Below are 144,179 nucleotides of genomic sequence, written 5' to 3'. Positions count from 1 at the left end.
TATCCTCAGTGAGGTAACCCAGACCCACCAAGGTAAATATCGTAAGTATTCATTTACATGTGGAGATTAGCCATTAAGTAAGTGATTAATAACTTACAAATGTAAGCAACTTACAAATCAGTAAACCAGAGAGATTAAGTATAAAGGAAGGGACTAGGGGGTAAACATGGATTTCCCTGGGAAGGGGAACAGAATAGACTTTACAGGTGGACTAGGTGTGAGTAGCAAAGGAAATGGGAGGATCATGTGGGTAGGGAAAGCAGAGATAAGGTTGAGGGAATTTGGGGAGAGACAGCTTGAACTGAAGGGCATTTGATGGATGATATGAAAGCTTAGTGCAATGGAAACTTCCTAAAATGTATGAAGGCAATCCCAATGAGGTTTCTTAATAATGGGGGATATGGAGTCCCAACTGGCCATCTCTTGTCACCAAATGAGACTTCTAATAGCTGAACTGGGTTGCATTCAATTGTTGGCCAAAGGGGTCCCATGGAAATTCCCAAACAATCCAGACTATTGCTAAGATAATGGCAAACTGGCAATGGGGTCCCACTACCAAGGACACTCACAACTCATTTAACATGTAGAATTCCAGCTGGTGCCTACATCAAGCCTTCATCCCTACATTCTAGTGCCTTTGATGTGGGAAGATACTCTGCAAGCTACCAAAGAGGAAACATAAACACCAACTTAGTCACAAAACCTTTGACCTACAATTTGTCCTCTCAGCAAGATGTTGTGGAAGTGGCCAACCAATGTCTGATTTGAGTTAAAGTCTACTCGATGAGGCAGAACCCATGACCAACACTGCTTTGGTGACCAAGAAGCAAAGACCAGAGAGCCCCTAAAGCTAGGGTAAAAACACTACTGGTCTAAAATTTCATACATACATGCATACATATATACATACACATGTACATATGTGTGTGTAATAACTCCTAATGATATTTTACTATACTCATAGATTAGTGCCTTATTCAGTGGTCATCAGAAAAATTTTTCCTGCAGCAGACAGGAACAGATACAGAGATATATAGCCTGATATTATGTGGTGTGAGAGAGAGAGAGAGAGAGAGAGAGAGAGAGGGAGAGAGAGAGAGAGAGACGGAGAGACGGAGAGACGGAGAGACGGAGAGACGGAGAGACGGAGAGACGGAGAGACGGAGAGACGGAGAGACAGAGAGTTCTTGCAACACATAACTCTAAGTAGGAGGTCTCCATCAATTTTCTCAGAGCTCAGGTAACTCCTTGGAAGAGAAAACAGAAAGAGTGTAAGAGTCAAAGGTGTTGGAGCACACCAGAACAAGGCCCTCTGAGTCAACTATGAAAGGTTCATATGAACTCACAGAGACTGAAACAGCAAGCACAGGGCTTACACAAGTCTGTATCAGGTCCACTGTGTATATATTATAGTTTTCAGCTTAGTATTTTTATGGGACTTCTCAGTGTGTACACAAGTGGATCTCTGATTCCTGTGCCTGCTCATGGGGCTCTTTTCCTTCTGTTGTGTTGCCTTGTCAAGTCTTGATTTTTGCTTTATCTTATTATATTTTATTTTGTCATGTTTGGTTCTTATCTCTTAGAAGCCTATTCTTTTCTCTTGAGAAACAGAATGGAGTAGATCTGGAGGGGGGAGGTGGGGAAGAACTGGGAGGAGTAGAAGGAGGGGAAACTGTAATCAGGAGATATTGTATGAGAAAATAATCTATTTTCAATAAACTTAAAAAATGAAAAAATTCCAGTTAATATTGTTTGTAGATGTTATGTATTTGTGTATAACAATACATTCATTTTAATTGTTGACTTTTTATTTTATTTATTTGTTTGGAATGTGAGGCTGTGTAAACTAGGAAAACATGGATCCAGGCATGCTGGTGCCATCTGTAGTCAAGCCCTAGGTAATCTCATGTAGAAGCAGATACTATCTGAAAAAGTAAGGAAGGAAAAAGAAAAAAAAAAAGTTTTGTGGAATTGGACTTTGATAAATACATCAAGTGCAGATTCCTGAGCAGGAGATTCTGGAAAAGTAGTAAATGGTCACTCCGTTTCCATCACCAGCTCTGATGGGCCTGTCTCTCCTCAGTCAGTGGGTTTCAGTGTGCCAGTGAGGCACTGGACTCAATGGTTTTATGGAATGGGCAACTGGTGCAGAATTGTGGTCTGTTAGACCATGGAGTCTCTGGAGACAAGCCTGAGGTAGAGACAAAAAGAAACTGAAGCATGGGACAGACGTCTGTCTTCTAGGCACAGGTAGATATGAGTATTGGGGTGGGCCATTTAGAGGTTTCATTCAGATAGCTCAGAATAGAATGGTTGACTTGCTTGCTTTTGTTCCACCTACATTCTCAGAGGAGAAGCGGAAGTATCACAGTGACCTATGTAACCCAGCAGCTCACATCTCCTCTCTCATTTTGTGTGCTTAGGCTCTTCCTCCAGCCATCCTGACGTCTTCCTGGTCCTTGAGCATTTAGGTCACACTCCATCTTCAGGATTTCTGCAGTGTTGCATCCTCTGTCTTCCTCAAACCACTTTAATTTCTCACATATAATTATATATATAATATTGTATATAAATATTCTAAGAAATATTATTTCTAGCAGTTCTAGTAAAAGGAAATAAAATCATATACACATGCAGTAGAGTAAATTTTAGAGCTTCATAGAGAATTTAACAAGAAATGGACTAGGACTTCACTAAAAGGACATAAATGTTAAATAGTATTTTAGAATATAGGAAATATAAGCAATACTTTTAGATAGGAGGAATCAATATTAAAAATGAATGACATTAATTTAATATGTAAAATTCACAGTAACTGAGTCACTGAAAATTATTTTACAATGACTCAATTAAAAGCTACTTGTCAGCTATGTCTACAAATGTAGAGCAATTATAAAGTATTTTATCTACTTCCCATTCTTGTTCAATTTGGATAATATAGTTTTTTCTATCATGGTTATATTGTTATAAAGTTTTAATTTTTCTTTCTTTTTGAGACACTGAATTCCCATGTATGCCTAACTGCCTTGGATTCACTACATAGTGTAGTCTGACTTTGAACTTGAAGCAATCTTCCTACCTCAGTCTTCCCAATGCTGGGATAATAGATGTGAGTCTTCATGTTCAATTTGTGATCAGTTTTAAAGTAAGAAATAGAAATGGGCTTGTCCTTAGGAACTAAAAATAAATAATATAAAATTAATAGAGTATTTTTAAATATCATATTTTTAAAAACTGCTGTTTATGATCATGCATACTATATTTGATTTCAATGTTTATATGTATTTTACTGTTTGGGTATATGTTGCTTTCTGGGCTGTGTAAATGCTTCAAGAATTGTTGTGATGAACTATTCATTCCCACTCAATGCATTTAGTCCGAGGTTTTTTTGCAACTTACCTTGCCCACTGATCTTGTTATGGTCATAAGGAAAGCAATGTTTTTTGAGATTGTGAAAATGATCCATGAAAATCCATATTCTTAAGATTCAAACATTACTGAAAGGTCAGTACTTGTTTACCAGGGGAAGACAAAAGACTCAAGTACATTCCAGAATGCAGAACATAATATAGGTTAATTCATTCTTCATGTCAAGATCATACTTTTTAATTATAAAACAAACTAATTACCCTGTGTGGTGGTAGTTCTAACTTTACCACTTTGTAGGCTGAGGCAGGAGGATTACAAGTTAGAAGCCAGCCTGAGCTACATAGGGAACAATATGATCTGGTTTACTCCTTCTCAGTTAAACAAACTTCACCAAAATATTGTACCAATCACCTTTGTGAACTGAGTATCACCTGCCTCCTTTTCCCACCTTCATGAGTGCCTGACATTTCTGTTCTTTCCATGCCCTCCTCTATGAAAGTTCATTTCTTGTATCTTCAACTCCTTTATTTTTCTGTTTTCTTACCCTTTAGCCAAAATTCAGGGTTACCTTTTGACCCAATTTGATTTCTTTTGCTCTGATAAACACCCTGATCAAAAGTAACTCAAGGACGAAAGGGTTTACTTAGCTTACACTTCCAACTCACAACCCATCATTGAGAGCAGTCAGAAAAGGAATTCCAGGCAGGAGCTAGGAGGCAGGAACTGTGGAGGAGTGATGCTATTGTCTCCCTTACTGGCTTATGCTGAGCTGTCATTTTTATTCAGCCCATGTCATCCTGATAAGGATAGTGCCATTCAGAATGGGGTGGGCTCTTCCACGTCAATTATTAATCAAGATAATCTTTCACAGACATGGCCACAGATAATCTGAGGGAGGCAACTACTTGATTGAGGTTTCCCTTTCCTATTGACTGTAGGTTATATCAAGTTAACAATAAAAGTTAACCAGGACACATTCCCCATCTAAAATAATCTGTTGTGTCTACTTTTCCATATATTTAGTCTCTTTACTCCTATTCTCAACTAAAGATCACTCATTCTATATCCCATTCATTTTTCAACAATTTACAATCTGTCTTCTCTAATTTTCTATGGATACAGTTTATCAATTACCTTTTTTTTACTTCTAAATTTGATGGGATTCATTTTTAATTGTTTTTACTTTATGGTGTTGTGTGTCTCTTAAAAAGATATCAAAGTATATGTACCCCAGAAAGGGCATCAGTGACAAAGAGAAGAAACCATTTCCCCAAGGTTAGTTTAGAAAACTAATGTATTTACTTGATTTACTGAGTGGTGCACAGAGAACTTACAAATGGCTAACCCTCAGAAGAAAAAGTCTTCCCAAGTGACCCAGCCATCATTAACCACTTACATATCTTAAAGAAGAGAATAGCATTATGTACCTGATGAGGCCTCTGTCCCCTCAAGATGGGCTTATTAGTGAGCTCCTTGTGGGAAAATCACAGCTGCTCTGATTTCAAAACAGCAATGGCTATTCAGGAGTGTTCAGAAACTAGGCTTTTCATTCATTCACATCACATCCTTCTGGTTCTCTGTCTTCAGTTTTTGTTTCTTTTATGAACTATCATTTCCACACACTCCATAGTGTCCATTTCTTTCTGCATCATTTGGCTCATTTTTGTTGAGCAACATCTTTTTGAATGTTATCAATGATTATTGACATGTTTAAATCCCCAAGTTAGGTTCCACACAGATCCCTGTCCTCAGTTACAGACATCAGTTCTAGCAGCCAATGGGACATTGCCATCTGAGTGCTACATGGAACCTCAAATTCAAGAGATTCAAAATAAATTGATTTTTACCTCAGACATATTCATGTAAATTCGGTCTTGATTGGCAGTCCCACAATCTACTTAAGTAGATATCATGATGTTCAAAACTTTTCTATATTTCAAAAATCTGCTTGTCAGCAATTGTTTTGTGTAAATATGTTTTATGTCCCAAATATTTCCAAAATAGTTTCCTCCTTTAACTCCTCACTATCAGAAAAAGTAGTCACACTGTCTTAATCCTATATACAGTCATAACAATATAATCATGTAATTGTGGCTGTAATTAGGCTCCTGCTTAAATCCTTCAGTGTCTCACTGACACATGCAGGATGGAGTACATGCCCTTCTGTGACATTTTCTCCCATCTCTTCCTAACACTCTGTTGGTCAGAATCTAACCAAAAGCAAACTCTCATGCTCTGTGATGTTGCACATGTCTCTCTTCACTCATGCTTCCTCCTCCTTCTGGAAACCATACCACTTCCAGAACCCATTTCTTCTTTTCCCCAAAGGACTCCTACTTAAAACTGCTCACATTATTCACAAAGCCTTTTCAGCTGTTTTCCCCTGTTGCCTTCCTTCTCCACAGAGAGTTAAAATTATGCTGTATTTTGACAAGTTCCCTGTCAACATTCTCACTCATCTCATCGTCATTAACTTTACAGGTTTATGCATTAGTTTTTTCAGTTGACTTTGAGTTCAACGAGAGCAAAAATGATCTTTATTGGCACCTGTGTGACCCTAGTAGTTAGCATGGTGGTTGACAACCGTTGTTTTCAACACAGAGATCATGAATAGATATGAGCATCTTATCTTTTAACTAGAATTCTTAGTCACTGTGTTCTAAGTAGAAAGGACCAGATGCACCATGGCTCAGAACATACTGTTTATTCCATATTTCTGATTTTCACCTCGTTTTAATTATATTGAAGTCAAAGAACATTTAAAAAACACATCCTGAAAACTAACAGTGCACTGAACACATATTTGTTAAATTAAGGGTTTTGATGTCAATTTCTGTTCCAACTCTTTTCTCCATTACTACAGTTCAATGTTAAAACTAACTTTTTTAAAGTATTTAATTGTGTTTATACATTCCTATTCATTTATCCTGAAGAGTTTAATAATATTACAACATTATTGCACATAGGAAAAATATAACAAATATGATCACATCTGTTGGGAAATTAGCCATGAGCTAGACATGGTTTAATGATAATAAATACATTCTTGTTTTTCATTTAGTATTTGTTTATGTTCTCCTAAATCTGCAAAAAAAGCTTTAAAAAATTAGCTTAAATAATTGACTTCAATAAGTAAAGAGGCACTAAGGTGTGTACTAGTAAGAAATAAGAGGGGGGAAGGTAATTGTGATTACCTTCATTACAACACATACATGTCTAAAATATTTATAAAACAAGACTTTCTTTAAACATGCATTTTAATAAAGTTTGATTTATCTGAACCTTCTCATTAAATTCATGTAGTGAGATTCAGGGAACATGTTTTTATATTCCTGATAGTGCTCAACACCTTGAATAAGAAGTGAACTTCCTTTCTCTTGTTAAACCAAGCAGTGCTTACATCATGCTGTACTGTTCCAGAAGGTGGTCTGACCTCTACCCTACTTTTCTAGGTCCAGATATCTACATCATGAGATGATTTTTTTCTTTTACTTTTGAGATTATAATACAATTACATCATTTTCCCTTCCCTTTCCTCTCTCCAAACCCTCCATATACACTTCCTTGCTCTCTCTCGAGGTCATGACCTCTTTTTCATCAACTGTTATCACATGTATATATATGTATGTATATTCCTAAATACAAACTGCTCAGTGCTGTGGCATGTCATTCTCTATGCTGTGAATATGTGTTGCTCTGATTGATTGATAAATAAAATGCTGATTGGCCAGTAGCCAGGCAGGAAGTATAGGTGGGATAAGCAGATGAGAAGAATTCTGGCAAGAGGAAGGCTGACCCAGGAGATGCCAGCCCGCCGTCCACGGAACAGCATGTAATGGCACACAGGTAAAGCCACGGAACATGTGGCGACATATAGATTAACAAAAATGGGCTGAGTTTAAGTTTAAGAGCTAGTCTGTAGGAAGCCTGAGCTGATGGCTGAGCAGTTTTAATTACTATAAACCTCTGTGTGTTTACTTGGGGGACACCAGTTGGAGAGATTTGTTCAGACTGCCGGCCAGCTGGGACACAAGAAATCTTCCAGCTACATTCTATGTAATGCTACTTGTATGCATGTTTTTAGGGCTTACCATTTGGTATTAGATAACCACTTGGTATGTCCTTCCCTGGAGAAGACTATTTCTCCTGCTTCAGTATCATGAGAATTCAACTATGTTAGTAGGTGTGGCTGGTAGAGGGGTTTTTGTTTGTTTTTGTTTTTTGTTTGCTTTTTTTTTCAAGACAGGGTTTCTCTGTATCGCTTTGGTGACAGTCCTGGATCTCTCTCTCTCTCTGTAGTCCAGGCTGGCCTCAAACTCACAGAGATCTGCCTGGCTCTGCCTCCCGAGTCCTGGAATTAAAGGCATGTGCCACCACTGCCAGACTGGTAGAGGCTTTTTTTTACTTTCAACTCTATATATCCACAAAGATTTTATGTGAACACCTGAGAACTTTGGAAGTCTTTGGGATACAGTTTCTTGCCATATTTACTCTTCTGGATCCTTTAACATCTATCCCAACTGTATATTTAAAAAATAACTTTATTAATGTAAAGTTGTTTTATTTATTTGTATACTACAAAATCACATTTTCAGAGTAGTGGGGTTTTATGTATTCAGACATTGTATAATTGTTACAACTGAGCACAAAACGAGCCCTGGACACACAATACCCTGGCTGTCTTCCCAGGCAGTCTCTCCTCTTGGGTTCCTGGACGGCCTCCTCCTAGATTCCATTTCCATCTGTTTCCTGACTCTTTGTGCCTTTTCTCATCAAGCTCTTGCCTTTGCCCTGGAAACTTGGCTCCGATTTCTTACATCTGCCTTGTGATGGTCTCCTCAACATGTTGTCCTAGAGTTGTTCACCAGCTTTCTTCTTTTGGAAGGCTCTCTTGCAATGTTTAGCCTTTAACAATCTATCCATGAGCCTAGTGCACCTCAGCCACCTCAGTCAGAGGAGTGTTTCAGACATTTTCTTACATTTTTTTTCTTCTTACTGAATTTTAACAAAGCTGTAGCAAACTAGATGAGTTCAGAATCTTTCTTGAGAACGAGAGAAAATTTAAGAGTTTACCCTCAAGAAAATGGTAATTTCTATAATTTCTTTCTGCTTTTTTCTCTCTCCCTCCATCCCTCCCTCCATCCCTCCTTCCTTCCTTCTTTCCCTCTTTCTTCCTTCCTTTCTTCCTTCCTTTCTTTTCTTCCTTCCTTCCTTCCTTGCTTTTTTTCTTTCTTCCTTTCTTTCTTTCTCTTTCTCCACATCCCTTTCTTTCTGTGAAGCCTGGCATATGAAGATGTGAGATCATCCCAGTGGGGCCGTATATCCCAGAAAGTTACACCATTGCCTTTGACTTCTGACTAGCTCTCCCTCCCGTGACCCACAAGACCCTGACTAGGTCTCCGCCATATCCAGACAGCAAGCCCTAACACAACAACACAACAGTCATTCCCCCCAGAGATTCAGATAGTGAGTCTCAGCATGGGTACCCAAACACTCAAATTGAAGAGATGATGGCAGAGTTTTGTGGTTGTCGGTCTGGTGGCTATAGCCTAATTAGCACCATAAAGGCAGCTACAGAAGTTCTGATTCTTCTGAAGTGACAACAGAAGACGTGTCCAGGATGTCCAGGTGTTCTTCATGACCCATGTCATTCCTGAGACTTTAAATGCCTAAAGGTTACCATGAAGAAAATATGTCATTAGTGATGGACTGAGGGTTATTTATCCCATCACCTATCTGGCTTGCTGCTACTTTTGGCCTTGTGCTCTAACCAGTGCTTTGGACCATCACCCCTGCACTGGCCTTTGCACACAATAGAGTCCTCAGGGAAGCCTTAAGCTCTCCTACCTGGGGGTAAGCTATGTGGATGGTTTGAGAATGCTCATGTTTCAGTTGTTTCTCCAATGTTGTTAAGGCCTTCTTGAGCCAGTACTTGAGTTTTAAAACAGCTTGACAAATGAAGAAAAAACCACTAAATCCAGCCCCTAGGTTTCTAGAAGAGATCTAGAAAACTCTTTAAAAGTTGACAACTTGTATATATATAAAAAACTAAAGTAATTATTGGAAAATCTTGGTACCATTCCATTTCTTTAAATAAGTCCACCTCTCCATTTTATTTTTCTTTTGCCCAAAAAGAATGGTTTTAGTAGTGTGCTCCCTCAACTGCAGCACTCTCTACCCACGGTTCTACCTCCTGGAGCTTCCTGGAGGACCTGGCTCCTGCTTTAGCTGTAGAGAAGGCTGTGAATTTGGCCTGAGAAAATTTCAGGAAGCAAGTGACTTCCTCCAATTTACTGCAGGCAAACTTCCACCCTTCTTGGAATTCATCTCTAAGATGGGAGACATGGGAGAATAGAGGGAAGGTAGGAGAGAGAAGAAAAGAGCAAGAGGAACTGAGAAAGGGGGGGGAGGATGAGGAGGGGAAGGGAGAGGAAGGCAGACTCGGCACTCTTTACAGGTGTTGTCTCCTGCCCAGAAGGAAGACATTTCCCCTCCATCTTGTTCTTTAAGGACCTCATATAAACCCCTTCCACTGACCACCTGGTAGAGACTTGAATCTGCCTATTCTTTGCTGGGTTAAGTAGTAGACTATTGACTCAATGATGTTTATACTTGGTTCACATTTTGGAAAAATTTGATGAAGTATTTGGTGGAATTAAATGTAGCAAAATGACAAAGTTTGCCAAAATTCCTGGTTTTAACATTTATAGTCATTCCCAGGTGAATATGTGAGAACTTTCTCCAACTAAAACTAAAGGAAACTCTGAAATGGGTGTGTAAATACTGCATTACTTAAAAACAATGCTTTCAATTACCTTCCTCCTTTGAGTTTTATTTTTCTAGTGTAATTTAGCTAGTGTTTCAGCAATTATGAGCTGCAGCCTGTTATCTGAGGTGTATTGGAGCCAGCTTGCTCATGCCAGTCAGTCATCAACCTCATATTACTCATACTCAACTCTGCATACCCACTGTATAGCAGAAAAAGGTAATTATAATTTTTGACAAGTGCTGTGTACATATCCTGGTGAAACAACATTAAAATTAGGAAAATGTTTGGAAAAATAAAAAAAGAATGGAAAAAGGGAAAGCATATGAAAAATGAAATCTAATAATATGTAGTCTTTTTGGCCAATTTACTTTGAAGATAGTTCCACTTGGTTAATGTGAAGCAGATGTTAAAGATAACTAATGAGACAAATAGAATCTTGCCAAATGTTTTATTATAATGACTCCCAAATGTAGAAATGTTGGATTATGTTTCAGTGGATACTCACGTACTCTCACCTAGAGCTAAGTACAACATTAAAAACAAAATCTCCCATGGGATTCCAGTCAGTTGCTAAGTCCAGGGTCACTACGTTATTCTATCACCTTTTACATTTGGGTTTTAATATTACCTTGACAGTTTGTTAAACAGTTTCTCATTCAGTAGGTTTAGGGCAAGGCAAGGTCCTTGAATTTGCTTATTAGAGACCATGTATATTAATGGCTGATGACTCAAGAGAGAGAGAAAGAACATGAAAGTAGGGCTGGGGCGCTGTCTTGTAAGGAGCTTGGAAGGCTGGACTTTCCAGTGTGTACCCTTCTTGTTTGGTTGGCATTCTGCTGGGGGAACAGGCCTGTACTTCTTGAGACAAGGAAAGTAGAGCATAGTTCAAGCTAGATGGGGTTATTGGTTGGTGAACAGGAAGTTCAGGGAAGTCTCTGGTGATGGTTTCAAAGATTTTTGGCTAGTTATGCATTCTAGGATGAGTACATGGATTTGCTATGTGCATAATCCTGAGGCAAAATTGAGTTGCAGACCACCTTGCTATGACATGGATGTGTATGAACTGGACATATTAGATCAAGGAGTGTGTATAGTTGTGATCACACTAATTTCAGCATTAATTTTCTCACACAAGAACAAGAAAGCAATGTGCATTACTTGTGTTCCTAATATGCACATAAGAGGAAAGCTAGGCTGCTTAAAAAAGGGGTTTATCTTGGCAGTTATGGGATCCAAACTAAACTATCCTAATTTAATTGAAAGCGAAAAACTCTTCTAGTCATCTAGATATCTGAATACAACCAGTTTCCCCAAGTTTTTCTGCAGGCTTTGCATGGGGCATAAATGCTAAGCAGCCTAACTTGCTGCTCATTGCATTGTGGCTGTTGCTTGAGAATACTGACCTTAAAAGCAAGTTTTCTTTGAATTGTTGTGACTTACTCAACTATGTGGATACATGACAGTTACTCTATCCATTTTCCTATTGATGGAAAAACTATTTCTAGGCTTCAGATATTATGAGTAAAGTGCTAAAATCATTCTTTTGTGAGTATTTCTCTAGCCCAGTGTTTCTCAACCTTCCTAATGCTGCGACCCTTTAAAACAGTTCCTCGTGTTGTGGTGGCCTGCAACCATAAAATCATTTCATTTATACTTCATAACTGTAATTTCACTAGTGTTACGAATGGTAATGTGAATATCTGATATGCATGATATCTGATATTCAACCCCCAAAGGGGTCGTGACCCACAGGTTGATCACAGCTGCTATAGATAGATATTAATTTTCCTTGAGTAAACGTTTAAGAGCTGAATTGCTGTGTCAAAAAGTAAGCAAAGTTGTGAGCTTACAGTTTATAAGAAATTAGCAGAGTGTCTTTCCAATGTGCTCCTATTGTTTTATACACCCTTAGGCAACATATGGAAGTTAAAACTGTTTGTACATTCTCCTCAGGATTGGCTGAGGTCATTTTTTAGTCATGTTAGCCTTTCTGAGACACTCAAGGATACTTCCTTGTGACTTGATGAGGTGTTTTTCTGATGCAAAGTGTCATTGAGACATTTTTCATGTGCTAATTGTTTATTTTTATCTCTTCCTTGCTAAACGCCCTTTGGAACATTTTATTCACTTCTATTATTATTTTTATCTTTCAGTTGTTTCATTGTAAAAGGTTGTGATGCTTATTTGCAAATATTCCCCTCTAGTCTGTCATGGAGTCTTTATGTAGTCCTTTAATGACATATATGTTTAGTTATAATGAAGTTTGATTGATCTGGTCACCACCATGTCTATATATCTCATTGTTTATAACCTTTGAACTCACTGTATGTCTTACTTCATTTTCTTAGACTTAGATTCATGTTTTAGCCCAGAGTTTAAAGTACAATTTATTATGTAGAGAAACCAAGACAGAAGGATCGTGGTGCAGCTGGTCTCACCACACCCACAACCAGGAAAGAAGATGGATGGATCCATGCATGCCTGTGTACATCCAGCTTTATCTTCTGCAGTTTTACAGTCCAGGATCCCATGTCGAAGGAATGGCTATTCCTAGGGTTAAGCTGAGTAACTGAGTATCCCCATGTCAGTTAAGACAACAAAGAGTCTTATCCGTAGACATGCTTAGAGTCACATCCCCTGGATGATTCTGTATCCTCTCAAGCTGGTAATTCACACTCACCATCACATCCTTAGCTCTCTGTGATCCCTCCTTCCCATCTACAAGCTATACATGATGTGCTCCTACAAATGCTTATATATCCCAATGTTGAGGTTACTTCCTAAACCCAATTATACTTTTCCTACCCTCTGCTTTCCCAAAGTCAGAAAATACATCTCCTTTTACTGTTCTAAGATATTAAACAACTTTTTAGCTCTCATTCTGACATATCCCTTGACCCCAAGTAAATTTATTGTGTGCTAAATATCATTCTAACTCTAGAATCTTTTGATTGCATCTTGATAACAAAACTAGCACTATATGGGCAAGACAGAAAAAAAAAGTCTTATGACCTAAGACTGCCCTCATTTACAGACTTGTTTAATTCAGATCTGTGGTGAGGCAGGGTGGGAGAGGCCATAGACAGCAATTATTTACAAAAGAAGTAATATTTTGTCATCATAATTGATCATCTGTCTGCTCTGTATCAACAGTATTGCCTCATTTGTTTATTTTCTAATAATCTAGTTTGATTAGATCTGGAACTTCACAAAAGCAGAAGAAATGGAGATCATTGGCTTCAATTAAGACAGCTATAAAAAACACTTTTGAAACTTTCAAGAAAATAATGATTTTTATAGCTATCCCAAGATAAATTCTCTGTGCTTTGATATAAAATAGTGACTATTGTATACATGGTTTATTGCCTAATAAAACAGTCAGGAAAGCAACATTTTCAAAAAAACTACAATTCCATGACACAAGACAGAAGCATTATGCATGTCATCTCAGAAAACAAAGAGGGGCCTTTTAAATTATTGCAAGCAATAATAATTCCAGGGTGGAAAATTATTTTAAATTTTCTGATGATGTGATAACATTCTTGCCTATGTTCTTCACACAAAGATCTGTATATTGTTAGAAAAATCAATCATGCCAAGTCAGCTTTTGGCAATGTTACAAGAAAGATGAAACAGAAGAAAACTAGAAGAGCTGAGTTAAGTGTAATTAAAATTTTCACATACAAAGAAGGGCTCTAGAGACAGCTCTGGGGGTAAAAATATAAGTAGTAAGTAGTGATTTTTAAAATCTGAGTTATACAAGAAATGGTGGTTTTTTTTTTTTTTTTTTTTTTGAGTTTCTTCAGAGGCAAGAGTCACTAATGTTCCTAAGTAAGGAGATTTAATTTCCTCAGTCCTAGACTGGTACAATGGAACAAAAGGCCTTGGGAATATTGTAACAGAGATTTCTGTAAAAGAAGAACCCTTAAGCAGACACAGCCTAATATAAAAGATGAACTTGAAAACACTAAATACAAAAGAGAAGCAAAAAAATAACAGTTGACTGTTTGGGAAAGGAAAAAGTTGCTGAAAAGTCACTATCTAAGGTTCTGGGGGGCGTATTTAAAACACCCACGTGACATGAGAGATCAGATTGAAAGCTGGAAGAAGAGCACCCAAAGGGTGCTTAAGTTGGTAACATGCTGGGGCACCAGCAGAAACTAGAGTAAAGCTTTTGTAAACTATGTCTTGTCCTGAACTTCAAAACTTAAGAGGCAACATGCACAACTCAGTCCTGTTTTCATCCCTCAGTTTCTATGTTAACACATAGAGTGATGAAACATCACACAGAGATAAAAGACTCATAGCGCACTGTGGTATATGATGTTGCCTATGGAGCTGGTGACATTGTGGGTTCACAGCAAGCTGACTGGCTTGGGCAAAATACCTAACTTCAGGGTTTTTTCATCTCTAAAATAAAAATTATATATCTACCTTGTAGGTTTGAAGAGTTAAATGTGTTACTGTATGAAAAATGCTAACAACCACAACACAATCATGCTTGGAAAACAGGAGACACTAACAAAAAGCAGATGAAAGATTGACCTCTTCATCATCATTAATATTATTGGTATCATTCATGGTATCTTGCCTATTTTACAGTGATGTCTCTAGTACTACAAATGTGCTTGAATACTTTTATCTGGTTTGTAATGAAATCCTCAGGCAAACCTGGAGATGATGTATCTCACACTATGTGACTTCACATGACCGGATTATTTGTTGAGAAGCAGCAGAACTAAAAGGTCTGAGGAAATTAAGCTAATTAAAATATGTCTCTTTGATTTTTATTTCAAGCTGTTAATAATTTCAGTATAAGTCATTTGCTTTACCACTGTAGGTTGATATTACTGTGTACATATGTTGATATTTCAGAATCCAGAAAATATTGTATAGAGATAAAGACAAAGATGTAGATATGCATGTATGTGTATTCTAGAGTCTTTGTATGTACTCTAAGATACATGTATGCTTGAGTGAAGTGACAATAAATTTTATATTAGACAGGATTATGAGGGCCATGGGAGGTAAACTGACTAGTTTTATGTCAACTTAACACAAGCTAGAGTCATTTGAGTAGAGGGACTCTTAATTGAGAAAATACCTCCATAAGGTTGGCCTGTAGACAAATCTGTAGTGCATTCCTGATTAATGATTGATGTGGGATGGCCCAGCTTGCTGTGGGTGGTGCTATGCTTAGTCAGGTGGTCCTAGGTACTGTAAGAAATCAGGGCAACAAGCCATGAGGAACAATCCAGTAAACAGCACCCCTCTATGGCCTCTGCATCAGTTACTGTCTCCAGGCTCCAGTCTTGAGTTCCTGCCCTGACTTCAATGGATGATGTACCACATGCTGTAAGCTGAAATAAACCATTTCTTCCCCTCACTGCTTTTGGTTATGATGTTTTATCACAGGAATAGCAACCTAACTAAGACACGAACCCCATCACTTCCTACTTCTGCCTTTGCATTCCACACAAGTGAATACCAACCACAAATCCATGCCTGGCAATTAGGAAAGCCGTGTTAGGATATCAAGCTGTCTCACAAGGTTCCTTTCAGAATCTCTGAACTCCGCAGCTCTAAACCATCACACTCTCTACTTGCACCTGTTCTGCATCATTTCTTCCAGGAGTTTTCATGTTTCTTGTTTTCTTAGCAAATCCCTTCACAAGGATGGCAGTCAGGAAGGAAAGAATGAAGGAATGGTGGAAGTAACGAAAGTGGGACTCACTTCATCTCCTGATGAACCCCCAATTAATTGCATCTTTGTCCTTGAACAATGGAGTTGGTATCTCTCCCCTCATGTGTTTGTAAAAACTATCTAGCATTCATAGGCAAACTATTAGTCTGCATTGGCTTTACAGCAGTAATTCTTGCTTCATGCTATAACTATATTTACTTGCTTTTCAGATTATTAAGGACTGAGTGCTAGCCAAGTACAATGTCTTGCAAATATTAGGGATTTTGTTCATTCAATTTTTTATTCATTCAGCCAACATTTGTTGAGCATCCTGCATACACACTGTCCTTGGTTTAGGTATATGTTAATAAATGATCAAGACTTTTACTTGACCTTTTCAGCTGAACCTTGTCACAGGCATGTAGGATCTGGGCAGAGCTCCTGATACTTGGTTTATTTCTTCTCCAATATGCTAGATGGTTCTTGGGAAGAAAATCACATTCTCAGGGAAACTCAAAACGACAGGCTCATAATGAAGAAGTGAACACCAAAGGTCATGGCTTTCACCTTCCCTTCAGGTCTAGTGAGAAGTGAATGTCAAGGCAGTCAGCACCTGCCACTGCTAATAACAGACCCCCCCTACCTCCTTATGACTCTGACAGTATAGGACACACTACCAAGGAATCTGACCTAGAAAGGCAAGAATGTGGTTTTGTAATGATCAAAAAGTGTTAAGATACATGTTTTGTTTTTCTAACCTGAAGCAGCTCATAGCAAGATAGCATAAATATGTCTCAGTAAAAGAATAATTACATGAGTGAGGAAATTACAGCCAAGAAGAGTTAAGTGCCTTGGAATTCATATATCTCCAAGCTGGAATGCATGGTTCCCAGGGTCATATTCTTTCCTAAATTTTAAGTCAGGCATTACAAGCAGTTTGTTGCAAAAACTAGCTCCTAATTCTTGTCTGGTTTGAGAGTCACAGGGGAAAGCAGAGAGGGAACGAACTTCACATAACACAAGCACTCAGGCTGGTGAGGACTAAATTGACTGTGTTCTCTCAAGGACACCAGAGGACTTCTGTTTCTAAAATAGAGGCTGCAATGCTTACCATAGGAGAAACATTCTCATGTTACTTGGTCATGGGACTAATACACCCCCTCCATGAGCCAGCCCACATAAATTCTGTATATCCTACCTACAGTAGACTCTGTTTGCACAATCAACATGTGTACACTAGTGTAGGGTGGTAAGAAATAAGTTTAATGGGTCTGAATGACGTGGGTTGCTGTTTTGCAAGGCCTTCAGACACAAATTTTAAGAAACCTAAGAAATATTTGAGAATTTCGTTTATCATATTTGTGAAAAATACTTTTCTGAAGTAGCTGAGATAATCATAAAATGATTTTTCATTGAAAAAATTGTAATATGATCATTGTAAGTTTTTCTGCCCTTTTTTGTTTGTGTGTGTGTGTGTGTGTGTGTGTGTGTGTGTGTGTATTTCCTGTAGACATAAACACATGAACATATGACATGAACATGTGACATAGACATGTGAATGTCCTCAGAAGTGATGTATATCTGGGATAGTATCTGTGTTTTGATTACTCGAGTATATTCTTTTCTACATTTTATGACCTCACAAACACTGAAATTTTTTTATGTGAGCTTTTATCCCCCTGAACATAAGACAGAGTGGAAGGCTTTGTGGATGGGGAAGTACAGAGATAATGAAGCCACAGAGGAATTGATTTCTTACTAGGGTCACACATGTAGCTAGAGAGACTCAAGGCAAAGAGGATGTCTAGGCAATTTGAGGTGAGTTTCAAGAAGGTGGGATGAAGAAGCTGGGTTTAAGCTAAGGAAGCCAGGGCTTTCTTTCATCTGATGCCTGGAGGAGCTTCCCTGAGTGGTGTAGACAAGTCTTAAAAGAAAAAAAACTTCCTTTATTACCTGGTACCTAAGGCTACATGGACTGGTCACTTGGACTGAGTTTCTAAACTGTCCATTTCTTATAGGTTATCTAATCTATCTACTCATAATTGTTCATAGTAGTTTATTGAAAGAATAATTTTTGGAAAAATGTTTTGTTAGTGTTTAGAGAAAAACTGACAATTCTATACCACCAGAGCACCGCAGTGGGACCATTGGAATGAATTATTATTAAATCCCTATCTGTATGCCTGTCTATCCATTGTCTATTCATCTGTAGGGTATACTAGGCATTCCTTAACCACTGAGAAATTTAGATTTAAGAAATCTTTGAAATTTTTGAAAAGTTGCAATTATTTTCACAGTTATAAGATAAATGTGTAAAATTCTAGATCAAACATTTAAATCAGTAGAAATTTTATTTTTAAACAAAAGACTCAATCAATTCTTATAATCAGAATGTTCTAGAAAGCTATTCTATAAAAATAGCAGTTCTCATTAACTCATAGTTCTCAACTGTATCAGAATTAAAAAATTTTTAAATAAAATGTCAATCTGAAAAATTCACAACTTTGAAAAATAAACTAGTTTATAAAAGTAATTTTAAGAAACAACCAATATCAGGGAACATAACCAGTGACTTAACAAGTTACAGTCATTCAGAGTTTATTCCCATCATCCTTGCCACACTTCTTGTTTTCCTCTCTGTGATGGCTAACCTTGACTGTCACCTTGACTAATTTGGAATCAATTAAAATCCAAGCTGCTGAGCACATCTGGGAGACATTCTTTGTGACAGGATCACTTGAGTGGGAAGATCAATCCTAAATCTGGATTATTCTAGATCAGAAGACCCACCGAACTCTGGGCCACAGCTTTTGCTTTTTGCCTGCCTATCTTCAGTCATCTGGCAAGTTTATCTATCCTGCTGATGAGGCATCCCTCTGCTGGTATTATAACCTGCATCTTTGGTATTCCAGAGTAGAATGAGGACCAGCTGAGGTAGCCAGCCTTGCTGAATGAACAGCTACCAGATTCTTGGCCTTTCTGCTGGGAGACAGCCATTGTTAGACTAGGCAGACCACTGCCTGTAACCTATTCTAATAAATCTTCATGTATAGGTAGGTGTTCAGAGTGGCATTTTTGTTTGTTTGTTTGTTTTTTTGTGGAGCCTGTTTGGTATTCATGGCCAAAGGACGCCTCATGAAGGAGAGGACAGATGTGAGTCAAGGGATATGGAAGGGTTGTGGTAAAGATGCTAGAGAACTTTAGTGTTTTAGGGTCTCCATGAAACAAGTGAAAAACAACTGTGCACACTGTTGTCAGAAAAAATGTCAGCTGCTAGACCACTGATGGACAAATACCAGAAGAGGAAACATTATATAGCAATGGGGCCAGCAGGGCATAGTCTAAGGCCGATGAAGTTTGAGTTTGCTGCCTTGCAAAACAGCCCTGATGCCTTAAATGTTATCCTATTGCAAACTGTATTATTTGCTGCATCTGGATTGCAGCTGTTATGCTGCAACTGAAATGCTCACTCTTGAACATGGCTACAGAAACTAATCAGACCACAAGCTAGAATGTCCACACAAGGGATATTTGATACTGCAATCACAAACCCAGAGCATATACACTTGAACACTAACTGGAATCTTCCTGGATCATGTACAAGGAAGTCTCTTGGCAGATAAGACTTTCTCAGAACAATCTTAGAAACTTGCATAAATATTATAGAGCCATGGATTGTGCCAGTGTTCATTGATTTTTATCCCTGAGAGGAGAAAATGGCAAAATATTATATGTGAGTGGACTATTGCTTCTGCCTCTCAGCAAGGATGAGAGATATAAGTAGTTTCCCAAAAGCTCTGTGTTTTAGAATATTTGTTTACACTGTAAAGATGTATCTTTGCCAAGGCACCTTGTGATTCATTCCCTAAAGAGCTGAATGGTCAATAGATAGACAGGAAGAGGTTAGGTGGGACTTCCTGGGACAGAGAGGACTCTGGGAAGAAGAAAGGCAGAGTTGCCAGCCAGACATGGAGGAAGAAGGATGGGCAGTGTGGAGATGAGGTAATAAGCCATTCAGCAGAATGTAGATTTAAAAATATGGGTTAATTAAGTTATAAGAACTAGTTAGGAACAAGCCCAAGCTAAGGACAAATTCATAATTAATAGTAAGACTCCAGGTCATTATTTGTGGGCTGGCAGTCCAAAGAAAGTTCAACAAGAAAGCTTGCTACAGTTCTGTAACAAATGTCACAGTCTCTCTTCTTTCTCTGTGTGTTTAGTATGCAGTTGTTAATGCATACTATCTTTTGTATTGAAGGCAAGTGTGCTGGGTAGTTTTTTTTAATTTAATTAAATTAAATTAAACACAAAATACAGTCTGTTGTGGGATATTTTAATTGATCACACTCTGACAACCCCCCTGAGACTGCCAATAAAGTTTACCTTGAATCAAAGGGTGGACCTAGCTAGTAACTGACTAAATTAACAGTAGAGGATTTGGAGGACCCAGGACATATAGAAAGACACAGGAAGTAATGGGGAGAGGCTTAGAGAGATGCTCATCCCTTTTGGATTGAGGATGGAGAGAGAGAGATCACTGTTTGCTTCTCCGACACTTCTCTGATCTATCGGGTTCTTACCTCGATAGTTGACTCCCGAGTTTTTATTGATAAAGAATAATTAGAAAATGCCTCAACAGTCATTTGGAAAGACAGAACTTTAAATGAGAAAACACCTTCATCAGATTTGCCCTGAAAACCATTTTCTTGATTAATTGTTGATGTGGGAGGGTCGAGCACATTTGTGGGTGATGCCACCCCTGCCTGAGCAAAGGAGGCTGGGTATAAGAAAGGTAGATGAACATGAGCACCGGAAGCAAGCCAATAAACAGCATTGCTCCATGGTCTCTGCTTCAGGTTTTGCCTCCAGGATTTGACTTGAGTTCTTGCTTTGGTTTCCCTCAATTATGGACTATAAGCTGAAAGATGAAATAAACTCTTTCTTTCCCAAGTTGCTTTCAGTCATTGTCTTTATCACAGCAATAGGAAGCAAATGAAAACAAAAGTTGTTGCCTGGAATGTGGAGCATTGCTGTGGCAGAACTAACCATGTTATTTTTAGGAAGGTTGTGAAAATGTTTGAAACTTTGAGCTGGCAAAGCCATTGAGTGTTCAAAGCTCAGGGAGCTGTCCTAGGGGATCTTGGAAGATCAGAGTGTTGAGAGAAATGAAGATGGTGGAGGTCTGGCTTGAGAAGTTTCAGAGGGAAGCAGAGACTCTATTAAGATAGTTTATGTGGCATTTTGAATTAAGAATATGTGACTTTTGGTCCTATTGGGTTGAAGAATCACCTGAGGTTAACAAGAGATGATGACCAGTGAAATAAAACCTTTGCTTTGCTGAGACAATAGAGGCTGGTAAGCTGGGGCTGAAAAATAGTTCTAATTAATGAGAGATCAGCATCATGAAGGTAAAACATTCTGGGAAGTGTTCCCTCAAGATTTCCACATAGAAGCTGTGGTCTGGAGGGAACTAAGTTTTCACATCAAACTGGCCGCAGAACTTGGCAAATAACGTGTTAAAGTCTTTCATATGGAACTAGTTTTGAAGGCATGAAGGAGTCACGGGGACTAGCTGAGATTTGGCTTTGTATGGCTGGGTTGAGTCTCCATGAAGCGAGGCCAGGAGAGGCTATTGGTGAAGGTGCAGCCTCAACCACAGTGGAGAACCCAGGACTGAAGTTTGGTACCACCTAGCAGGGTTATGGAGGCCCTGAAGAAGCCACCAGTGAAGGTGCAGCCTCAGCTACAGTGGAGATGCCTAACTATTGGAGAGTCTAGGACTGTGGGAATGACTACCCAGGACAGTGGCATATGTGAAGTGGAGCTGGGTTGACTTTCTAAAGCAACCCATGTGTGCTGTGAAGGACAGGGTTGGGGAGATGGAGCTCAACTCTGTGCAGACTAGAGGATAATGAGCGAGTTCCAGACACTGGACCCTGATCTATTTATAGATTTTGGTGTTGCTTTGATTTTGTTGTACGTATGCCCTGGTTCCTCTCTCTTAAAATAAGAAGTATGTACTTTATTTTTTATTTTACACAGTTCAGAGACTTTTGACTTTTAGAGAGATACAGGTTGTTTTTTTGTTGTTGTTGTTGTTGTTGTTGTTGTTTAAAGAACTCAGGCTTTTGAAATGTTGAAAATTTTAGATTGTGAGACTTTTTAAAGTTATATTATGTTTTATATGGTGATATTTACATGAGATCTCAGGTACAAATCAAACAGGGAATGTTATGGTTGGACAGCCACACATTTATGTGTCAAGTTGATAAAGGGTCAATTGTGCTGGTTAGTTGATTGTCAGTTTGTTATAAACTAGGATCATTGAGAAAGAGAGAACCTAATTAAGAAACCTCCATCTGATTTGTCTGTAGACAAATCTATGAGGACAATTTCTTGATGATATTTAATGTGGGGGCCCTCAGCGTGTTGGATTCCACAACCCCTGAAAAGCTAGCCCTGAAAGGTACAAGAAAGGTGGTTGAATATGAGGAATGCTAGCAATAAATAGCGTTCCTCCATGGTATTCCTTTCCTGCATCCAGATTCCTGCTTAGCTTGGTTTCCTTCAGTGATAGACTATAAGCTATCATCTATAAAATACAATCATAGTTTATAAAATTATGGAATAAACCCCTTCCTCCCCAAGTTGCTTTTGGTCATGGTGTTTATTATAGATCTGGAAAGCAACTAGGGCAGTGAGATGCCTGGAGGAGCAGAGAAGACTTGGTGACTTGTAAACCATGGGCACCAGTGCATTTCAGACCATAACTACAGTTGTCCACATGATGGGTGCAAATCTCAGAGCTGTGCTTAAATCGGGAGAGACTGTGATCACTCCTCTATTTTTCAACTGGTCAACTATATGAACTGCTCACAAAAACAGTAAATACCGTTATTTAAAAGTAGTGTTTTTAAAAGTTGTCAGCCATTCATGATTAAGCATTCATTACTTAACTTCTATATGTAAAACTATATCCCTTGGTACTCCACAGTCTATGGTACTGAAAGATAAGATTGCCTGTGTGCTGTTTATACCAAACTTAAAAACTAGAAGAAGGAAAATGGAGACATGGTTGGCAGCTTGTTCTTTCTAGCTAAATGAAAGACAAATGAGCTGTAGTCTCACATCTGCTTTCACTCAAGATGGTGTCATCATGTCATATCATTCAGACAAATGCGTTTCCCTGGCAACAGACTTTCTTTTAAGGAAAACAACCTAATGAAGGTTGTGTTAAAACCATCTTTGGGGAACTAGGAAAATAATATTTATTAAGTCTTTAATGTATAAAATATTGAGCATGTTTTTGCTTGTTTTATTTTGTGAAACTTGTACAGAACTTACTGGAAAAAAAAGACTCCAGTTTGTTGTTGTCATTTTGAGAAGTGAGTTGACTGTGTGCACTTGAGTAGACATCCTTCTGATTCTCAGAAGTAGGTCATCACAAGACAATCTGCTGTTGCCTAGAAATTTTCCCAGTGTGCAATCTTTTACCAGCAACCCCCCACTCATCAACCCCAAATCAGAGCAAGTAACTCAAGATCTGACCGTTTCTCCCTCAAATGCCCCACCCTGTCTTCTGTGTAAATATATCTTGGGCTGGATTTCAGTTGCATGATGGATTCATAATCCCCATTGAGGAACAAATGCTTCCTTTGCATATATGATAGCCTGACTGTTTTGTGGTTGATACTTGAAATATAGACAGTTGATTATTGTTATTTTATAATGTTGTAGTATTTAGTACTATAAAAGTAATATGTTTATTTATGATACATTTTGATAAAGTATTAGTAAATACAAATATTCACACTCTGGAAGTGTTCATATTTCATAACCATCCTATTTTCACAGCAAGAATCCATGTTGTATGCCATCCAGGAAGAAAACAGAAACATTAAGATTGGTTTAGTGCATTTAAAAGGGAGGTTTCTAGCCACCCACCCGAGAGCCCACCTGTGAACTGGCAGCCAACATACTGGCCTTCAGCTAACCTTTAATGACCTTTCCTTGCTGTGAATGAGATAGCCATGGATCCTTTCTAGAAGACAGCTTCTGCTTCTGCTACATTTTTGACAACGTCAATCACAATTCCTGAGTAACAAACACAATGACTTCCAGCCTCGAATTGAGTTTAAGTCCTCAATACAGTTTCCATTTTCTCTGAGCATGGAAATGTAATTTAAGGCTCCTTGAATGTGTGTCTCCAGGGTTGCAGACCTAATTAGCTTCAAAGAAATGTGATTTTCCTTGTCCTCAGCCAGGCTTATTTTATTCTTCCTTGACAATGCTAATAGTCCTAATTAAGAAAATATGCTGGGCTTGAAAACAAAATTTCTGCCTTTGTAATAAAGGTTAATATGTTATTCTCCTCATATCTACAAGCAATAAAGTCTATTCTGTGATGGTTGCCAATAAACAAACATGTTGACAAAGTTAGATTTTTACATTAGCATACATTGTTTACCAAACAATATATTCTATCTATAAAAAATGAGAAACTCAGAGAAGTGTAAATAAGAAATGAACTACATTCATTATCCTGTTGTTTTTTTTCAAAAATCACTAGTCTTAATATAGTATACATAACCTTTTTCATATACAAATGTGTATAACAAAACCCTAAAGTCATATAGTCATCTCTGTTGTGGTCAAAAAGAATTATAGCAGTAAAAGTATCTGTGTGTGTGTGTGTGTGTGTGTGTGTGTGTGTGTGTGTGTGTGGCATGTTTGTGTGAATGTGTGACATGTGCACACTGCAACACTTGTAGAGGTCATAGGACAACCCTGTATAGTAGAAATCCTTGACTTCTTTGGTTGGTTGATTTTGGGTTTGGGGTGTTTTTTGTTTGTTTGTTTGTTTGTTTGTTTCTGATGTATATCAAAGCTGTCTTGCTCATGGACTTCTGGGAATCACCTCGTCTGTCTCTCATCTACCCAGAAGAGCTATCATGTCACACTTTTCCATGGGTTCTATGAATCTGAACTCAGGTCTGTGGAGCCCTTTACCCACTGTGCCATCTCCCCAGCCTCATTTAAAAGTTTCAATAAGGAACAAACACAGTGGACAAAAAAAAAAAAAAAAAAAAAAAAAAAAAAAAAAAAAAAAAAAAAAAAAAAAAAAAAAAAAGCACAACTCTTAGAGAGAGTGGCACTCCTACAAGAAATGGGATGTGTTATGTCAGTTAGAAGAAGGTGTTGCCTGGCCTTGATTCCAGGGCCATTTGTGTGAGATTTTATTTTAATAGAAAGGTGAGCAGCTCACTCTTCTGTTATATGATAAGCTTTACAACATCATTTGCTCTTCACGAGACAGGCTAATTGGAGAGACTCACCCTTTAAGGCTCTGGAACTCTTCCATCCACCAGATCTGCAGCTTTTCATCTCCATCTCTCCACAGACCTTGTCAGCTGTGGCCTCATCACTTCTGTCCCACTGCTCTCGAAAGCTTGTATGCTGCCCTTTCATCACTGTGGCTCCTCTTGCTGTTACTGCCACCATCCTGACTGTCAAAATCATGATTGTCACATCATGACTGTTGGAGTTCTCTCTTTATGTTCCCATGTCAGCACACTCTACTAACGGTGCAGCTCAAAAGTCATCAAGAAATACCCACTCAAGAGATACTTTTTGTTACAACACCAGGGGACAACATGGGGGTGGTGGAGGTGGCTTCAGTGTCATTCAAATGAGAGGACAGGCCTGCTTACAAAGCCAGAAAGACGGTGTGGGGAACATGTTTACTTCCATCACAGCAGACTTTCACTTTAATGTCAAACTGTTCACAGTCACAGCCCAGGTCTTCATGCAAATGAGAATCTCTTCTTGCATTCATTCAGAAGTTCCTCCTCCAAATGAAAAACCATATTAGATTAACCATAAGCCTTCTCCTGGGTAACCAAGGGATATGCCCCACTTTGGGGAGGGGTAGAAATGGCTTCAGAATCATGCACAGTTTACATTTAAAGAGATCTAATTCTTCTTTTTCTAAAACACACTTTATTGTTAATTTGGAAATATATGACATTTTGTTTACTCATTTCTTCAAATGAGGCAAAGTTCATTAACACTTGTGATGGAAAACATCTGGCATAAGGTGTGTTTTACAGTAGTGGCTGAGACAATGTCTTCAGAAGTCAGCATTGTGCTATGGTAGCAAGCAGCTGTGACTTTCATATAGCTTCCCCTAGGCACCCATGGGATGTTCAACACCACCAATGCACAATGATGATATTACAGCAAGCTGCTTGCGTCATGATACTCTGCTCAAGGTAGATGGTTTGACAGGTTTCTAGGGAAGGTTTGACAGCTGTACATTATTGAGTCAGACAGTACCAACCTCCACCAACTATCTTTGCTTATTTAAAGAAAAGGGGTTGCTTAATAAAGACTTACTCTTAATATGAACTATTATTTAACAGTGTTTAACAGTGCTTTACCAGTGCTTTACTGGTTAGCTTTAAACCATCCCCATTGACATGGACTAGATAGCTGAGAATGGAGTCTTACTTGAAGGATTTCCCTGATCACCTTGGCATGTGGGCATATCTGCAGGAGATTGTCTTATTAATTGTGCTGGCTAGTTTTATGCCCATTTGACGCAATCTAGTGCCATTTTGTAAGAAGGAACCTCAATTTAGAAAATTCCTCCACTAGATTGGCCTGTGGGCAAAACTGGTGCATTTGCTTGGTTATTGATGTGGGTGGTCCCAGCTCACTGTGGGTGGTGACACCCATGGGCTTGAGGACCTGGTTCCTATAATAAAGCAGGATGAGCAAGCCACTGGGAGCAATGCCATAAGCAGCACTCTTCCATGTCTTCCACATCAGCTTCTGCTTCTCTGTTCTTACCTTAAATTCCTGCCCTGACTGCCCTGCATGATAGACTGCAAACTGTAAAATAAAATAAACCCTTTCCTCCCCAAGTTCTTGTCATGGTGTTTTGTTTTCACAGCAATAGAAACCCTGACTAATATATTAATTGGTGTGGAAGGGCCCCACCCACTGTAGGCAGTACCATTCTCTCAGTAGGAGACCCTGGTCAGTATAACAAAGCTAGCTATGTGTAAGCCCATGAGTGATCTATCAAACAGAATTCCTTTAGGTCTTGCTTGGATTCTGAGATTTGGTCTGGTTTGACTTTACATACTGCTTTTAGATGCTCTCACAGTTCATATGTGTAGATGCCCTATTATGTCTGGAGGAATTGTTCCCTTGTATTCATCTACAACACTAGCCCTTACATTCTTTCTGCACCCTCTTCTGAAATGATCTCTGAGTTTTTGGAGGAGGGGGTGTGATATACATGTTCCATTTAGGGTTTAACATTCTTTAATCCATTGTTCTATGTGCTTTGGCCAATTGTGGGTCACTGTAGTAATCACAATAATCTGCAATTAAAGGCTTCAGTTGTGAGAGCTGAGAGATATATTAATCTATAATATAATAATAAGTCATTATATCAATATAATTAGGAGTCAGTTTAATAAAATTTAGCAGCATAATAGTGGTTCTCCCCTAAAGCCTAAGACCTGTCAAGACACAGATTTTTTTCTTTTCTTTTATATTACAATACAATTCAGTTCTACATATCAGCCACAGATTCCCTTGTTCTTCCCCCTCCTGTCCCTTTCCCCTCCCCCCAGCCCAAACTCCATTCCCACCTCCTCCAAGGCAAAGCCTCCCCCGAGGACTGCGATCAACCTGGTAGACTCAGTCCAGGCAGGTTCAGTCCCCTCCTCCCAGGCCGAGCCAAGCACCCTGCATAAGCCCCAGGTTTCAAACAGCGAACTCATGCAATGAGCACAGGACCGGGTCCCACTGCCTGGATGCCTCCCAAACAGATCAAGCCAATCAACTGTCTCACCCATTCAGACGACCTGATCCAGTTGGGGGCCCCTCAGCCTTTGGTTCATAGTTCATGTGTTTCCATTCGTTTGGCTATTTGTACCTGTGCTTTATCCAACCTTGGTCTCAACAATTCTCACTCATATAAACCCTCCTTTCTCGCTAATTAGACTCCCGGAGCTCCACCCAGGGCCTAGCCATGGATCTCTGCATCCAGATGCCTCAGTTGTTGGATAAGGATTCTAGCACGACTATTAGGGTGTTTGGCCATCCCATCACCAGAGTAGGTCAGTTCGGGCTGTCTCTCTCAACCATTGCCAGCAGACTATTGTGGAGGTATCTTTGTGGATTTCTGTGGACCTCTCTAGTGCTTTGTTACTTCCTTTTCTCATGTGGTCTTCATTTACCATGGTCTCCTATTCCTTGTTCTCCCTCTCTATTCTTGATCCAAATGGGATCTCCCGCTCCCCCAAGCTCTCTTTCCCTCAACCCTCGCCCTTCATTACCCCCACTCATGTCAGAAAATGGAAAGATCTCCCATGTTCATGGATAGGCAGGACTTACATAGTAAAAATGGCAATTTTACCAAAAGCAATCTACAGATTCAATGCAATCCCCATCAAAATACCAACACAATTCTTCACAGACCTGGAAAGAATAATACTCAACTTCATATGGAAAAACAAACAAACAAACAAAAACCAGGATATCCAAAAGAATCCTGTACAATAAAACAACCTCTGGAGGCATCACGATCCCTGACTTCAAGCTCTACTATAGAGCTTACAGTAATAAAAACAGCTTGGTATTGGCATAAAAACCGACATGTGGACCAATGGAATCGAATTGAAGACCCTGACATTAATCTGCACACCTATGAACATATAATTTTTGACAAAGAAGCCAAAAGTGTACAATGGAAAAAAGAAAGCATCTTCAACAAATGGTGCTGGCATAACTGGATATCAACATGTAGAAGGCTGCAAATAGATCCATATCTGCCACCGTGCACAAAACTTAAGTCCAAGTGGATCAAGGACCTCAACATAATCCAGCTACTCTGAACCTGCTAGAAGAGAAAGTAGGAAGTAGTCTTGAATGCATTGGCATAGGAGATCACTTCCTAAATATAACACCAGTAGCACAGACACTGAGAGAAACAATCAATGGGACCTCTTGAAACTGAGAAGCTTTTGTAGAGCAAAGGATATGGTCAACAAGGCAAAGCAACAGCCTACAGAATGGGAAAAGATCTTCACCAACCCCACATCTGACAGAGGACTGATATCCAGAATATATAAGGAACTCAAGAAATTAGACATCAAAATGCCCAACAGTCCAATTAAATGGGCTTTAGAACTAAACAGAGAATTCTCAACAGAGGAAACTCAAATGGCTGAAAGACATTTAAGGAATTGCTCAACATCCCTAATCATCAGGGAAATACAAATCAAAACAAATCTGAGATACCAACTTACGCCTGTCAGAATGGCTAAGATCAAAACCACTGAAGACACCTTATGCTGGAGAGGATGTGGAGCTAGGGGAACTCTCCTCCACTGCTGGTGGGAATGCAAACTTGTACAACCACTTTGGAAATCAATATGGTGCTTTCTTAGAAAATTGGGAACCAATCTCCCCCAAGATTCAGCTATACCACTCTTGGGCATATACCCAAGGAATACTCAATCATACCACAAGACCACATGCTCAGCTATGTTCATATTAGCATTGTTTGTAATAGCCAAAACCTGGAAACAACCTAGATGCCTTTCAACTGAAGAATGGATAAATAAAATGTGGTACATATACACAATGGAATACTATTCAGCAGAGAAAAACAATGACATCACGAGGTTTGCAGGCAAATGGATGGATCTAGAAAAAATCATCCTGAGTGAGGTAACCCAGACTCAGAAAGAGAAACATGGTATGTACTCACTCAGAGGAGGAAACTAGATGTGGAACAAGGATGACTGGACTGCTACTCACATCACCAAGGAGGCTACCTGGAAAACAGGACCCCAAGAAAGACACGGGGGTCACCCAATGATGGAGAAATGGATGAGATCTACAAGACACAGATTTATAGGCAACAATGGTGTCAGGTATGTGTTTCAACTTGCAGATTGGACCTTATATCCAAGCAGGAAGTACTTGGTTACTCAATGATGCTTGTGTGACTATTGTAGAGTGGGCCTGTCTTGAATTAATAGGGTTCACAGCTGGGTAAGACTGATGAGTACTTTGGTCCTCTGATAGTGTACACAACACATTCTAGCACTAAGAAAGCTAGAAAGTAGGCATGAGACTTCCAGGTCAGTACAAACCTAATAGCTCCACAATTTATGACTCAGCGGTAGAGTCTGTCAAGTTCTAGAAGGTAACCAAAAGCATTGACAATGGCTTGTTACATTTGGGGGCCTCAGGGACCCCACTGGCCAACAGCTGCAAAAGCAGTAACCTCCCTCACATTGGACTTTTTATTTCTTAGCCTGTGGTATCTACTATGGACACTAGCATAGTCATGTCATTATAGGGCAACTGCAGTCAACTCATATAACTCATATATCTAAGTAAAATACATGTACTTATGAGTTGTAGCATATATATTTATCCATACCCACATTCCCTCCTCTATGTCACACTCCCATCACCCACTCTAATTTAATAGTTCCTTTTTCATTAATCCCCTTTTAGACTCGATACCACTGCTTTCTATAGCCTCCCTCTTGAACTGCCCCCACCCATTGCTACCTGCAACTTTCCTGACCTATATGTATTCAAATGAAATATCTGAAGCATCAACACTAACACCCACATGTTAACATTTGGATGAGAGAAACATGTAACATTTGTCTTTCTAGGTCTGGGTTATCTCACTCAGTTCATTTTTACTTTTCCTTTTATTTTATTATCTCATACATTATATCCTGACTGCAGTTTCCCCTCCCTCTACTCCTCCTAGTTCCCTACCACCTCCCTGCTTCCCCCTCCTCCATTTCTCTTCAAAAGAAAAATGAGAACAGACCTCCCAGGGATGTCAACTGAACGCGGCATAACAAATTACAGTAAGACTAGACGCAAACTCTCATATCAAGCCTGAATGAACAACCCAGTAAGAGGAAATGGGTCCCAAGTGCAGACAAAAGAGTCATAGACACCCTGTACTCCCAATGTTAGGAGTCCCACAAGAACACCAAGCTACACAACCATAAGGTGTATGCAAAGGACCTAGTTCAGACCCATACAGTCTCCATGATTGCAGCTTGTCTCTGTGAGGCCCTAGAAGCCCTGCTTAGCTGGTTCTGTGGACTATGTTCTCATGGTGTCCTTGATCCACTCTGGCTCCTACAATCCTTCTTCCCCCTCTTTTGCTAGGTTCTACTGGATCCACTTAGTGTTTGGCTGTGGATCTCTGCATCTGTTCCCATCAATTGCTAGATGATGTCTCTCTGATGACAATTGGGCTAAGCACTGATCTATAAGTATAGGAGAAAACAGAATATCATTAGGATTCATTTCATTGACCTTTATTTTTTCTTTTTTGTGCGAGGGATATTTGGTTCTATCCTGGGTCTCTAAGATGTACAGCCTCTGGTTTCTGGCCATCCCGGCAGGTCAGGCTTGGGCTCCCTCTAGTGGTAAGGACCTCAAGTGGTTGGGTCTCAGTCATTGGTTGGCCACTCCCACAAGTTCTGTGTTACCCTTACCCAAACACATATTATAGGCAGGGAATATTACAGGTTGAAGTTTTTGTGGCTGGGTTGATGTCCCAGTCCTACTGCTGGGAGCCTTGACAGTGGAACAACTTCCTGAACAGAGCACTAATAGTGCCGGCACTAAGAACAACAATCAATAAATAGGAACTAATGAAACTGAAAAGCTTCTGTAAGGAAAGACACCATCAATAGGACAGAATGGCAGCCTACAGAATGGGAAAAGATCTTCACCAACCCCACATCTGATAGAGGGCTAATATCCAGAACATATAAAGAACTCAAGAAACTAGACATCAACAAACCAAATAATCCAATTTAAAAATGAGGTACAGATCTAAACAGAGACTGAAAAACACTTAAAAGTTCAACATCCTTAGCCTTCAGGAAAATGTAAATCAAAACCATTTTGAGATTCCATCTTTACCTGTCAAAATGGCAAATATTAAAAAAAAAAAAAAAAAAACAGTGACAGCCCATGCTGGCAAGAATGTGGGGCAAGGGGTACAATCCTCCATTACTGGTGGAAATGCAAATTTGTACAGACACTATGGAAATCAATATGTCAGTTCCCCAGAAAATTGGGAATCGATCTACCTCAAGACCCAGATGTACCATTCTTGGTTATACACCCAAAAGACACTCCATCCTACCACAAAGACACTTGCTCAACTATGTTCATAGCAGCTTTATTCATAATAGCCAGAAACTGGAAACAAACTTGATTTCTCTCAACCAAAGAATGTATAAAGAAAATGTGGTATGTTTACACAATGGAGTATTACTCAGCTGTTTAAAACAATGACATCATTAAAATTTTAGGCAAATGGATGAAACTAGAAAAAAAAATCATCCTGAGTGAGGTAACCCAGACCGAGAAAGACCAACATGGTATGTACTTACAGGTGCATTTTAATTTTTCTTAATAGAAGAATAATTTTCACTATGTAAATATACCACATTCATCATTCATTCATCAACTGATGGGCACATCTATGCTGCTTGCATTTCCTGGCTATTGTGATGGGAACAGCGATGAACATTGATCAGCAGGTATGTCTATAGTAAGATAGAGGATTCTTTGAGGATGGCATAGCTGGATCATGTGGTAGATTTATTTTTAGATTTTTTTAGAAACTGATTTCCATAGTAACTGCACTAATTTGGACTCTCACCAGCAGTGAATAAATAAATGTTCCCATCTCCCCAAACCATAACCACACCAGCATTATCTGGTCCTAGCCATTCTTACTGGGGTAAGATAGACTCTCAAAGCTTTTCTGATTATGTGGGGTGTGTGTGTGTGTGTGTGTGTGTGTGTGTGTGTGTGTGTGTGTGTGTGTGTACAAGGCAAAACTTTACTATTGATCAAGGAAGAGTGAACACAGTGAGAGAAGTTCACTTTTCCCCTCTAACATAGGTGGTGACTGTACCTTCTCCTCATTGGCTGGTGTCTGACCTCATATTCTTTTGAGGTTGGCTAGTTTTAAAAGATTCAGTACAAAGGATGTGAATGGGGAAGAGAAAAGCAGCCACTGCTGTCTGTGGGGAGATGAGAAGTGAACAGCATCCCAAGTGGATGTATATTATTGACATGAGCATGGCCATGTCAAGGACTCAATGCCTCAGGCTCATGGGAAACTGTCAAAGCCTTCACTATGGGCCAGGCTCAGAATTGGCCAAGTCTTTCTGGTGTGGGATGGTCTGTAAGTCAAATTGCTCTGATTGGTCAATAAATAAAACACTGATTGGCCAGTGGCCAGGCAGGAAGTATAGGTGGGACTAACATAGAGGAGAATTGAGAGAACAGGAAGGTGGAGGGAGACGTTGCCAGTGCCGCCATGACAAGCAGCATGTGAAGATGCTGGTAAGCCACGAGCCACGTGGCAAGGTATAGATTTATGGAAAATCTAATTAATGGATTAATTTAAGATATAAGAACAATTATCAAGAAGCCTGGCATGGCCATACAGTTTGTAAGCAATATAAGTCTCTGTGTTTACTTGGTTGGGCCTGAGCAGCTGTGGGACTGGTGGGTGAGAGAGATTTGTCCTGACTGTGGGCCAGGCAGGAAAATTCTAGCTACACCTTCCTCTGGTCCAGGGACAAGTATCTATGGCTAAAAGGCCAATGTGTGCAAATACTACAGCTGCAGCTACATGTTTATAGCCTGAGACTGCTCACCTACATGGACCTCGTATGGAGACTAGCTAATTTCTCCCTGTGCTGTACATAATATATAAGCTTAGGTTCTGAGATGCTGTGGTAGTTGATACCACTCCATCAGAATGCTCACATCTCTCCCGACTTCAGTTTTCTGTATATGTGTCTATCTAGACACAGAGCCCTTTCTTCATTTCCTTAATACCCTGGCCAGGTTTCCAGAGCCAAGCTCTGCAGGTCACAGCACAATACTTCAAGGCAAAAAGGACCATCACTCCAGGCCATCAGAGAAGAGGCCTTTGTGTAAACAAAGGTTTTGCTATGTATACTTTTAGATTGTTTCCTTGACTCTCAAGAATAAAGAAAACAATTAGAAGTCCAGGGGGATTTAGTGTAAAGGCAAGTTAATGAGAGCAGTGGGTGATAAGGCTGAATTGCTGGACTGTGCAGATCCATAGAGATAGTGACATCTATCTGGAGATGACTGATGAGATAAAAAGAAGCAAGACACCTACCTCAGATGCAGCTTGAGGAAGATTTCCATAATCCAAATCAGCTAAGGCTCTTCCAGGCAGAGGAGAATGAAAGCCAAGTTCTCATTATCTATGCATGAGATGCCTAGCCAGTGGGATTCTTCAGTCCAACGAGCGTGGCTCTCAGTGCATTAGTAACAGGACCATAGGGAGGCACAGTGTGTCTCCTGTGGACCTAGCGCTCCATGAAGAAGTTGTCAGGTACTCATGGATGAGACAAAGATATGTAAGGAGGGTTTCATATGGAGCTGTTGTACAGTCACCACGTTTACAGAGTCCCTGTCAGTTCTAGTCATTTCCTTTATTGAAGTATTGAGGTTCGCTATGGTTTGTCTCTGAAACTCGCTTTAAAATTTGTTTTGAAAGCATGGACTCCAATGTAGCCACATATGGAGCTGGGGCCCTGAATAGTGAATGGGTTATAGGGCTCTAACCTCATCAATGCGTTGCTTGATTGATCAGATTATAGCTTAGGAACTATTAGGAGGTGGGGACAGGTTGGAGAAAGTAGGTCTTAAGTAGATTTTTCTTGCTTATTTTTTCACAGCAGTAGAAACCTGGCTTCCATAGGGTTGGAAACAATATCTTCCTTACTCCTGTAATACCAATTGTTTTGATATCCCACAAACCACAAATGTTTCAAATGGCTTCAAGAACAGTGGATTATGGTGATATTTTATTTGTGCTGAAATGTGATTTTATTTGTATGTTAATAAATAAAGTTGCCTGGGGGTCAGAGCTAATAACAAGCCATAGCAGAAGCTGGGTGGTGGTGACACAAATCTTTAATCCAGATCACATGACAGACAGATCTCTGTGTGTTCAAGGATACAGCCAGCACGGAGACACACACCTTTAATCTCAATACCAACCATAGAAAACCTAGAGGTCTGTATAGACAGGCAGTGACGAGGAGGTCATGTGGTTGGGATTACAACCAATGAGAAGGCAGAACAGAAAGTCAATAAAAAGACAGATACATAGGAAGTAGGCCTCTTGCTGAGGGGAAGGGCAACAGTGGCAGGAAGGGTAAGAAAGCTGTTTTAAGTCTCAGCTCTTACTACTGCTCTGACCTCTTGGGCTTTTAACTCTGCATTTGCTTCTGTGTTTCTTATTTAATAATAAGACTGTTACATCTACAGTGGATCATTTCCAGAAGGTTTTAATCTGCTACCCAAATCTCTAAGAAGAATCACTATCTAGGCCAGCTGAAGTCTAACAAAAGGTGTCCTTTAAACCATTAGATGTGAAAGTCAAATATTACTCCTTGGTGCATAGACTGCAGAATGTAAGTTGTATAAGGAAGCAAGAAAAACATTAACATTATGATATCTCTCCATCTGCGCTCTTCAGTAACAAAGAGAATTGTCAATTGGTGGTAACATTTTCAAAGAAGTCTTTCTTCTGAGCAATAGATTACAATAGTCAATATATGCAAATCTTTGCTTTAAATAGATGTGCTTTCATCCAGGCTTTATTGTTCCTTTAGGCTGTAGCTAGAGTTTTCCTGCCTTGCCCACAGTCAGGACAAATCTTTGTCACCCGCCAGTCCCACAGCCACTCAGACCCAACCAAGTAAACACAGAGACTTACATTGCTTACAAACTGTATGGCCATGGCAGGCTTCTTGCTAACTGTTCTTATAGCTTAAATTGACCATTTCCATAAATCTATACCTTGCCACATGGCTCGTGGCTTACCGGCGTCTTCACATGCTGCTGGTCATGGCGGTGGCTGCAGTGTCTCTCCACATCAGCCTTCCACTTCCCAGAATTCTCTTCTCTCCTTGTCCCACCTACTTCCTGCCTGGCCACTGGCCAACCAGTGTTTTATTTATTGACCAATCAGAGCAATTTGACATACAGACCATCCCACAGCACTTCCCCTTTCTTTTTTTTTAAAAGGAAGGTTTTTAACTTTTACACATCTCCAAAATCAGCTTGATATATTTGGGAATTTGGGCGTAGCTTCTCTTACTACTTCCTGCTGGAGGGGGGCGCTGTATCTTATGGGGACACAAAGAAAATTTTAGGATCATGGAGTAGTCCATGAGACCATATCATCTGAGCCAGTTGCCTTGAAACGATTCTGGATATTGGATCATCTGGGCCATAGTGTCATCGGAGACCTTTCAGGTGGTCTTGGCTGGTCAAACCTGATGTATCTTAATCTGGAACAAATCCATAGCCTCTGGCTTTCTGTAGAAACAAAAGCAGAGCCTCTTTTCCAAAGCAACATATCCTTATAGTCAAATTTTGAAGTCAAGGTACCTTTAAAATATACATTTTGGCATAACTCAACAGCTTTTGTAATCAAATATTTTTCTTCAGTTACGAATTTCAAAGAGAACATAATCCAGATTCTCTGTGTGGTAGCCATCTTTATGTGGCTTATTTTTTATATTACCTTGAGCCTATTGCTTTAAACTGCAGCCTTTTAAGCCTGAAATGGCGCTGTGGCTGCTGGCTCCGCCCATTTCAGCTTCCCAACATGGCAGTGGTACGTTTTCCGCCAGCTCTGGGAGCCATCGTGGGTCTATGCTTTTATCCAAGCAGCGTGTAGCCCAGAAACCTCTTTTTTTGTTTTGTACTAGCAAAAGCTAAATCCACCACGCAGCTTAATGTGCCACTTGCAGAGGCCTCATTCCCGCCATACTGCAGGTCAAGCGCACACGCCAGGAACCCGCCAGTAGCTCAAACCGGCAGTTGCTGCTCATTTGAGAGAGACAATTAGGAAGCTGTTTTTAGTTCCGTTTTAGAACTAAATCTTTTCTCAGGTTTTAGGTGGAAACTCTTGCCAACACGTTGGGCGCCATTTGTAGCTAGAGTTTTCCTGCCTTGCCCACAGTCAGGACAAATCTTTGTCACCCGCCAGTCCCACAGCCGCTCAGACCCAACCAAGTAAACACAGAGACTTATATTGCTTACAAACTGTATGGCCATGGCAGGCTTCTTGCTAACTGTTCTTATAGCTTAAATTAATCCATTTCCATAAATCTATACCTTGCCACATGGCTCGTGGCTTACCGGCGTCTTCACATGCTGCTGGTCATGGCAGTGGCTGCAGTGTCTCTCCACATCAGCCATCCACTTCCCAGAATTCTCCTCTCTCCTTGTCCCACCTACTTCCTGCCTGGCCACTGACCAACCAGTGTTTTATTTATTGACCAATCAGAACAATTTGACATACAGACCATCCCACAGCATTAGGCAGCATAGGCTCATTAGACAGATTATAATTTTTGAAGTCTTGAGGTTTGCTATGGTTTGTCTCTGTCACTTATTTCTAAACCTGTGTTGAAAGCTTAAACCCCAATGTAGAAAGTGTGCAGAGTTGGGGCCCTGAGTGGTAATCAGGTTATGAGGGTTCTAACCTCATCAATGAGTTATTGGTTGATCAGTTCATAGCTTAGGAACTATTAGGATGGGGGGGGGGTCCTTGAGTGAAGTTAGGTTATGATGGTGGGATAAGTCCTAGGATTTTTCGTACTAGAAATGATCATTGGTTTACAGTTCAGTTGCAGATGCATTAGTCCTATATCATTTAGTCTTTGTGTTTCTGGGACAAAATGCTTGGCATAAGCATTAAGGGGATAAGGCAGCTCCAGCTGAAGCTAAAACAAAACAAAAAGGGCCGTGGTATAGATGTAGCGTCAGACACCCTACAGCAATCCTAGTGTATACAAGACTAAAGCAGGGAGACCCTGGGCCAAGGCTAACCTGTGTGCTTTGGAGATCCTATCTCCAAAGAGGGGAGGAGGGAGAATAGAGTTGGACAAAACTGATCCACAACATCAAGGATGACCATTAAACAGTGGAAGTTTAAGAGTAAAGGAAGGAGGACAAGACAGGAGGTCAGAGGCTGTGTGTTGTCACATTAAATCATGTTCTGAGTATGGCTTGCTGGAGTCACTCACATGGATGTAGCCACAGTCTGTCTCAGTCCCCTTACATATCTGCCACAGGCTCATATTCTGTCTCTTCATATCCAGCCAAGTGGGCATAGCTACACAGTCCATCTTTGTGCCATCAATTGTTTGAGCACAGGTACAATCTGTCTACATGGCCTCATATTTTCTTCTCTGGCCACTTGAGTTGGTGCCCTCTAAGGAGGACCAAACCTTTTCAGTTTTCACTTTCTGTGTTGATTTTTGTGGGTTCTGCCACACAACAGAGCATGTGATTTTGGGTTAGGTGGCCAGTTTTATTACTCCAGATGTCTTTCGGTCTCTAGGTACTGTAAAGATGGAGAGAGCTCCTAGCATGCTTTATAGTTGTGTAGCTTATACCCTACGACCTTTAAGCACTTGCCACTGTTCATCCTTTTTCTGGTGAGTCAGTGAGTCACACACCAGTCTATGGCTCACACCAGATGTCCAACACATGGGACACTGCACAGTTCTGACTCAGTCTCCCCCTCTAGCTAGAGATATTCTTCTGGCGAGGTCTCAGTGTATAGTTCCCTGATATTTATCCTATTTGCCCAGAATGGGCTATGAGGGGAAGGGCCTATACCTCTGGAGCCTACTGGACACCAAAAAAGCAGAGGGGTCTGTTAATAATAGCTTCTTGCCACTGCTCTAGTAGAGTGATGAAAAAAGACAATTTTTGTTAAAGCTACATGGTGCATGAATTCCAGGATTCCCGTCTGGTTAGACTGTAGACCTGCTCAATAGTATATTCAATATTGACAGTGTTTTTAAATCTTTGTTCTGTATTATACTTACTCCCCCCACACACACACCTCTCTCCAGCTCAACTCCTCTTTCTAAAGTGCCCTTTCTTTCTTTTCATCTTTGTTGTTTTTATGCCATCCTAGGTGCCAATGTATCTGCAAGACATTCTTATATACTATATAAGTGACATATTTAAAAATAAAATGAAGAAAAGCCTAGAAAATAATCATGTAGCTACTGTCCAACAACTACATTTGCTGTCAGCTAGGTAATTGTAAGTGATTATTGTCAAATGCTATTGGAGAGATTTATGGTAATGGTTGCTCACTTTATCTCACAGTAAGACATTAATTTAGTAAGTTACTTACTCTCTTTTTAGTTAGAACATTAACTAAATCACATTGGGAAAATAAAACCTAGAAGCAGAATCTAATTGGAAACATTGTTTAAGACAAGGAAGCATTCCTGTATCTATTTAGGGTTTCATTACACTTCAGCTTGGCGGGGAGTTTCTTGAAACTCACCTGAAGTCCTGGCAGTTCCAGCTAAAATTCATATTTACCAAAGACACAAGTGGAAGGACGATTATGGAAATTTACTGCTTTCATTTCAATAAACAATGCGTAAAAATTTTTGCTAATTTCAGGGATCCACGAATATAAAAGCCAGTCAAGCTTGTATTCAAATACGTATGGAACCTAGCGGGGGAAGAGAAACACAATTAAACCAATCGCAATGCTTCCAGGAAATAGGACATTTAAAAAAAATTGCACAAAAGACTGTGAAAACAGGGTGAGAGAGTAATGTACTCTTCCTAGATGGGGCATAGAGTCTTCAGTGTCATCTCAGCTCCCCCAGACATGGTACTCTAAAGATGATTTTTACATGAGTCAAATCATCTATTAAATAAACTGTGGGAAGTCGCATTGATTCCTGGGATTTGCTCAAGCTGAAGGAGCAGCCATCTAGACAACTACAAAGGGACCTGGAACTCCAGGAGGAGAGTGCTGGGAAGAGAGCAGTTGAGCAGCAAATGAACACACTAGAACTGTTCCACCCGGGAGAGGGAAGAGTGAAGTTGGGAGGGGAAGCTACTTCACCAAAAATGAAAACAAATGGATCAGGACAAAGAGTGCCTAGGAGCAAGCTTGCTTATTGATTAGGAGAGACTGTACCATAGAAGTTAAAAATAGACTTTGCTGAGAGACGTTGAGGAACTTTTCTAGAAGCAGAAATACTTAAATAATCTTTTTGGTTCAGTGGAAACTAAAAGTGGAATATTTTCTGTTCAAATATCATTAACTTTTCAGGGAGGTAACAGCAACTGTAATCCAGCCTTCAGGCCCTGTAAAGAACTGAAGGTCCAGGAAGTCAGTCTTGACTTCCCTTTGGGGATATTGCCATATGCATAATAGCAGCTGAAATCTTTCTCATTTGGTCTAGAATGGTAAACCACAAGCTTTGAGATATGCAGGTCTAAATCACAAATCTGTCAATTATTGCTGGGCAATGTACAACTTCTAAAATTTTCCATTTTCTCTTTGTAATGTGGCCATGCAAGTTAAAGTTTCCACGTAAGTTCCATTTTACATAGGAATTCACATGTATGTTTTCTTCTGATAAAGATGCAAATTAATAAAGAATTACATTTTTAAGTATATAGAATATAGAGATTCTAAATGTTGATTTAGTTGAAGGTATCCACATACACATACATGCATGCAGTCACATAGACACATGCATACACACATTTAACTTCATGGGTTACTGAGTGACCAGTAACACAGAAGCTTCACCATTAAATGAATTGTTTTAAGATTAGTTGTCTTAAATATTACAATAAAGTTATCTGGGCTGGGATTGCTTTCCATTTAGGACTGAGAATACAGTGCTCAACTGTTATAAAGTCTCTATTTAAAATGTATACTTTTTGGTATTTCACCATTCCTTTTTAATATTCATAAATAATAATTGACACAGTACTTTTATATCTTAAAAGGATGTGATTTACATTTTCATTCTTTCTTTTTTAAATTTATTTTTATTTAAACTTTTTGAGACAATATATTTGGATCATATTCTTTCCCCTCCCCCAGCTCCTCCCAGATCTGACAGAAAATCAGTCTCCTTCACTAGAGTGTCACTGGGAATATCAACCACACTACAGGACAAGCCCCATGCCCAGGAGTGATTGGCCAACACAAAACAGACTCCGTGTATTTTTGTTATACCTTTCCCCCTTTCTTTCTTTGGAGAAGGACCAGAAGTGCTGGTCCTTGATACGGTGCCCCTTGTCTGGGTGGCCTGAGAACCTCATCGACTATCTCCAAGAACTGGGAACTGGCATTCTCCCACATTATTAAAAAAATAGTATTTGGTTTTAAGGGGCTTTCTTCTAAGTAGATCAAAGTTTCCTATTATAATATTGAGATACTCATGTACATTGAATGACACAGTATTGAATGATCAATGGGTCATGGGAGAATTCAGAAGGAAAATCCAATAATTATTATAGGTGAATGTACATGACATGTAATGTACCAGAACCATCATGATCCTGTAACAATGATTGCCACAGGGAACTGTATAGGTATTAATATATAAATGTATGCATATTTTAAAATATCAGAGTGATATCAAGTAGGTGGTTCCTTGATTTACTTCAAGATCTCAGAAAAGCAAGAATAACTCAAAACACAAAACAATATGAAGAATAGAGACAAAAGGAATATATAAGAATAAAATAATTTCTTCAAAAAATAAACATGATTGATAAACCTAGCCAAACTAACAAAATATAAGATAGGATTCAAATTAATACAACTAGAGATAAAAAGTACATGTAATAGCAGATTCTAGCAAATTCCAGAGGGTTATTAAGGCATACTTTAACAATCTCCATTCCAATAAATTGGAAAAAATCCAGAAGAACTGAATACATTTCTGGGCACATAGGACTTATTAAATTAAGCCAAGAAGTTTTAAACAATTTTAAAAGATATATAACATACAAACAGATTGAAGCAGAAATAAAAAAAAAATGTTAAACTAAAAAGCTCAGGCCAGTTGGAGTCTCTGCTGAATTGTATCAGGCCTTTAAAGGACTAACACAATTGCTTCTGAGATGATTCTTGAAATTTTAGAGGAGACAGTGCTACAAAATCTTTTCCATAAGGCAGTATTACCCTGATACCAAAGTTAGATAAGGATGCAGCACAAAAGTATTCATAGGGCAATCTCCCAGATGAACATAGATGCAAAATTTCTCAACAATCCAGGGCAGGGAGAAGAGGATTCATCATGACCAATTTGGTTTCATTCCAGGGATGCAAGGGCATTTTAGTATATACAAATGAAAAAATGTAATATATGCAACAAACAGACCGGAGGTCAGAAAACAAAGGATCGTCTAAGGTGAAGAAAAGGTATTTGACAAAGTTTAATATTTCCTCATGATAAAAAAAAATCCCTGAGCAAATTAGGGTAGAAGAAATACAAATCAACACAATAAGGGCTGTATCAAACACACTTACAGCCAACATTATATTAAATGTGAAAAACAATCAAAGTATTTCCACTAAATTAAGGAAGAAGCCAAGGGTATACATTTTCTCCACTCTTACTCAACATAGTGTTCAAGTCTTATCAGCTAGAGCAACAGAATGAAAGAAAGAGAGATGTTAACAGGGAATAAAGAACTTACGTTATCCCTATCTGAAGACAGCATGGCCCTGTGTATGGGACCCTAAAAACCTGAAGCTGATAAACATTTTCAGCAAACTGGCAGGATATCATTATCATCACTATCGTCGACAACAAATCAGTAACTTTCACATAACAAACAGGCTGAGAAGTAAATCAGGGAGACAATCTCACCCACAAGAGCTTGAAAACACCTTGAGTAACCACAACCAAGGAAGCACAAAAATTTCTACAGTGGAAATTTTAAAAGACTGAAGAAAATATGAGGAAAGTAGAATATAAGTATTCTGCTTGTGGCTTGGCAGAATTAATTTAATGAAAATTACTATATTAGCCAAAATGATCTACAGATGTAGGACAGTCTCCATATAAAGTTCATTGACATTCTTTCCTGAACTAGGCAAATGCTAAGATCATATGGAAACACAAAAGACCCCAAACAAACAAAGCTGTCTTCATCAAAAAGAACAAGGCAGTATCATGACACCTCATCTCAACTTGTACACAAAGCTTTAGTAACAAAAATTCCATATTGTTGGCAGGAATACAGAGGGCCTAGAAATAAAGACATAGCCACAGCCACCGGATTTTTGACAAAGATGTAAAGAAAATATGCATTGGAAGAAAAAGACAGCTTCTTCCTACCTAGAACAATGAAGAAAGAGATCTATTCCTCATCTTCCATAAAAGTCCATTCAAAATAGATCAAAGACCTTGACATAAGCTGTGAATCTCTGAAACTGCTAGAGGAAGAGTATGGGAGATGTTTCAAGCTATAAACATAGGCAAGGACTTTCTGAAAATGATCCCAACAGCTCAGGAAGTTAAACCAAAAATTGACAAAAAGCACTATATGAGATTTAAAAGTTTCTGCTCAGCAGAGGAAGAGACAGTGTAAGGAGGAGAAAATATTTGCTAGCTATATATATGATAGAGAGCATTAACAACTGGAATATATAAAAAAAAAACTCAAAACGCTAAATACTAGAAAAGCAAATAGCCAATTGCATAAATGTGAACCACAAATGAACAATAAACAGATGAAAAATGTTCAATACCCTTAACCATGGAGGAATGCATAATAGAACTGCACTTGATATCCCATTTCACTTGCTATAATGGCTATCAAGCAACTGCCCAGGCCCCAAACCAGGGTTATGGGTTGGCCCACCCCATCTGTGATCTGCTGGGGCACATAAAGGAGCTGATCCTGCAGAACCAAAGCTGCAGATCTCCACAACACAGGGCAACTGCAGGATAAGCAAGAGGAGCTCCAGTGAGGGCCCAGCATCAATAGTGTAGCAGAAATCAGAGGTCTCGAACCAGACCAGTGTTTATCTGCAATGAACACTTGCAAATAAAGATATATGGAAAAAAGGGTTGAGTGTGTGGCTCACTGTGTCACACTACAGCTTCCATGATGATATTTTTTCCTTTTCTTTTTTCTCTTAAATTTTATGGGGGGCGGGAGCATTGCAAGGTCAGAGAGCATATACAGAGTGATGGGAAATATGTGGGATCGAGATACCTGATGTGAAAGACACAAAGAATAAATAAAAAGAAAGTTTAAAAGTAAGAAAGAAAACAAATGGCAACAGATAACAGTAAGGGTGTAGGGAATATATATATATATATATATATATATATATATATATATATATTCCACTGGTGGGAATGCAAACCAATTAGTCCCTGTGGAAATCAGGAAGGAGGTTCCTCACAGAACTACCGTACTATGCCATTGCAACCTGTGACCCAACTATACCACTCATGTACATACATGAGTGGTAAGGACTCTGAGTCAACATGTCAGAGATACTTACACATACATGTGGATTGTAACACTCTTCATAACAGCCAAGTTATGGAATCTGCTTCACTGTCAACAGATGAACCAACAAAGAAAATGTGGCACATGTATGCTCTAGGTTTTTTAATCAGCTATGAAGAAGAATGAAATTAGGTTGTTTTCAGAAAAATGGATTCAATTGTAGATATCATATTATGTGAAATAATGAACACTCAGAATGATAAATATCAGGTATCTTCTCTCATTTGTGGACACTAGATTTTATACAAATTCACAAAATCATAAATACACATGCATATATGTATAAATACACACAGATATATATATAAATAATATACATATATATAATTTACAGGGGAGCAGAAGTAAGCCTGTGAGAAGAAAGACTTGTGGGAACAGGAAAGGGGGGAGGTGAAGGAGGTAAATATACTAAAAGCCCATGATGCACTTGAGTGAGTGCCTTCATGCACGGCATCGCTGTGGCAATGAATGTATACTAGTTAACGCCCCAGAGAGGAGTAAAAACATGTCCCACTGCGGCCCTAAAGCTGCTGAGCGCCAGTGACTACTGTCGATTGCATTTGTTGGCAGTGGTTCTTTTTTGTTTTGTTTCATTTTGTTTGTTGTTGTTGTTTTGTTTTGTCTCAATACTCTGGATCCATGTATGCTCATCTGTATTTGCAAAAGCTGCTGAGAGTGCAATGACAGTCTCGATTGAGCCTGATTCCAAAATTCAAATAGACTTTTGAAGATACTAGGAGAGTGTGTAAAATCTTTGCATAGGAGTAGACTAATTGTGATCACAGGGTAGCCGGTGAGAGATGGCGGCCGAGATTGGGAGCACACTATTTTGCAGGAGCTAAAATCAGGAGCTTGAGTCCAGTTTCCAACTAGACATATAGGAGTTGTTCCAGCCTTGAGTGAACATTTACATTGTTCCCTTGTTCCTTTGGTGGCACAGTCATCGCGTGTAAGAAGCTTTGGATGCCTTCAAGGTATTGAAAGATCTGTGGGCTGTTGCCTCTTCTGCTCTAGCTAACAAGCAACTCTTTGAATGAAACCTTCTGGGTGAGCTAGTTCCAGCCTGTCAGTGGACTGCAGACACACGAAGGAGCCAGAACTGGGGAGCAGAATCTGCAGTTGAATATAATAATTAATTACCAAATTAATGTGGTTTATTTTTGAGAAAGTACTATACTAACAATTATAGTGAAATAAAACTTAAAATATATTTAAGGAACATACTTTAACTTCATAATAAAGATAAATAAAACTCCATGCCAGTAATCACCAACATGCTACTTCTGACTGATTCTTAGGGCCACAGTTCAAGATATGTATAGTCCTAGAATGAAAATTTTAAAAAAATGCAATTAAGTTTTTTTTGATAGTACAAATAGGCACAACTGTCAGATAGATCTCTCAGGTTTGTGCTATAATTATTGTATTTATAAAACCTTAAAAACAGAATTCTGAGAATCAGACCTTCAAGACTCCAACTTCCAAGGAAATAAGAATGACTATTTTACTACTCTTAAACATCAAAATAACAATATTAAGTGTAATGGTCCTTAAGGAACAGCCAAAATTCACATATACACATACTTTCATAGCATATCCTATTTTAGAAAATTGGGGGAAAGAGAAAAGTTATATTGTTCCTGTCCTAAAAAAAAAAAAAACTAACATTAATATCTGGTTTCAAATTCTTCCTATCCACGATCACTTGATATGTTTACATGTTTACATTTCGTTATTGTCACTGCAGGATAAAATAGCCCAAAAGCTCAATCCATTAAAATTCTTTGAATATACTTATTAGGGGTCTTTGTAAGATTGGTTTGATCTGTCTAACACACTATTTTAGAAATGTCCCAGACTTAAACTTCAGAGTATTTTAACTTTTTTATATTTATTTGAGATAAGTTTGCTACATAGATTTTTACATCACTATTAACTGCAAAGCTTATGGATACTTTTGATCTGCATCTGAAAGCACATAAACATCACACTTGTGGTGCGGGGTCTCAGTGTACTTCCTGAAGGTTGTACCTGTAGCTATGGACATCTGGCTCCATCTTCTTTCTTCTGCACTGGGGGGTCATCGCTAGAAACGAAAGCTACACTGTGTCATAAGTAAACAGGTACTCCATCTTCTTTCTCTCTTTTCTTTGTTGATGGAGACAGTGCCATGATACAGAGCCCTGGCTGGCCTGGTGTTCACCTTGTAGGCTAGGCTGACTTCAAACTCATGGCAACCTTCCTTCTTCATGTTTCTGAGTACAGGCATTGCAAGTGCTTTGCCACGCTTGGATGCCAGCTGTTTTCTTTGTGATCCTCTTTATGTATTTTGGGATTTTTTTCTTACCCTTATCACTGATTTGTATTATTTTATGTGATCTGTTCATGTATGTCAGGAATTTGTCTTTCTCTCTTCTCGTGTAAAAAAAAATTGTTAGAATAAAAATTGTACTTCTCGGTCATATTTGTAGCATGCATTTTACCTCTGGTATTTGCTTTTTAGAACTTACTGTTATGATATGCTTGGAAGTCCAGACATTGAAATATTGGAATGCAGGAGTCTGCTGCTGTGTGAAATGTTTGCTTTGATTGATCTCTGGAAACCATCTGTTCTGTCTTCACTTGCTCAGTGATACAGTTTTTTCTTCTTTATGTCTGCTTTGGGTTTACCCTTTTATTTACTTTTAATCTTTAGTTAATTAATATTAGCTCATTAACTTTCTAGTTTTCCTCAGTAGCAATTACAATTATAGCCTCTTTTACTTAGGTGTGAAACAATAAATTTAAAGGTAATAATTTAATTATTATAGATTCTAATGTATTTAATTTTTCCATTAAGCCATTTTAATTCTCGAGGTATTGACATGTTTTCATATGTAGAAAACATTTAAAGCATTAGTCTTTATTAATTTCTACTAGACTCTGTGACAACTAATGTTTGAGTGGTACCAGTTTCCAAAAGTTTATTGTGACATGTTTCTTGGCCTAAAGTATTATTATTAGCTTTTTGTAAATGACACATGTTGGAAAATAATTGATCTTATCTAGCTGTTTCATATAAAGGCCTACATATGCTCCCTAAGTCAGTGTTGTTAATTTTGCTGGTCAAATTTAAATGATTTGATGTTGAAGATCTTTTATCTGATGACACTTAACGATATAAGCGAATTTCTAACTGTGTTGACCTTGTCACTCCAGCTCTTCAACGTCTGTCTTCAGAGTGTGAATGTTAGGTACACACTCATCTAGAATTACTGCCAATCCTTGTTTAAATGGAATCATCACCACAGATGTCTCACATTGTTGTCTCTGTGCCTAAGGATTCTTGTTAAGGTCTAGTGTCTATTCTAGGTACCAGCCAGGAACTTCTTTAGTCTTCTTACTTATTATATTTTACCACCATTTTCTTTCTTTCATTTTTTTGATCATTTTTAAGGCATCTCTTATAAAGAACCTATGCATTTAAAAAAAAAAAAAAAAGCTGCTAGGGCCAGGGAGCTGGAGAGATAGTCCAGAAACCGAGAACATTGGTTGCCCTTTCAGGGAACTAGAGTTCGAGTCCCAGTATCAACATGATGCCTCACAAACATTTGTTAACTCCAGTTTCAAGGCATCTGACACCCTCTTTTGACCTCCATAGGCATCAGGCACACACACTGTGCACATGCATACAAGCAGGCAAAATATTCATGGGCATAAAATAAGATCTAAATAAATTTTTTTAAAACCTGGTTTAAGTACAAAAATCCAAGCATGGATAGAAGAGGAGGTCATGAAGTCCTGCTTCTAGCTAAGAAATTATTCACAATTGACAGTTTCTGGGAGAGGGATAGTCAGTTTTCTTCAAGGTTGTGACCTTTTAGAGGCTATCTATGATCCAGTAAGTAGTTCCACAACCATGTACATACTGGCAGCACTATGATTCAGCACAGTGGTTTGAAAAGGAACACATGAAATTGGGAGGGAATAGTGGTGGAGGCTTAGGGAAGAAACTGGGTGGAAGAGGAAAAGGGAGGACTTGATCAAACACATTATAAAAATATATGAAATGTTCAAAAATAAAAAAAATTCCTCTTTAACAATTGCTATCCACAGACAATGCTAGTAGAGGTATGAAGGTGATTAGCATATGAGCCTTGACCTTAGTTCCCCTCCAAAAAGATGGAGATGGACTCTAAAAATCACCCCCAGTGGACTGACTTAACTTGTCCTTCCCACCCTTTCTGTCATTATGAAGACCTTGTACTTATTCACTCCAGAGGACATAGTTTTCATGATGCTGCCAGAGAAGTAAACACTGGGCTCCCACTAGAAACTGCCCACTCACTCTGATCTTGCACTTTAAAAAACAGACTCATCACCTTCATCTGTGAACTGTTTGTAAGCATCTGTCCAGTCAGGACACAGAAATCTCAACATCAGCTAACACAGGAAACGTAAGAAGCATGAGCATGTGATTGTGAGAGGAAAGCATTGTGAAGTTACAAAGAAAAAGATACCAAAGGGTTCAACACACGACGGGAGGGGGAGAGAGGAAGAAGGAGAGGGGGGAGGGAGGAGAGAAAGAGGAGAGCAGACAGAAAGTGGATAATGTGATACTATAAAGGTGGACATTCAGACTTTCTGGAGAGAGTGTGGTAGCAGCTGCTGATGATAGAGAAGCTGCCTGAATCACATTCATCTGCACTTGGCAGGAAGACAACACATCTCTGCAATGCAGGCGAACCCTTCTTAAGAGTGGCACTCATTTAGACTTCAGTTTCCACTGTGGGTATGATGCCACACCATATGAGAAGGACTAGAGAAAATCATCCTTTCATGTAAGTATTATAGAGATTGTGAGGACTCTGCAGAGACACCAGTAAAGAGGAAGTTCCTCTTGTCCCTGCATCATGGCTGACATGGCTGTGTAGGTTGTGGGAGATCCACTCCCAGTTTTAGCCCAGGGTACTCTTGAGGAGGGAGGAGTGAGAAATATTTAGATAGAATAATAGAGGTGAGAGAAACAAATACACAGGATACCTTGGAAGGGCCCCGGATCCTTACCCACTAGCACCTGCTGTCTCTTCTAAAGGGTTTTTTAAAGGAATGTCAATGGGTAGGGCAAAAGACCTCCCTTTGCTAGATCAAAGCATACCACACATCTAAGTGCAGACCCTTCCAAATACCTGGTAACCATGCATATGGTCAAGCAATCCTCTAATGCAGCCCTGCTGGGTAAAGCAAGCTCAGATCTCACTAGGAAACCTTTGTGGGCCTCCACAGTAGGTGTTTGAGGATTTTCACTGGAGTTCTTCCCTAGTGCTACATCCAGCCTGTAGAGCACCTACGGGCCCATGCAGACCTGTCAACCATCCCATCAGGTACTCCTGACATGGCCAATGTACTTCCCAGATCATTCCTTCCTCATGTCAGTCTTCCAGCTGCCCCAACCTGTGCTCATGAAGTTTATTTTCCATTACTCTCCCTGCATGAACACATGGTTAACAACACCGCAGCCACATGCCTGCCACAGTCTATGGCATACTTCTATTAAAAGATGGTCTCCTCTCCTCTGCTTTTCTCTCCTCCCCTCCTCTCATCCCTCTTGTCTTCTTTCCATCACTCACCTGTTCCCTTTTTGTTGGTGTGCTGTACTCTTTGCTATCTTTTTCTTTATAGCTTCATGATACTTTCCTATTGCAATCTCATGGTTCTTCATAATATCTTTTCTATTTTAGATGACATTGAGATTTCTTGCCCTGACTGCACAGATGCTGGCTCAACAGTTTATAAGATGAAGTAAAACTTCCATCCGCACAAAGATCTTCCAGAAGAAAAACACTTCAAGGACATGGTGAACTTCAGGTGCTTCTAAGGAACAATGTTGGGATACAGACAAAGCCTCTGACAAGCAGCAGCAGCCAGCCTAGCCAGAGTTTCTGCAGATGCTAGGTGATGCAAGAATACTAACAAAGAAAGGAGGCCACTGCAAATCATCCTAACAGTACAGGGAATTCCACCTTTCAAGGCATTTGACAATGCTTATTCTCATTTCCTGACATCAAGTATCTTTTTAAATGAAAAGAATCAGTTAAAGAAAAATTAGAAAATAATTTAAAAGGAATAAAGCAAAGCTTTCTAAGTGCACAGGTGTGGGATGACTCAGCCCTAACAGGCTTGAGGGCCAACAGGCCCAAACCAGTAATAAGATACTCCCTGAGAGTCAACCTGGGTCTGCCTAAGCAACAGCAGCTGAGACATGATCTGAGATGATCTGGACCAATGAGAGGCAGCCATGTCACACCAGCAGATGCATATTCATCAGACCTTCCGCCAGGGTGGGGTGGAGGGTATATAAGGCTTGCCTCTTCCTGAATAAACTGAGCTTGTTTTGACATTTTCCCAGAGTCTGTGTCATTGACTCTGTGCCTACTAGGTCCCTCCCCCAAAGGGAGCAGCACAGGACCCCAACACACACAGGTAATCGAATAAAAAATGTATACATATGCCTTTAAATGCTTATTATGAGATGTAAAAAAGATTAAAAACCATGATAAAATTTCCATATAATATCCCAGAAAGAGATGTAGAAGAAAGAAATAGTAAAGGAATCACTGAAATTCATGCTATACAACAAAAAGTAGAAAATAAATTAAATAAGAACCAATTATCTCTAAGAAACAATAAAATCCACTAAAGCACAAATTCTAGGAATGATAAAGTGGTAATTGTTATGTAATTTTAAAACTTATGAACAATAAATGCACCAACAATGTTATACATAAAAACAGCAATGTATGTTGAAGTCATTTGTAAATGCAAATTTAAAAAAAAATGCTTTCAAGCCAGGCACTAGTGACACATGCCCCTTAATCCCAGGACTCAGGAGGCAGAGCTAGGTGGATCTCTGTAAGTTTGAGGCCAGCCTGGTCTATAGAGCAAGATCCAGGACAGGCACCAAAACTACACAGTGAAACCCTGTCTCGAAAAACCAAAAAAATAAAAAATGCTTCCGTCTTACATAGAAAACCTGTTATTCTTATCTTTTAAAGGGTCTAGCTTAACACTAAAATCCAGCATGCATACACACGCATACACACGCATACACACACACACACACACACACACACACACACACACACACACACAAACACACACTCTTTTGCATACATGCACAAATACATACATGCACACTCATATACTCATCTATATACAGTTACACATATGCACACACACATACCTACTCATATGCATACACACATTCATGCAACCCCCCACATATGCACACTGGCACACACAAATACTTATACACATCTAAACATATACCAAGCATATGCAAATGTGTATACATCTTAAATACATACACACATGATAGCATTTGATTTACTTGGCAATAAGTTTTTATATTCAACTGTATATGTAGTTACCTGTGACCATACTATACAGCTGTAGCATTCCTTTAAGTAAATCCATAGTGTTAAATTATATGGCAATGCCATTATTTAACCCTGTAGTTACATATGTTAAGTCTGAATCAGAATAGCTTGAGGGTTTGATCAAGCACAGATTGCCAAAACTCACCACTGGATCTTCTGACTCAGTTGGTCTGTGGTGGGACTTCATGTTTAGGTTTTAGCTCTATGCTTGTGGTTCCTTAAAGTATTAGTAATTACTGTTATTTTTCTGTTTTGGTTTCTTGTGAGTATTGTTTACCTCTCTTCCAACTTTTGTGAATCCCAATCTATGTATTTCAAGTGTTTTCTTCGCTTACACTTCAGACCAAGACCACCAAGACAATCGCAGGCTGGGCTCTTTGATTCTCTCAAAATGGTGAGCATATGCAAAGTTCATACACTCCTCATTGTAGGAATACAGTGATTTTTTCTGTTATAAATGTTCAAACCATTTTAGCACAATGAAACAAAAAAGATACACTCTTTTATAACAAACTTAAATTAGAAAAAAATGTACATTAAATGGATTCATAAATGCCTACTATAATCATAGACCCCTAATGTATATGAAAGGCCATCAATGTTTTTTGTTTTGATTTATTAAAGTTTCATCTTCATGAAAAATACTTCTTATGTTAAGGTAACAGAAAGATTAAGAGCTGAATTATGAATGACAATTTCTCAGGCTTGGGAATAAAATTGAACTATCTAAACAGTTATCTGTATTCTGTTTCTACTCTCAGATTTCTAGAATAATCCAGAATCGTTGCTTTTCTAAAATACCTGTATTTGAAGAACTTACATGGGAAACTTATTTCAGGAGCCAGACCTGTGTATCATATCTGAAGGGCAGAATGCTGTCTTTAGGAGTCATCTTAGAGTCTGGATCTTTCTCCTTTCTCATTCACCTTCATTTTGTAACTACCTCTAACCATGTAAGAAATTTCTAGATTTTCTCATAAATTTTTCAAAACTTAGTTTCTCTCAAACACATACACTCATCAGTTTTGACCTAACTACAGAAAAACATTTTGCACATTGAAGAATGAGTATTTCAGTGTATTTAGGTACATGTCTTCCACATCAAAGTTCTGGTGTACTATTAACTGATTTACCTGTTAAGAAACAGAGATATTGTGAAGTAATCAGACTAAATTTAAAGAGAATATCAGCACAAAGAAATGGTCACCCACATTTAAGATGCTTAAAGTAAATGATCAATAAGTAAGTTGTGTAAGTTTTGTCCCATATCCTTTACAGCATAATAGTCTAAAATAAAACATTAACAGTTTACCGTATAAATAGACAAATGCAAAATTGTTAGTTTTTCAAAGTTTTATGTTTTAATCTGTTTCTAATATACTCAATGTGAGGGACAACAAATATTTACTAACCATATTTTAGTTAAATGTTATTAGAAATTATTTTGAACTTTGAATAAAAGTGTTTATTGCATAATTTGAAGGGATCAGCTTTTATCAAATTAAAAAGGATTTTTTGGATATACATTCATATTTTAGAAGGGAAAAGATTTATTTGGCCCACAGTTTTGGAGGTTTCCAACCTTGATCCATGTTCTTGCGTCTGTGGAGAGGCAAGCACAATCTAGCAGAGAGTGCTTGGTAGAATAAAGCCACTCACCTCAGGGTCAAAAACAAATGGGTGACTGAGTTTCCCTGTTCCTTTCAAGATGTGCCCCCAGTGGCCTACAACTACCACAAGATTCCATCCTCTAAAGGTTCCACCCCTTCCCAAAAGTACCATAGGCTGGGGACATTTCAGGTCCAACTTAGAGAAGTATTATGAATAAAACTGCTGGCAACATTCATGGGCACATTTTTAGGAGGACATGTTTTTGCTAATTTGATTGTTCTAGGAGCAGATAGTTAAAATTTATATTCAATTGTGACAAATGAACCATAATCTATTGAGGATATAAACAACTCCTTCCAGAAGGAAGATTTCATTTTTCAGTATTATAAATAAGATCTGGCCAGTGATTACAGACATCACAATTATCTAAGTTAATTATTGATGGTATCTCAGGAAGTTAATATTAATAGCATAAACAGCAGTTCAATCTCATACAACCTGCTGCAGAATAAGACAGTTTCCTAATATCAGTGTCCATCTTTCAGATTTGCATACTAGGCTTCTAATATCCAAGTATGAAAGCAGCATGAAACAGAAATAGCATTTCTAGAGTTAACTTGAGTACATTCTCAAAATCTAGACTTGCAAATAAAAAAATCATAATATTTTAAGTAAATTTCAATACCTCTATGAAAATGAAAGTTTAAAGTCAAATAAAATATAAAATATTTTGTTAGAGCTCTAATGATTTAGTATTCTGAAAAGAACTAATTTATATTATCACATACCAAATAAGTTCCAAAATATGTTATTACGCCACAACCAAATGTTCCAATTCAAATGGACAGATGGATGCTGTCCTGGGTACCCACCTCCATTGCATTGTGGGTTGTAGATTATAATTTTAAAAAAACATAATATACGTTATGTGAATGCTTTAGAGGGAGATAGATTGAATTGTTTTAAATATTTAGTTTTAAATTTTAACACTACTGAAATAACAGGACTGGAGTTAGGAATCAGTGTAAAAATTTTATTTTCTCTTTATGGTATATCACCTAGGTTCTATTTAAAAATTGTTTTCTGTGGACATATTTATGTTTTACACTTGTATTCTGTACTTGAACTAAAGCCAAAAAATGAGTCTTAGGACTACAACATGCCCCAGTTAACCCCATCATTACCAGTTAAGTGAATCTTTATCAATATTCCCATGTGACTATTTCAATCTCCATTAATAAAATTGTTTTTCTGTTTCAGAATTATTGAAAAATAGATGAACTCTTTTTCCTCTGTAATCATAAAGGACAGACAGGCTGGCATTTTGCCTAAACAAGGACCAGATGAAACATTTAAAATATTGCTATGGTAAATATTAACCTCCAGTGCCCTTATTCCCATGAATTTATAGCTAATCTCCATGCCAACAAGATGCACTATTGACCCTGACTTAAGATTAATCCTTCTTTGTTTTCTATGTCTTGTTCAGAATTAGACTGAAGAAATAAACACGCAAACCCAGCTTCGAGCTCAACATTTCTGAAGATGATTCTAGCAGTGTGTACGAATATGCTCAAGTTATTACAAAATCTACACGCATCATTTTGGAGACAAATATTGTATGATCAACTCTTATACATGCTCAAAAATGCAATCAAATAAATATCTAAAAGACAATCATGGTTTAAAAAAATACCCCCAAAAGAAATAAACTTGTAAGCTGTAGAATTACTTAGATGCTTACATTACATTATACCTATATTTAAATTTTTTGCAGAAATGAAAAATGATACTTTCCAAGCAGCCATTTTCTTTTTCACTCTCTCAAGCCATATAAGTGGGTTCTATATTCTCTGTACTCCCATAAGCACTTAGATTGCCTGTATTTGAAGTTTTAATCACCATTGTGGTATAAGTCATAGCTCATAATTTGGACTCATTTTTATGATGACTGGTGCTCTTGAATGTTGTTTCTTATGCCATTGATTGTCTGTACATCTTTGGCTAAGCTCTGCTCAAATGCTTTACCTATTTTTTATTTATGTTGTACTCTTTTTTTACTGAATTGTCAGGCTTTTCATATATTATAGAAAACATGTCCTTATATGATTTCTAAACATTTTCTCCAATTATGTGCATTGTCTTCTTGCTAGATGACTTGCATTAGAGTACTCGTTTCTAATTTTAATGTAGTAAACCTACTTGTTTGATGTTGTTACTACTGTTGCTTGAGATTTATGTGTTGTTCATAAGAAACCATCCCCTAATCCAGGGTTAATATTTTATTCTTTTTATGTTTAGGAATGTTCCTTGTATTCCTGATCTCTCTAAGGCCTTTATCATGAAGAGGTGTTAAATTTTGTCAAAGACTTTTTCAGCATCTAATGAGATGATCATGGGGGTTTTTCTTTCAGTTTGTTTATATGATGTATTACATGACAGATTTTCGTATGTTGAACCATCCTTGCATCCCTGGGATGAAACCTACTTGGTCGTGATGGATAATTTTTTTTGATGTGTTCTTGGATTCAGTTTGCCAATATTTTGTTGAGTATTTTTGCATCAATGTCCATAAGGGTGATTGGTCTGTAATTCTCTTTCTTTGTTGCATCTTTGTGTGGTTTGGGTATCAGAGTAATTGTAGCCTCATAAAAAAGAGTTTGGTAGTGTTCCTTCTGTTTCTATTGTGTGGAACAATTTGAAGAGTATTGGAATTAGTTCTTTTTTGAAAGTCTGGTAGAATTCTGCACTGAAACCATCTGGTCCTGGGCTTTTTTTGGTTGTGAGACTTTTGATGACTGTTTCTATTTCTTTAGGGGTTATTGGTCTATTTAAATGGTTTATCTGATCTTGATTTAATTTTGGTATGTGGTATCTATCCAGAAAATTGTCCATTTCTTCCAGATTTTCCAATTTTGTGGAGTACAGGTTTTTGAAGTATGACCTGATGATTCTCTGGATTTCCTCATTGTCTGTTGTTATGTCTCCCTTTTCATTTCTGATTTTGTTAATTTGGGTGCTCTCTCTTTGCCTTTTGGTTAATTTGGCTAGAGATTCTCCCATTGTGCTGTAAGCCTGTATTTAAGACCTCCTCCCTCCTTCAATAAATGGCATTCAGCATAAAAAAAAATAAAAATAAATAAAAAAATAAAAAAGAAAGTAGTTCAGTGGAAACTTTTAAAAAGCATAACAAGATGGAGTAGTGGGAAACATTGAAAACTGTCTACCATATAAAAATGGTATCACCCTATCCTACATTTAGAAAAAAAATCAACTAAAAGATAACAAACACTATTGCCTGGAGACATGGCTCTGTAGTTAAGAGCATTGTAGCTCTTGCAGAAGACCAAGTTTGATTCTCAGCACCCACATGGCAGCTTAAAACTTTCTGTACCCCAGTTCCATGGGATTGAGTGACCTCTTCTAGCCTCTGCAGGCACCAGGCACACATGTAGTGCACATACATACATGTAGGCAAAATACTCATACACATAAAATAAATAAATATTTAATAACATAAAAACCATTTTTTACCTCCATTTTGTAAGCTTCCATCAATAAACTCTTTAGTCTGAGGGCAAGAGACAACATGTTACAGTAAAATATGTAGAGTAAGATAAACATGTAATACAGTAAAACAAAAACAGGCTGAGTTTAAAAGATTCAAATTTAATGTCAGCCTGAGTTATAGAGCAATACCTAATCTTTAAAAATCAAAACTCTTGGGCTGACAAGATGGCTCAGCAGGTAAAAGTACCTATCACCAAGCCCAATGACCCGAGTTCCATCCTAGGACACATGGTAGAAAGAACAGATTCCCAAAATCTGTCCTCTGATCTTCATATGCACACCATATACACAACAATAGTGTTCATGCATGAGCACACACACATAAAATGTAATACAATTTAAAAAAAAAAACCTCAGCAATATTTTTAAAGTTTAAGTAATTCACTTTCTTTTAAAAGTAAGCTTGCATTTTTTTAGCCATAATTACATAAAAAGTAGTTTAGGAATCTAAATTGATAGGCTTAAATCATAAGTTTTAAGATATTAAAATACTTATACCTACCATAGGGAAAAAACGTATTATGTTTTCAACTGGATTATCTGCAATATACAAAAATAAATATCTGAAAACAAAATATTTATGGTAAGTATACTCTCAGATAAATCTCCACACAAAAACTTGATGTTTTAAAATCAAAATAATATCTTATCTCTTTATTATAAAAAGGATAAATTATAATCATTATATTTCTATTGATCTTTATGCAAGCGACTCATGTATGTGAGGTCTGTGTATTAACAATTTGACTTTTGTTTGTTTGTTTGTTTGTTTTGAGACAGGGTTTCTGTGTGTAGTTTTGGTGCCTGTCCTGGATCTTGCTCTGTAGACCATGATGCTGGCCTGGAACTCACAGTGATCCTCCTGGCTCTCCCTCCCAAGTACAGGGATTAAAGGCGTATGCCACCACTGCCCAGCTAGTTTGACTCTTTTTAAAAAAATATTTTATGTTCACTGATTTTATGTTTTGCCATGGGTGTTGAGTCCCTGGAACTGAAGTTACAGACAGTTATGAACTGCCATGTGGGTGCTGGGACTTGAACCTGGGACCTCTGGAAGAGCAGTCAGTGCTCTTTAACCGCTGAGCCAGCCCCCAGTTTGACTTTTTAAGCTGTTCTGTGAGCTCCACTTTCCTGTATATTTTTAATGTGTAAAGCTTTGTAATTTCTTAGAGAATTTCATACATGCATACAGTATATTTAGAGCATATTCATCCCAACCCTCCATACACCTCCCAAATAGAGACTCCACATCCTCCTCCAAACTTTCCAACTTTTTTTTTTTAAAAAAAAAAAAAACACTTATTTTTTTTTCCCTTTCATTTTCTTTTCTTTCCTTTTCTCTCTATGTAGCCCTGACTGTCCTGGAACTTTGCCTCCACAGTGCTGGGATTAAAGACGTATACTATGAAAAAAAATTATTCTTACATCTTACTACTGCTATTAAAGTTTCAGTTCTTTGGCTTTGCATTTGATCCGTTTTAAAAGAATGTCTGTCTATGGTGTGATGCAATCAACCAACTTGACTCCATGTGTAAATGCCCAGTTGTTTCAAAAAAAATTGTTGATGACATTTTTTCTCCCCTTGACTTTTTTTTTTCCCCTGAATTCTTTAGGAAATCAACTGTTAATAATGTAAACTATATTTTTGGACATTCCAATTTTTCACTGGTCTGTATGTCTACTTTATGTCAATTCCAGACTATCTTAGTATAATTTTTGAAATGGAAAGGTCTTAGTCCTTTAAATTAAGCTTTTAAAAAAGATTGCATTGTGAGCTAACTTTAAAAAATTTAGTGAAAGGAAGTCTCAATTGAAAATACATGATTATTGCTTCCAAGTTCATCTTTCCAAATAGCTTCTGGTTGCAGGAACTAAGTACTGTCATATACAGAATTGCCTTTCCTTGTGGTTTCACTAACACCCAACATTTAACTGGGGTGGCTTACATGTTCAGAGGTTTAGTCCATTATTATCATACTGCAACATGGTGGTGTACATGCAGACATGGTGCTAGAGAAGGACCTGAGAGTCCTACATCTTGACTTGTAGGCAACAGGAAATGGTCTAAAAAAATGGGCATGGCTTGAGCATATATGAGACCTCAAAGCCTACCCCCACAGTGACACACTTTCTCCAACAAGGCCATACCTATTGCAACAAAGCCATACTTCCTAATAGTGTCACTCTCTATGAGCTTATGGATGCCAACTACATTCAAACTACCACATTTTACTCCCTGGCCCACATAAGCTTGTAACAATATCATATTGCAAAACACATTTAGTCCAACTTCAAAAGTCCCCATAGTCTATCACAATCTCAAGAATGTTTTAAAGTTCGAAGTCTCTTCTGAGATTCATGTAATCTCTTAAATGTAATGACCTATAAAATCAAAATCAAAAGCAGATTGCATACTTATGGCATACAATGGCACAAGATATACATAACCATTTCAAAATGTAGGGAAAGGAATATATCAAGGATATACAGGACCAAAGCAATACCTAAAACCAGGTAGGCAAACTTCAAATTCCAAACTCTGAATCTCCACGTCTGATGTGAAAACACTCTTCAGATCACCAACTACTTTAGCTTTGTTGACTGCAACGCACTCCTATCTCTTGAGCTGGTTCTACTCCCTGTTAGCAGCTTTCCTTTGTACGTATCCCATGGCTCTAGCATCTCCAGCATCTTGGGGTCTCCAAGGCAATCCAAGCTTCACCTGCAAAACTTCATGCAATGGCTTTTTAAGGCCTCCATTCAGAGACACTCCTGACACATGCATGGCCTCAACAGCTTTCCTTAGTCATAGAAGAAAGTTTCATAACATCTTTCTTCTATCCTTGACTCCAAAGCCAGAACTTCATGACTGAAGGTGATAAGTTCTGGGCTTGCTGCGTCTGGAACACTGCCCCCTCATTCAATTACATCTTGACCAGCTTTCTTTTTAGCATAATTTCCTTCACTGACTAAGCTTCACTGTCCTGGAACTTGCTCTGTAGACCAGACTGGCCCCACACTCAGAAGTCTACCAATCTCAGCCTTCTGGGTGCTGGCATCAAAGACATATACCACCATACCCGGCTCTAAGCTTTTCTTTAATTTCTTTTCAAATATTGAAAAGTTAGCTGGGTGGGATCTTGCCCTGAAGTCACAACTCCCTTTATTCCATTTCTCAATCTGTTTATCTCCTTGAACACAGGACTTAGCTTCACTCCACTTCGTTATGCTCCTTTTCTCCTCAAATTGTACATGTTGTATTTTTACTTTCTCAGTTTGCTCCTTTTCATTAAAAACTTCATTAGACTGAATACTTGTAACCCATACAACAGAATCTATATAAGGCTGCCTTGAGATTTCCTTAGCCAATGCAACTGATCCAAAACTCTTCACTTTTAGCCTCAGGCAGACTTTTTGGAGAAGAGCAAATAGAGGTCACATTCTTCACTAAAATATCAAAGAAAGATTTCTAAACAATACACTAAGATTCTTCTCCTCTGAATCCTCATGATCCAGGTCTCCACAGTTCATCAGCACCATGATCTTCCATGCTTTTACTTGTATGGCCCATTGAGCAGCACTCAATAAATGCATTCAACTGCTTTTCTACTCCACATCTGCCCCCCCAAGGTCCACATTCCTTCCAACAAAAGCATGGTCAGACCTATCACAGCAATACCCCACTTCTGGTACCAGCTTCTGTCTTAGTTTGGTTTTCTGTTCCTGTGAAAAGACACTATGACCACAGCCACTTTTATAAAGAAAAACATTTAATTGGGGGTGGCTTACATTTTCAAAAGTTTAGTCCATTATCATTATGATGTGACATGATGATGTGCAGACAGACATGGTTCAGAAGAAGAAGCTGAGAGTCCTACATCTTGACCTGCATTAAAGAAATGGTCAGAAACACTGGCCATAGTTTGAGCATATATGAGACCTGAAATCCCCCATAGTGACACACTTCCTCCAACAAGGCCATTCCTATTGCAACAAAGCCTCACCTCCTAGTACTACCACTAGCTATGAGCTTATGAGGGCCAATTACATTTAAACCACTACAATCTTCAAGACATTAAATCAGCTCCTCCAGAACCTCAATTACAAGCTTGGTTTGTTATAATTTTCCAAATACCTATTCCCACCTAACCCAGAAACACAATGATGGGCTTGTGACCTGCACAGCAACAGGACAGAGCTGCAGACAAAGACAACTGGGTGATGTTTTGTGAACTAGCCATTTCAAAGCAGAGTTTAATCAACTGGGTGGTGTTGCATGGACTGTCATTCCAAAGCACAGTTCATTTGCCTGGCTTGGTGTTAGGCGATATCACTTGCTTGGGAACACAGACCAATTGACAGAATTCATGTTTTTTTCTTCCAAAAGTTGACTCTGTGAGGTCTACTTAATCTACCATTCTGGAACACAAGGAACAATAAATAACAAGAGTGATGAAAATCAATACTTCTTCTTAAGGGTGTGATTGCTTCAGTGACTTCATCTATATCTGTCACAAGACAGAGCAATGCCTTTCGATATTCAGTATAGCTCTAAATCTTCCTTTTCTTGATTTACCCAGATTTTCAAATTTTCAAAACCAAAATGACAAGTGCTGACTACATGAACACCATGTATGGTAAAACTGGAGCATCATTTTCATGGATATGCACCTACCTGCCAATTCTACAGTCTAAAGAGGATCCAATAAATCTTTCATCTACTGTTTTACAATGTAACTTATACAACTTTAGGCAAAAAAAAAAATCATTCACAGCACAAAACTCATTAGTATTCATTACCTTTCCTGTGCCTTAAATTATTTGCTACCATGGTGCAATTGATTCCTATTGAAAACTCAATATGCCATGGGTTATACACTTTTTAATTATAGTGTGTTAAGAAGAAAATCACTTAGTGTAGTGAGATATTGTGTACCCTAATAAACTTTGCATGAAGATCAGAGAACAGAACAAGCCATTAGATTAAACATAGAGACCAGGCAGTTGTGGCACACATTTTTAACCCTAGCACTAAGGACTAAGTTCAAAGCCACCCTGGACTACATGAGATTGACTCAGTCTAGGAGAGAAAACAGAGCAAGACATTGGTGGCACATACTTTTAATCCCAGTCCTGGGAAGCATACATGCCTTTAATCACAAGAAGTGATGGCTGGGTAGAGAAAGGTCTATAAGGTATGAGGAGACAGGAACTTGAGGCTTTTCAGCAGAAGTGTCCATTTCAGCTAGAGGCTTTTTCAGCCTTTTCAGCTGAGAAAGCTCATTCAGCTAGAGACCTATCTGTTGAGGCTTTTTTCAGGCTGAGAGGTCCTAGAGGTAAGAGGTGGCTTGTTCCTTTGTCTCTCTGATCTTTCAGCATTTATCCCAATATCTGGTACTGGATTTTTTATTAAAAGACCATTTAACATTTGAGTTACAGCTTAGTAGATGTAAAGCAAAGGACAACCAGGCTACAATCCAGATCCCTAGAGAAACTAGTAACAAGGAAGACTAAGAGAGATGCATGGATTGTCCTGAGAAGGGGAAATAGAGGAGATCTTCTGGGTAAATTGGAGGGAGGTCTAATAGGGGAAATGGGAACATGAGGGATAGGGATAGTCCAGTTGGGGGAGGGATCTAGAGGGAGAGCAAAGAGGGAGATGTCTTGATAGAGGGGGCCAGTATGGGGTTGGGGAGAGGCCTGGTGCTCGTGAAGCTCCTGAGGGTCCACAGGGATGACACCAGCTAAAACTCCTGGCGGGGGTGGAGAGGGTGTCTGAACTGGCCTTCTGTGGTCAGATTGGTGACTAAACTAATTGTCATCATAGAATCTTCCTCCAGTGACTGATGGGAACAGATGCAGAGATCCACAGCCAAGCACTGGGCCGAGCTCCCCTAATCCAGTTGAAGAGAGGGAAGAGGGATTGTATGAGCAAGGAGGGTTAAGACCATGATGGAGAAACACACAGAGACAGCTGGCCTAAGCTCCTGGAAGCTCATAGACTCTAAAGCAACTGCTAGGGAGCCTGCACGGGACTGACCTAGGCCTTCTGCGTGTGGGTGACAGTTTTGTAGCTTGGTCTGTTTTGGGGGCCCCTAGCAGTGGGACCAAGATCTATGCCTAGCTCATGAGCTGACTTTTTAGAACCTGTTCCCTATGGTGGGATGCCAAACTTTGCCTTGTTGCAGCAGGGAGGAGCTTGGTCCTGCCTCAACTTAATATGTCATGCTTTGTTGACTCCCATGGGAGGCCTTATCCTATTTAAGGAGTAGATGCGAGAAGGGTAGGAAGGAGATGGGGGGAGAGAGCAGGAGGAGAAGAGGGAGGGGAAACTGTGGTTGGTATGTAAAATAAACAAAAATAAATAAGTAAAATTAAAAAAAAGAAAATCACTAAAATGAGAACATGTTTCTATATGCACATATATCAACACATGGAAGCAAGAGAAAGGTTTCTGTTCATTGGGGTGTGTGTGTGTGTGTGTGTGTGTGTGTGTGTGTGTTATTATGTGTGACATATGTACTTGTTATTGTGGTATGCATATATATGTGTGCATGTGGATGTGAGTGCACATATGTGTGAGTACGCATGTGGGGACCAGCAGTGAGCATAGGTGTCTTTCCTCAATCACTATTATTTTTTTCAGAATGTGAGCTCTACTTGAAATTGAAGATCACCAATTCATCCAGGCTAGTTTGCCAATGAACTCCAAAATTGGGCTGTCTTCAAATGCCCTGCCGATTTCTACTCCCTCAGAGTTATAAGTGTGAGGAAGAATCTGTGGCTATTTATGTGGTTGTTGGGATCTGAACTCAGGCCCTCATTCTGAGAAAGCAAGTACTTTACCAACTAAGTAATACCTCCAGTGCTAATAAAAAATATGAAAAAATGTATTATCTATTTAGTTACCTATGTGTGTGCACTCTTGTGTCCCAGTGCAATGTGAAACTCAGATAATGTTCAAAGTTCTCTTCTTCCACTATGTATGTCCTTAGGATTGAAATCAGGTCATCAGCTTTGGCAGCAGATAACTTTTTTTTCAAGACAAGGTTTCTCTGTGTAGCTTTGTGCCTTTCCTGGAACTCACTCTGTAGCCCAGGTTGGCCTCGAATTCACAGAGATCCAACTGTCTCTGCCTCCCAAGTGTTGAAATTAAAGGCATGCACCACCACCACACACCCAGCAGAAGATAACTTTATTTGCAGTGTCATCGCCCCCCCCCCCCGAAAAAAACTCAAAGCATTTTCAGGGAAAGTAGGATAGAGATCAGGAATGGAGGTAGATTACCAAGAAGATTTTCTGCCCATAATGATCATTTATCATGCATAGGTCCCATATGGGTTAATTCAAAGTTTTTGGAAAACTAACAAATCCAATATTTGTTAAGTAAATTATTTTTAAAAGAATTTCAGGTGTCATTTGTATAAGTGTTACATAGATGTATGTTACATAATACTTGGATAAGTCTTATGTTTAAACTACATAATGAATATTAATAACTTTGCATATGTGTCAGATTATGTATATGGATATGGACACATGTATATATACACACAGAGATAAATGAGAAATCAAACAGGATTTGGCAGGAATTGCTTGAGAATTCAGGTCTATCTGTCATCATGAATGGAGCTTGAGCCAGTGAGCTCAGCTCATGCAAATCCTTTGGGAAGAGTCATTTTTCTGTTGTTGTGAGCTAGTAACGTATGGCAACTGAGACTCCCTTTTCTCTGTTTATGAAATCCACATATGGCTGAAACTCTGGGTGAACAGAAAATATGGTCTTCTAATTGAGGAAAGTTACAACTGCTCATAGTCACCAGCAAATACACTTCCATTATAGACAGCCATTGGTTTCTCTTTCCAGGCATCATGTTCTTATTCCATGCAGTGAGCATTCAGGAGGTAGAGAAGAAAGGGTCCGGAGCTGAAGGGCATCCCTGACTGCATAGTTTGAGTCCAGTCTGCCTGTTTTTAATCAAAAAATAGGCCTTTAAATCGCTTAGAAAACCATCCTCATGAAAATTATGCATTCTAGAAATTTTAGAAATAGCATAAAGCTTGCCTAAAATATAGGTTGGGCCCATGCTCTCTCTGGTCATTTTTCACTCTCACATAATTCACAAAAGTCCCTTTGTCTGTTGCATCCCTTGTCCTTGAGAGTGCCTGTATCACTCTGTAGTAAATTCTGCCTGGCCCTGATGCTACGATTTATGTGTCTCATCTGAAATCATTAAATGGAGATCACAAAATCAGGGAGCTAAGATTCTAGAATACATTCATAAAATGTGTACCTTGGGTGCATGTCATAGTTCATCAAGGAAAAGTGTTTTGTTCTGTAAGCCTGACAACCTCAAATTGATCCTTCCAATTCAATAGGGAAGGAGAAGATTGCCCTCCAGATGGACACCCCAGCATGTGTGTATTCACCCCTCCCAGCCCTGAAGCAGAGAAAATGCATTTATGTAAGACGGAAAAGACAGAGAAGATGACCCACACTTGGCCTTTGATCCTACATCAAAATAATATATTGACAAATATTTATTTCAAATAATCTATATATGCCTTTAAAAGCTACTCTCCTGTTTTCATTGGCATTTAACTTAAGCAAACAGTAATTTCATATCCTCATGTAAAGGGGCCTGGATATTTTGAGAACTTATATTTGCAGTATGCATCAGTTTGCCTTGCAAATTTGAAAGATAAATTATTTCAGCGCATGTGCTGTAAGTCCAGGTTCAAGTAGTAAGGAAACTACAAATCACTCAGCTATTGAACATGTCACAGAGACATTCTCAGCCAAGATGGACACAGGGTTCCTATCAAACCAACTAAAGTGCTGAGGATTAAGGCGAGGTTCTAGGGAACATTAGTAAAGTGCTTTCTGATAAAGAAACCCCCAGAAAGGGAGTCCAGTCCATGGATAAAACAGAGTCAAGGTAATGCTTAGGCATTCATGGGCACAATACATAAGGCGGCTTCATGCCAGTAGACACTTTGCTGAGAAGTGGGCCGTGAATTGGATGCTTCTTGTACAGTAGGATGGTGAAAGGCCTATGAGATTGTTGTGAGGGGCTATGCAGTTCTTCAGAAGGAACTCCCATAGTCTTATCAAGTGACTAGAAGGAGGCCTGAAAATTTAGTTCAATTGGTACAGTGTTTGCCCACTTGTAAACAGCCCTCAAATCATTTTCAACACTGAATAAAGCTGAGTGTGGTAGCACATGCCTAGTATCATGGAAGTTAGGAGGAAGGAGTGGATGGATTGGAAGTTTAAGGTCATCTTTGACTACATAGGGAGATCAGACGATATGAAACCATGCTGAAAAACAAAAGAAGATCCATAGGGTCAACCCAGTTTTTTTCAGAGAACATGAAACTTCTTTGTAAATGTCTTGGCTTCTGTTTTTGAAGTAGAAGGCACTTGGCCAGCATAAACTGCTCAAGTCTTCACAAAATCCTGGATTGCTCTCTGTATACAGCCTGACCTGCATAGTGACGCCAGTAAGGTGAAGCATCTATTTTAACCCTCTCCATCCTTGTTTGCCATGGTAAGCTAGCTTCAAACTACAGTGTCAACTCCTGACAGAATTTCTGCCTTCCGACTTCCTTTGCACAGCAACTTACCTCAGTTTCAAAGTCTCCCCTGCACAGTGTAGATCCTGACTATTCACTGATGTGTATGTGAATGTTTTCACTAGGACCTTGTGGTGGTTTGAAGGAGAATGGCCTTCACAGGCTCATATATTTGAATGTTTGTTTCTTAGTTGGTTGACTGTTTAGGTCAGATTAGGAGGTATGGCCTTGTTGGAGAAAGTGTGACCTTGTTGGAGGAAGTTTGTCACCAGGAGTGGGCACAGAGGTTTCAAAAGCCCAAGCAAGACCCAGTGTCACACTCTTTGTCTCCTGCTTGTGGATCAGGTGTAAGCTCTCAGGTACTGCTCCAGCACCATGCCCGCCTGTCACCATGCTCCCCTCCAAGACTGTCATGGGTTCACCCCCTGAAACTGTAAACAAGCCCTGGATTAAGTGTTTTCTTTTATAAGTTGCCTTGGTCATGGAGTCTCATCACAGCAATAGAGCAGTAATGAAGACAGACCTTGAATACTATCTGCTGTGGAATGTCATTCTGTATGCTGTGAACTTGTGTTGATAAAGAAAATGCTGAAATTGCCAGTAGCCAGGCAGGATAAGCAGACAAGAAGAATTCTGGGAAGAGGAAGGTTGAGTCAGGAGTCACCAGCAAGACACAGAGGAAGCAAGATGACAAGGAAGAACTGAGGAAAGGTACTAAGCCACGTGGATAAACATAGATAAGAATTATGGGTTAAGCTGGGCGGCAGTGGCACACGCCTTTAATCCCAGCACTTGAGAGGCAAAACCAGGCAGATCTCTGTGAGTTCATGGCCAGCCTGGTCTACAGAGAAAGTTCCAGAAAGGCACCAAAACTAGACAGAGAAAACCTGTCTCGAAAAAAAAAAACAAAAAAAACAAAAAACAAACAAACAAACAAACAAAAATTATGGGTTAAATTAAGTGTAAGAGCTAGTCAATAAAAAGCCTGAGATAATGGCTAATGGCCAAGCAGTTATAGTTAATATAAGCTTCTGAGTGATTATATTATAAAAGGCTGAGAGATTTGTCCCAGCCGTGGGCCAGGCAGGACACAGGAAAACTTCCAGCTACAACTATCCTAATATTTTCTGCATGTATACCTGCCCACATCTTGAATACACTGATTTTGATGATTCTTGAGGTAGAATAACTTCACCATGTTAACACAACACAAGCAGGACACAGTGCTATTAGAAGGCAAGCTGTAGACCTCCAAGGTAGGCAAGTTTATGAGCTGTTACTGGCGTATGTTTTGCTATACAAACATGGGCAGTGGGCTGCAGATGATCTTAACTGTATGGCAGAGGGTGTCGGTCAGAACTCTGTGGCTGGTTGCCTAAAGATAATTCTAGCCCCACCTTCATCTTTTCTTGTTCAAGCCCAGTGTTGTCTAGTGACCATCAGCCTGTGCCAGATTTGTAGCTGAAGGTTTTCCTGTGTCCCACCTGGTGGCCAGTCAGACCCAAGCAAACACACAGAGACTTATATTACTTATAAACTGTATGGCTGTGTCAGGCTTCTTGCTATCTAGTTCTTATATCTTAAATTAACCCATTTCTATAAATCTATATCTTGCCACATGGCTCATGGCTTGCCAGTATCCTTACATCTTGCTTCTCATGGCAGCGGTGGCGGCGGCTGGCAGCATCTCCTGACTCAGCTTTCCACTTGCCAGAATTTTCCGCTCTGCTTATCCTGCCTATACTATACTTCCTGCCTGGCTACTGGCCAATCAGCATTTTATTTATCAATCAATCATTGCAACATATTCACAGCATACAGAAAGACACCCCCAGCACAGATTTTACCCTCCCCCACTTCAAGGCCTTCACATTTTTAGATGCTGGGGGTAAAGAATGGAAGTCAATGCAGCTGCACAGGAAGCACTCTCTCCTCCACTCCCTCAAAAGGAATATCAGTGTCTTCCCAGTATTCAGAGTAAATGTGATGCAAATTTGAAGGCACAGAACAGAATTCCCATATCCAAAGTTTCCTTGATTGGTCTGAGCCATTTTTCTGTATTTTGAAATCACTGGTCTTCACAATGAAGCCTTTTTTTCATTATCTACTATGATTTTAAGTTTGGGAATTTGTTCATATTTCAGGGTATGCATTAGATTCTCACAGTCCTTACATAGACCTTAAAACTTTGATACCATTACTAGTTGAAAATTTCACTACTGTCAATTAAGTAAATTGAGACTCAAGGATCAACATATAGAGCTTGGAAGATACAAAGTCAGGTACGGGAACATTCCTCTGTGAGGTGTTTTTTATGGCAGGAACAGGAAAGTTTCTAACTCTTACATTTATTTTCCCAGAGAAAAAAAGTTAATATCCACTACAATATATAAAGGCATATATAAGCTAGTGAGCTAGGAAATAAACTATGATAACTTGAAAGACCAATCACATGACAGTGGAGTTATGTACATCCTAGTTTAATTCAAGGAGAGATGAGTGATTTCAATGAAAGAAATCACCATGTTGCTTTTTACTCTCAATCAAAGTTCCAGCTTCACATATTCTGAGGACACGTTCATCAATTCATGAATATAATAGCGTTCATTTCTGATTTGGTTTGCTTTCAAAAAACATGAAGTCCTAGACAAGAAGAAAAATAATAAGTCAATTTTCAGCAGTAAAAGTGAAATTTCAAATTAAGAAATTTCAAATTAAGAAAATTGAGGGAACTCAGGAGTGGGAGGCAGTGGAGTTTTGAGTTTGAAGCCATGCTGGTCTACATGATGAGACCTTTTCTCAAAGCTAAGACAAACAAGACACCAAAGAATAACCAAAGTATAAACCAAGCCAAAGGAAGAAAAAAGAATAACAAAGGAAAATGGGATATGTATACTACAAATGAGATACTAGACATTCATAAGAATGAAACTTTTTCATAAATAAAAAAATGGATTAACCTGGAAGATAGTATGTTACATGAAATAAGCCAGAGAAGAAAATAAGACATAGCACACTCTCACATGTGGAGTATAAAAATGTTCAACTCATCATTCTAAACAAAGAGAGTAGAATTGTGTACAAATTGTAAACAAAGTAGATATAGAATGTATCCTAAGGATGGATGTTAGGTTGGGGGAATAAGAGTTGTATCAAAGCTTCTAAATGTTCATTAATGGAGAATAAATCCTAGTGATCCCCACACAGCACTGTGACTGGAGGCATATCACTTCATTGCATATTCCAAAACTGCTAAAGAGTAGATTTTAAATGTTCATATTGCAAAATAAAGATAATCCTTGAGGTAATGGACATGTCAATTAGTTTGCTTTGATCACCTCACAACATATACTTCTATCAAGATACCATGTGAAACCCCATAAATGCATACACATAATATTTGTCTATTGAAGTAAGTAGAACTGTTGCAAGATTGAAGCTTTAATTAAGGAATTAATTATCACACATCTCAAATTTGCAAAGAATAACATGTTAAATTCTAGTGATTCCTAATCTGGTTTTATAATTACTAACATCTATGTTTGGCTAAATTATTATTTCATTTCCTAGATCTCTATGACTTTACTCTCATTATTGAAGAGCAAATATTAAAATAATCTCACCTGGGTGTGGAAGCTCATACCTGAAATTTTAGCACTTTGGAGATTCAGGATAGAGGATTGCTATGATACAGAGGGCTACTGGGTCTCAAGAAAAAAAATTAACTAAAAGCAAATATGAAATACCTCATGTCTTAGGGTTTCTACTACTGTGATAAAACACCATGATCTAAAACAACTTTTGGGGAAAAGGTATTATTTCAGCTTAGAGTTTCATATCATATTCCATCAATGCCAGGAAAGTCAGAACAGGAACTCAAATATACCAGGGACACATTAGCAGGAGCTAATGCATGAAAGAATACTGCTTACTGCCTTGCTTATTATGGCTTAGTCTGCCCTTTTATAGAACCCATACCACCATCTCAGGGGTGGCACTGTCCCCAGTGTTCTAGGCCCTCCCACATCAATCATCAATCAAGAAAAATGGGCTACAGACCCATTTTTGACCAGAGGCAAATCTGGAGGAAGTATTTTCTCAGTTGAGTTTCCTTCTTCCAAGATGACTCTAGCCTGTGTCAGGTTGACATAAAATTAACCAGCATCCCATGGTATGTTCCTTCAGAGATATATTGACTTCATTAAGCTTATTCATAACCACAATACCATTGTTACATAAAAAACAATAGTTTATTTTAGCATTATATGGCAAGTATTCACATTTCCCTGAATGCCACTTGAGGGTTTGACTAATTTGATAAAAATGATCTGTCCCTGTAACCTTCAACTTTGATGATATGGGAGAATTTTCTGAATACTCAACAAACCTCTGGTTCTGAGCTTGGAATTTAGTATGGGAACTGAAAAAAATCTCAGGGTCACTGCTTTACCCCAAATATTTCCTGTAACATGCTAGTTAGGTCTAGAGATTTGCCTGAATGTATATTGTTGGATGATTACACTTCATTTTATTAGATGAGTTAATCAAATGATATGTTTAGATAAAAATCTTTTTATCCAGCCGGGCGGTAGTGGTGCACGCCTTTAATCCCAGCACTCGGGAGGCAGAGCCAGGCAGATCTCTGTGAGTTCGAGGCCAGCCTGGACTACCAAGTGAGTTCCAGGAAAGGTGCAAAGCTACGCAGAGAAACCCTGTCTCGAAAAACCGAAAAAAAAAAACTTTGTATCCACAACTTTTATTATATGTAAGTATTAGTTCTTTGAAGTCTCAATTTAACTTTTTATTTTGAGTCAGAACCTCTCAACATAAGAGCTTTGTATCTTTGACTTGAATGACAGCATGGAATCTTTGGACAGAAAATGTGTCCCATGTGAATCCAAACTGTAAGAAAGACCTGAGATCATCTCAGAACTAGGACTATACATCACTTCTTCTATAAAACCTGGGAATTAAGAATGAATTTCTCCTTTGTTTAGTTTTCTCTTTCCTATTTTTTTAGAATCTCATACATATATACAATAAAATATTATCATACCCACTTCCTATCTCCCTAACTAAGAAGGCAATCTTTAAGTAAGCAGTTTTCCATGTTATCTCCACATGGTTCTGGGGACTCCATCTGAAGTAATAATCACAAGGAACAGACTTACTATGAGGAAGCAAGCTCCAAGCATCACAGCCTTTATCTTTACATCAAGGTCTATCGGGAACTGGATCCCAAAATTGTCCACATCTGTCAGTAACTCCTTCAGAAAACCAGACCAGCGCTTGGAAATCCTACCAATCACAATTTTTTCATCAAGAGATTTGATCTGAATTGGAAACAAAAGTCAATGAACAAAAGGAGAGACTTAAAAAGTTCTAGAAAACTAATAATAAAACTACTTTCAGGGTTTAAATAAGAGAAAACAAACACTCCATTCAAATTATGCTCTCATGTAACTGAACATTGGAAGAGTTGCTACATAAAATAAGAATTTTGGGCATTATATATGAAAAGTTCACAATGTTTCCCCAGTGTTTTCACTTGTTTCCTGAAAGTAAATTGAATGTCAGCTTAAGTTTCACTAATCTTTCTGGAAATAGAAATAACTTTACACATATCTAGATACTTTCCCATATAGAACTACTTTTACACATACCAGTATATAAAGTCTATATAGGATGTATTAAATGCCCTCACACATCCTCAGAACTTTATACACACATGCTTCGTAAGATCTCTTGTAGTGTTTCTGTATTACCTGTGTTTTCTAAAAACTGCCCATATCTGTGATTAGATTTTTAGGTCATTGAAGGCAAGGCTTCATGTACAGATAACTAGATTCTAGGAGAGGAATGAAAACCTGCATGGTTACCAAGAGCAGTAAGCAATGGGACAGAGTGAACATGGAGACAGCCATTCATGGGCATGGAGAGAGGGTTCTAAAGGCTTATTAGAAAGTGGCAGCCCACTGGGCGGTGGTGGCGCACACCTTTAATCCCAGCACTCAGGAGGCAGAGCCAGGTGGATCTCTGTGAGTTCGGAGGCCAGCCTGGTCTACAGAGTGAGAAAAAGAAAAGAAAAGAAAAGAAAAGAAAAGAAAAGAAAAGAAAAGAAAAGAAAAGAAAAGAAAAGAAAAGAAAAGAAAAGAAAAGAAAAGAAAAGAAAAAAAAGAAAAAAGTGGTAGCCCTCATTAGCTTTAGAGTATTTTGGCCCCTTCTGTGGAAATGTAGGCCTAATTTTTTTTCAGATTTTCTGACTTTTGAAGAGAATCAGAGAGTCAAAATGACAAAAATTCCCTCAGCTTTAAAAATTCCTCCAGGGAGTAAACGTAGAAACACGTTTTTCAATGTACTAATTCAACAGGGAGATCCCAGTGAAGCATGATTGGACAGTAGGCACCATACCTGCACTACTTTTTCTTCTGAAAAAGATTCACCTCTTTTTCTTTTATGTATGTGGGTGTTTTGCTTGCATGTAAGTCTATGCAGCACATACGTGCAGTGCCTGAGGATTGTTGTATCCTTAAACTATGAGTCCAGACAAACTCTTCTTCCTTCAGATTGTTTCTTAAAATTGTCAGGTATTAGTCATAGCAATGAGAAAAGTAGCCAATACAGAAATTGTGCATATTTTTAAGATGGCTGTACCTTTTTCTTTTTTAACAGCATCAGCACGGATCTTTCATTGGACCAGAAAATATTTCTCTGACCATGGTATTTCTCTTTTGAAATATTTGTACAAAGAGCTCCCTTTAATACAACTGTAGCTCATTGCAAAATATGTTCTATTTATAAGGAAAGGAAATCCAATAACTATGATCATATTTGTTACCTTAAAATCAATGTTTCCTCCAAGGCTGCATACGATACATGGACCGACAATTTTGAGAACATCCTGCTTCTTCTCATTTTGAACTGTAAACTTTGGAACACATGGGTGCCAGTTCTGAACAACGTAACCTATTGTCACACCAGGAGGAGCTTGGACTTCCATCTACAAATGAAAAAGAACATTAGTAAATATGTTTATCATCATATTGTCTATTTGTTGCTTCATTTACTAAGAATGACACACAGTACTCCTATCTACAACATCCCTTAATTAGATCAATGTTATTCCTTTTCTTAATTCATGGAGGAGGCAACTGCACTAAAGAAAGATGAATTAACTTGCATCAGATTCCTCAGCTAATACAGAAAAGGGATGAATTGAAGGCTTGACAGGTGGCATGCTTCATTCATATCTCCATTTATTAAAACTGTCAAAATTATTATCAAATTCTTTTTCTTAAACTTGTTTATTAACAGTAGCTTATCTATATGGACAGAACTCTGACCACTGGTGAATTTTCAACTATGAGTCCTGATATTGTATAAGGAAAGTAGGCTGAGCACTAGACTCATGGCCCTGCTATTTCTTTACTAGGAGACCATCATGATGCATTACTGTGCTTCTCTGTAAATGATCATTTCTGATGATCAAACCTCATTACCATGATATACTGGTTCTCAATTTTAGCACTGTCCTCATCAAACACATTTTCCCCAGATACTGCTATGCATGTGAAATTATACCTAGTCTAAATGGAAAACAAAGTAATTCTTTATAAATAAAACTTGTTTCTCGAAATACAGTATGTATAGTATTGAACTTCAAATAACTTTTTTTGCTTGTTGTCTCTGTTTGAGCACAAGTTAGAGATATTATTTACAGAATCACTAGGGGATGCAGGCAGACATGGTTCTGGGCTAATGAAATCCAGGCAAAGGCTCCTTTCCCTATGAAGTCTCTATGCCATGATATCTGCTCTGAAAGGCACATTTGCAATGATCAGACACATCAGGCAATATGAAACAGACAACTGAACTTTAGCTGAGGACATCTCCATCTGGGGAATGTTTACTACAGAGAACACTACTTGCTGTGTATATTAAAAGAGAAGAAGTGAAAAAGACAGGAGATAATTTTTTTCTGTTTGTCCTTCAGTGGAGTGTTCAAATCATCAGATAATCACAAGATGAATACATCTACCCTTCTCCCAACTCTTCTGTGAAAACACTCTATTTCTAGAAAAATATTCCAGGACATCCTTAGACATGCAGCTCCATTAGTTTGGTCCATGCCTGTCATGATCATTTCTGACAAGAGATTTGGCCAAAATGTCTTCCCTTGAACATCACAAACTATTGCTTGAGCTGTAACTCAGCCACTAAGGGAAGATTAGCCAAGGGCACAGGCTTAGACATTTATCTTCCTTCCTATAGTTGAAGGAAGGCCAAAATAATGATCATGGATCATTTTTTAAAATACCAATAACATGACAAAAAAATTCTTGCAAACTGTGTTGGTAAATATTCACAGACCTTCTGGAGGCAGCAGGGACAGAAACAAGAACTACATCTTAGTGGTCGCTTCAAAAGTATAACTTCATGACCTGAGTTATCAAGAATCCTCATAGAGAAAGACCTGCAGTCCCCACAGCAATTGCGTGCACAGCAATTGGACTCTTCGACTGCGTAGTAAACTTTCTGACCAAGCTTGTCCTTGATTTTGTATTTGTTAACAGTTTCAAAACCTAAAATGGCTAAAGGAAAAAAAAACAGGGAATCATAACCAACAGTACATTAAAATCCTCAACGTATCTTCAGATCATGTAATGTCTAGATAGTCTGGGTCTAGATGATATTCTAGATAACACAAGGAGAGAAAAAAGGGAGGTATATATAGATAATCCAGTCTGAGAGAAGGAAAGACAAAAGAGAAGGAAGAGAGGCTAGTACATAAGAAGAAACTGAGTACCACTGGAGGACATGGAAAACAAAACAGTCATTTTTGATACCTCTATGGTCTAATTCATGGAGACTGCTGCACAGGACAGGCACAGTGGTGACAGATAGATGGATGAATGTCCACTTCTCTAGCATAGTTTCCATGTATTATGGAGAAGCTAAAGAGTGGCTGATGTTTTTTAAATTATGTGAAATAATATGGTAAATCAGTTGGGTTTTCTAAATCGTATTTTTTGCATTGTGATTAAGCGATGGGGAGACTTACTCTCCATGCACACATGAAAAATGAGAGAGACTGAAAATGGAAGGTGAATAATAGCATTGCACTGAGCCCAGGGTCCCGTTGAGGACCCTGTAGGTAGGTTCTGGACAAGGGATAAGTGTAAGAAAGGTGCATGGCAACTCAGCTCAGATTTCAGCTGTCATATCACAGTGCTGTGTCATGATATCACAATGCCGAAGGCATCCCAAATGAACTATGCCTTACTGGTGTTCTCTTTAATGCTAAAAGCAAAGAGGTGTCAAATGCAGATTCTCAAATATCATGGGATGATGCTATGCTAGCTATGGGAATATTCTCTCATTTAGAGACAGAAAGAGTAATTAATAGTCAAATTTGCCCATAGAAAAAATGTCCTTCAGGAATCCTAGCACTAAATGGACTCATTTTTGAGTCTTTGATGAGACTTGAAGAGGCCTTAGATTCAGTCTCTTAAAAAATGGCATGATACCAACACTTGCCACAAATATTTTTGCAAAGATTTTGAAAACTACTTCGAAACTTAAATTTTTTACTGAGAGAGCATCTATTATTCAAATAGCAGTTCAATTATGCAACTTGGCCTATACTTGTTTTTCTATAAAGTAAGACCAATAGGCTTACCCTGCTTCTAGTTACTCCCAGTTGCTTGAAAAATTAAAACCAACAAAATGAATCTATAGCAGGGCTACAGGTGTAGTTCAGTGGTAGCATAATTGCTTAATATGCACAAGTCCCTAGGTTTGAGTCCTAATAGTGCCAAAGGAAAAAAAAAACTATAGTTATATCTGTAGCATATATTTACTTTTCAATAAGATGAAAGTACAAATGCTGGTTATAAACAAAGATGCTGAAAAATGAGTCCAGAAATCATCATCTTTTTATATTATTTATAATATTAAAAATAATTCCATGTGAGAAAATAAGCAAAATTCATAGACGTGTTTTTTTTAATCAAGGACTGAAGAACTAGTGAATGTAGATTAATATTACACAGTGAGTGTATTTGCTGAATAAATAATCTGAATCTTACATATCTAAAATTTAGAAATGAAAGGCTATATAAAATGCAAAATCTGATTTTGGGGCTTAAAATTCTCAGTAATACATACTGTGGAATTGAATATTTGTAAACATTTAATATACAAGATACTATAAAGAGATAGTGTTTATTTCCTGAGAAAAACTTGTTTTAGAAAAACTTAAGCCCAAAATATTTTAATATTTAATAATGTACATTAAAGGCAATTTAAATAAAATAAGACAACCTATGTATTTTAATAAAGTCCAGAAATGTGTCTCACAATGCATGTTCTCATTTTTTCCAATGAAAAGGAACTTTGTAGACGGGTGATTATGAATTTAAAAGATGTACTCTAGATTTCAGTTAAGTTTTTTATCATGCTCTGGTAGATAGAAGGAGACACAGTAGTTCTTACATCTTCCTATGGTCTCCTTCCTCTTGGCAGCCATCATGATTTTCTAGTAGCCTCCTCAGTTCTTTTTTGCAACTGGAGACACTGGACCTATGAAGACATCTGTAGGCACCTGGCACATGCTCTGCACAGCATCGTCAACACAACAGGGCTCTGTGCTGAGCTAGGAAGTGCTAAGGAGCTCTATAAAACCTGGATTCCATGTTCCAGCAGGGCACTAATAGCAATTTTACAGAGCACCTCCATCCTAATTCCAAAAGAGCATTCACTGGGTGATGTGAACCATTGACGAGGTTCTGTGCAAGCCTCACACTGGTCACAACTTGGCAGACAGCAGCTAAGAAATCAAGTAGGGTGGTAAAATGGTAAAAGTGGGGTGATTTATAGATACGGGAGAAGGGTAACTTTGGGTGTTCTTTGTCAAATTAGTATCTGTATCATGAGGACAGCTGACCATCATAATATTTTCCAAGAGATCCCTAATCTATAGAAATGAAAATTTCTAGATACAGTGATTTGTTTGAAGACTAGGAGGAAAGACATTGGAAGCAATAAAGTTTGCTATCCTGTGTCATTCAGAATGCTGAATTTGTGGTGCTCAATATGCCTTTACTTTCATTATCTGTCTAGAAATATGATGAATAGAACAAAATACACACCTTCCACAACCTCAAACTGCTGATGAATCATAATGTGATCTACCTGTTATGGTGAAAAGAAAATTAAGAATTTCAGATGTTTTAGTCAACCAAACTTGGGTTCATGTTTTTATTACTTATAATCAGCTGCCAACTTTTATCAGTATCAAATTGTCATAATTGTTTGTTTAATAAAACCATATTAACAACTCTTTCATTAAAATATATCTATTGAATTAATTTACTATTAACATGGGGAATTCAAAACAGTGAGTCCCAGACCAGACTATGGCATCGAGTAGCACCCTTTGTCAAAAAACACGTTTACTGTCTCTAACTTTTATGAACCACAGTAATTGCCTATTCATAAGTAAAACTGGAAGTATGGTCTTGTTTATGAACATTTTATTCATTTGAACTTACCTGAATTAAATATTCCAATCCAGGTGGTAACTCAGAGGAGGTGTAGGAATCCATGGGGGTCACAGCAGGTCCACCTGGCTGGTGAGATTCTGGCTGACTTTGGATAATAAAGCTGGACCTTCATCTGCATAGATGGGTGGTGGGACTGGGCAGCCAGCCTGAGGTCCTGAGTCACCAGGATGTCCAGAAGTTCCCGAAACAGGAGCGAGCCAAATAGGTTGTTACTGCACAGAAAAATGGAATAACCAGTCCTTTTGGAATTACCCTAACTACGTATAAGTTGGTATTTCCGACTCTAGTATCTATGAACTTTAAAGTGTGGTTGGTATTTTTTAAAGCTATTTCAACAAAATATATGGGATTTCATATCTTCTGCTATTTTTGAGGATGCTGGCTGTGAATAGAGTCGGCAGACAGCTTTTCCTTCAGCTCCGTAGCTATTTCCCCCAAATTGAAACATTCCCATCTGGAGGAAAAAGGAGAAATCATAAGCTTCAGGAAGTAAACGAATCTCACTGATCAGAGAAAGCTGAAGTGTACAACAGTCAAAGGCCCCTCCCCTAGAGTATAGGCTCAGTTATCAAAGCTTCTGTGGAGAGGAGACCTTCTTGCCATTTGATCTGTCTGCAAGTTATGCTGAGAGCTGTAGGGATACACCATTTGTGAGTTATCAATCAACCATGCTGCCATTGCCTAAGAGACATCCATGCTCCTATATGTAACCTTTCACCCACACTCCTGTGGAGATCCTCAAATTGGACTTTGGTATATTAATGGAACCCTATCTTGAGTGAGAAGACATCTGTTCATGCCTCCCTGGAAAAAGTTCACACAACACTCTTACCACTCAACCTTGAATGTAAAATATGTGAGATGAAATCACGAATGACTGGAGTTATTTATATGAGGATTTTGGCATGAGTTCTTGGAAAAGGGTGCTAATGAGAAAACCAAAGCAAAAGATGTAAGGTACTATTTCTAGGACCAAAGCATCCTGCGGGGGGGAAAAATAGCGTGGAAATCTAACAATGACTTTTCTTATATGTATAGAACAGGGGAAGGTTTTCCACTGTGGAAATATTTGTCAAGGTCTGGAGTCATTTGTCTATTTTCTACAACTTATGAGAAGGGCGGCACTGAATTGTGGTGAGTAGAAGCCAGGAATGCCACCACTGTCCCAAATGCCCAGAGTGCCTCACTTGAAATAAAGACTTCTCTATTCCAAATATTAAAGTTCAATATGCAGTAATATATATGACTGCAATTAAGTTTCGCAGGCTTATTTTTATAGTTCATAGAAGAGCAGTTTTTAGGCTCCATAATGTAATGGCACTGATGGCTGCAGGGAGCCTAATACTCAGAATAGGCAGTGCATTTAAGTCAACACAGATGAGGAAATCCATGTGGCATTCAAAGTAGGGCTTAGCTAAAAGAAAATATATAAGCGCTTCATAAACATAGCTTTTATAGTCAATTCCTTCTAAATAAATGAACATTTACAGATGATCGATGATGTGGTTGTATTTGTTGCATAGTGAGGAGAAACAATTATCAAGAAGATAATTTGCACTTAAGCAGCCTACAATTAACTTCCAGGAGAAAGAAAATGTTTCCAAAATGAAGTTTTCAGACACCAGGAAGCTATTTTAGATAGCTGTAGCTTAGATGGAAGTGGAAATGCCAGGAAGGGAGAAGCTTTGTGAGATGCTGGATGGAGAAACAGTGGAGAAGGGAGGGGAAGAACAAGAGAAACCCCTGATTTGGGATGTGAACTTGGCAGGCTTCCCCAGGGAGATATCCAAAGAATAGACAGCTCTCCAGTAACACAACAGGACACAGTTTACCTACAGTAAAGTAAGAGTTTTCACTCTTTTCTAAGTTTGCTTGGCAGGCAAGGAGGGACTCTGGAGAGAAGGGTGATTTCATGACACCATTTATATATCAGTGCTGAGCATTCAAATTCCCATTGTGCAAAAATAAATTGAAATGATAGCCTTGAAAAAACATAACAGATATACATGAGCTTGGACAAGTCAATAATTTGATACTATAGAGAGGAGAGGAAAAGAGAACAAAGCAACAGAGAGAAACACTGTTCTAAAGCACAGTTTGAGAGAGTTCTGGAGAAGACCCCACATGAGATCTAGAACTGTATGGTTACATTTTCCATCTAGTCTAGACTTGGGACTTGATCATCATCTGCCTGCCATTTATTGTAAGCTGTTGGCCAGCCCATGATGGTGAAACCTCTTTTAAGGAACCTTTGTAGAGTAGATCTAATGGACAGAAACTCAAGAAGGAGCACCATGAACCTAAACCCCAATTGGCAGTCAAGCCAAAAACTACAGCCTTCACAATCCACACATGTAAAGGAAGCTGTTGACTCAGTTCTCGGCATTAGTATTGGGCTCCTGGAATGGATGGTCTAGCAGGAGAGCAAGAATGGAACTCCACTGTGATTGTGTCTGGAATTCAACTGGAGCAGCCAATTTGAGGTCTGACATGGCTGCACATCCAGATCTGTCAATGAAATACCTGCCTCAAGTTCTTATAATGTTTACCTGTCCTATTCTCAGAGCCCATTCCCTTTTGCATAGAATTCCCCAGAAGAAAACTGAATGGATTCTAAACAGTGTTCACTTGTTCATGCTTGCTTGTTTGCTTCCTACTTTTTAAACCTTAAACCTTAAGCTACAGGTTAATGAGGAAAAATAACTTCTGGCAAAACAACTATAGGATAAATTTTCAGTTCTCACCACACACACACACACACACACACACACACACACACACACACACACACACCACTTTCCTATATTTTACATAATTATAACAATTATACATATATATTTAGAATAAAAATGCATGAGGCTGCACATGATTAAAGTATATGTTATACATGGAAGAAATGGTAATTATGAAACTTGTCACTATGTACAATGGCTCTATGTCAATGAATGGAAATTTTAACAAAAATGATATAAGTTCTGGTGCTAATTGACCTTTAGGTTGCTTCTCAGAGGAAATGAGAATACAGAGCTGAGGAAGATACATATACCAGTACTGACCACATGATGGAATGCTGTAACGCTATAGTTACTTCTTCCTTGTTTTGTTAGGGGTATGTGTGCGTATGCTTTCTTTTCTCTCTTAACCTCTTAGCTTGTAACTTATGATGCACTTATTATATATCATAGTGTTGGAGCATTTTCATTGGATGCCATAGTACTTAGGTTATCACATATCAAGCAGATAAGAATCGCTGAAGGACTTTACACACTTGTAGGGAAGGATGAGTGCTTTTCCCGTTTTACTTGGGTAGCTGCTTTATTGCTGTTCTAGTTGGCTTTCTGTTGCTGTGATAAACAACATGATCAAAAGCAACTTGGGGAAGAAAGAGTCTATTTGCCTTAAGTGTCCTGATGCCAGCCCATCATTGATGGAAGACAGAGCAAAAATTCAAGCAGAAAGCAAGGAAGAAAGCTGCTTACTGACTTTTTTTTTGAAAATTTTATTTTGTTTTTGTTTTTGTTTGTTTGTTTTTCTGGCTGGCTCAGATACATTTCTTATATAGCCCAGGCCTACTTGCAATGGATGACACCATTCAGAGTAGCTGAAAACTCCTGCATCAACTAGCAATTTGTAAATGTCCCCTTGAACATTCCCACAGGCCAATTTGATGGAAGCAGTTCCTTGATAGAGGTTTTTCTCCACAGGTAACTCTATTGTGTCAAGTTGACACAAACTTTCTAGCACAGTTGACCCCTTGTAAACTTGACACACAAATGCATCACTGATCAACCATGTTTCTTTTCTTGTTTGCCTTCAGGATCTCATGTTAATATCACAATACAAAGCACAGTCCTCTGGGACTCATTCAAGATCTCATGGGCTCTGAAGGGCTTGGGTAGGCCTGCCACTCTTACTCTCAATCTGCAGTGCACAGTTTGTCTTGTCGGCTTCAGTTCATACCACTCCACACCTGCCTCTGGTTTCGGCACATGGTCTACAGTCTCCAATATGCTAGTGCCTCCCCTGCAGCTGAGAATGCATCTCTACCAATGACTTCTTAGCCTCCAACAGTGCCAAGCCTCAGCTTTTCTTAATGATCCCTTCGTGCCTTTCAAAACCAGACCATGTGGGAGACTCTTACACATTATCAGATTCAACTTCCAGCTTGGGATGCATCCTTGGGCCCCTCCATGAACTGCAGATTCTGTGCACTGACCTTGAAAAAATACTTCCTGAAAGATTTCACCTTATTGATGTTGGTCTCTTATTAATCACAGTTGAATTTTTTAGTACCAGATAATCAGCATCAATTGTCCCAGTAAAGCAAAGATTTCACTTCAGTTATTCTGGTCACTTTTTAATCATAGTCAGTTAGATACTAACTTACCAGAAACTACAGATTCTTATTTCAAATTATCACATGATCAGCAGCTCTCATAGTCTTTGAGGGATTCTCAATATTTCCTCTGAAACTTCCTAATCCAGGCCTCTACCATCTGTAGTGACCTAAGATTGTCTTCTAAGTTCCAGCTTGGAACTCCCAAGGGCTTTTCCAGACTAAAGCTCTAAAATTCTCTATTTTTTCCCATAAAACATACCAAAGCATAAAAGCCTAGTCAGGTTCATCACATCAATATGCTATTCTCTAGTAACATTGCCCGTCATAGTTTACTTTTTCTGATGCTGTGATAAACAACATGACCAAGAAAAGCGTGTGGAAGGAAGGGGTTGTTTGTTCTACACATCCTGATCACAGACTATCATTGAGGGAAGTCTGGACCATCACTGAAGTAAAACTCTGGTAGAGGCAGGAAACATGGAGGAAAACTGCTTCCTGACTTACTGTACCTGGCCTTCTCTGCTACCTTTCTCATACAGTCCAGGGACACCTGCAAAGATGTGGTACCAACCCACAGTGTTTGAGTCCTCCCAGCTCTATCAGTAATCAACCAGTCCATCAATAAATAGTAAAAGCTGGACACACATACCCACAGGCCAGTCTAAGAGAGACAATTCTTTTCATTCAAGTCCTATTTTCAGGTGATGTTAGCTTGTGTCATGGTGAGAAAACAAACCTTGCTCTTTTTTTTTTTTCTTTTAATTAAGTACAGTTAAAAGTTGATGTACGACTCATGGCGATCAACTTTATGTGTCAACTTAATAATGACCACAGCATACTCAAACCAAATTTCAGTCTGGATGTGTCTAGAAAATATTTCAACTGAGATGAGCATTTGAATCTGTGGACTGAATAACTAGGTTTCCCCATCCTATGTAGGTAGGCTTTCTCTACTCTTTTGAGAGTGTGAATAGAAGAGAAGAGAAATCTCTGCTGCTTTTCTTGGGTTAGAAAATGAGTGTTCTGATCATAATGTTCCTGGTTCTGGGGCCTGTAGACCCAAAATGGACTCTGTTTCACTGGTTCTTCTGATTCTTGGATTGAATTACACAGTGGGATGCTTTTGATTTCCACTTTGGAATTAACTTTGACTCTTAAACTTTGTGTAAAAACAATTTATAACTTTATATCCTTTTCAAAATTATATTTACTTATTTTTAGTGTAATGTGTGTGTGTGTGTGTGTGTATGCATGCATATATTGGTGCTTGGGTGTACACACATGTGTGCATGTGTGAATATGTGCACGTACCAAGGGGCATATGAAAATTTCAGAGGAGAGCTTTTGATAATCAGTCTCTCTCTTGAGCATATATGCCCTAGGGACCAAACCATCTCACCAGCCTAGCCTCATATCTCCAGCTACATATTTCCCACTGCTCTTTTCTCTAGAGGACTCTAGAGGACTAATTTAATGGATCTACTCCAAGACATAGCATCACATAGTTGGAGAAATGATTGGATTGTGTTACAGTTGAATTAATTAAACCATCAGACAATTGCATCCCCATTCTTATATTTTTTAAAAATGCCAAAAAGACACAGAAGAAGCATCTATACTTTACTAAAAAAATAACAAATTCATGTTATATAATTTGCCATAAGAGTGATAATTCCTCTAGGGCATACACAGAATTCCACATCACAATTTGATCAGCATATGCGCTCTTCTAACAGCTGAATGAAGTGCTAGGAGAGAGAACCACCACACCCGATATAGATTTAACATTTATGGACACATTTGTTGAAATCATTCCATCAGAAATCACAAATCCCCTTTGTGGCTGATCTATTTAATCCCCGTGTCCCTTTTCTACAAGGGGAAAGAAGAAACTGTGCAGTTGGTAGACAAAGTTGGCCTCCTAATTCATATTAAGGCAGGAGTTTGAAAGACTGGAAAATTATGGGGATTTGAGAATAAGAAGGAGATGTTCACCGCAGGTTCTGGCTGACACCTCTTTCCAGCTGTGACGGTAAGAATTTGAACACAATTAACAAGTGCTTGCTGCCTTTTCCTCCTTCCCAACACTAAACCTAACGGTTGTCTAGGAATATCTCCAGAAACACCCTTGATACAGTATTATGACTAGAGGGGTCTTAGAGAAGAAAGTGTTTATTCTGGTTTAGAATATCCCCAGGTGATACAGTCCCTCCTGGAAGGAAGGCAGGAGCAAGAGGCCAATCTGGTGGTGAAGGAGTCATGTGACCACATTCCATTGGCTCACCAGAAGCAGAGAGAGAAGGCTAGTTTGAATTTGAATTTGAATGTTAATGGACTGGACATCGTTAATATATATAATAGAGTTTTTTGTCTGAATCTGTCAAATGTTAATGAACTAAATATTGTTAATGCAATACTTGACTGTATATATTGTATATACTTATTGGATATAGTTTTTCTTAAATTAGTTATAACTTTTTATTTTAGATAAAAAAGGGGAAATTTGGTGATATTGTGTCCCCCAATATATTGTGTACCCTAATAAACTTATCTGGAGTCAAAAAAAAATTCCAAAGCCCACCCCAGCAATGTACTTCCTCCAGCCATGCTCTGCCTCCTAAAGATTCCAGAAGCTTCCCAAACAGTCCTACCAGCTAGATACCAAGTGTTCAAACACATGAACCTATGAAAGATATTTCACATTCAAATCATAACACAAGGTTAATATTTACCCACACATAACATAATTATGTGGATTATGCATGCACGTATGCAAACTCTGTAGGACTATGTCAAGTGACAGAAAATTTAAAAGCCAAAGCACTTCAGTTACCTAGCAATATTGTATTTTCATATTCCAAATTTTGTTTTTACAAATGCTTAGAAAAAAAGTTTTGTTTCTCGGAGTAAAATTTATGTGGACAGAAGAGTAAACTGAAATTCAAGATTTTCAGTCTTACCCACAAAAGATAGTCCTGGCACATGTGCAGCTGAAGCCAGAGGATTATGAGTTCAAGGCTTGTCTCCAATACAAACAGTAAGTAAAATACCTTAAAGAGAGACATTAATAAACTTTGTCTCTAACATAATTCATTGACTACCTTAAAGAGAGGTATCAATTCGGGAAAGTGGGTGAGTTGAGAGGTTTATTTTCACTATGAGTACGTGAATCATCCTCGTTCACTTGATTAGAGATCTGCTCAGTATCAAACAACTTTCTTGTTCTAGACTTTGCTTGTTCTACATCAGTGAGAGAAGGAGCAACAGGGACTAGTGAGAAGACGCAGTGGGTCAGAGAGGCCTCTCCTGACCCCATAGTAAGCCGGTCAGAGAGTTACAGGCTCTGAAGAGCAGCTCTTCCATCTACTGTCTTTGGTTTGCTTGTTAGTTTTGTAAAACATTCAGCCAACTAATCCACGATCTACTGTTTTACTCACAGCTGGGTAAACTACTGTAGGAAGCTGTCTGTGACTAGTTCTTTCCACATTTTTGTTGTTTTCTTGAATCTATGATATAGAATTGTTTGTTTTGTTTTTGCAGGCAGACTGTCTTACAAGCTACCCCTCATTTCTAGTCTACTCCATCACAGCACTTTTGACATGCATTTTTCAGTGCAGTGTGCTGTGTTGGCATGGTTGTCTACAAGGTTTTCTTTTTACTCTGCCCTTGAACTTGGGCCCTAGATTCCTATGCCTTTTTTTTTTTTTTTTTTTTTAAGCTAAGGACCAAATTCAATCTAAGGGTGAATATTCAAGGAGGAGGCCTATAAAATACCTTGAGCTCCTCCATTCATCTGTCTTTTACTTGTTTCCAGCATCCTTAAAGAGCTGCTGGGTGTCCTCTCCTGGGTCATTACCTCTATTACGTTAAGCCGGATGCAGTGTACCTACTCCATCTCTTCAAGGTCTGGAAACTTTTCTGTGTATTTGAAGCTCCTATTCCATTTGTACTATACTGCTTATTATGCATGCATATGCATGCATGAACTAAGAACTATGCACAAATATATATTTTGTAAGGATTAATTACAATTCACACGAATTGAAAACACTTGACAGTTGTAGAGAATTATACCTTACGACCTATATTTGGGGTGAATGTTACATATACAGAGGGAAGAGTTTCAGTGAATCAACACAATTGTTTTTAAAATATTTCAGACTTGGGGTAGGAGAGATGGCTTCTTGGTTAATAGTTCCTAATGCTCCTGGAGAAGACAAACGTGCAATTCCTAGTACCTGCAGAAGGCAGCTCTCAGGTGCCTGTGACTGTGGATGCAAGGGATCACACATCCTCTTTTGGCTTCTTCAGGCACCTCCACTCACATACATTCATGTGTGTACACACATACACACACACACACACACACACACACACACACACACACACACACACACCACACACACCACACACACAAGATATTTCAAATGCCACTGTTCCTATAAATCACTGTTCTTATAAATGTAAATATGATTTCTGACCACTAGATGGCTCAGTGTGAACTTTAACTCTCCATTTTGTACTGGATTGAACAGGCTCTACCATTCTACCTAAGATTCTTTCACTGTGATCTCATTTCTTTAGCACTGATAACAAAGTATAAAGATATTACAATGAAGACAGAGTGCTTAGTGTATTTCCTGAAACAACAGAAGTATTTGGTGACTGTCATCACTGGCATAATTATTACAGAAAGATGTGCTTAGGGTTTTGTTCTTTTTTTACATCCTTATATTTTTCCCCCATGCATATTTTGAAATAAGGTATTTGCTCTACATTAAATCAGATCTTTTCCCCATGGAAAAATTAAATTATATTGTAACACGAATCTTAAAATGGTATTTTAATTTAAAAAACCCATGAGCCTGGTATTGGAGTAAATGCTGAAAGATGAGAGAGACAAAGGAACAAGCCACTGCCATGTCTCACCTTGCCAACTCCACGAATACTCTGAAATCCTCTGAGTCCTCACCTGAAAGGCTCCAGCAGAAAAAGCCTCTAGCTGAAAGGGACATTTCTACCGAAAAGCCTTTGGTTCCTGTGTACTCACATCTTATATACCTTTCTCCGCCCAGCCATTACTTCCTGGGATTAAAGGCATGTGTGATTCCCAGTACTAGGATTAAAAGTGAGTGTCACTACTGCCTGGCTCTGTTTTCTCTCCTAGATTAAGTCAATCTCATGTAATCCAGGGTGGCTTTGAACTTCCAGAGATCCAGACAGATCTCTGTCTCCTGAGTACTAGGATTAAAGGTATGTGCCACCACTGTCTGGCTGTTTCTCTCTTAGCCTGAATCAATCTCATATAATCTAGGTGACTTTGAACTCACAGAGATCCAGATGGATCTCTGCCTCCCGAGTGCTAGGATTAAAGGTGTGTGCCACCACTGCCTGGCATCTATGTTTAATCTAGTGGCCGGATCTATCCTCTTATCCTCAGGCAAATTTTATTAGGGTACACAACATATCACCCACATGGCATCTTAAGGAATGTGTTTATACCTTTAGAAAGATGCACAAAGGGCATTCACTACCTGGAAACTTTGCTCAGCAACAATTTGAATGATACTACCTCCAGTCTTTCTTTTGGGTAAAATCGTAGGAATTAGATTTTGCAATGCTTATGTAGTTGTGCTTGCCATAATCTAAAAGATTATGAGATCTGTTTGGTCTTCCCTGATGTTAGGATTCCGTTTAAACACTGCCTCTGCCTTCTGATTTTCTGTCCTCAATGGGTTCATTAACTCCTCTCATGGTGTGACGGGTTCTGCAGTTGAATTCTAAAAATCAAAAACAACATTTAGTCAAAAACACTGTGGGGCACTGTGGGGCACGGGGGGGGGATTCTAATTAGTCAGGGCTATAGAGAATAATTTGATACTTATAGAACCAAGGAAGGGCTGCAAGCTCCTATTTATAGGCAAAGGTTATACACAGGGCAGAAAGTACATTTTGGGATTTATGGCATTTTGGGCATCTCTGTGTCTTGACTGGAGCTAGCACTCTCCAGGCACCTCTGAGATGGAGGAGGACCCAGGATTTACTACTTCTGATTACAAGGTGTTAGTTTAAAATGTTTACATAGTCATGGGATCGTTTAAATTGCCTTCTCCCTGCCTAGGAGAATCAGGGTAAAAAGTCAAAGTGGTTACCAGTCCTAATATACTCAGCAATATGCGTATAGACTACAAGCATCCATTTTTTTTTTTTCATATTTCTAGGCTCTTCAGTGGAGAGCAGTTATGAGCACTCTCCCCTTTCTCTTACCTATTAGTTTATTTTTATTTTGTACTTTGTCATGTGGTTTAGAATTCATTGGTTGTAAATGCACTGACATTAAGTCAGAACAATCAAGTTTAGACATTTTCAAATTGCCCCCCCCCTTTTTTTTGAGCCCATATTTACACAGATCCTAATAGGCACAGCCAGGCTAATAATTTCCTGATCTATTCACTATTACTCAGAATCACATGGGGGTAATAAATTATATTACTCAGCATTAAATACTTCCTGTTTCTGTGGGGTTTATTTCATTTATACCCAGGGAACAGATGTAAATAAATTACCAAACATAATTTTTTTCTGATTTTTTTGATAATTTTTTATGTACAGTTGGCTTTCAGTGGGAAAATAACTTTTATGTTTATTCATAATCAAGAACTATGAAATGCTTCAGGAAACAATTTATTTTTTTTTTAATCTTTTTCTTTTAAGATTTATTTATTTATTATGGATACAGCATGTATGACTGCAGGCCAGAAGAGGGCACCAGATCTCATTACAGATGGCTGTGAGCCACCATGTGGTTGCTGGGAATTGAACTCACGACCTCTGGAAGAACAACCAGTGCTCTTAACCTCTGAGCCATCTCTCCAGCCCTCAGGAAACAATTTAAAAGGACCACTGGTCTAATGCTTGGAAATATCTATAAACCACCAGTTTGTCAGCACACAGGTTTTTGTAACAATACCTAATAATTGATCTTTTTATTTCTGTGGTATTAGTTTCAATGTCTACATTTTCATGTTTAATTTTATTAATTTGAGACTCCTTTTTCACTTATTTTAGTATCCCTTCCAGTTCCTCCCAACTCCATTTTTTCTGGATCCTCCCCTTTTCTGTCTCTCATTAGAAAGCAAACAGGTTTCTAGGGGATAACAATAGAATAAAATAAGGTTAAACAAAAACTAATGCATGGGAATAGGACAAAACAAACATATAGAAGGAAAAGAGCCCAAGAAAAGGCACAAGAAACAGTTATAAACTTGGAGACCCACTTGTTCACACGCTCAGGAATTCCATAAAAACACTAAACTAGAAGCCATAATATATGCAAATGACTTATAGGGTAAAAGAGAAAAAGAGATGAGCACATATGTATATATGATATATAATAAAATAGCATATATAATAAAATAAAATATAAAAAAACAAAGTTTTTTTTTTAAATAGCCCTGACATAATATTATGGACAAGATAAGACACCATTGAGTTTGTTTTTGTTGGCCATCTACTGCTGAGCATATAGCCAACCCTTAAGAGTAGTTTGTTTCCCTAGTGAGACTCAGTTGTGGAAAAGTAGATTTTCACTTGCAAAGTGGCTTTCAACTGGCCATTGCTTCTGGGTTAGTGATGGTGTATGTATCCACTCTGACACTTTTTCTTCTTTTGTCTTGGTGAGTCTGGTTAAAGGTTTGCCAGGTTTGTTTGTTTTTAAATTTATATTTTATTTTCAGTGTCTATTTCTCATGTTTTTGCTTTTATCTGTTATTTCTTTCCTGTTACTAATTTGGGATTTGATTTATTCTTTGTTATCTAGTTCTTTGAAATGCATTCAATATGTTCTTTATCTGGAATCTTTCTATTTTTGATACAGGAAGTTACAACTATACACCTCCCTCAGTAGGAATTTGCTGTATCCTGTATGTTTTGAAATGTATTTTCATTTATTTGGAGAACTTTTAAACATTAAATTTTTGTAATATAGTGTTCAATTATCATATGTTTGGGTAATTTCAAACTTTTTATTTTATTGTTGATTTCTAGTTTTATGCATTGTGATCAGAAAATATCCTGGATGTGTTAAGAAAGTTGGTGAATGTCTTAAGTCCTGTTTATGACCTAATATATGCTGTAGCCTAGAGAAAGTTACATATGCTAATGAACATTACAGCTGCTGGCTGTAATAAGTGACTGTCTTATTTATTTACAGTAAAGTCTAACAATTTCTTTGCTGAAATGTTCTGATCTGTATATTTATTAAAATAAGATGTAGGGCTTCCTCAATTATATTACACTGGAGTGCATTTCTCCCTTTAGGCTTAATGATGTTATTTTATAAAGTTGGGCACATGCATATTAGATAGACCTAAATTTATATCATTATATCTTCTTGTTGAACTGGTCCATTGAACATTATTTAGTAGTCTTTGTTTTTTCTTGAAGTTTGATCTGAAAGTCTACCTAGAAGTCAAGCATAAATGTAGCTATTTCAGCATTACACTTCCTTAGAATGTCATTTCCCACTCTTGTACTTCCTGTGTGTGGTTTTCCTTACCCAATATGTAATTTTATTGGTTATTTTAATCTGTTAATCCGGTCTGTGTCTTTTCACTTCGGAATTTACTCTGTTTACAGTCAATGTATTATTTATCTGTAAAAACTTCTAATTATGAAAATACTTTTCTCCCTCCTATTGTTGTCGTATGTGGCTTGATGGTTGTGTAGATAACAGTTGATACTTTGTTAACACAAAGTATCTTGTGCATCTTATCTCCGGGTAAGGTAATTCAAGTGCTTTGAGGATGTTATTTAACTTCCTTTTGTTTCTAAATATAGGATGCTCTCATGTATCTATTCTAAGTTTACTTTGCTAATCATGGGTTCTCAGTTTTTGTTTTGAAAGGCTTTTTTTTAAACCAATTATTGTTGAAGGATACTCTTGCTCAGCATAGTATTCTTATGTGGCATTTATTTTCCTTCAGGATTCATAATACATCTTTAAATTTCCCAAGCCTTTGTGGTCTTTCTGGTATTAATCTAATGGGGATATCGTTGGTGTGACAATGTTTTTTGTGTGTGTTTGAGAACCCTTTCTTTATCTTGTACTTTTGAAAATTTGACTGTTACATGGTGTAATGAAGATCTTTTTCATTCATGTTTTTTGTGGTCCTGCAGGTTTCTCAGCTAAAAATATTTGTGACTTTCTGCCCAAATAGGAATGATTCTGTTATTTCACTGAATAGGATTTAGATGTCCTTAATCTTTAAACATTTTCTTTCAGAATTCAAAAAAATGAAGACATTTCATTTAATGGTGTGGGTTTGAAGGATCTCTTCAATTCTTTCCTTTTCTCCTTTCTTCTTCCTCTTCCTTTTGGACTCAGTATAAGGTACTCCCATATTGCAGTGATAAGGTAAGGTATTACCAGTGTAACCCAGAGAAGAAAGAGTTGCTTTGGGCTTACTTGTCCAGAGTGAGGCATCCACCATCATCACAGTGGGAAAGATGGTGGTATCTGGACATGGTGGCTGGAGCAGCAAGCAGAGTGAACTGGGAATGCCCTGCAGCCTTTTAAAACTCAAAGCTGGGCTTCAGTGACATTCTTCTAAACCTCATAAACCTACCCAAACAGCATCACCAACAGAGGACCAAGTGTTCCAACATCTGAGCCTGTGGGGGACATTCTCACTCAAACCACCAATCGGTCTAGACTATTGTAAAGGATCTGCCTTTAATTTTAGCAGTTCCTGCTTCTGCTTAGTGGGGTCTGTTTATCAACACCATTTTGTTATGTCATACTTTCTATCTCTGCTCAATTTCTCATTCCAATCTGGCACACACTGCCTTCCTAATTGTATTTTACTGTCTACCTGTATCTTCTTTAATCAGATTGACTAGTTTCCTACATTCTTTGAAATTCTTTATCACTTTGCCTACATTGAGTTCTTTGTGATGTTGCTGGAGAATCACTGTACTCTTTTGGAGCTCTTGTGTCTTCTTGCTTTTCTGTACTTTCTAAATCCTATCTGGTGGATGGATTATCCCCACCATTTTTTGGGGTAGCATTCTCAGTAACAACTTTCCTCTTGAAGATATGCTTTGAAGTATCAGTTGTTATACAGTGCTGGCATGGCATCTTTTTTTACCCTCCAAAACTGTGAAAACGGTAGTGCAGTCAGACGTTCTCATTGTCTCTATGGACCATGCAACCCTGGAGATACTAGCAGCTCAGGCAACTGAGTGTGGATAAAGGATGACGTGTAGCTCACGTTGTGAAGACTCCTGTGAAGGGAGGGGTGACAGTAGCTAGATGGGCCAGTATCGGCACAGATAGTGTTGCCAGGACTCTCTTTTATTCTTAATTCTCTGAAGGAGGTCTTTACCTTCCCTGCACATGGAGTGTAAGTGGAAGATTCTTTCTTGTTCTGTCTCCCTGCTTCCTATGTTGTCATGGTTACTCCAGCGGACAAGGTGGTAATGACTCAGTTCCTGATTTCCAGTGTTCTTCTGCGGTCACTAATCTCAAAGTATGTCATACATATTACTTTAGGGATTGTTGTGTGGAGGAGGAAGTGAATTTGGGGCATCTGTTCAGCCCCCTTAAATCTCTACAGCATTATCAATCGTGATTTTGATGTGCATCTCTTGAATATTTATTTTGATATTTCTCCTACAGCATTTTTAGTAGTACTGGTACATTTTAAGTGAATCACTGATACTGAATTTTCAATATGTAATATTTTCAAAAAATAGTTCATAGTATATTAAAAATCTTAGTATTATAAATAATTATTTGATCTTTTCTAAACATAAAGCAGTAATCTGAAATTATGACAGTCTTGTGTCTCCTCTCAAATATGCCTATTTAGTCCTATATTTCTATTCTGTTTATTGTTTAGAACTTTAAATTTTTGAAAAAAAATTGATAGAATAAGTATTATCCTTCTTATAATATATAATATATAGTATTATAATGCTTCTGCATTTTATTCTTACCTTTAAAAGGGATGATATATAAGTATGTATGATATTTTCCAGTGAACTTTATTGTGATCTAAAGTTCTTAGAAATATTATCAGAAGAGAGGTATAAAATTAACAGATAATGGCCCAGCAGTGGTGGCGCACACTTTTAATCTCAATACTTGGGAAGCAGAGACAGGCAGATCTCAGTGAGTTCAAGGCCATCCTGGTCAACAAAGTGAGTTCCAGGACTGTTGCACAGAGAAATCCTGTCTTGAGAAAAAAAATGAACAGATAACAACCTTCTGAAAGGAAAACATGTTTCTTCTTGCATTATTTATGAATGGAAAATTCATACTATTTTCAAATACAGGATCTCCAGGGTTTTTTTTCTCTTGTGATAAATTTTAACTTCATCAGGAATTATTGTGTACTAAGGAAATCAGGGGTAAACAGTGGAATTTTCCTTTTCAACGCAGAATTGCACTTAATTTTTTTTTTTTGGTTTTTCGAGACAGGGTTTCTCTGTGTAGCTTTGTGCCTTTCCTGGGACTCGCTTGGTAGCCCAGGCTGGCCTCGAACTCACAGAGATCCGCCTGCCTCTGCCTCCCGAGTGCTGGGATTAAAGGCGTGTGCCACCACCGCCCGGCGCACTTAATTTTTAGAAAGAATATTTATTTCATAAAAAGAATTGATGAGTATTTCTGGAAAATATTGTATGACAAATAGGACATGGTTCCTGATGAAATAAGTCACAAAGCAAGGGCTTAATTTTATTCCTCAGGTATTTTTGTGTTTTGTTTTAAAACAGCTGTATTGGAAACAGGGAAAGGGCTTATGAAATACTGATGTGGCGTGCCTCATCCTTGGTGTCACATAATGGAAGGAAGATTAGCTCTGCATCTCCTCATCATTCCGTCATTCATACCATTAAAGCCTCTGTGAACTTTGGTCCTGGAGACCTCAAGCTCCATGCTTTGGGAACAACTGCTCACCTGTTAGTTTGTCAGTCTCTCCACTACACTGGCAACAGCCATGTTGTAGTCTATAGTCTCTATACAGCGTGGAACATTTAAACTCCAATAAAAATGTAATTACCACCCCAACACATGTAACTGGTGTTTACAGCCACTTCTAATTAACTCTGCATAGAACTGAAAGTGAAGTCTTCAGGTGCTTTCATAAGATTAGCTGCATTAGCATTGTTTGAGCGCTATCTTGTCTCTTTACATTTTATGTTCACAATTTCCTTCCAACTTAATTGTTCCCTAAAGCTCCAACCCTACCAGATGAGATTAAAAAATGAAACAAATATCAGGAGAACAAATTTAAAATAGCTTGCAGTTTTTCCACACATTTGTACTTTAATTTCCTCCCCATAGTGTGCCTCATCCTTTTATGTCTTAGTGAATTCCTGGTATCTTCCTCCATACTCTCCCTGCTATTCTCTGTTCCACATGTATCTGTCCTGGACCCTGAAGCAGGTCTTGCTTAGTTTTTGTCAACTTGACACAAACATAAACATATCTAGGGAGGGTGGGATCTTCATTGAGAAATGTCTTCATCCAGACGCCTGTAGGCAAATCCGTGGGGGAATTTCTTGATTAATGATTGGTTTGGGAGGGCTCAGCCCACTATTGGTTCTGCCAGCCCTGGGCAGGTGTGGTTTACAAGAAAGCAAACTGACCAAGTCGGAAAGGAGCATTCCTCTGCGGCTTCTGTTGCATTTATTGTCCTGACTTCCCTTAGGGATGGAGTATGACCTGAGAGCTGCAAAACACCTGAATGATGCCCAAGAAAACATGAACACAAGGCTGATGAAATGGCAATGACAATACAGGATTTAAACACTAGACTCAGTAAAGAGGTATAAATACTGAAGTGAACGCCATTCGAAATGAAGATTGAATTCATAAAACTCAATGGCATAATTAGAAAACTGATGGTAGATCCTTACAAGCAGAATGGATTGAATAAAGGTAGAATATAAGGACTCAAACATAAATTAGAGGAGTTAGATGGCACAAGAAAGAAAGCATTTTTAAGTCATAGGAAAGGAACATGTGTGACGAGTAAAAAACCACAAATATTGAAGTTATAGGCAGAGATGAAGAAGAATTCCAGGTCAATGGACAGAACATATCTTTAACAATAACATAGAAGAGAATTTCCCCAAACTAAGGAAAGACCTATCCATTCTGCTACAAGATGCACACAGAACACCAAGTAGACAGGAATATAAACAAAACAAAACAAAACTCCCCCGTTGTACATCATAGTTAAAACATTAAACAGCACAGATAAAGAGTTGAAAGCTTCAAGAAAAAAAAAGCATGAACTACATATAAATAAAAGTCTTTGAAAATACCAGCTTGTATTCTCACTAGAAACTTTGAAAGTCGGAAGAGCCTGGAGCAATGCACTCCATGTTCTGAAACACAAACGCTGAAAGCCTAGGTTACTACACCTGGGAAAACTGTCGTGACTGACCAAGGGGAAAGAGAATCTTTTCATGATCCACACAAACTAAAGAATACACACAAAAGCAGCCCCACAGAAAATATCAAAAGCAATACTTTAACTGAGGACAGGAATAAGCATAGCAAAAAGACTATGGGAAGAAAATAAATCTGGGCTAGAAAAACGGCTCAAAGGTCAAGAGGACAGGCGGCTTTTCCAGAGGTCCTGGACTCAACTCCCAGCGCCCACATGGTGGCTCACAACCATCTGTAACTGTAGTCCTATGAGATCCAATGCCCCATTCTGGTATACATGAAGATAAAGCACCCATATATACAAAATACATAAATAAATAAACATGTTTTTTAAAAATTGAAGCTATAATTACTGAAACACAAAGTATAACGAAGAACACAAAGAGCAGAATAAATCAATAAAATGACTAATCAAAATTCACCTTTCAGTAACAACCTTAAGTGTTAATGGCTTCAACTCTTCAATCAAAAGACAGAGGGTGGCTGAATGAGTTAAGAGACAAAAGTCATCTTTCTGTTATGTACAAGACACTCATCTTAAGTTTAAAGACAGGAAGCACATTAAAGTAAAAGGGTGAAAAAAAGTATACAAAGCAAATGAATGATGTAGCAAGCAGGATCGCTGTCCTAATAGTTGACAAAATAGACTTCAAACTAAAACTCATCAGAAGAGATAACAAAGGACACGTCATTCTAATTCAGGGGACAACCAACCAAGAAGACATTACAATTATGAGCCAAACTCTGATGCTTAACATTTCTTTTAGAAATTACCACTGGAAATAAGTACACAGATTGATACCAACCCAATAATAGATGATCTTACTATCCCACTTACTCAGGTAGGCAGCTGATCTGAAAAAATTTAATAGAAAAATATTAAAAATAAATGTTGCCATACATCAAATGTATCCACCTTATCTACAGAATATTTTACCCAAGCACCAAGGAATGTACTTTGTATTCAGCATTCCATGGGAAGTTTCTCCATGGAAAATAGACCATATTCTGGGATTAAAAAAAAAAAAGCTTACCAAATTCAGAAAGGTTGAAATAACTCTATGTATCCTATCTGACCATAATTCAATAAAACCTAAAATAAACAGCAAATAAATCTCTAGTAAGTACACAAGCTCATGGAGATTAAACAGTTCATCAGGAAATAATGAATGGGAAAAAGACAAAATAAATAAAGAAATTTAAAAAGTCCTAGAATTAAATGAAAATGAAGACACAGCACAACAAAACCTCTGGAACACATTAACAGTAGTCCTACTAGGGAAATTTATAGCTCTAAAGCTTCCATTAAAAAAAATCAAAAGGAACTTAAATAAATGACTTGAGATACAACTCAAGAATTTGGAAAAACATCAAAAAAATAAATCCAATCCCAGATGATGACAAGAAATCAGAGCAGGAAATAATAAAATAGAAACAAAGAATCGAATACAGAGAATCAATGAATCTAAGAGCTGATTCCTTGAGAAGTAAAACAATAATTACAGACCTTTGGCTGAACTAACCACAAAGAAAGAGATGGTCAAATTGACAAATCAGAAATGAATAGGAACCATGACAACAGACACTAAATTCAGAATATTATAAGGGGATAATTAAAAAACCTGTACTCAACTAAATCAGAAAATCTAAAAGAAATGGAAGAATTTCTAGGTTCATCAAAACCGCCGATGTTATACAAAGAAGAGCTCAACATCATAGACAGACCCGGAAGAAATGAGATCGAAATAGTAATAAAAGGCCTCTGACTGAGAAAAGCCCAGGCTGAGATGGATTCACAGCAGAATTCGACCAGATTTTCACAGAAGACCTACAGCTAATGGTACTTAAATCTTTAAAAAAGAAAAAGAAAGAAGGAAAGAACTTCCAAGCCCCTTATATGAAGCCATTATTATTATAATATCAAAAATAAGTAAAGAAAAAAACAAAAAAACTATAGGTCAATATCTCTGATTAACATAGACCCAATAATCAATCCACAACAAAATATTTGGGAAGTAAGTATAGATATAAACCAAAATGAACATTCACCATAATCAGGTTAGCTTATCCCAGAGATGTAGGGATGGCTAAATATATGTAAATAAACACTGCAATAAATCATACAAATAGATTTATGAACAAAAATCTCATGATTATTACAAGGGATGCAAAAATATTGGGGGGTGGGCTGGGGGTAAGGGGAGGAAGCAGGAGGGGGGAGAACAAGGGAATCCGCGGCTGATATATAGAACTAAATGGTATTGTAAAATAAAATAAAAGGAAAAAAAGAGATGCAAAAATAGCAAAATCCAACATGTCTTTATGATGAAAATCCTAGAGAAAGCAGGACAAAAGAAAACATACCTCAACATAATGATGGCTACATATGAAAAACTCTCAGCCAACACCATTCTAAATGGAGAGAAACTTGAAGCAATTCTATTAAAACCAGGAGCATGACAGGGCTCTCCACTATTCCTACTCTTTTTCAGAATAGTGATCAAGGCACTCACTGGAGTAATAAGGCAAGAAAAGGAAAGTAAAGGAATACAAGTAGAAGGAAGAAATCAAATTAGTCCTACTTACAGATGATATGCTATTATACATGAGAGAGCCAAATAAATTCCACCAGAAAATGTCTAGAAGTGGTCAACGGTTTCAGTATTGGCAGAGTCTCAAAAGCAGTAGCCTTTACATACAGCCAACGCAAGTAAGCTAAGAGAATTCATGGATGCTTTCCCATTGACAATAGCCTAAATAGCTAGGAATAAGAGGTGAAATGAAAGTGTCAAATCTAAAATAAACATGTCACATCTCTGAGGAATGAGACTGAGATCAGCAATGGAAAATGGAAAATCTCATGAATTAATACTGTAAAAGAAAAATAACAATTACAGATGCAATGCAATCCCACTCAAAATTCCAACATTGTACACAGAAATAGAAAAAAAGCCCCAAAACTCATTTAGAACCACAAAACATTCCCATTAGTCAAAGCAAATCTGAGGAAAGAACAAGAGAACATTATTGTTGGAGGAATTACCATTCCAAATCTCAAGATATATCACAGTACTATAGAAATAAAAACAGTATAATATGTGCTCAAAAGCATAAATAAAGATCAATGAAACAAAATAGGAACCCCAAACAGTAGAATAATAATAAAGTAATACACCTAAGTAATGCTGCATGATTTCTGACAAGAATTCCAGAATAATATACTGGAGAAGAAAGCATCTTCAACAAATACAGATACTTGCTGGGAATACTGGATATCCACATGTAGAATAAAATGGAGGCATATCTACCACGCTGCACAAAAATTAATTTCGAATTGATCAAAGACCTCACTGTGAAACCCGAAGCACTGAAACTTCAAGAGTAAAACCTAGACAGTGCCCTGAAATATACAGGTTAGAAAAAGACATTCTGAATATGACTGCATTTGTCCAAGATTAAAGACCAACAAATAACAAGTGAGACCGCATTAAAAAAATAAAAAGCTTCTACACAACTACGAAAGCAATCAAATGAAGAGTCACAGAGTGGGGGAGAATCTTTGTCAGCTCTGCACCTGACAATGGATTAATGTCCACATCATGTAAAGAACTTTTAAAAAAGTCAAGAAAACAAATGGCCTAATTAAAAAATGGCTATGAATTTGAACAAAGAGTTTTCAAAACAAGAAATAAAATGACTAAGAAATATTTCAAAAAATATATATTATTCTTAGCAATCAGGGAAAGGAAAAGTAAAACAACTTTGAGATTTCATGGTATACCAATTAGAATGGCTATGATAACAGAACAATGCAGAAAAGGATGTGGGGAAAAGGAAAATCTTCATTCACTATTTTTAGGTTGTAAATTGTTATATTCAGTCTGGAAATCAGTCTGGAAACTAGGGGAGAATTCTCAAAAAGAAAGCTAAAATTAAACTACCACACAAACTACAAAACTATTCCACAGTGTGTGCCCAAAGGATGAAGCATCCTACTCCACAGATATTTGTTCAATGATGACCATTGACATGCTATTCTCATTATCAAAAAAATGTAAATAACATAAATACCCTTCAGCCAGTGAAGAGACAGCAAGAATGTGTCACATATAAATCATGGATTACTATTCAACTATAAAGAAAAACAAAATTTGCAGGTAATGGATATAATTAGAAAATATATTGAATGAGGCAACCCAGAATCATTAGTAGTTCCTAGCTCCAAATCTTCAGCTGTGATTATATAACCTGATTTCTGCCCTGACCTTTTTTTTCCCTGTCTGCTACAGTTGTATTTGTTTGATGGTGGTGTTTCTTCCAGTGCTTGTTAACAAGCACAATAAATTATTTATATAAGATCTCTCTGAGAATGTAATGTTGGCATTTAGTGCTTATCTTAGTTACCTTTCTATTACCATAACAAAACACTGTAACTTGAAGCAACTTAAAAGGGAAAGAGCTTATTGGGTGCTTATAGTTTCAGAAGGTGAGTCCATGATCATCATGGCAGAGGAGCACGTTGTAGAACAGTAGCTGGAACTTGCATCTGATCCATAAGCACAAGAGATAACTAGGGATAGTATGGCCTTTTTAAACACCTAAGCCCACCCCAGTGACACAGCTCCTCCAACAAGGCCACACCTCCTAATCCTTCCCAAACAGTTCCATTAACTTGGGACCAAGTATTCAAATATGAGCCCATGCAGGCCATTCTCATTCAAACCACCATATATTCCTGTTAGGACTTCCTTCCTCGCATCTCATAGATAGTGTCTATTCTTTTATATTTAATTCAAGAACTTTTTATTTCTTGATTTCTTGAAAGATCTATTCATTACTTAAAGAACAGCATTAATCACATAATTATTTCAATTAAAATATTCTTCTGAGTTGTTGGAAAGAATGTGGATTTTACATTATCTCTCAGCCAGAGATACAGTTTTCTTAATTTTGAAGAAAATTCTGACTTTATCCCATGAGATTATTAATAGACATCTGGGAACTGCTGTTCCTGAAAAATCATTTGTAGTGGGTAGCCATTCCAGCTTTGATCTGGAAGTTCCTACCCCCATTGAGGCTTTGGTAACTGTCACGCCTACAAGGTGGGGCCAAGAGAGGGCCCTGAAGACCCGAGATCCAGATGTGCCACTCTCTCTTGGTTCCTGGACCCTGGACGGTGGAGGTAGACCGAGCAGAGTTCTTCAGAGAACACCTTCCCCAGACTCTGCAACCTACCTTTCCCTTCATTTGTAAGTTGTGCCACTAATAAACCTCCCTTTTAACTACGTGGAGTGGCCTTAATAATTTCACCAATAATCATTCACTTCTCACTTACGCTACAGTGTAGAAATAAGCATAACAAACCCTGGCATTTTTAATTTCATCTGTATCTTTACTTTTGGGTAAACTTGTGGAGTTCTGTAGAAAAATATGTTAATTTTCAACATTTATGAACTCTAACCTATTCCATCTTCCTTCAAGACTTACAGTACAGAGATACTACTATCTCAGGCACTTAATTTTGGGATTTAGTATTATCTAGCTCTAGATTGTAGAGATGCACCCTTAAAGCATCCTGTCATTGTTCTAAACCTATAGCCTCCTTGAATTCTAGGAACATTAGAGCCCTGAGATCCCCCCATGATGACAGGCCTCCTCTTATGCCCAATAAAAGCGACAATCACCTGGGAGCCAGTTTGTCCCATTAAAATACTTCATTAGGACCATTTTTCAGAACCAAAACTGAAATAATCATCACCACACCACAGTGTGATCAAGACTGCTCAATTATGTACTCTTCTCACTTCCTACCTAATTCTTCTCTTTAATGCTAAAGCTCATAACTATAGGAAAGATGCACTCAGATGTTTAATTTTCCTTTCCAAAGTGTACATTTTACATAAAGTCCTTTCTTGATTCTTCATCATTATTTTTGTTTGCTTTCTTTGGGACCAGTGTCTAGAATTTATATGTTGGAACTCCAAGAATTGGGCCTCTGGCTTAGGTTCTGGGTATATAACCGCACATTTGCTATCTACCTTTGCTCTGAACTTCTTATTCATGTCTAGGTCAATCATTACCCTATTTTTGAAGATTGAAACCTGATCCTAAGATTTCATTGGATTTACATGTGGAACAGCTATGAAATGAACCTACATGTCCAGAGGAAGAAGGTGAAAACAGGAACATTTGACTTAGATCTTTTCATGAGTGTAAATAGTACAGAAAGATAGTAGGAAAGCATACGGCCTCTTCAGGGTCATCTGAGTTACATACATATTATTTACATGTCAGAAGTAAAATGATTCTGGAGGCATTTGTTATAACCCAGCTAGGGCATTTAATTCTTTTTATTCTAGACAGAAGCATAAACGGCTGACTCCAAATTAAGAGAAACTAATACAAGAAAAACTATCCAATAAGTCTATACAATATATACAGCCAAAACTTACATTAATGATGTCTAGTCCATTAACATATGATGAAAACTCTTAATGTGGAGAAGAAGGGGATGCTGAGATGAAGCCATATATACACAGCCAAGAAGAATGAACAGCTGAATTAAAAAACTGTCAACAATTTCCAGAATTTAAAATCCTGAATCATGACAGGACACTAGTGGAATTCAGGTGTTTCTGGTACATGGACTGCTCTCACCCAATGTGAGGTTGAACTGTTGACCTTGTGTACATCCTACATCACAAATGAGTCTGTCAGGTACACTAAGCCTATAGGCTGAAGATGATGCCCCAACACTGCGGAGAAACCTCAGGTGACTGCCCAGGCAGCTGGCTGTTTCTGTCAACTCACAAATTTTTTGGAAGTTGCTTGCATGCACTTCCTGTTTTTATTTTTGTTAGCTAATATTATTCCCTTCTTGGGTCTCTGAGGGAGTTGAAGATTAGTTAGTTATGGTTGAAGATTAGTTAGTTATAGTTGAAAATTAATTAGGATAGAAAATGCATTAGATACATCTTGGATTTACCAAAATAGGATAGATAATGGAATTATTTTCTCTGATTTGTCAAATACCTGTTTAGGTATTTATTACTTGTATATATTGTATATAGTTATTGTACTTTTGTATATAGTTTTTCTTTTGTTAGTTATAATCTTTTGCTTTTTTTTATTTTTATTAAAATAGAAAAGGGGAAATGTGGTGGTATTCTAATTGTACTGAAATGTGATTTTGATTGTATGTTAATAAATAAAGTTGCCTGGGGGTCAGAGCTATTAGAGCCATAGACAGAGTGTGGCAGTGGTGGCACATGCCTTTAATCCCATAGATCTCTGTGTGTTCAGGGATACAGCCAGCATTGGAGACATATGCCTTTAAGACCTAGGGGGCTGTACATTCAGACAGTGACAAGGCAGTCACGTGTTTGGGTTTACAACCAATGAGAAGGCAGAACAATAATACTATAAAAAAGACGTACAGACAGGAAATAGCCCTCTTTCAGGAAGCTGGGACACCGCAGGCGGAAGGGTGAGATTTTAGCTCTGAGCTCTGACCTCTCGGCTTTCTCCTTTACATTGTTTCTGTGTTTCTTATTTAATAAGACAGTTAGTTACATCTACATAGGATTAGTGGTTTTATAAAATAGACATCTGAGGGAGCTTTCCCCTTAAGCTATATGAGGATCCAGGAGAAGTTAGATTATGAGGGAGCAGGGTCTTATCAGACATAAAATCTCAGTCCCTTAATCTTGGGTCCTGAGCCTCCAGACTGTGAGAAGTCATTTTCTATTGTTATAACCCATCAAGATGTGGTCTTGTTATAATGGCCCAAAACAACAACAACAAAACTCAAATACACCTGATGGGAGGTTTACAGGCTGGTATGAATGAGATCCTAGGCATAAATATAGTTTTAGTCAGTAATGATTGTCAATATTTCAAAGTCTCTGACAGATACATATGAAATGGCTACCTTAGACATCAGTGCAAAGAAGATTGGACCATCTTCTGGCTCACATACCAGTCCTTTCAAGTTGCTATTAGGAAGAGTCCAGGATGGGCAGGTCTTAGTAGCTACAACAATTAAAATTCCATTCAGAACCTAGAATCTAACTAGTTCTATGGATACTTGGAGGTGCCCTGGGATATACAGTTAACAATTTTTCATGATCTTGGAATAATTTACTTTCAAATACTTTAGCAACTTTTGTGATTGCTAAAGGCATTGCTATTTTTGTAGGACAAACATCATGGAAATGAAATATTTCCATGGTTGAAGGGCATTGCATGTTCTCTTCCATTTTAGCAATAATACACAAGGTGATATTATTGATAAGTATCCTTCTTGGTCACGTATGAAAAAGGCAAAGACAGAAAAGAATGTAAATAGAACATTACATTATGGAAAGCAGAGTTTAAGTTGAGGAAATGGTGCAAAACTTTCCCATCTTAGAAAAGGGAAAAGTATTCAAATGTAAGAAAGATGGAATAACCTTGAAACAGGGATTTGAGCATCTCGAGGAACAGTGTGGAGATAGTAGGGTGAGTTACTTTCCTACTATAGTCCTTTTACCAGCCTCTCCTACAGACAATGACACTTTCTCTAGGGCTTGCCATCTCCTCTGGACCAGGAAAAGGGGTCTGAATACCTACACAGTGAAAAGAGCATGAAGGGTAACCTCCATATTGCCATAAATACAGTGCAGTGCTTGGAGGGCATTTTATGCGGGTGGGGCAGAGAGGCTCAACACCCCACAGCATGAAGAATCAGGAAAAACAAAAACAATTGGCATTCATGAAGAGAAAGAAGCTAGGCCAAAGCAAACTGCCATTCTGAAAGATGAACTCATCCTATCCCAAAGGATTCATGTCCCTCAAGTATCTGACTTCTCCATAGAGAAGAGAAGGCTGACTTAATCTGTCATATACAATCAGTAATCTTCCAAGCATCCTAGGCAGATACACATATTGAACTCTGTCTCTGTGAGCATGAAGGTAGCAAATTAATGTTTTAGAGCTGTGACCTCTTGGTTCCCAGGAGCATGGGCTGTATGTTGCATGTAACTGACAGAAATAAATGATGAAAACAAATATGGATTCATTGTACCACTCCAAAATCTAGTATATATCCAGATGTTTCTAGTTCACCTACAACTTCCGCTTTAATTTTTTTTATGGGAGTAAACAAAAATATGGCACAATTCCTGCTTTTACACAATCACGAAGTTACACAAAATAAAAAAAAAAAAAACCACATGAGATGTTACCATGACATACTTAGTCAGCTCTCAACTTTATTGTCTTTGAAATAAAGCTCCATTCTTCTAGTTATAAATTATATGGTAGTGCACTTTTCTCAGGTTAAGAATTTTGGATACTGAATAGTGTGTTTTATGTTTAAATAAATGAATATCAAGCTGTATTAAAATTATCAGTTCACAATTTAAGACAAAATTTCATTATTTTTCTAAAGATTTAATCTCTGAAATAATATACCACCTATGTCATCAGAGAAATGTTTGTAAGATGTTTTATTATTATTATTATTATTATTATTATTATTATTATTATTATTGTAATTATTATTATTAGTTCCTTGGGAGTTTCATACATGTTTAGATCATATTCATCCCTCCTGCTGCAAGAGTCAACCCATTTTTCCTAACCACCCAATTTTCTGTTCCATTTTTTTTAAATACTGCAACACCAAGCCATGCTACCCATACATTCCTGGATGTGCAGTCTTCCACTGGAGTATACTCAGCTTACCAGGGGCTACACTCTTAGATAAAACTACCTTTCCCTCTCTGCAGCAGCCAGTGATTGCCAACAGCTCCATGGGTACACAGTGGAATTGTGGACCCTACTTCCCCCTCCCTGCTGGGATTTGGTCTGGCTTGGGCTTACAAGGTCTTGTGCATGGTGCCATAGCAGCTCTGAGTTTGTGTGTGCAGCCGCCCTGCTTTGACCCGATGACATTGTGTCCTTGTCGTCAGCCACTGCCCCGGGCTCTTCACTCTTCTCACCTCTCTTCCACTGGGCTTTAAAATACTTAGGATCCTCGGCCAGTAATACTTACGGAGTTACAAAATGATAGCTTAATATACTTTATGTTCTCCTTAAAAGAATGATACTTCTTAAAAGGAATCTCAAGGCAGGCCGTGTTGGCGAATGCCTTTAATCCCAGCACTCGGGAGGCAGAGCCAGGTGGATCTCTGTGAGTTCGAGACCAGCCTGGTCGATGGAGCAAGCTCCACAACAGGCACCAAAACTACACAGAGAAACCCTGTCTCGAAAAGCAAAAAAAAAAAAAAAAAAAAAAAAAGAGAGATACACACACACACACACACACACACATATATATATATATATATATATATATATATATATATATATATGCGTGGGTATATATACATATATATTCAGGAAAAAATGAGTCTATTATGTCTGCTTTCAAACCTCTTCCCTTAAAAACCACTAGATTCTGTAGCTAACATAGAAGTCCCAAAGTCTTATCAGCATCAGTATTGCATATTGCAGTCAGCATGTTAGAGAATATGGTGAAGTTCGGGGAGCAAACCATGGAGACACATAGTCCTCAGGGTGGGATATTTATTGGAGGAGGTATTAATACCATAGAGAGGACAGTAGGGGTTTGAAGGGGAACTCAGTCCGACAAGACAAAGCAGGATTCCCAACTTCTTAGGTTTCAGAGGGAAGGGGAGGTCCCATGGCATTTGGTGGATATCCTTTAGTAGCTATGAATACAGTCAGGTGGGACTTCAGGCTCATAGCAGGAGTTGCTGCTTGCTCCCTAAAGCAGTCCTTTGCAGGGGAAAGAGATTTCAGGGTGTTGTACAAACCAAGCAAATCCTGGAGAGCAAGGGTTCTATGGCTTCTGCTTCCACGTGTTCCTGCCCTACTTGAGTTCCTGCTGGGATCTCCTTAGTGATGGACTGCTACCTAGAGGTTTAAGCTGAAATAAATAAACCCTTTCCTCCCCAACTTGGCCATGATCTTTATCACAGCAATAGAAATCTAAGACAGGCATTATTATGGTTGCTACCATGCCTTTAAGGTTAACTTTAGTTAATGATTCCTTTTGGAATGTTCACCATGAAGACAGATAGGCTGGATTCAGCAGAAAATTGTTTACTTGTGAGTCAGAGGTACTTCTTTACTCATTCAAAGAGGAGTTAGTTGTGTATCAGGTTAAATATGTGAACAGTTATAAAGCAAAAGGGACAGAGAATTAAAAGTAAGGTTTTTGTGTACTTGTAACATTGAAAGTCAGAGGAAGGATCAGCTAAGGTAAGCCTTGAGATAAAGAAGACTAGGTTTACCCCAGAGGAAGTCTCTCCTCTTAAACAAGAAGAAATGCCAGTACTTACAAAATTGTCTTAAGTACTTAAATTTTGTTCATTAATCATTTGCTTATAGGGAGTATTTCTTGGATTGTGACAACAGCCCTGTGCAGGAAACAAAAATCCTTAAGGATCAGTTTATGTTTAGATACCATGACACTGATATGGATATCTGACATGGGGCAACATGGCTAATACTAGACATCCAGGGGACCTCGAGTCAACTAATGATTGCTTAATTGAGCTTACCACTTCAAAATATTAGAGTATCTGATGGCACAGTGAGTAAATAGTTGAGAACTTATATCTTGATTTATGAATATGAAGCAGAAAAAGAGAGATCACAACTCTTTTGAAACCTCAAAGTCTCTACCCCTATGCCAGTGACACACCTTCAGCAACAAGACCACATTTCCTAATCCTTCTCAAGTAGTTCTACCCTCCAGGAACCAAGTATTCAAATTGAATAAACTGTATATCTGGAGAACTCAGGGTAAATAAATGGTGATGTCATCTGTTAAGTAATGATTCTTGGAAAAAATACTACTTTTGTGTGTTATTGTAAAAACATGGCTATAAGGTCTGAAGTGAGTGATTTTGACTTTTACCAGCCAATGAGTGATGCTCCTTGTGTGCCTACCTGCTGCCTGTGTGCTGGCCTGCATATGGAGTGTGTGTCCACTTGTGGGTGCCTGCCAGGGTCTACCTGCCCTAGTGGTCTGTGTTTTGGTGAATGAAGCACGTCTTATCTGCTAAGACTCCTTCCACTCCCTTCAACTTCCCAGACTCCCATGACCCTACATTGTTCTTGGCATTGGAGGGTGTGGACCTCACACTTTGGCACGTAGGTAGGGATGGTAACCTATTTAGGCAGTCTGCAGAGGAGAGGGCTTGCTTTAGTCTGGGAGGCAGCAGCATGTCTCACTGTCTTCCTGATGGAGTACGATTCTCTGCAAGCACTGGGCATTTAACTCAACTGGCTGTGCCTGTAGTCGCTGAGCCATGAGTCCTAATTAGCGGCAGGTCCAGGACACCAGTCAAAATGAGTTCCAAGAAAAGGTCTTTAATCCACGCATGGCACAGACAGTCCTTTTCACCTTTATTATTCTGTTGTCCTCGTGTTTACTTTGACTGGGTCTGGAACCTGTCCACAGGAGGAATTTCTTTGTGTGAACTTCACTGCCTTCCCCAATGTCAGCATGTAAAGTGGCCTGAGTAACAGTGAGAAAGAAGCAAACAGGAACTGGCGGGGATTCTTTAGAACTCAGGTCCCGGGACACACACTATATGAGTCTATAGGAGTCACAGCTGGAGCCTGAGCCAGCTAGCTCAGTTCGTGCAGTCCCCCCGAGGAAGATTTTTGTTATTGTTGTGTGTAGTTTTAAATGTTCTCGTTATCTATTGTATTAAACTCTCTGTTTCCTGTCCACTGGAAGCACAGTTAGCCGTAGAACAATGCTAAGAAGAAAGGTTATTCGGGGTATTCTCATTGCAAGCCAACTGAGAGATGTCATCAGGAAATAAACTTAATCATTCTCAGTTTGGTGTCAGGGATGGAACGGTAACAGAATACTGGAGTTTGTGATGCCTATAATCAAACAGCAGTGAGCAGAAACAGGAATCGAATCGTAAGCTGTACTAGTCACAGAGCCAGCAATCTGGTAAAACAGATTAACTACCCTCAAATTCTGCCTCCCTTCTCTTCACCCCTGGTTGCACATTTCAGAAAGAACTGGAACACAGATAGTCAATCATTAAAAGTTTCTTCTTGTCCTGAATCAGGTAGTCAGCCTTGTTTCTGAGATCCATGCGGCTGCTGTTGGGCCTCTGCGGCTGCACGCCCTCCCTCAGGATGGTTTCTCTTACAGTGGGGTACACACATACTGACAAGGTTACTGAGCCTCACCTCACTACTGAGACATCATGTAAGTTAAAGTTGTCTCAGAGCAAACACGACACTATCAGTTGTGTGAGTATTCTGAGATATTTACAGTGCATATGTGCTTAATACCATGTGAAGTACAAATGTAGAATGTAAAAGTCTCCCTATCCCTGGGAACATTCCTTTAGACATATATGTAATATGGACATAGTTTATTTACTTGGATGAACTGCATTTACTTAAACCATATTTTAATTTACTTGTGTATAACACAGATAGCCTACATTAATGCTACAAGGGTTGGTCTCACATCAATTCCACTTGTAGCACATAACACTTTAGGTCCCACTTACATTAGTAAGGGCTATAAAAATGAAATTTCTTTGCAAATCATATAAAGCAGTCCTTCCTAAGTCTACAAGAAGTGTATGTGTCACTCCAATTTCATCCATACATCACTTTCCTCATAGCTTTACATTTTGTGTAAGATTAAAAATGGAGTAGGTGGGCTGGAGAGATGGCTCAGAGGTTAAGAGCATCGACTGCTCTTCCTGAGGTCCTGCGTTCAATTCCCAGCACCCACATGGTGGCTCACAACCATCTGTAATGAGATCTGGCAACCGCTTCTGTATACATAATAAATAAATAAATCTTAAAAAATGGAGTAGGTAATTTTATTTTAATAGTAAAACTGATAACTCTAAAGTCTTATGCTGTCTTCTATAGTTATATCTTACTGTAATGCAATTAGCTTGTTCATAAACAAAAACAATGCTACTATATAAGTATACGGTAACTTGGTACAGTCCTGAAAACAAGTTCTTTCTAGCTAGCAGGACATTGAATGACCTCTGTATTGCTCTTCCCTTTTGGTTGTATCATCCATAGATGAGGGAAAACTCACACACACACACACACACACACACACACACACACACACAAATACTCAGCACTTATTTACAGATGTCAACAGAATGGGAGAGGAAACCTAGAAATATACCGTTCCCCATACCACCCCAAAATTACCATCAACACATGGATGCTGGCAGAAGTAGCATTATAGATCAATGGCAAAGATGGACTCCTATTGAGTCTGAGAAGTTAGCCATTGTATAAAATAAAAGCCAATGTCTACACATATTATATAAAAAGCAAATTAATGACCTACAAGGAAAAAGAAACTTTCAGAGCAAAAAACAGGCAAAACAAAACCAACTGCAGATCACTCAATAATAAGTAGTAATTATGACTATAATTTCCATACTAAAGTGCCATCACAAGTCATATAAAATAAAAGATGTACCTGAGAAAATAATTGTAGTATTGTTAACTTATGAGCAATCTGCTAATCAGAAAAGAACTTCTATGAATCAGCAACAATAAAGAAAATCAGCAGAAAAGGTTACTTAATATGTAAAGAGATAGTTCTTACTTCAGTAAACTTGAACATCCAAATAAGTGAAAGCGTGTTCAGTGTTACCAGAAATTTCAGAAACGGAATTAAAAGTGAAAGTGAAGCTCCCTACTAAAATGTCACAAAACCAACAATGCAAAGACGTCATGGGCACGGAAGCTGTGGGCTGCAAAGAAAAGGTAAACATGTCATGTCTTCCCCGCACTTCCCCTTTGCATGGTAAACTTTTGTAGCTGAAGTTACCGCCTATAAAAAATTCCTGATTCATCAATAAACCTGTTCCATGACTGGATAGCTGTCAGTATCTTCTGGGGGAACATGTTTACTAGTTTCACAAACAGTGTAACTGCTGTAAACACAGGACAGATGCAGAATCTTTTTAATGTGACCATTAATTAGTGATTTTGCCTAAATCAATTCATTTCTTGTTTTTAATCTATTATTTCAGTTCTAATGAATGGATACCACAAATGCATTTATATGAATTAAGTGGATCTATTTGCTTCACAAATAACACAATAGATTATCAAAATAAGTGACAGAGAAAGAAAAATAGCAAAATTACTTAACATAGATAAATAGGCTTTGTAGGTATTGTTTTTTTATTGTTATTGTTGTTTTGGGTATCTGTCTCACAAAATTTCTGTTTGTAATCTAGGACGCAATTCGACATTTTTAAGAGAGGGTGTTTACTGATCTGTGGAGCCCAGTCCTAATGGATCCAGCTACAAAACACGGCTCAGGGAATCTGACAAAAAGGATGCAAAGACTGCAAGAGCCAGACGATCAGAGATCTTGTGTCTTCTTGCAATGCCAGATACTGCACCCACGAGTCTCACCAGTACGATGGCACAAATGGGAGTTGACCGAGGGTGACACCAATGGTCAAGCCAAAGTCCATGCAAAGTCCATGTCCACGGAGGCCTCAACCCTACATAAAGAAATAGAGGCAACTGAGGAAAGCAAGAGGTGATCTTTTCCAGGGAAGGGCACATACATAGAAGTGACATTATAATACTGAGGTTACATTTAGGAATATATATGTATATACAGATAAATATATACATGCAATAACTAATGTATATACAGATAAATATATACATGTAATAATAACTAAGGCCATAAATTTGAAGGAGAGCAGAGAAGGGTCTATGGAAAGGTTTGGGAGGGAGGAAAGAGGGGAAATTATGCAATTATGATTTCAGAATAAAGAAGAAAGGATAGAGACAGAGACAGAAAGAGTGAACACATTTAGGAAGTGATGAAGTCATGGGGTTCTGCCTTTAAGAATGGAAACTAATGAGGCCCCATTCTGCCATGGGATATGCAGTGTTTGTCCTGTTACTGGTCTTTCTGCCATGTGAAAATATAGCACAAAGACCCTCTAGGAGTCCAAAACAAGGCTCTCACAGAAAAGAGCTCCCCTTTCCCAGCCTCCACCCATGAGAGTAGATTTTGTGTTTCCAGTTAAGAATGAGTCATCTGTTGTCTTGTGGCTGCAACTTCACTAGTATAACTGAACCCGATGTTGGTGTCCTATTTTCATTTCTGTTGCCGTGATAAAACCCCCTGACAAAAAAACAGCTTAGGAAATAAAGGGTTGTTTTTGTTTTTCAGCTTGCAGTTGCAAAGATAGCCCATCCTTATTGGGGAGTTACAGTGGCAGGAGTCTGAAGCAGCTGGCCGCATCCACAGTCAAAAGCAGGGAGAAGTAAATGCATGCACGCTCACCTGGTTGCTGGCTGTGCTCTGCTCAGATTTTCTAATCCTCTGCCAAGGGAATGGTGCCACCCACATTGGACTTGGTCTTCCCACAACAACTAATCTAATTAAGACAATTCTTTAAAAAACAAAACAAAACAAAAAACCCTGCCCTGACCCCTTTGTGCATTTCTTTGAGAGAAAGAACAAAAAGTTGGGTGGGTGGGGTGGTGAGGAGGATCTGGGAAGAGTTGGGGAGGGTAAAGAATATGACCAAAATACATTGTATAGAAAACTTTAAAAATAAAAAAGAATGTAACAGTAATAACAACAAAAGGCAATCTTCTTCACAGACTAACCAAATGTAGACGGTTCCTCATTGGGAACGTCTATCAAGGTGACAATTGAAGCTAGCCTTCCCAGTTGCACTGGGAAAGTCGGTGCTGCTGCAGGGTCCTTTTGGAGCTGCCTGGTAGGTGAGTTTGCACAGTGATCTGGTAAGAATGAAGAGAAGAGGGGAACTGTGGTGAAATTTTTGTTTTGTTTTGTTTTGTTTTTTTGAGACAGGGTTTCTCTGTGTAGCTTTGCGCATTTCCTGGAACTCACTTTGTATAATAGACTGGCCTCGAACTCACAGAGATCCGCCTGCTTCTGCCTTCCAAGTGCTGGGATTAAAGGCATGTGCCACCGCCCAGTGAAATTTTCTTCATGGTTATAATCACTGTGTTGGGCAAAAATTGAACAGTGAAGGAACATTCTAATGAAAGACAAACTGTCTTAAACAAAACTGAGGAACTAGGTATTGGAACTGAGAGAGAAGTTCATCTTCTAACAAAGTAACAAAGAAATGGACTAACTAGTGTGTGTGTATGATGACTTCATAAAAGGCAGACCTTTACCGTCAACACTAAAGTATTTAACAGAGGGGGGAAAAATCTCAGCGAAGTATTGAGGGTGTAGCATGGCTCTCTTGGATGGATCATTGCAAAAGTATGTAAATGAAAAATGTATTAAATATAGGTGGTATAATCAAAAGATAGGCATAATGTAAAGGGGTGGAAATGTATTCACCCTGTTTAAAAAAAGTGTGGCACAGAGATTGATAAGCTCTGATAAAGTCACATGCTATTATTCATCAAGACAGCAGGAGAAAGTCTCACTTCAGAGACTGCCAATGCTGCCATTTCTGTTAAAGATTCAATGTACCAAGCCTATGAGAGCAGAACATTGCCAAGAGAGGGGCCTGAGGTGCATTTGAAAACTTGGGGCTATTTGCCCACTGTTGCTGCTGGTCTCAGCTCCTACATTCTGACGCACTGCTCTTTGAATGCTCTGCATATGGCTCACGTGAGGCTGGGTGTCCTGGGATGCCACTCCACGTGGCATAGACATAGTTACGAACAATGCTCACATGGTGCTGAATCTGCTGGTGTATCTAGTGCACAACTATGGGTTATGGCTACCTTCACTTAGACTCCAAATGAAACATGGGCAGATTAGGGCAATGCCATGAAGTAGAGGTCCTTGTAGAGTGCTGTCACTGGGATGTTGTCCCTTGGGGCTATATAATTGGTACCTAGTCTTTATAAATCACACAGTCTAATACATTCTGTTTTAAGAGTAGGAACTAGAAAGGATAAGAAATCAATTGGGATCCAACTTACTCTGTAAAGTTCAGGTAAGAAGCAATGTCTCTGCATTATTCCTCCAATGACTTGTTTTGCTGGTAATGTGTAATTAAAGTTGAAATGTTTCCTAGCAACTAATTCTCAAGTATGTACACACACACACCATAACAAAACACAATTTTATCTCACAAATATGCCACTGTTTGTTCTCTAGCCCTGCCAGACAGAAAAAATTCAATATGTTAATGATACAAACTCATAATCCGCAGTTAAAACCACATTTTCTTTAGTAGAGAAACAGAATTAAGCATTAGTATTCCAGATCTAGTTGGCTTAGGTAAATTTTTAAACTACTTTTTGGCACAAATAGGGGCATTTAAAATCACACAAACACGGAAAATAGGTTGAAGATTAACTTGAATATGTAACAAGAAACAGAGCAACGAATGTTTCCTAGTGCTCAGCTCACTTTCTCTATTTTACATAGTCCAGGTCATAGTCCTGCCTTGGTCAAGAAGAGTCTTTAGACATCTACTAGCATAGTCAAGAGAATTCCATGTAGGCATGCTTAAAGGTTCATCTCCCAAGTGATTCGAAACTCTGTGACCCTGACAATTAACATTAAACCATCACAAATGTACCCCTTGTCAACTTGATATGCAAACAAATGACATTTAATCCTTAACCTACAACCTCCTATCTCCATAAATTCATAACCATCTTATAATACCTAACACATTATTACACTGAAAATCCCAGTCATTAATAGTTTCAGTACTTTGAAAGTCTAAACTCTCTTCACTTTCAGCTCCCATAAAACCAAAAGTAAGTTGCATATTTTCAACATAAAATGGCAGAGTAAACTTTTCTGTTCTTAAAGTGAAAGAACCAAGGAACAGTTACAGTAGAAACAGTCATACCAAACAAAACAAAACCCAGCAGAATAAATTACCTATCCTAAAATTTTCATGTCTGCCACCTGGGGCTTAAGGTACAATAAACTGGACTCCAAAGCGCTTGGGTGGTCTACTCATTTGGCTCTGTTGCCTTCCACACATCTAGCCTGGACTGGCTTCATTCTAGGCCTGTAGCTCTCCATACACATACCATTTTCCTGACACTTTCAATATTCTGGGTTTTCCACTGGTAACTTTAGCTTAACATTTTCAGCTTCGTGACACACCTACCAAGCCCTCCTTCCAGATATTCAGTCGTCATTCCAGTGTAGTCAGCCTGAGCTGTTTTCCATTACACTCCAATCTTCTATCTTCCGTGCCTTCAAAACTATTAGCACATGGATGACACTGCTAAGTCCGGCTCCAAGTTGGAGCCTGCCCTTCCCTTCCTCAAAGTCCACAACTCTATCCGCTTCTGTGTGTTGTCACTGGAAATTTTTTCTTAGGCAGTGGCTTCGGAGAAGACAAGACGCCCATCCCCCAAGCTACATTGTCAGTTCAGGCACACTCCTTTTCTGAAGTTTTCATTTTCCACAAGTTGGAGCATTTGATGGGAGGGATTTTGCCCTTGGGTCACCTTTATTACAGTTCCAGTGCAGAGAAAGGGTGTTTATTGTTAATGATGCTAATGTCTTCAACAATTGTAGATGCTTTGTTATATGTTCTTGAAGAGCCCAGGAATATGTAAAAACAATTGTACAATTGTAGCCTATATGCATATTTTTTAATGTTTTAGGGCAGACAGCCACTTTGACCCTTCATCTTACATTCTCCCAGGCAGGGGAAAGGCAATTTAAATGAACCCATGACTATGTAAATATTTTAAACTAAAACCCTATAATCAGAAGTAGTAAATCCTGGATCCCCCTCCATCTCAGAGGTACCCTGAGATTGCTAGCTCAAGTCAAGACACTGAGACTCTTAAAATGCCATAAATCTCAAAATGTACTCTCTGCCCTGTGTGCTCTAAAAAGGAGCTTGTAGCCCTTCCTCGGGGCTACAGAATCCAATTATTCTCTATAAACTTGACTAGCTAGAATCGCCTCCCCCCCCCCAACCCCCGCAAGTGTTATTGAATAAATGTTGCTTCTGGTTTGCAAGACTTTGGTCTTCTGCTCCGTTAACTGTGAGATTCCAGGAGCCAATGCTCTCTGTTGTTCACAGCTTTAAGCCTGGTTATATGCCTTTTCTCGTGGAACGTCATATTTTTTATTTCTTTGTACTGAACTTATTGCTTTCTCTCACAGACAATCTGAATGTTTGTGGTGAGAAATCACAATAGAAACAGTTTCAATAACATCCTGCCTTAGAATGTCCCCTTCCATACAAACCAGGTCATCAATTTTGAATTCAGGTTAATTCAAATTCTCTGAATATGGTCAAAGCAAAACCAGACTCTTTGTCAGAATAGAACATGAACGGCCTTAGCCCTGTTCTAAAGTGTTCGTGTTGCCCTATGAAACTAGGCCTTAACAGTCCAAATTTTTCACTGCCTTTTGGTCACTCAAACACCCACCAGAATGGCCACTTTAGCTTTGCTAACAGCATTTTTTATTTTTGTAGCCCTAAATTTCAAACTTTTCCACATTCTTCCCACAACCTAGTCCCAAAGGCCTAAGAAGTACATGGTTAAGTTTTATCATAGCCACAGCCCCAAATCTTGGTAAAACACCCTGATGTCATAGTTAGTTTTCATTGTCAACTTGACATAAACTAGAGTGACCTGGGAGACTGAACTTTAGTTGAGGGACAGACAAGATCAAATTGTCCCCTGGCCATATCCATGATAGGTTCTAAATTAATAATTGAATATAAACGATAATGTCAAACAGTGTACCAATAGTAAAGTTGTAGAAAGAGTGAGTCCTAAAAGTTAGTGTTTCTTGGCAGAAAAACATGTCACTGAAAAGCATTTAAAATTGGTAAGTTAAGGACTTTTCAGTATTAAAAATCTGTAATAGTAGAAATTTTAAAAGGGCATTTAGTGCAATTTCCTAAAGACAGAAGAAAATATACCTTACTTTTTCTTATTTGCACTTTATTGAGTAGTATTTCCCAGCCAACAAAATAGTAACATTTAGAAAAGCTTTCAAAATATATATTTTCAAAATAACATCAGATTTTTTGTAAAAAATAAACTAGATTTGATAAGATCAAGTATAATTTTATAACTAACACTAGCAAGGTTTAAATGGAACAGAAAATGAAAAATACATCAAATTATGATTTAACTTACTTTTCCATAAAATGTTTTATTTCTAAATATACATTTTCATTTTTACCTTTAATTCAGTGAATAATTTAGATGTGTATAAAGAAGTAAGCCCATGTCTATTCCAATTATGTAGAGGATAAACTGTCATTTAGAAAGCAAAACTGTATCTATTATGCCTCATGTATTATAGCTTAATTCTGAGAAATTTCAATACAGAAAACTACAGCCACCAGTTTCCCATATACATGGTCTCACTGTGGAGACATCAACGCTTCTCTGTCATTTTCGCTGGTCCCCACCACACGGACGACTTCTTTCCTACTCACAGCCTTCAAAAAACATGTAATCCTAGACAGAAACAAAACATAGAAATAGTTTTTCAGAAACGAAGCATAGCCTGTTCTCAGATACAGAAAGCTAAGAGCACTTAATGCTCAATAACATAATGTCATCCAAGATAAACTGAATGTAGTGTGGGTAAATGTTGGAAAGTCTATAAAGAAGCATGACCTTTCCCTTCTGAATACAATAACAATTAGATTCTGTAATTGTATTTATTTCTCCATTTCTGTATCAATTTAATTAACTCCCTCATACTTTCTCTAAATATTTTTCATATTTCCTTTGAAATCTTTCCATCTTTCTTCCTAAGTTGTAACTTTTTTTTCCGTTAATGATTTAAGTTTACGTTTATCAGTGTTGCGTCTCTACACATGTCTGTGCAAGCAGTGCCCATGGAGGCCTGAAGAGGGCGTCAGATCCCCTGGAACTGGACTAATAGGTGGTCCTTAGTTGTCATGTGGTGCTGGAATTCACACTCAGGTTCTCTGGAAGAGTCACCAGTGCTCATCACCTCCTGTTCATTCCCTAACTTCTAGTTTCTCTCAAACATTGCAATGCCTTAATTAACATGAGATCCATGGGCAGCTTTAGACTTTCTATTGATGTAGCCTTTTCATGCAGAATGAAATAAAGATCAAGCTTTCTGTCTGGCTCAGGAGCAGCAATTCTCCTCTAAACCTACCTATTGTTTCCTTTCTGTAACTATCAAATCTTATGGAATTTATTTCTTTCCCACTTTTTCTGTTCTTTTATTTCACCAACAGTAGTAACTCAGCAGCAATAACACATTTTTATTGATAGAAAATGTGCCTGCATTTACAGACCATGGGGTGGTGTTTCAATATGCGCTCATATTGTAGAAAGCTCAATACACATATTTACCATCTCATTTATTATCCATTGCAGGGACACCTGAACATGTGGTGTCTTCTTTGCCATAACGTTCAGAACTTTCTGTTTTCCTATCTATAAAGTCTCTTCCAGAGAAAACAATTCCCATTCCCTTCCAACCCTGTTTCATGTCACCATAAAAACTGAAGATTATGTGCTTCCCCTAAATGCAGGCTCTTTCACATGCCCAGACCCTGATTTAAAATATTTCCCCCACATTAAAGCCAAATTTACTTTCACACATTCTCTTTGTTTACATTAAATGTTGGTTTTATTTAACCTTTTTGCAACAAACAAACCAAGCATAACGCAAATAAAGAACATTAGTGCAAAAACCCTCAGCACCTGCTCATTTGGCTTCAATAATGACTAATATGAGTAAGCTATGTCTACCAGTTACTTCATCATACAACCCCATTCTCCTATCCACACTATTTAAAAGCAAAAATCTTTTATCAAACCAGTTCATATTGAAGGGATGCAGATGGGGACAACTGTTTTTATTAAAATATCAGACTAAATCCTCCATACTATCAAATAGCCAGTCACTGTTTATATTTACTTGAATTCTCATGTCTTTTTGATATAGTTTTTCTTGAATTGATGCCCAAACAAGACTCACAATAGGTATTATGGTGACATCCTGTTTTATTTTAGCTTTATTTAACTTTGTATCTGTTTGGTGGAAGAACACAGACTACAGGGCTGCACAAGTCTTGTTTTTCTTTTTCTTGATTGCATCTCCAAATCAGTGTTTAAGATATCTCATGTTTCAAACCTTGCTACATAATGGAACCAGCTAGAACTCTATCTAGACTAAAAGCCTGGATAAAACTGCAGAGTTGAATTTAGTAGAGTTGTAATCTAGGCAGGGAGAGTTTGAAATCTCTAGGTATTTCTCCTGTGTAGTTAAGGCTGAGGACTATTGCGTTCTTCCAGTAATGATCAATACTGGCTGCATATTGGAATCCCCTAGGGTACTATGTAAATACTGATCATGAATGCCTGATTTAGTTGAACTGTCTGGATACTTGGGTATGTAAATGTATAAATTAATTTCTCTCTTCAATCCATGAATATTCTAGAAATTGAAAGTTAGAGGCATGACTGCATATATAACTTTATTGTAACTTATAGTTATATATTAGTTGATAATTTAATGATTGAACATGTACATTTCTTTTTTTTTTTTTTTTTTTTTTTTTTTGGTTTTTTCAAGACAGGGTTTCTTTGTGTAGCTTTGCGCCTTTCCTGGAACTCACTTGGTAGCCCAGGCTGGCCTCAAACTCACAGAGATCCGCCTGCCTCTGCCTCCCGAGTGCTGGGATTAAAGGCGTGCACCACCACTGCCCGGCGAACATGTACATTTCAATCAGACTTTTTCCAATTAAGTACATATTCAACACTTCCACAAATGTCTAATTTTATGTTTTATTAAAATAAAATCTGAAAGACAAGAAACTCTGAATAATAAAATTTGTGTCTTGCCTTGTGACAAGGTATAGACTCCTCAGAGAGAAAATAGTCATCCATATCCGAATTTCAGGATTACATGCAATTAAAGAGCTATAATAAAGCAGAACCTTGTATAAAACCCCTTAGTGTAATAATGTCACTTTGGGACACACAATCTGCCAAATCACTATGGAACAATTTCTACCAAGGATTAGCAGGAACAGACTTACTAAGAGGAAACACGCCCCGAGTGTCACAGCCTTCATCTTCACGTCAAGGTCTAGTGGGAACTGGATCCCAAAGTTATCTGAATCTGTGAAGGTCTCTCTCACACACCCAGACCACTGCTTGGAGATCTTGCCAATTCTAGACTGCTCATCAAGAGACTTGATCTACATATGAAAAGAAAAGCGTAAGGGTTTGTAGAAGGTGTATGGCAAGCCGACTTTCAAAATTGGAGTAAAGCCGGGCAAATATTTTATTTAAAATATGTTCAAAAATATTTCTCTTCTTAAATTTCTAGAGGCTATTGAAAAGACAAAAGAAGAAACTCTTGTTAGATTATCTGCTTTGAGAAGCATAGCTTTCACACAGGTGTAAATAAATGTGGCAGAGGCTCATTGCTACCAATGGGGCAATGGGCAGTGTGGGGCATGAAGTGCAAAAAGCCAAGAAACACTTAAAGACCAGCTGGTGAGTGGAAGGGACCAACAAGAAGCTTCATGGAAGGCTTCTGGGGCAGAGATGGGGTAGGACTTGATAACAAGTGCTGAGTAAAAAGTACAAGAAGAGAAGCATGTAAATCAGATTTCCAGTGTGGAAAAGGTTCTGATTTGGGGCTCTGTGGGAGGAAAGTCCAAGGCCCCAATTTACAGTAGAACAGATAGGGCACTAACTAAAGCCACTCCATAGAGGGCATGTGGATGCTCACCAAAGTATGTATACAAAGGCATGAGCCAAATGAGGAGGCGGTATGTCCTTTCCAAACCTGCAAAAGGCATTAAAGGAGGGAACAGAATCCTTTAAATCCCTGGCCTCAGACAGGATCCACCAAGTACACATGGGGACATTCAGAGGTAGTCAACATCTTGGGGTGGCTGGAGGGGGATGGTACCTTAAATGTGATTTACTTCTAATATGAATGAAGATACAAATTATTACTTGTAGAGTGGTACCTTTACTCCACATCCACACTTTGTGGTCTGTGAAAATTAGGTTTTCATTGTCATTAAGTCTAATTTGATGACAGGATATGGCAGATGACTTCAGTGTTCACCATGGCTAACTGGCTTGCCCTCATGGGCATCCAGTGAGCAGTATTACTCACTGAGCTGCTGTGGGTACAGTCCTAGGACACACTTTCCTTGAGCAGATGGGAGGTCACCTCCTGGACCAAGTTATCGCCATCTGCATGAGCTTCCATCAATGCACAGAAACTCAGCTGACCTAAAAGGCCATGACGTGAACACAGTGACCTTGATTTAAAGTCATGAACCATTATAGTTGTATCAGACATGACATTATGATGAGCTGGCTTAAAACAAATCCTCTTTTGCAATATTTTAGTATTTTATTGCAGTAGCTGTTTTTAATTTAATTAATTTAATTTAAGCATTTATAGTCAGTCATAAAACCTCATATCATATACATGTTTGAAGTGTGAATTGTATGATGGAAGATAAGTGGCAATTTGTCAGCACCATAAACCCAAAACTAAAGATCAACATTTAACTATTTATCAGTGTTTTACAAAGCAGTACCTTAAAATTAACTGAATTTATTTTCAGATGTATATATAGTTTTGCTGGAGGGATGATCAGAAACGTGAATTGTAAATTACAGTCAAAAGTAACCAGAACAAAAGGAATTTTTTGAGACATTTAAGAATTTTTTTAGAGAGAGAGAGAGAGAGAGAGTGTGTGTGTGTATGTGTGTGTGTGTGAACCTGCACACCTAGCGTAGGTGGAGGAGTCTGAGACCAACTTGGGGAAGTTATTTTTCTCCTTCCACCACTAGCCCTGCGGGTAGAACTCAGATTATCAGACTTGGTAGCGAGTGCCTTTGTCTGCTAAGCCACACCCCCAGAGCCCAGGTAGCATTTTAAAGAAGACAGCTGAACAAGACAGTTTCATCTCTGAATTAATGAACTGGCATACCAATAACTATTATTGCTCTACTCACAGTTCTAAAGTCATTGTTAGTGGCTCATTAGAACATTTCCCATTTTTAAGACATGAACATTGCCATCACTAACTCTATAGGAAATAGAACAAATGGGCCTTTCTAAGTTCTGTCAAAGACAGGACATAGATATCATCATTCTAAATCTGTCATAAGGAAAGTAACTCATTTAAGGCAATGGGTAATTGAAGGCATCCATGATCATTAAGAATATCATAAGGGGCTGGAGAGATGGCTCAGAGGTTAAGAGCACTGACTGCTCTTCCAGAGGTCCTGAGTTCAATTCCCAGCACCCACATGGTGGCTCACAACCATCTGCAATGAGACCCTCTTCTGTGTACATAATAAATAAATAAATAAATCTTTAAAAAAAAAAAGAATATCACAAAACTCCAGTTTTTTTTAATTAAGCATATGACAGCAAAATTTCCCTTAATAGCATTACTTGATTAAAAAAAAAGAAAATAAATCTATCATATGTTGTAACTAAATACTACCTTCTCTGATCCTCACACAAGCATAATGTTCTGTATGAATAATTATCATTACAAATGTTCATAAGTGTTTTTATACACATATATCACAGACACATTTTTCTGTTACAGGTATTTTCTTAAAACTCTCAGCTCTGTCCTTAGACATACATCCTGTAAGAAGAGAAATCCACCTTAACACACCCAGATTCTCAGAGTAATTGAGTCCATATGAATGCAGGAAGCCCTGTAAAAGCTGAATGAACCTGGAAAGCAGAAACCTTTGAGAGATCTGGGGTTGGGGTTCCAGAGGAGTTTCCACAAAGTGACAGCTTTACTCAGCTTTGGAGACTCCTTCCTCTGTGTGGAAATTGAGTCCAGTTTCTCCTCATTTTGATTTTCCAAGAAAAATACATGGATTTTAAATTTAACAAATTCCCCATCTTTAAATGCTTGCCAGTAAAAATAGAGCAATGAGCCTGGCTAGGACATTTGTTGTAATGTCAGACATATTCAAATTCCAATGGCCTAATTTCCTGCAAGGGTTTATCAGAGCCCAGAGAAGAACTGTGCAATATATAGAGAGAGAAAGAGAAAGAGCTGCTGGGCCAAGATCCTGCTGGAAGCCTACAGATGCTACTGAGCTCTATGTATGTGAAACTCTTTCCTATTATTGTATTTCTGTTATAGAGCTTATTTTATGAGTTGGGAGAACTGAGCTGTTAAAAAAAAAAACCTATTAGTGAAACATAAAAAAGATAATAATCTATGAAAAATATTATGGGAATGGGTTATGTCCCTAAAAAGGTCTTTTTTTCTATTATTTCTTGAGGAAGGGAGTTGAACAGAGCCAGGTGGTGAGATGACATCTGTAGAGGTCATGTGGCTGCAGAGGTCACGTGGCGGCTTAGGCTACTGACTGAAGAGTGCTGGACCTCTGCACTGAGGAAGTACAGGAGGAGGCTTCGTGACTGGCCCCGCCGAGGCTGCCGGGAAGGACCTTTGGGAGAGTGTGCAGGAAGATGACTCACATCCAGGCAGGATGGAACAGGACAGCCTGAGGTTAGTTCATACTACTGGGAAGAGGGTGTGTAATTTACAGCTTAAGTCCTGTTTATTTCAGGAATTTTCTATTCCAGATTTTCAAGCCGTAGTTCACTCTGGGTCATGGAAAATTTGGAAAATGAAACACCAGAGAAAAGACCATGGCTTCCACTCACCACACTGAAGCTTCATTACATCAGTGGGGTTTTGACAGGAGTTCCAAGTGACAAAATTTGTGTCCCTTCCCAAGAGCTGGTGAGGTTTATAATGCAGACTGAGGGAAGAAAGAAGGGCCCTGGAAATGCTTTAAGTGTCTTGGTTACTCTTAGATTTAAAATGAGTAATACTGTCTTAACAGAAGGAAGAGTCTCTCTCTCTCTCTCTCTCTCTCTCTCTCTCTCTCTCTCTCTCTCTCTCTGTCTCTCTCTCTCTCTCTGTGTGTGTGTGTGTGTGTGTATTAATGTATTCATGTTTGTGCATGGTGGGCATGGTATGTATGACAAGGTGAGTACAGAGGTCAGAGGTCAAAGTTAGGTGTCTTTTATCACTGCCCACCTTATTGAGACCAGGTGTCTCCTGCTGAGACAGACTTTTTCCTATTGAGATGGACTGACTGGCCAGCAAGCCTTAGGAAGCCTCCCCCTCACAAACACCTGAATTGGGAGTAGAGGTGGATACTTGCACACTAAGGTTTTCCTGTGGGTGCTGGGATCCAGGTCCAGGACCTCATATTTACACAGTAAAGAGTCTAGCCATTCAGTAAATCACTAGCAAAAGCTATAGAATTTTTTAAATGCTGGAATGTTTTCTTTTCCTTCTTATTTATCTGAATTGACCTGTGTTTGCATGACACTGAGGATACTCCACATTAACCTTTAATCAGAGTAATGACCTTTGCTATGAAGAATTAAATGACCATTAATTGGATGGACACACATCAACTCACACTATTTAAGTAATGCATTGAGAACATCCTGTAGGAATATATTCTTTTCATCCTGTAGGAATATATTCTTTTTCAGGAAAGCACATCCTATGAACACTATGATACTTCTTACCTCAAAGTCAATGTCTGTACAGCAGGTGCATGCCACACACGGACCAACAACTTTTAGAACATCCTGCTTCTTCTCGTTTTGAAGAGTCAATTTTGGCAGACAAGGGTGCCAGGTCTGAGTCACATAACCGACCGGCACACCAGGAGGAGCTTGGATTTCTATCTACAAAAGCAAGAAGAGTGTGTGTTGAATATAACCATAGCCACACAGTCCAGGTTTAATGCATGCTTGAATACTCCTGTTGCACTCCTCGGCTGCTGTAGGAACTTCACACTGACCTCCTGGAGGCAGCAGGGGAAGCAACAGCTACTACATCTCAGGGGTCTCTCCAGAGTCATGACTTCTCGGCCCAGATTATCCAGGATCCTCAAGGTGAAAGGTCTTGCTGCTTCACAGCAGTTTCGAGTACAGCAGTCAGTATCTTCCACAGCTAGGTAAACCATCTGCCCAAGGCTGTTCTTGATTTCAAACTTATTATTTGTTTCAAAGCCTGTTAAGACTGAAAACACACAGGGGAAACCACATTCACCACTCTGCTAGGAACAGTGACTCTCTCCTAAGGTAGCAGTGGGAAGGTGTGCCTGAGGCTGCAGGGAACAGTGGGAAATGGGAGACAAGCAGTGCAGAGATGATCTGGACTCAGGACAGGGCAATGGGAAAGGAGAAGAAGATGAAGGTAAGAAGGAAAGACATTGTCCATATGTGAGACTTCCTAAGGGAGCAAGCTCCATCTCCACCTCCATGGACTATGACAAGGGGGCTTCAGTGTCTGTGGTGGTGGAGTGCTGAGGGAGAAGGAGGGGCTAGGTGTGTGGATAAATGCCCAGTCTTCTCATCTGGCAGAGTTTTGCTTTGGTGCTTATGGAGTGACTGACTATGTTTATAGTCTGTGTGTGTGTATGTGTGTATGGACATACACACATACACACACACATATACCTCAAACTATTGATCAACATATATACCTTTCCACACTATTAGAGCAAAAGCAATGAGAAGAATTTTTCTAAAAGCACAGATGTGAAAATGGAGAGTGAAGGTGGAAGTGAATCTGAACAGGACATCAGGCCATGGAAACTGGCTGTTATATATTAAGCATGCTTGCCCTACCAAAAATAGTCTATAGGTTCTTTGAAATGGGGCTATGGGACTATGATAAAAGCAAAATCAGTTCTATCTGTACTTATTTAATTATAACTGACCCTATGACCCTGGACATGTTATAGAAAATCAAACAAATGTCCGGAGATAAAATGATGTAATCTATATCCTTTGAAAAATCGTGAGACTGTCTTTTTCTAATGAATCTGCATAAATAAAGAAGCAACCTGATTGCCAGTCAATCTGCAATATTCTCCCCATCATCGTGCCTGACTCACTTCTTTCCTTGTGACACCTTACCTCTTCTCGGGACCTGTGAATCGCTGGGGCTGGCCCTCCCACACAGGTGTTTTCTAGATCCCAGCCAACTTTTCATAATGACCCCCCTAGCTAGAAGAGGACACTCGTTCATACATCTTTCCTGGCTGCCTTCTGGTAGGTGTGGTGATGCACCTGTGTCTTAAGTTATTTTTGCATCTGGGGACACTGGACCCAAGGAAGCATCTGGAAGCACTCCCCCTGCCCCCTCAGACCAGGAGCATTCTGGGAGGAGCAGCCTTGGGAGGGCTGTGCTCCGTCCCTCCGACACCAAACATGTTGCATCTCAGCTAGGAATCCACAGTCCACAATGTACAGATTCTACAGACCTCCTCTGTACATCCAGCAGAAGCTGGGGTTACTAACAAAGACTTTACAAAGGATCATCGCTGTCCCAATTCCTAAGGACCATTCACTCTGGGAACCAAACCATTGCCTGAGGTTCTGCTCAAGTCTCAAGTTGGTCACACACTGGCAGAGAGCGGCTAAGTGCTAGGAGTCAGGTGAAGGGTGAGGCTAGCTTAGTGCAAGCAGAGAAAGAGCACAAGTGTCGATTATTTCCTTTCTAACACAGTGAGATCTCATGGGAACACATGTCCAGCACAGGACGCTTTGATCACCCAACTCCTACTTCTCAGAAGTGGACAGGAGATGACATTCATAATTTCTTTACAGTGAAGAGAGATGTCTGTAGCGTCCTAGCTGAACCTTCCACAAAAGAGTGCTGTAGGAGAGGCAACTGGCAGGCCCATAACCATATAAATGGTCCCTGTTTCTAGAAATACCATCAATATAACGGATACACACCTTCCAGAAGTTCTGTTTGCTGGTGAATCAGAATCTGATCTATCTGTTCCGGAAAAGAGAATGCGCATGGAGTCATCAATCAATTCTTAGAAGGAGCAATGGTTCACACTTTGCATTCTATTTTGTATAGCATTAAATTTTTATATTTTAACACAAATATTTTTAAAGATATATTTATTTTTATGTGTATGAGTGTTTTGCCTACACGTATGTGTTCCTTGTATGCAGTACTCGCAAAGACCAGAAGTGGGAGACAGACTCACTGGAACTGGAGCTGAAGATGGTTCTAAGTGGCCATGTGCGTGCTGGGAATCAAACCTGGGTCTCTGCAAGACTGGGAACTGCTCTTAATTTCTGTGCCATTTCTCCAGACCCATGTCAGTTTGTTTAAATTGTTCATTTCAAAAGCAAGAATTTGTAAGTCAAATAAAGCTGATTTATAATGGAATTCCCATAAATTACAAAACAATGTTCTTGCCAGAAGATGAGATTGAGAATTTATTTATCTATTCAAATCATTTTCTTATAGGAAGCTATCATTTGTAAGTGATAATTTTCCTCAATATTTATTTGCCTTGATTAAATTATGTCTATTTTTTTTTTAAAGATCACAATTAGGACTGAAAAATTCTCTTCTTTCCTCTATTTAAATACTCCACTTAGTCCAATTAGTGTTTCCCCTGTGTACATAGGTGTGGAGGCATCCAATGGAGGATGGGAAGTCTACCAGTGATCACACCCAAAGAAGAGCAAGTTTCCTTCTCCAGCAGCTATCCAGTGTCCAGAGCTCCTCAGCTAGGGATGAGGACTCAGGAGCCCTTCCAGCTTCAGTGGAGGAATTCTGCTTGGCTCATCTCGTTCAGGTCTTTGTAGGTAAACACAGCTGCTGTGAGTTCATGAGTTCAATATTCATACCACATCCAAAAGACAGCATTCCACAGCACCCTTCCTTATTCTCCTACTTCTACATTATCTCTGTCTCCTTCTCTGCAATTTCCCTAGCCGTGTGTGTGTGTGTGTGTGTGTGTGTGTGTGTGTGTGTGTGTGTGTGTGTGTGTGTATCAATTGATAACGATGTCCCCTTGATGGCTGAGCATTCACAATGACTGAACATTTCCAAGTCTGATGTTTGAACACACACAGGACATGTTGGTACCATGTGTGCCAGACAGACTGGAGATGGCTTGGCTATGATAGAGCCCTCTGGATGTGTTCATAGACTGGGTGAACATCACAGCCCTTTTACCTCACTGACTTTTCACACTTCATATTTTTGCTAAAGCTCATCATCACTGAACTATAGTTCAGCAAAACCCAGACTTTCTTCCCTCACTGGAGACATTTGCAATATTGAATTTTCTAAAGAATAAAGGCAGCCTTATAGTCTATAAAACTACATATATGAAAAAAAATTACTTTTTCTTGGCAGTAGTGGTGCATACCTTTAAACCTAGCACTTGGGAGGTAGAGGACAGATCTCATATTCAAGACCAACCTGGTCTACAGAGTGGGTTCCAGGACAGCCAGGGCTACACAGAGAAACCATGTCTCAGAAAACAAAAACAAACACAAACAAACAACAACAAAACCCCATCAACAACAGAAACAAAGAAAAAAAATTTAAAAATTGCTCTTTTTTAGGTATCACCTAAAGATAATAATAATTTTTTTTTTAAATATTCTTTTCTCAAATTCCAAGGCTGTAAGTCATTCTTGGGGTGAAAGGCTTTTGTGCTCATTACCAAAGCCCACATTTAAAAAGTAATCACAATGACTGTTCCTTGGTTTCTGAGCCTCAACAAAGCAGTTAACATCTTTTGATACCAGTTGCCACTTCCAAAAAACGGTGATAATTATCTTGTGCACGCATCACATATTTTCTGTGAGGACTGTACTTGGAACAGCGACTAGAATAATGTACAATAAATACTTCCTGTTGGCTATTATCATAGACTGAACTCACAGGAAAAGAAAATACAATTATCTCATATTTCACTTAGCAAGTGAACTTCCTCTAGGGGAATTATGAGTAACCAGAAGACACAGAGGAAAATGTTATGCTTTGGTGAATTATTCATTTGTTGCCCAAGTCAATTAGAAATAGAAATATAGTTTTGTCTTTTGTGAGTTCTGAAGATCTGGATTTACCTGACTTAAGTATTCTAGCCCAGGTGGGCAGTTATGAAGAGGTGGTGGTGCTGGCATCCACTGGGTATTAACAAGGACGATAGTCTGGTTATTTTGAGTAGGAAGCCGGGTTGCATTATAACCTTCACTGCCAGTTGTTAAGACTGTATAGCCAGCCCGAGGCCCTGGGTAACCAGACTGGAGACTTTGGTAGTCAGTTTGGAGTGTGGGGCATCCAGTATGTTCGGGAAGTCCTGAAATAAGAGCAAAAAAAAAAAAAAAAAAAAAAAAAAAAAAAAAAAAAAAAAAAAAATTGCAACTTCACAGAGAAAAGGTATCAGTTTATGGAAAAGTATCCTGCAACCTCTCCACTCAATGTTGAAGACTTTTCAATGAAGTGTCTGTGGTTTACACTCGCTTCTAATTATAGGTATGAAGAATAAATAACCAAGTTTATTGTTGTACTATTCATATAAGCCAAGATGTACAATCAGTCTACCAATAGATGATGAAGAAAATTTAACACACATACACACACACACAAGTATAGATAGGACATAGCTACAGATATTATGAATCTAAATACGGTTATGAATAATGGTTTATTCAGTCATAAAGAAGCATGAAATTATTTGTAGGAAGAAGTATGAATCTAGACATCAGCACATAATGAGACCCAAGCCAGATGCACAGGTGTTTCTGTCACCACGGAGTGAATCTGGATCATACTGATTTTCTATCTGGTTACTGGGTTTTAGATGATTTTTTTTTTTAATCTGACCTCTGAAATGAACTACAATATGCTCTCTCTCTTTATAGCTCCTACTTATGCACCATTCATGTGCACAAACACACACATGCATGCATGCACACACACAGTTTAGAGCAAGATTGAAGATCACAACAATTTAAAAACTAAATTAGCAGACAAAGTAACACATTGCATGGTGACATCAACATATCATATCACCACCTTAGCTCACAATTCATCTTCCATCACCCTCTTGTGTATCACCCTCACTATCTATCTTCCCACTGGGTTCTGACTAGTGGCTCAAATAGCTGAGTCTGCTTTTGACCTTATACAGACATGTTTTTAAATCTAGAATTCACACACAAAAATAATAAAATAAAATAAAAAGTGATATCTGTTTTTGGAAATTTGGCTTCTCTCTCTCTCTCTCTCTCTCTCTCTCTCTCTCTCTCTCCCTCTCTCCCTTTGGCTTTTTGTTGTTTCTGTTGTTATTGTTTTATTTCATTTTTTCATATTTATTTTTTAGATGGTTTTACCATACTGCCCTGGCTGGCAGGTCTTTAACTTGCTATGTAGGTCAAACTCACAGAGATCCATCATCTGTCTCTGCCTCCCAAGTGCTGGGATTACAGGTGTGCACCACCACACCCAGCCTGGTTTGTATCTCTTAATATGGTGCTGTGTAGTTTCATCCATCTTCTACAAATGACATTTCACTCCTCTTTCAGACTAAATAAAACCTGTATGTGTGTGTGCATGTTCTTCATTCATCTGTTGCTAAGCATCTAGGGTGACACCATGCTTTGGCTATTACAAGTGGTATAATGATAAGAATGGATAAATGTTTACCTGTGGTATGCTGACAGATTCCTTTATGAAGGAATGTGATAGTTCCATTTTAATTTTTGGAGGGACCTCTAAAACTATGTTTTTTTTTATTGAATGCATTAATTTAACAGAAGAACATAACTCTCTATCCCCCATTCATGACCTTTATTGCTGTTTGCTTCAGGAGGACTGAGAGGGTCCCTGCAGGTGTCACACAGGGACACAAACCATGCCAAAGAGATAAGAATGGTAACCTAGTGCATATTGACTTCATCAACCTGTATCAGACTTCCAGGAGTCTAATAACAGGCGGTTTATTTCCAATGTATTTAAGCCAAGTATTGTTTTTGAGATATCTGTACGCTGCGTGAAGATGTATTGCTGTGACTGGTGTTATAAACAGCTGAACGGCCGATAGCGAGGCAGGAGAGGTAGATGGGAATTTCGGGTAGTATCAAGCCCCTTGATGAAACATAGATTAAAAAATATGGGTTAAGGTATGAGAACTAGGTAGGAAAAAACATAAGCTAAGGCAGAGCTTTTATAGTTAATAGTAAATCTCCCAGGTCATTATTTGTAAGCTGGTGACCCAAAGAAAAATCCATCTACACAGTACAATTTGGAAATAGTTTCCTGGTGTAATACAACCCCCATTGCACAAGGAAGCATAATTACTTTGAAACTCAACACAGGAAGTTGATGGTTCTTCCAAGAAGATGGGTTCTAGAGATATATTGCATGTACTACTAGCTTAAGGGCCTACGGAGGGACTGGCCTAGTCTTGGTCAAACAGATAGCTTAGAGGTCATCTGGGCTATTAGTCACTTCTGGTCCTGATTGCAGGAGTCTGGGGGAAGACTCTGGCTATAAGGGTCATTTAGATTCTTAGTCACCTCCTGTCCTGGTTGTATGAGCTTGATATGGCCTGGCCCAAGAGATCACAAGGCAGTTAATCATTTCCAGTTCTCAGCTTTTTGGGTGGAAGAACAGGTTTTTCGTCTTTCCTAAACCAAGCTACCTTTTCTAGTATACTCCATGACTGATATTCACTGAATTAACATGTATGCCTACTTTCAATTAGCTATAAGGTTAATTAAACTGTTCTGTGGGTACCTAGGTTAAATTATGGATAATCTAGGAATTCTCCAAGCACTGTGTCTATGAGAACAGACGTTTTCCACCCAGGCCTCCTCACATTAGAACCACCTGGCTTTTTGGAAATTACCAGCCATTGTTTAGAGGTGTGGTTTAATTGCCCTGTGAATGTTCTCTGTATTAGTATTTTTAAATGAAAATTAATGACAGCCATGGTTGTGAAGTGCTGCCTTAGAGCTCTGGAGCTTAGCCAGCTCCTATTCCTTTAATTGCAAACATCTGGATAAGACCCAAGACCCACAGGGAATTTTCTAAGACAATTACACAGGCCATTCAACTCCCAAGCCAATCTGTTTACTCAGAAAAGAAAACGAAACGCATGTACCCTTCTGCTCAACCAGAACACCTTTGATATTAATCCCCAGTGTGCTCACTGAGGATCTGGATAGCCTGCGACTGGGAAAGCTGGGTACACCATCAGCACTGGCATTTACGAAAGTCCAGTAATGCTGACAATTGCATTTCCCAGGTCTCTGAAATAGTTTACTTTTTGAAAAGATAAATGAACATCTAGTATGTATTATGTGTGACTGAAGAAGGGGACAGTATGTATAAAGGAGTAAAGCCTTTGTATGCATTACAACATGAAAATGAGGGTTTTATGAAATGGTAACATTTCTGTTGTAAGCAGTTTCCAGTTTTATGTTTCTGTTATTTTTCATTGAGTACAATTAATTCTAAATACTTCATGGTTCAAAAACACCCACCGTTAAATCTCCTAAATATCATCACATGAAGCAATTTTCAGCACAAACAGCCAACAAAACATTTACTTACTATCTGTATCAATATTTAATTTATTAACAATATTATATTTCATGAGTAAATATAAATTTGTGTATTGCATTAGTTCTTCCTAATATTTACTGTCCTTTATAAATAAAAACTATTTATTTCGAAAGCATGTATAGTCTAAAACAAAAGAAAAACTAACATTTCTTCAATGGAATTTTAAGAACAACAATTACTAAAATAAAGACGTAGTCATCACCTCATTCTCTCTTGGGAACATCAATTGGTTAGTGCTATTTTTTTTTCTTCTGCAACAAGTATTTTACCTTGGAATGCTGCTGGTGGATACTGAGGGGCATACCCAGCTGGCAAATGTGTTCCTGGGCGAGGAGCCTCCATGTGTATGCCTGCAGTTCAGAGAGAGGTACATGTTTATCAGCTTAAGTGAGATGTGCGTTGGGAAGAGGGTATACAGTGCTAAGATGATGTGTGGTGCTGAACTGAAACATGCAAAGTCAAGTCAACACATCAAGTTGTTCCTGTAGCGGAGCCAGCATGGAACAGAATCCCGTTTGCAGCAACTTCTCTTCTAGGTAGCTTGAGGCAGCTCTGGGACTGAGGCTGGATCCCCAGGATTTTTCATATGTGACATAAGAACCAAGATAATTTTAAAAGTACGCGTACATAGGCAGTGTAGAAAGTAATAAAGCGCCCTGTATGTGGTGATGGTACAGCTAGAAATGTGGATTGCTTTTTAATAACTATTTTCATGAATTCTTTGAGAATTTCATACAATGTAGTTTTGTTATATTCACTCCAATTCCTCCGTTAACTCCTCCCAGGAGAGTACAAACTGAAGACAATCGTTTATTAAACTATGAATTAAGTGGCTTGTAATCACTGCCTTGAGAATTAACTTTAGGGTCCTGATGCCTCAACTGTTAAGAGCACTTGCTGCTTGTTCAGAGGACTCGAGTTCTGATACTAGCATTCACACTGGGCAGTTCACAACTGCCTGAAACTCCAGTTCCAGTGGATCTAACACTCTTTTGGCCTCTGGGGGTATCTGCACACATAGTCACACACACATACACACAGGTAAGAAAACAAAATAAATCTTTAGTACATACCCTTCTGTATTGCCATTTTTATGCTTATCCTGTACCTACACTGTTGGGGCTGAAGTGTACAAAGTTTCTAAGTTATAGGTAACTGACTTCTGAAAACTATACTATTCAGTTATCGTCAAGTAACATGTAAGATTACCATGTTATCTTCTATATATTATGGCTTGAATCATCTTACTATATGCACAAAAAAATGTTTCAGCCTACTATATCATAGTCATGTCTCTCTAGTGAGTCATTTACCCATCTCAAGTATCAATAAATACGAAGGAGCATCTTCTGTATTACTTTTGGTTACACTCTGGGTGACGACGGCTCTGTCATTACAGAAATTATGATCTAGTAGTCATTATACTTACTTTATTTTCTCTTCCAGTTATTGTTGGGTTACTGACTGTAAATTCAAATGTTTCCATTGTTGAGTTATAGAAACATGGCCTTAACATCGAAGGAAACAGTCTGGCTTTTAAACTAATATTTTCTGCATGTAACTCTTCTGTGGACTTTCAAATAGCACTCAACTCATTCATTTACGTGTGCTCATGAGAAAGACTAGACTGAAGCCAGTTTTCTCATCAAATTGTTTCATGACAGCTTCGACAGTATAGAGTTCATGGCAACCACATAAATTCAGGAAACAAAGAATCTCTTGCCCAAATTCCTTTAATATATCCTAAGTTGTTGCAGATCTCTGAAACACCATGGGCCATTCCATTAGAACCTACTTCTCGGCTGTAGATGAGAGGCCTCGATGCTTACTTAGTTCTCCAATCTGTTAAAGCCCTGCCTATAAACTCCACTCTCACACTGCGTCTCAGAGCACATCCAAAGGAAACACACTCCAGCCCTGATGGTATCTATGCTGATCTGAAATGACACACTTTGCTGCCCTGTAACAATCCTTACCTTTTGAATGATATAAATTGCACACATAACTAGGACCAGATGGTCTCAGTGAGTCAGGAACTCATAGTCTCTGGGGTTTAGGTAGCAAAGAAAGGATTCTAATTTCAGGACTCCCAAGAGGAATTGATAAAGAGAAATTAAGATAATGGGCAGGTGTTCAAGTATACCAAAAATATAATAATTACAGGTTAATTTCTGTACCAGTAACATAAAATAACAGGATTATCAATTTATCTTGAAGCTATCACCTTCATTTTACATGTATATTCCTATTTGTGCATTATATGCATAATTCTCATTTATGTAGAATTTCTATTTAGGCATATAAACACACACATACATACATATACATGCACATACAACTGCGTGTATGTGAAACAAAAGAATTAAATGTGACTTTAGCCAAATGAATCTTTCTAAATTGAAGTGAATCACCATAAAGTTTCTAATATATAAAGAAACTTCAGTCAACATAAGTTTACATTTTAAAGTCTTTTGTGGAATTTTACATGAAGTCAATGCTAAAGTTGTTAATGAAGATCAACTCCTTGGGGGAAATATGAGGGAGATGGTCTATCTAGCCATCAAGGCTAGGTTGATTTGAGATGCATCAGTTTATTGTTATTTCAACAAAGACAAAAGAAAAAAATTAAGATCATTTCAGAAAAGCCTTTTGTTCTCCTTAGGTGACAACATTAAAAGTCTACCAAGGCAAAACTCTTTTGTTAGCATTTGATAGACACACATTTTATGTAAAAATTTCCCGAGAGAAAAAGCAGAGCATTATGACTGGTGCTCACTCAAGTCAGTGCTATGAAAATATACAAAGGCGTGAGTCTGAGGACCTGTTAGAATGGACTAGTTGTTTACAGTTAATCATTTTTTAATTTGTTTGACTAGAATAAGCCTTGTGCACATAAAATGTAGACAGAAGCATAAAACTATCCCATCTGAAATGCATTCTACATATACAATGTTTACCAACATACCTAATACTTAGCTTCCCCAAAGGCTTTAAGGAAAAAATTCATGGCATTGAATATTTTTGCAATACATCTTCTCTGTTATTGAAATATTGAAATAGGCATTAGATTCTGTAGCATAAAAAAAGCAAACAAAACAAAGAATAAAGGACAAAACATTGTGGCAGGAAACAGGTAAATAGATTTAACTTAATAGGGAGAATACTGAAACTATTCACAGTGTTTGTCCATGATTTAAACAGTCCTAGAATAGAAGACCTTCTGTTAGCATGTCACAAACAGACAAGCTGACAGGCTCAGCTCAATCAAGGCGTCCTGGAGCTACACACTCAGATCCATGGACTAGTCTTCAGCTATCTGGTTTAGCCTCATCTAGCCAGTTACTCCTTTGGGTTTGACCCTCTTCCTATGCTGGGTTTTTCAGAAAGACTAGAAATTGGTGGCTGGCCCATGATGGTTAACAATTTTCTGAAAGGCTTTGAGTCCAGTGAACCAGGGGCAGAAATGGGTAGTGTCCCTTATGAACACAACATACTCAACCTGTCTGTAAAGTTTCAATCTATATATATCCCCCCCCTTGCTTTTTAAAGATAGCTTTCTTTACTGATGATGCTTGGCTAATGAAGGTTCTGCAAACTTCAACAAATTTTAACAGTAATTTTATGGATTACTGCCCATCACTCTCACCTTACCTTCATGTCAGAAAAGCACCAAAGTATATCTAAAGGTAAATCATAAATGATTTCTACAAGGAGAGGTATAGGCAAGTTTTCCTTATCTTATATTAAAAATTGTTAATTCCTTTTTTTTTGTTTTCAGTTCAGTTAGTTGAATTAGGATTATAATTTTTGGACTTTATTGATGTGAGATGTCTTTCTGTACTTTGTGAGTATATGTTGTTCCCCCTGGTTAATAAATAAAGCGACTTTGGCCTATGGCAAGATAAGATAGAGGTAGGCGGGGAGAAGAAGGGCAGAGTCTGGCAGATGCCATCCAGCTGCAGAAGGAGCAACATGCCAGCAGACCAGTAACGCCACAGCCACATGGCAATACTTAAGATTAACAGAAATGGGTTAATTTAAGTTGTAAGAGCTAGTTAGTAATAAGCCTGAGCAATAGGCCAGTTTGTAGTTAATATCAAGCCTCTGAACGATTATTTTATAAGCTGCTGCGGGACCAGGTGGGACGCAGAAAAGCATCTGGCTACACTTTACATCCATATATATGAGGTGAAAATACTTCTTTTCTACTTCAAAAATACCTCAGCTTATGTTTAGCTATGTTAAGGTGAGAAATCTATTCCAAGTTAGAAACTGAGAACATGCTGGAAAAATGGGAATCCATAAACTGTGTGTCAGGTGGATCTTAAGTAGTTGGTGGTCTCTGCCTTCTGTGCACCAATGAGAATAAGCAGTGTTTACTCTTCCACTGTGAGAATCACTCACTCTTCACACAGAACGGACTCTAAAGTATGCCCATTAGTTCATGCTCCTCTTCCCTTCTTCCTATGCGTCTTCACATGTAAGTTACTGAGGGAGAGAACCTATCGTGAAAGTGCAGCAATACATGTCTTCACTGTACTACAGATTTTAAATGCAGCAGTAACACAACATCACAAGCATTAAAAATGGTACGCCAGGAGTTGTGCTTCCAAGTTCTAGGTGCTTTTGTAAGTGTTATCTGTACATGGACCAATTAAAATGAGCAACTCTGTGCCTGATGAATAAAGCCAGATACTCAGTCAAGGCTTGCTTTGTGTTCCCTCTTGTGTGCTACTATAACGATCTTTTGATTTTTCTCCATCTTTTTGGGGGGGCAGGGTTCAAGACAGGGATTTCCTGTGTAGCCCTGGCTGTCCTGGAACTCCTTCTGTAGACCAGGCTGACCTCAAACTCAGAGATCCACCTGCTCTGTCTCCCAAGTGCTGGGATTAAAGGCCTGTGACAACACGGCCTGGCAGTTTTCTCTGTCTTTATGGGCCTATTCTCAGGCATGTCACTGGGGTTTGAAAACCGCTAAGTATACATCTGGCTTAATGAACTGGTTAATATTTATGTCACCATTATAAAATACCTCCCAAGGAAGAAAAAGAATTACAAAAAACTTTAGGAAAAGAAGAAATATCCATGATGTATTCCTGAATTTTCTGGTAGAATTATCCTGCACCGGAATCATCATAGCACCGGAACAGGAGTTTAGGCACAATGTGATGATCACACACATCTTCTGAAACATGGAAGATGTTCAGGGGAAGCTGAGGCATCATTTTGTTAAAAACCATAAGGCTATACTCATGTTCTGAGCTACTGCATAATTTCTACACTCTCCCAGCAAGGAGAGGGAGAAGGCTGTGGGGGTTGTGACTTGTCTCCACAATTCATGGTTTAGTAAAGCTTTTCAACCCATGCCCCAGAAATCAAGAAATTCTTTTACAGTTTCCACACAAAACCATCATGCCAATCAAATAAGTAAAAAGTAGGTTTCGGCTACTTAATGAGAAATTACTAGCTAAGTATCTACAAACAAAATTTCCCATCCCAAGTGATTCAAGATAAACCAGTTTACATGATTAGGGCCCAAAGTTTGTAACACATTACAGCTTACTTTGCCAACACCCTCTTCTGTTCTGGAGGCCATCGCCAGAATACTAAGTCTCTAATGTCCCACCAGTAAGTGAGAATGAGACACTATACTGAGGGAACGAGGAGACAGTAGGTCAGAGATTAAGGCAAAATTAATGAAAATAAGTTGCAAGTCAAACAATGTTCATGCACTCCTGGCAATGTTTGTAGATACAGTTTGTGCATTTGAAAGGTTAACATCTAAAAAGACACTCACTTGAGTTGTTCAACTGTGGTTTGGGGTGACTGTCCTATGGAGCCAGAATAGTTGTGTTTGCGCAAATTTGGGCTAGAAGATGCCTTGGGAACATGGTACAAGCTACAAATGCTGTAATGGAGATATCTGGCTAAATGCAATGTATGCTTTAAAAAAGTAAAACTTGGCCAGGCGTTGGTGGCGCATGCCTTTAATCCCAGCACTCGGGAGGCAGAGGCAGGCGGATCTCTGTGAGTTCGAGGCCAGCCTGGGCTACCAAGTGAGCTCCAGGAAAGGCGCAAAGCTACACAGAGAAACACTGTCTCGAAAAAACAAAAAAACAAACAAACAAACAAAAAAGTAAAACTTTCTAACACAATCCACTTTCACATTCTAAGATGAAGACAATATGCTTAGGAACAACTGTAGATAGCATCTTAGAGACTTTTATTCATAAACTTTGAATGTAGGTTATATATCAGCCAGGACAAAGGGGCACACACATGCAGTTACACAAACATTTTCTATTTAAGTATTTAAATATTTACATAATAAAAGCCAACTCTCACTCAGTCCTTTATGAAGTGGTAGCATCTATTCTAACAACTTTTAAGTCGATTGTTGTTTTTGCTCTCTTGGAGGGGGGGCTGCCACTGGGTTCCCAAATACATCATACTCGGAGGCTTATTCTTAATTAAAAATGCTTGGCCTTAGCTTGTTTCTTGCCAGCTTTTCTTAACTTTAAATTCGCCTGCCCATCTTTTGCCTCTGGGCTTTTACCTTTCTCTATTTTTGTATACTTTTCTTTCTTACCCTGTTGCTCGCTGTGTAGCTGGGTGGCTGGCCCCTGGGTCCTCCTCCTTCTCTGGCTACTTCCTTCTACCCCTCCTCCCAGATTTCTCTTTCTATTAATTCTTTCTGCCTGCCAGCCCCACCTATCCTTTTCTCCTGCCTTGCTATTGTCTGTTCAGCTCTTTATTAGCCCATCAGGTGTGTTAGACAGGCACAGTAACACAGCTTCACAGAGTTAAACAAATGCAACATAAACAAAAGGAACACACCTTAAAATAATATTCCACAACAACTGGTGTAAAATCAGTTTAATCCTTTAGGTCTGTACTAGTTCCACAATTTCTACAACAAGCTGAGAGGGGTATACCTGAAGAAATTCAGGGTCTGGAGATAGGAAGCAGTGGAGAGAGGGTCACATTGAGAAAGCCTGAGTGGAAAGCTAGTGAGCTAGCTAATCCACCCACTCCTTTCTACCTCTGTGCCTTTCCTGTGCATCTGGCATTCTAGACTGCCAAGCACAGTGTGGGCTCCATTAATATTTACTGTTCAATAGCTATCGGGATTTGTGATGTATTCCTCTGATACACCTCCATGCTGGCCTTGATTCAGAGTTCCACTGAACTGTGAAGCAGTATTACTAAATTGAACTGGGGCCTGATGGGATCTTTTCAAGCAGGATGTGGTATCGGATGCTAGGCATGAAGAGAAAAATGAGCAGAAAAAAGCCATCTACTACTTCCTAGGCATTGTTTATGACATATGAACATCTGTATCTTGGCATTTTGTATCACAAATGGCATGCGGAATGTCTGAAAACACCCTGTACAAACCGTATACTTTGGCCAGGTTAATGACAAGCAGAGCAGGAGACAGAAGCAGTCACCAGACCAGAATTTATATATTTAAGAAGTTTAATAACATCTGCTTCAAGAGAGACAGAAGCAAGTAGATTCTCACAGAGAATGACCCTCCTGAGAGGGAATGGGTGTCTGAAACAGATAAGAACAGTTAGGGGGTGGTGGCGGTGGCACAGGAAGAGACAGAGAGAGGCAGGTGGATCTCTGAGGTCAAGGCCAGCCTGGGCTACAGAGTGAGTTCTAGGACAGCCAGGACTGTTTCACAGAGAAACCCTGTCTTGAGAAAAAAAAAGTTACTTGGTGTTAACATGCTCGCTCTGTGCATTTCAACTGTGTGTACTCTATCGTCTTGTTAAGTAATGTTTTATAGCACTAACTGTCCTTCTTGAGGGTGGCCCTTGGAGGTGAGCTGTCTGGGCCATTAGAAGTTAATCTCTAATGTTTGTGTGTGCTCTCACAAGTACCAGGTCCTGCTACTAGTAGTCAAGGACTAATTCTAATTATTCGGGTTGAGGGGAGTGTTTTTATTTTGGTCTTTTGTCTCTACAGTTAAGATTTTTTACAAATGTAGACAGATGTCAGGACAAGGCTGATGACCTCCATTGAGATAGGGCCCTTCCCCGAATTAAACATGAAATCTTATTTACAACCTAAAGACTGAAATGGAAAGACAAAAGACCCCTCTAAAGACACGCTAGAGAATGGGAGAACTGTCTCCTTGTTAAAAGACGCATGAAAAATAACCCTAAACCCCTACCCACCTGCAGGCAAACCTTACTGAGCTACGTTTTACCTCGCCAGCCAGAGCCTCTTCCTTGCCCCTAGGCCCACCTCCATTTTCCAGCCGTCTAGGACACTTTTCCCGACTTCCAGCCCACATCTCCACCCTCAGAGTCCTCTTTCAAGGGCTTCTGTGTTTTCTGTGTCCTGCGAGGGCCACAGATCCTCTTGAGACAGCCAGGGCAGCTGGCTTACCGTTGTTGAGCAGGGAATCCTGGAACCAGCACTGGCTCTGCTCTCCAGACCCCTCTGTGAAAAGGACAGGTGCCACACGCCGCCACTAAAGTTAGGGAGGAAGAAGAGCGCCGTAAAGTGACCTCGTGGCTCGGGTTTCCTTTCCTGAGTTTTGCGTTTTGCATATAAAAAGATTTCAATCCCTTTCGGAGGGGTACGCCCCCCGCACCCAAGGTGAAGCCCAGCCAAACAGCGAGCTGAGCTCTAGGCCCTTCCTGCCCGCCCCCACCCCCCGCCCCCCCAACCAGCTCCAAACTCATGGGAATTTCCTTTACTCTGACCTCCACGGCATTCTTCAGACTCTGGGACTCAAGAATGTTTTCGTTTCTTTTTTGTTTAGATTTGCTCGTCTTGGGTTGTTTGTTTGGGGATGGGAGAGTCTGAGGATTTATGCCGGTGGTCCTCAAATCCCCTACTTCTCCTACAGAATACTGGTAGGCGCCACCATGACCAGCCAGTGCTATTTTTCTTTATGGTGTTTTTGTTAAAATCATGAGACAGCTGTTGTTCACATCCGGATAAATAGGTTTCTCTGAGATAAGAGTCTCCTCATGACTTGCCCTGGGTCTGGAGTCGCTCGGAGATTCGCCATGACCATGAATAAATTTTAATAAGAGGAGGATTTGTTAAATACTGGCGCTGGCCACTCCTGGCAACAAGTCTGCGGCTTCTAATCATAATAAGCCCAGGGCTTTTCAAGTCCAGAGCCACAAGATTAAATGTATTTTGTCTCCTTGTAGGCAGAGTCTAATTTTAACATATATGTCTTGCAGTTGTCCTAGTCTTTGAGCAGAGTAGGCAAGTCTGATTCCAAGAGCAGAAAATAGCAGTTGGTGTTATTTTTAGGTCTCAAACACAGGCCAAAGTTTAACTAACATATCAAAGCAGATGCTGGCCACCAGGTTCTCTCTTCTGCCCTCAGGGTATGGATGGCATACCCAGCCCACAACCCTAAAACTTCTCCAGCCCGGGAGCCCAGCTGCCCTTCCCACAACTGCCCTTTCCTATATAATCCAACCGTTTTGGTTAGCTGGCCCTTTTTTGGGGGGTGGGGGTGGGGGTGGGTGTTCTACCTTTAACCCTTTTGGCCAGTTTCTTAGCCCAGACTGCCCCTCCTGGTTGGCAGCCCCTTTACCCTCCCCGTCCCCCTCAGTCCCCCTCAGTCCCCCTCACATGGCCCAGCTCTTTTTAGCCCTGTTGGATATGGCCTCTGGCAGATGTCTCTGCCTCTGGCTTATGCTCTCCCTCTTAGCTACAATAAACTTCTTCAACATACCTAGGAACAGTCATGACCTTTCTTTTTCATTTCTCTTTTTATTTACCTATGACCTACTATCTTGCTAGAACAGCAAATTTTACAAGATCAGTCCACTTAACAACAGTCTTCAACATCTGCAGGGATATGGGGGGGAGTGGGCTGCTAGGGTACAGCCTGTACAAGCCAGAGACTTACCTTATGAGGCATTTTTTTTTTTTTTTTTATTTCTTTGGTCTTTCAACCATAGTAAGTCTAAACTTAGTTAGCCATCACAGACCTTATTTCCTAAGTCTGTTTTTCTTTTACACAAAGTAATTGTGGGCTGTTTTTTCCTATCTCCCTTCACTCCGCCCCACAAAATGACTACAGAATTCTTTTAGTTTCTTAACAAATAAAAATTCTGGAAAGGGACTAGTAGTTAGAATCCCTGATAGGCAGACAGAGAGGGAACAAGGCCATGGCTGCGAAATAAAGGTGGCAAACTTCCAAAGGGCTGTTTTCTTCCTCACATTCCTGACCCAAGGCAAAAACCTGACAACCTAAAAAAGGGGCCTGGTGGCCTTTGTCTTTTATTGTGAGAGCCAAAGTTACATTTTAAGTTTTAATTACTGCACCTTAGAGGTCCATGAAACAAAGATACCTCTGATCTGCAAGCCCCTTGCCCAGGGACAGCTGGTTCCTGAAGTGCTGGAGGTGATTGTTTATGGGAGAGAACAAACCACGTTTCTACTCCCCTAAACAAGTTTGTTTGACCCTTCTGTACTGACTCTGCTTGATTGCACGTGGGTAGGAGGTTCACGGGCAGGAAATATGTCAGGATGTATGCTTGCCCCTGATTCGACCTGATGGGAAATACTTAAGCCGCTGCAAACCGTAACTTTGGGTCATTTTTCTGGAAAACCAGAGATGGACCTGTCCAGAGCCCATCTACCCAGCCACTATTTAACTAAAGCTTGCTTCGAATTTGGCTTTAAATTGTGGTGGTGGATGATGAGATTAACACTGTCCCTAGGCCCCCTGCTGATGAATTTGCTCACCAAGTTCCAGGGTTCTACAGGACTTGTTTACACAGCCCTGTGGGCCAATCAGTCAGTCCTGTCTTTCTTCAAACTGACAAACCCTAAATTAGCAGAGGAAGCAGCGCTTGGGAGTGGATTTTTGGCTTCCTGAGCACCCCACCCCCGCTCACATTTTGGCAGGTCTTTTCCTCCCTGTGTCTGCCCCCACCTGTGTTTTCTGAAAGGACCAAGCAGATGCCATCACAGGCTGCTCAGTCTTCTCTCAGACACCAGGCCTCAATTTCAGTTCCCTGAGACTGAGCAAGCAGTTTCTGAGAGGGTCATGAACCAAATCAATTCATCACTGATGCCCCTGCCAGCAGGGACAGGAAGATAGGTCGCACCAAGCCTGGGCCAGCCCCTGGAGTCAGCATGTGCTAGGCCGGCCAGCCTCCATGGCAGCTCAAGGACAAAGCCTGGGACTTGTCCAGACCTGCCCCAAAATGGATAACTGTAACCCCCAACTAACCCTAGCCAATTAAAAGTTACTAACCTGGTTTATGCCACTCGCATAAACCAATCCTGAGTCTGTTTCTATATAGTCTGTAGACCTCAAGACCACCCCTTACTTTACTCTCTATAAAAACCCTGCCCCTTGCTACTCAAGTCTCTCCTGCTCTGCTGCTGCATCCGAGGGACGGAGAGGCCCAGGTTAACTCACAACAGTAAAAAAAAACTCTTTGCTTTTGCATCAGATTTGGTCTCTTGATGGTCTTTGGGGGACTCTGGGTACAACATTTTCCTCACTCCCAATAACAGCCTTTCTTCACATGCTGATTCTGCCTGCTGTGTTTGGGCTTTCTCCTTGGCTACCTGTCAAGCTTGGGATTTTTCCTGCCTGTTCTTCAACGGGCATAGGAAATGAACCCCATCAAGACCTCTAGACTATAACACTGGTCTGTAGCAATGGGACAGATGTTACTCCTTCAAGAGTAAGTTGTGCCCTTAACTAGACTGATAGGCTACGTTTCATTTAAAAAAAGAAAGCTATAGCCAAGGATGTAGTGAATTAGTAGAGTACCTAGCTCTCCAAAAGGCCCTGGGTTCCACCCTCAACACCTCAGAGGTGGGGAAAACTGTAAACTAGGGTGTAATGAAACGGTGCAACTAGATCACTCTGTGGGTAAGGAAAAGAAGCTTTATTTAATTATCGAAC

At 38.8% G+C, this 144,179-nt stretch overlaps 2 protein-coding genes across 9 annotated transcripts; both read right to left on the bottom strand.

Annotated features, from left to right (window-relative positions):
- Positions 1–68,930: 68,930 nt before the first annotated feature.
- On the bottom strand, positions 68,931–110,726 carry LOC114690999 (phospholipid scramblase 1-like). Of its 5 annotated transcripts, XM_037207839.1 has the most exons (8): positions 103,759–103,882; positions 87,942–88,149; positions 78,019–78,242; positions 77,617–77,659; positions 74,837–75,057; positions 73,305–73,466; positions 71,638–71,799; positions 68,931–69,109 (listed from the first exon to the last, which is right to left on the bottom strand). In XM_037207839.1, exons 3-8 carry the CDS (start codon positions 78,070–78,072, stop codon positions 69,071–69,073), a joined length of 681 nt encoding a protein of 226 aa, XP_037063734.1. In that variant the 5' UTR covers positions 78,073–78,242; positions 87,942–88,149; positions 103,759–103,882; the 3' UTR covers positions 68,931–69,070. The 5 variants fall into 5 exon arrangements, with proteins under 5 accessions (XP_037063734.1, XP_037063735.1, XP_037063733.1 ...); XM_037207840.1 differs by lacking the exons at positions 87,942–88,149; positions 103,759–103,882 and adding an exon at positions 110,464–110,726; XM_037207838.1 differs by lacking the exon at positions 87,942–88,149.
- A 6,236-nt stretch (positions 110,727–116,962) lies between these two features.
- LOC114690952 (phospholipid scramblase 2) lies at positions 116,963–141,447 on the bottom strand. 4 transcript variants are annotated; one of them, XM_037207836.1, is made up of 9 exons: positions 140,989–141,447; positions 140,669–140,753; positions 132,538–132,618; positions 126,616–126,658; positions 124,668–124,888; positions 124,390–124,551; positions 120,565–120,621; positions 119,864–120,025; positions 116,963–117,293 (listed from the first exon to the last, which is right to left on the bottom strand). In XM_037207836.1, the coding sequence occupies exons 1-9, from the start codon at positions 140,997–140,999 to the stop codon at positions 117,264–117,266; spliced, it is 852 nt and encodes a 283-aa protein (XP_037063731.1). In that variant the 5' UTR covers positions 141,000–141,447; the 3' UTR covers positions 116,963–117,263. The 4 variants fall into 4 exon arrangements, with proteins under 4 accessions (XP_037063731.1, XP_037063730.1, XP_037063732.1 ...); XM_037207835.1 differs by lacking the exon at positions 140,989–141,447 and adding an exon at positions 128,764–128,996 and having other exon boundaries at positions 140,669–140,911; XM_037207837.1 differs by lacking the exon at positions 120,565–120,621 and having other exon boundaries at positions 140,989–141,307.
- Between the last annotated feature and the right edge of the window lie 2,732 nt (positions 141,448–144,179).

This window comes from Peromyscus leucopus, chromosome 7 (assembly GCF_004664715.2).
Source record: "Peromyscus leucopus breed LL Stock chromosome 7, UCI_PerLeu_2.1, whole genome shotgun sequence".
NCBI lineage: Eukaryota > Metazoa > Chordata > Mammalia > Rodentia > Cricetidae > Peromyscus > Peromyscus leucopus.
This window is presented reverse-complemented; position numbering and strand designations above follow the sequence as displayed.

Coding starts and splice junctions, on each gene's coding strand:
- LOC114690952 (XM_037207835.1), bottom strand. CDS start 132,610: ATGGAGGCTCCTCGCCCAGGAACACATTTGCCAGCTGGGTATGCCCCT. Junction 128,997..132,537: donor TCCACCAGCAGCATTCCAAG/GTAAAATACTTG, acceptor CTCTTATTTCAG/GACTTCCCGAACATACTGGA. Junction 120,622..124,389: donor GTACAGACATTGACTTTGAG/GTAAGAAGTATC, acceptor TGCCTTTTGCAG/GTTTGGAAAGGACATACCGC.
- LOC114690999 (XM_037207840.1), bottom strand. CDS start 78,072: ATGGATTCCTACACCTCCTCTGAGTTACCACCTGGATTGGAATATTTA. Junction 73,467..74,836: donor GTCCCTGCTGCCTCCAGAAG/GTCTGTGAATAT, acceptor TTTCATTTGTAG/ATGGAAGTCCAAGCTCCTCC. Junction 69,110..71,637: donor TTGGAGCTTGCTTCCTCATA/GTAAGTCTGTTC, acceptor CTTCTTGTCTAG/GACTTCATGTTTTTTGAAAG.